We start from the raw sequence: 144,179 nt of genomic DNA, 5'->3' as shown, positions 1-144,179 counted from the left end.
GCTATTTCCCCTGACATTTTAAGCCTTGAGTGTATGTTCACACGGCAGCGTCTGTTACGGCTGAAATTACGGTGCTGTTTTCAGGAGAAAACAGCACCGTAATTTCAGCCGTAATGGCATGTGCAGGCGTCTTTCGCTGCGTCCATTACGGACGTAATTGGAGCTGTTTTTCTATGGAGTCCATGGAAAACGGCTCCATTTATGTCTGAAGAAGTGACAGGCACTTCTTTGACGCGGGCGTCTTTTTTACGCGCCGCCTTTTGACAGCGGTGCGTAAAAAAAAATGACCGTCGGCACAGAACATCGTAAAACCCATTCAAATGAATGGGCAGATGTTTGCCAACGCTTTTGAGCCGCATTTTCGGACGTAATTCAATGCTAAAACGCCCGAATTACGTCCGTAAATAGGGTGTGGGAACCCAGCCATAGTGACGCCCCCGGCTGCTAGTGCTGCATTGTTGTGTCACTTAGGAGACCCAGCGATGCAGCTGAAAGCCATGAGAAGTTTGCGGGGGGGGGTAAGAATTCTGTATGCCCCTGCCTTAGTCTAATACTTCTCCAGATACAGCTAGGTGATAATAATGGCCTACAAAGAGCTTAACTTGCAAGTAATTAGATGGTCCTTGGATTTAAACCTGTAGCTATTATTATTATGAACATGCTGACAAGAGAAGAACCACATCTCTCAGCAATATTAGTAGGGTACTAGTCAAGAAACAAATTGGTTGGTCACTGATGAATTTATCTTAGGGCAGAAACAGGTAGACACTGTAAGGGTATGTGCACACGTAGTGACCAAAAACGTCTGAAAATACAGAGCTGTTTTCAAGGGAAAACAGCCCCTGATTTTCAGACGTTTTTTGAGCAACTCGCTTTTTTCGCTGCGTTTTTCGTGCCGTTTTCGTGGCGTTTTTTACGTCCGTTTTTGGAGCTGTTTTCATTGGAGTCTATGAGAAAACAGCTCCAAAAACGTCCAAAGAAGTGTCCTGCACTTCTTTTGACGAGGCTGTAATTTTACGCGTCGTCGTTTGACAGCTGTCAAACGACGACACGTAAATGACAGGTCGTCTGCACAGTACGTCGGCAAACCCATTCAAATGAATGGGCAGATGTTTGCCGACGTATTGTAGCCCTATTTTCAGACGTAAAACGAGGCATAATACGCCTCGTTTACGTCTGAAAATAGGTCGTGTGAACCCAGCCTTAAGGCAGTACACAATTATCGGACAGAAGAAGTTATCACAGGTCAGACTGGAAGACAATGACAAGTGAAGGGACCACATGCCGTTATTTGGTTAAAGAAATGTATTGAAGAATTTACTCATTTGAGCAAATGGTAAAATTTAAGGGTGGGACCAGTTTATTACATGCTTTCAGTGAAGACAGTGACAGATAAAGTTCACAAATGGTATATATAGTATTTCACATACTGTAAATCGGGCATACATTCTGATAGAATCTGTAGCGTTTGTCCAGTTTGGAACGGTCACACAACAGATCACAGGGTTTCCCTCTGCCAGGACTCTCAACAATCTGCTGTATTCTGCAGGGGAACATAGCAGCAAGTGGTTAATATCTCTGTAGCACCACCACAGGAGAAATTATGAATTACATAGTTCCCACTGAAAGGGCATGACCACACGTGGCGGATTTCCTCCGCAACTGTCCGCATCAATGCCGCACAGAATCTGCGTCGCAGATTCTGCTGCGGATCTGCACAAAATGTGCAGAAAATTGATGCGGACCAGCTGCTGCGGACTGCGGGAAAAGTGCTTCCCTTCTCCCTATCAGTGCAGGATAGAGAGAAGGGACAGCACTTTCCCTAGTGAAAGTAAAAGAATTTCATACTTACCGCCCGTTGTCTTGGTGACGCGTCCCTCTTTCGGCATCCAGCCCGACCTCCCTGGATGACGCGCCAGTCCATGTGACCGCTGCAGCCTGTGCTTGGCCTGTGATTGGCTGCAGCCGTCACTTACACTGAAACGTCATCCTGGGAGGCCGGACTGGAGACAGACGCAGGGAGTTCTCGGTAAGTATGAACTTATATGTTTTTTTACAGATACATGTATATTGAGATCGGTAGTCACTGTCCCGGGTGCAGAAACAGTTACTGCCGATCGCTTAACTCTTTCAGCACCCTGGACAGTGACTATTTACAGACGTCTCCTAGCAACGCTCCCGTCATTACGGGAGCCCCATTGACTTCCTCAGTCTGGCTGTAGACCTAGAAATACATAGGTCCAGCCAGAATGAAGAAATGTCATGGTAGTAAAACCAATACGCTCCGCAGCACACATAAGATCTGCGGACTTCATTGCGGAATTTTGACTCTCCATTGAAGTCAATGGAGAAATTCCGCCATGAGTCCGCCACTGCTCCGCAACAGACAGAGCATGCTGCGGACACCAAATTCCGCTCCGCAGCCTATGCTCCGCAGCGGAATTTTACGCCTCGTCTAAACGAACACTGCTAAATTAAAGTGTAAGTCAATGGACAAACGGCACCGCTGCGGATTAACGCTGCGGAGTGTCCGCAGCGGAATTTAAGTGAAATTCCGCCACGTGTGAACCCGCCCAAAAACGGGCCATGTCCTCGAGAGTCAGACCTGCTCTTTTTAGTCACTCTCCACTCAAACTAATAGATGAGGGTCCTGAATAGGGGACTCCCATTGCTTCGATGTTATTTTTCTAAGCCAGACAACCCCTTTAAAGTTAATGTAAATGTAAAACATAAAGACAATAAGAGGCTATAGGTGGGGGTCCGGATTATAATGACCTGACAGTGTCGTTCTTACTGAAAAAGACGTTTGGTGTTCCGAAAACTTAGATGTGATCGATAACAGCTGGATCCTGCGTATCAGAAACATTCAGGACTGGCTTTCTACCGAGCTGTCAGTCCTGCTGATCTGACGGATTTGGCTTTGTCGGCAAGATACAGCTTCTATTTATACAGGATTCATAGGAGCTGTATCTCAAAAAGTTTTTAAAAAAATTTCGTTTAAAAACAAATTTAAAATTTGCTTAAAATCCCATTCTACATTGTTTTATTTTTTTTAAAAACCAACTGAGTGCAAAGGGTTACATATCCTTTAATGTACAGAAGTGTTTATTATTCAATTATTAATTTAAAAAAAAAACACATTAGGCTGGGTTCACACGACCTATTTTCAGACGTAAACGAGGCGTATTATGCCTCGTTTTACGTCTGAAAATAAGGCTACAATACGTCGGCAAACATCTGCCCATTCATTTGAATGGGTTTGCCGACGTACTGTGCAGACGACCTGTCATTTACGTGTCGTCGTTTGACAGCTGTCAAACGACGACGCGTAAAAATACAGCCTCGTCAAAAGAAGTGCAGGACACTTCTTTGGACGTTTTTGGAGCTGTTTTCTCATAGACTCCAATGAAAACAGCTCCAAAAACGGACGTAAAAAACGCCGCGAAAACGCAGTTAAAAATGCAGCGAAAAACGCGAGTTGCTCAAAAAACTTCTGAAAAGCAGGGGCTGTTTTCCCTTGAAAACAGCTCTGTATTTTCAGACGTTTTTGGTCACTACGTGTGCACATACCCTTAAGGGTATGTTCACACGGCGGGGGTCCGTAACGGCTGAAATTACGGGGATGTTTCAGCCTGAAAACATCCCCGTAATTTCAGCCGTACCGGCATGTGCAGTCGCTTGAACGCCGCGTCAATTACGGCCGTAATTAGCGCTGCTATTCATTGGAGTCAATGAATAGCGGCTCCAATTACGGCCAAAGAAGTGACAGGTCACTTCTTCTACGCGGGCGTCAATTTACGCGCCGTCATTTGACAGCGGCGCGTAAATATACGCCTCGTGTGAGCTATTTTCGGGCGTAATTCGGGGCAAAAACGCCCGATTTACGTCCGTAAATAGGCCGTGTGAACATACCCTTACATTGCTCCAAAACTGCATTGATCTAGCTTCCTTAGCTCACACAGAGTTGTCTTCTCTGAAACATTGTATGAAACTGCAGCAAGGTTTTCATTCAACAACAGCAAACAGTGATATAAAAAATTATTAAGAATTTGAACATACACTACATTAGAAAGTTTTATAGGTTTTTATTATCCAATTTATTTATATAAGATTCGGCAATCACACCATGTTTCGGCTGTTACATAATACAACTTGATTAAAAGGTATGTACGCCCATGCAACCAATTGTTCTTTAGTAACTACATGTATGTTAGCAAAAAGTAAGCAGATGGAATTAGATTAGGATTAGATTACACAGGGTTTGTTTGTAGTATGTAGCCATTGAGGCACTTAGTTCTTCATAGGAGCTGTAGACACAAAACGGTAGCATGCTTTTAATCAATACTATTTGCAACGTTGTTTCATTTTCTATTATAGTTGCAATAGATCATATACTTTTTAGACTTTTTGTCTTTGAAAATGTCATTTAGATTTTCAGGAAAAAAATAAAAGACATGAATTTATGGGAACACTTTTGTTGAGAACAAATATTGCCATTTAAAAGAGCCATGTTATGGAATTTAGAAAATGTTTGTTAGCAAGAAAGGACAAGGATTTGGTAACTTTCCCGGTAGAACATTTTGTTATGAGACAGCGGGTATTGGCTATGTTGGATCTTAGAAAGAAGCTTTGTCTATTTCTATAGCATATGCCAATGAGAACAATTAGACCCTCAACGAAGTATGCTGCTGTTGGTCAGTTTATAGTGTAGCCTTCATGAAAGGGTCATATTTGGGTTTGAGAATGCAGTAATTTAGGGAAATAAGCTCTACATTATCCATATATTTCTAAAGGGTTTTTTATTTTTTTTAAATTGACAAGTGGACAATCTTCAGTGATATGCGTATCATCATACAAATTCTTCTCAGCTTGTGCAGCACAATGTGTTTTAAAGCGGTGTCTCATCACAGACAACCCCTTTCAGATGAGAACCTATGCTGCCAGCCAGATATTTCAGATGAATGCCCCTCTATACAGGGGTGGGAATCAAATTTTTAGCAACAAGTTCTCTGTTTTGTCGATAAATACATACGCGGTGGGAGGAGGGTCGTGGTGTGTTATCCGGTGTATTGCACCATGGAAAATTATTCTAATAATTAAATAAAACAATTACAATATTCCAAATACATCCTATATTAAAGTGGACTCTAAATAAACAAATTCCCTGTCCAGAATGTTTAACTGTATTGCCACACTAAAAAATTATATAAGCATACATACCTACCTACCCACAAATTATTTTAAAGTTACCCATTAAGTATAGACCTATATGCGCACATTCAATATTCTAAGCGTGCTCAGCCCATCTAGTTAGGATGTTCACTATGAGAAGGGTGGAGGACAGTGCTGCATGTGCAGTAAACCATGACAAATCTCCTGGCTAATGTACAGATACGGTGCCAGAATCAAGCTCAGTACATATATACAGCGCCAGAACCAAACTCAGTACAAAAATACAGCACCAGAACAAAGCTCAGTTCATAAATACATCACCAGAAACAAGCTCCATACATTTATACTGCACCAGAACAAAGCTCAGTTCATAAATACAGCACCAGAACAAAGCTCGGTACATAAATGCAGCAACAGAAACAAGCTCAGTACATATACAGAGCACCAGAACCAAGCTCAGTACATATATACAGCATCAGAACCAAGTTTAGTACATAAATACAGCACCAGAACCAAGCTTAGTACAAAAAACAGCACCATAACCAAGCTCAGTACATATATACAGCACAAGTACAGAGATCAAACTACAGCTCCCAGTATGGCCTGAACAATGGTAAGGATATGCTGGGAGTTGCTGTTTCACAAAAGAGAACGATACACCCATCATTTCGCTGCAGATCATACAGTGACTACAGTACTTATCAGTCACAAGGAGAATAAACATTTACATTTAGAAACTCACAGGTGACATCTTCTCAGATTGGAGTCGTTCTTTTTCTTTTTCATCGGGTCCAGACCTCCATGACAACGCCTCGTGGCCATGACCTATTTCTGCAGAGTTTCTCATTCAGATGTATTCAGCTGCTCACTTTTCCAATATTTCCACGCCTATAAACGAAGATAAAATTCTCATGGGGCCGCATTCTATGCTTCTGAATATAATAGTATCATACACTGTGACCTTGAATATAATAGTGCTACACACTGTGCCCCTGAATATAATAGTACCATACACTGTGCCCCTGAATATAATAGTACCAAACACTATGCTCATGAATAAAATTGTGTTAAACACTGCAAAGTAAAGCACCTCACACAGTGCCCCCTGTATATAGTGCCACTCACAATGCCCCCTGTAGATAGTTCCCCTCAGAGTCCCCTGTAGATCTTGCCCCTCATAGAGCCCTCTGTAGATAGTGCCCCTTGTAGAGCCCTCTGTAGATACTGCACCCCATAATGCCTCCTGTAGATAGAGCCCCCTGTAGATAGTGCCCCCATAGAGCCCACTGTAGATACTGCCCCCTGTAGCGTCCCCTGTCCATAGTGCCCCCTGTGGAGTCCCCTGTAGATAATGCCCCCTATAGATAGGGCCCATCATATAGTTCCCTATAGATAGGGCCCCCAGTAGAGTATCCAATAGATAGGGAACCCAACACTGCCCACAGTAAAAAAAACAAAAACATTACATTACATGCTCACCTGTCCACATTCTGGCGCCGTCCTCCAGCAACGCCAGGCCTCATTCAGCGGAACGACGCAGAGGCGCGATGTCGTCATCGGCCTGACTGCATTATTGCTAAAGCACCAAATGGCGAGGCATCCTGTGCCTTACCAGGCAGCGCTAGACATATCAATTGTATCCAAGTCCTAAGGACATGGATACAATTGAGTGCAGGGGACCGGTGCCGGGTTCCTGCTTCATCCAGGTTCTCCGAATGGGCTGTAATTTTAATAACTGGTTCAGGAGAATCAGGGCGAACCGGCCGGAACCCACCCCTGCCTTTATGTAATATATGGGCAGCTCAAGTCCACTAGAGAGGGGACAGCTTTGACACATAGAAGGGGATCACAAGGGAACCTCTATTGGATGTCTATATGGACAGGGGTTGTCTTCAGGAGACAAACCCTTTAATGTTTAACCCCTTCACGCCTAATCACGTACAGTTACATTGTTAGTGCTAATGTGTTAGCACTTTCTCACATAACTGTAAGTGATGGTGATTGAGCGGGCTCAGAGGCTGAGCCAGCGCCATTACCAACAGGTGTCAGCTGTATATTACAACTGACATCACGCTGTAACGGCCAGGACTGGAGCTAGGCTCCGATCCTGCCGATCAACCCCTTAGAATGCTTACTATCAGGGCCACAAAGATCTGCTCTTCTCAGCTGTTTTTTGCAGCTGACTCCCTAAAGTAACGGCCGGGTCCGGAGCTAGCCTCCGATCTGGCCGTTTAACCCCTTAGTTGCAGCGATCAAGTGTGATCGCTGCATCTAGGTGGTTAGATCACACCCGATGGTCGCTATAGCAACCATCGGCCCCGGCGGAGGTGCCGATGGTTGCTATGGCAAGAGAGGCCTCCTGGTCTGCATAGTACGGAAGCCTAATTAGCTTGCTGTCAGTGAATAACTGAAAGCTCTAATGCACTGCACAATGTAGGTAGTGCAGTGTATTAGAATAGCAATCAGGGCTTCATGCCTTTAAGTCCCCTAGTGGGACAAAAATAAAAGTTAAAAGAAAGTTAATAAAAATGTAAAAAAGTTTCAAGTTAAGAAAACAATATGTAATGTTAGCGATTACCTCAAGGCTGCTGGAGTCTGCCAGGAGAGAGCGTGCACGTAAACCGCAACCCCAAATCCGCAACCACTCTGATCTACAGCGTCTAAGGCTACTCTGAGGTGTTCGACAGAGCTGATCGCAAGGTGGGATGGATTTTGCTGCTCAGAACCCAGATTGTCTTAGCAGAGTGCAGTCTGGGACGAGAGGTGCAATGCAGGCAAATTTGAGCTGGAAACCAGACAGCCAGAGGGTAACTGAAAGTTCAAAACAGAAGGCAAGTGGATATCAGGAATAGCAAAATGTCAAAACCGGCTGGGAGCGGATAATCAAAATCAGTAAGCAGAGAGTTAACGGGAGACCAGCCGCGGTCAGTGTACACCAGGTCCAGAATCAAAAGTGCAGGTGATGTCAGATGCTTGATTAGAAATCAAAGAAGGAAATTCACAAGCAAAGGACAGGTGGAAAAGACAGGCATAAGTGCAACCCCACAGCTAATTGTCAGACGGACAGGGAAAAGAGTTAGGCCGAAGGCAAAGGAAGAACCGCCAAGAAGCTAGAGAAGTCGTCATAGCGACCTTAAGGGAGCATGTGTTTTCCTAACACGATAACTGCCTTTTTTCCCATAATAAGTATTTTATTATAGGAAAAAACTGAAAACATTTAAAAGAGTGCACATATTTGGTATCACCGCGTCTGTAACAACCCAAACTATAAAGATACCACGTTATTTGCACCGCAAATAAAATTACCGTAAAAAAAATTACAAATAAAAAAACAATTCCAGAATCGCTGTTTTTTGGTCACCACCCCTCCCAAAACAGAATAAAAAATGATCAAAATGTTGCATGTAGCCCAAAATTGTACGGATAAAAACTACAGCCCATCCTGCAAAAAACAAGACCTCATACACATTTTTGGACGGAAAATAAAAAACTTATGGCTCTCAGAAAATGGTGATAAAAAAATAAATGATTTTTTAAAAAAAAGTTATTTTATTGTGCAAAGGCTGTAAAATATAAAAAATAACTATATACATATGGTATCGCCGTAATCGTATCGACCCGCAGAATAAAGTAAATATGTAATTTATAGCGCACGGTGAACATCATAAAATGTAATAAAAAGTGATAAAAATATTGCATGTACCCCAAAATGGTAGCAATGAAAACTACAGATTATCCCGCAACAAATAAACCCTCACACAGCTCCGGTGGAGAAAAAATAACAAAGTTCTGGCTCTCAGACTATGGCGACACAAAAGTTGCAGATCGTTCCAAAAGGGGGATAAGATTGGGCACCATTTAACAGTGCGACACTGTCCACACATCTTATTATTGATTATTATGAATTTACTACATCATTATACCCTCTTATTATGCCCTGACGTACTTTGCCCAGATTACATATGCCCCCACATTATAATCTGAAATACCAGAATACCCCAAACAGAACAACTACCAAGCAAAATCTGCACTCCAAAAACCAAATGGCGCTCCTATCGTTCTGAACCCTACATCGTGCCAAAACAGCAGTTTACGTCCACATATATGGCATCACCATAGCCGGGAGAACCCGCTTAACAGTTTATGAGATATTGGGCACTAAATGGCATATCAGCATTCATTTCGAATACATAAAAAAAAACTGTGGGGTCAAAATGCTCACTACACCCCTTAAAAAATACCTTGAGGGGTGCAGTTTCCAAAATAGAGGTCAATATTTGGGGATTTTGTTTACTATTTGACCTCAGAGCCCTGCAATTGTGGGCCAATGCTGTGAAAGTCACCAAAATAGGCCTCAAATGCGAATTGTGCTCTTTCACTCCTAAGCCCTGTCATATGTCCATGCAAATGGTAAATGCCTTGAGGGATGTAGTTTCCAAAATGGTGTCACTTCTCAGGGGTTTCTACTGCACTCTGGTACTTCAGGGTTTCTGCAAATGAGACATGGCGCCCATACACCAATCCAGCAAAATCTGCGCTCTAAAAGCAAAATGGCGCTCATTCTATTTTGAGCACTGCCATGTGCCCAAACAGCAGTTTAGGGCCACACATGGTGTATGGCCATTCTCGGGAGAAATTGAGTAACAAATTGTGTGTGTTTTTTCTCTTATTACCCCTCGTGAAAATAAAAAATTCGGAGCTAAACCTACATTTTTTTGTAAAAAATGTAATTTTTCATTTTCACTGCCTAATTCTAATAAAATCTATAAAACACCTCTAAGGGTCATTAAGCTCACTACACCCCTACATGAATGCCCTGTGAGTTGTAGTTTCCAAAATGGAGTCACTTCTCAGGGATTTCCACTGTACCTCCGGGGCTCTGCAAATGCGACATGGTGCCTTAAAACCAATCAAGCAAAGTCTGCATGCCAAGTAGCGCTCCTGACATTCTAAGCCCTGCCATGTGTCCAATCAAAAGTTTATGACCACATATGAGGTATTGCCGTACTCGGGAGAAATTTCTTTACAAATGTTGGGGTGCTTTTTCTCCTTTATTTCTTTGAAAATTCTATGTTTTTTCAGCAAATTCCCATAAATTCAGCAAAAAAACCTGTGGGGTCAAAATGCTAACTATACCCCTAGAAAAATTCCTTGAGGGGTGTAGTTTCCACAATGTAGTCACTTTTGGGGGGTTTCAACTGTTTTGGTCCTTCTAGTGCGTTGCTAATGTGACATGGCACAAAAAAACATTCTAGCAAACTCTGCGCTCAAAATTCAAATGGTGATCCTTCCCTTCTGAGCCCTGCCGTGGGTCTAAACAGCAGTTATCGGGAGTAATTGCTTTACATATGTTTGGGTGCTTTTTCTCCTTTATTCTGAAAATAAATAAATTTTCATTTTTACAGACTATTTCAAATAAATTTAGCAAAAAAACTGTGGGGTCAAAATGCTAACTATAGCCTTATATGCATTCCATGAGGGGTGTCTTTTCCAAAATGGGGTAACTTTTGGGAGTTTCCACAGTTTTGGCAACACAAAACATCTTCAAACCTGACATGCTGCCTAAACTATATATAAAAAAAAAAAAAAGAAGGCCCCAAAATCCACTAGGTGCACCTTTTGCTTCTGAGGCCTGTGATTCAGTCCATTACCACACTACATGTGGGACATTTCTAAAAACTGCAGAATCTGGGCAATAAATATTGAGTTGCGTTTCTCTGGTAAAACTATGTGTTAAAGAAAAATTTTTATTGCGTTGAATTTCAGCAAAAAAGATGAAATTTGTAAACTTCACCTCTACGTTGCTTTAATTCCATTATCCATTTATTTCTATTGAGGCACTTCTCATTACTGCCCACTATATTTCACTTATAGTATTACACTTGCACACACACTATTCATTTATTATTTCTTAATACACATCCCATGCACCACACACACCACTTCCCTCAAGACTAGTGGGAGTGGCTATTATTATTTAAAGCACCTGCTCACACTCCATCGGCGTTTCTAACCTGGCTGTGTCCATTTGTAAGTATGGCCTTTTTCTGTGTTTTTTTTTTTTTAATTCCTGTGAAATGTCTGAAGGGTTAAAACCCTTTCTAAATGCTGTTTTGAATACTTTGAGGGGTGCAGTTTTTAAAATGGGGTGTTTTATAAGGGTTTCAAATATATGGGCCCCTCAAAGCCACTTCAGAACTGAACTGGTCCCAGAAAAAATAGCCTTTTGAAATTTTATGAAAAATGTGAGAAATCGCTGCTAAAGTTCTAAGCCTTGTAACGTCCTAGAAAAATAAAAGGACGTTCAAAAAAACGATGCAAACATAAAGTAGATATATGGGAAATGTTAATTAGTAACTATATTTGGGTGGTATTACTATCGGTTTTACAAACAGATACATTTAAATTTAGAAAAATAATAGTTTTATCTAAATTTTGGTGTTTTTCACAAATAAGCAATGAATTTATGGATCACATTTTCCCACTTTCATAAAGTCCAATATGTCACGAGAAAACAATCTCTGAATCCCTTTCATAGGTAAAAGCATTCCAAAGTTATTACCACATAAAGTGACACGTCAGATTTGAAAAAATGGGGCTGGTCCTGGAGGCCAAAATTAGCTTGGTCCTGAAGGGGTTAATTTATTTTTGCTCTTTTAGTAAGAATTTCAGCTATTATGTGCGGATTTTACCTGCGGAATTACCTGTGTTTACCTACTGGTTTGATTAGAAATTTCCACATCAAATTAAGCAACGTGTGCATGTACCCTTAAGATGTTTATTCCACCAAGGGATTAAACATCAAGCTGTGTGAGATCACAGTTATGACCAGTTACAAGCAACACATCCATGGGAATAAACATGCTGGTTAGCACATGGTGCATTAAAGGCTAAATATCTGTTCTGCATACTATATAATGACCGCGTAATGTTAGAATGTTCTTAATTCTAAAATACGTAGGATCCCATAGTGTAACATTCTTGTGGTTTGTATAGTATTCTTCTATTATAGTAATTAAAGAAGCCACAAAATAATTGCATGAAAATTAAAGAGTATGGTGACCAGTGCAGCGTTTCTTATGGTTCCTTTTAGAATTTAAAACGTGCTTTGGACTCATGACAGTAGATGTCTCAGAATCTGCTATAAATCTGACAAAAGCAAACTCTAAAGTTAAATAATAGAATATGTCACAAGGAGATCAAGCATTCTATTCTTCACAGTTATAGCATATGATTCAGTGGTCTACAGTCCACCACCTGGACTCGGTTTGTTGCAGTCCTCTGTAGGGTATGTGCACACGCTTGCTTGCTTTTACGTCTGAAATGACAGACTGTTTTCAGGAGAAAACAGCTGCGTCGTTTCAGACGTAAAAGCTCCTCCTCGCATTTTGCAAGGCGTCTTTGACGCCCGTAATCTTGAGCTGTTCTTCATTGAATTCAATGAAGAACGGCTCAAATTAAGTTTCAAAGAAGTGTCCTGCACTTCTTTGACGAGGCAATCATTTTATGCGTCGTCGTTTGACAGCTGTCAAACGACGACGCGTAAATGACAGGTCGTCGGCACAGTACGTCGGCAAACCCATTCAAATGAATGGGCAGATGTTTGCCGACGTATTGGAGCCGTATTTTCAGACGTAAAACGAGGCATAATTCGCCTCGTTTACGCCTGAAAATAGGTTGTGTGAACCCAGCCGTAATATATATCAGAAAAAAGAGTAGATCCAGAGTTTTATATATAAAAAATAACTATATTCCTTAAAAATATTTGTATAGAAAAATACTGACACACAAACATTAATTATAGCAGCATGGCAGATTTACGTGATGTATGTTCAAACATCAATTTTTGTATGTTCAAATATCAATTCTTTAGCACATTCAAATAATGTATGTTCACACATTGATTTTTAGCAAGTTACATTGCATCTCATATACCGTAATATAAATTCAGAAAATGTTTTCTGAGAATTTTTCTGCAGGTCACATTGCATCGACAGACAGCAATATTCACCAAGAAAGGTTATTCTCATAAATAAATGCATTCTCGAAGGGGGCTCCACAAATGTCCCATTTTGTATATTTCTTAGTATGAATGACGTTATGGAAAAAAGGAATGCCCCCCTACCCGTTCAGTTTTTAGATGTCATCCGTTTTTTATCACTGGAAAGGGATTGAGGAATCTCTGCTTTAGGCCCCATTCACATGACCGTGCCCGCAATCATGACCCGCGATTGCGGGCACAGCCGGCCGCCGACTGACAGCCGCATTTTCGGGCCGTGCTCCCATACAAAGTATGGGAGCACGGCCCGCAAAATGCAAAAGAACGGACATGTTCCATAATTCCCGGAACATTTCCACGGCACGGACACCCTTCCGTAGTGCTACGGAAAGGTGTCCGCGATCAATGAAAGTGAATGGGTCCGTTTTTGCGGACCGCAATTGCGGTTCGCAAAAACTGAGGTTTTTTACGGTCGTGTGCATGGGGCCTTAAGTTATTAAAAATCCTCCCGACGCATTTCCTCACGGCCAAAGGATTCCTCAGGGGAGATAAGCCAAAACCAGCTTTACCTAGAGTCTATAGGTGTTCAAACAGGTAATAAAGGCTGTCTCAACTTTCAGAAAAGGTTTTTCAGAAAAAGCATAGTTGCAATAGCATGACCGGTGAATGGGATAACTTGCTCCTTTATTAACTAACCAACCTAAATAAATACTCAGAAACATTTGTGGAAATAAAACTCTGGCCAAGGCAATATATTGATTACAACCTCTCTCTGTACATCCGTACAGATTTCCCAAAAAACGTTAGCCAGCCATATAACATAACCTGTTATCCAAACCAATCATAAATTAACATAAATTAACATAACATAAAATTAAACATTTTACCCGGAAGGGGATGGTCTTCATGCCCCACCCAGTTCACAACTGAGTGAGTATGCGCTCGGACTCCCTTTTTTCAGCCTACCACCCCCCCATGCTGACTAACCCCTGCCTTGACAAAAACCACACAAACCCTCAATCCCACAATCGGAATAGCCCAATGCAAAGTTACTCCATCCCATACAAGCAGAACTATAAGCAAGTGTAAGGCCACCAACACAAAGTACAAATCGTAAATTGACACCAATTTTCAGGCGTAAGTTTGCATTTTCCACTTTCTTTCCATTTATTATCATTCATTATTTTTTTTTTATATCTACAGTTTTTTGTTTTTTTTATATCATCATACCGAACACAAACAAACCCGACAATTGCAAACAGATCCCCATAAACAACATAAATCCCCCCCCCCTTAATGTCTCCTCCTCTGCCTTCACCACAAGGTGGGCAGGCAGGCAAACGCTCCTTCACCTTTCCTTCGTCCGGCGCTTCTGCCGGACTCCGCCCCTTGGCGCATACGCAGCGTCTCACCACCCAGTCAAGCCGCTCCTCCCCCAACGTGCCGCGGCTCCGTAGCTCCCATGACCGGTGAATGGGATAACTTGCTCCTTTATTAACTAACCAACCTAAATAAATACTCAGAGACATATGTTGGAATAAAACTCTGGCCAAGGCGATTTATTACTTACAACCTCTCTCTGTACATCCGTACAGATACCCCAAAAAAACGTTAGCCAGCCATATAACATAACCTGTTATAACATAAATGAACATAATTAACATAAAATTAAACATTTTACCCGGAAGGGGATGCTCTTCATGCCCCACCCAGTTTACAACTGAGTGAGCATGTGCTTAGACTTCCTTTTTTTAGCCTATCACACACCGAATGCTGACTAACCCCCTGCCAAGAGCTAGCCGTATAACACCTCAGGCTGGCTGCGCTCCCCCAACCATCGCCAAGGCCTCTTCCAGGCCATCCTGCAGCCCTATGTTGAATATGTCCAAGCCTACATCCATCAGATGGACCCCATCCGGACGGAACAAACCAGTCATCCCACCTTCCAACAGATGGTGACGTACCACAACACCCCCAAGGAGACGCACAAAAGAAGCCATATCCTTGTTAACCTTGCCACGGGACCGAAATAATGCCCCAAAGTCCCTGTCATATCTCCACACCTTCCAAGGCACCATCTCTGACCATACCAAACAAACTCCAGGCAACAATCCCAGCAGGCGGACCACATCCCTCTTCATGGTTCGAAGCAGATCCCTCTGAGTCCACTGTCACAGATCGTTGCCTCCAACGTGTAACACCAATATCTTCGGATGGCCAACCATTCTTGCCAGACGAATCACTTCGTTCACCACGTCGTCCCACCGGAGGCCCCTGTAGCCAAACCAATGTAAATCCAACTTTTCCATTGGAAAATCAAGACGCTCTCCGTTCAGTCTTACTACAGCTCTCCGATGAGCCCAGTAGATAAAAGATTGACGGACGATCCACGCCACAGCCGGAGAGGAGCCTGTGAACAAAAGCAAAGTCACCAACGCCAGCCAGCATAATGCCCCCACAATCACACAACATACCCCACTAAACCACAGGAGTCCACACCCGCCCAGGATGAACATAACGTTTGTACGCCCTGGACTTCCATCTGCCCACTCGTTTTAGCCCTAGCACTCCAAGCCCCAGGCGAGCCGCTTCCGTAGCCGCCCCTACCCTAAATGAATGTGTGCCAAATTCTGTTTCCTTGCCCCCGAATTTTCCAATACCTTTCCTGAGTACCAATAAAAGTTGGTAATGCGAAAGAGGGGAACCATCCTCAAGGACGAACAGCCTAGCCAGAATAGCAGCCCCACGGGACCATAGGAAGCCCTCGAAATTGGCCACTGGGCAGATCTTTGTGGAGTTGATCCGTTTTGACCCCCATAACCATATTCTGACGACCCCCTCGCTCCTTTACACGTCCTCCATCCATATACCCCCAGGGCGGGTCCTACTGTCGCTCACCAACTTCCCTACCCGAAAACCCCAAAAAAGGCCCAAGAAAAAACTACCGAAAACAACCTCACCTCATACCCCGACAGACAAATCCCATTCAAGCCCCCAATCAATCTGCCCAAGAGATTCACCGTAATCGGCCGCCTGGTGTCCACTGACTTCTTTTGGTGCCTCAACCTTTTCACGGACTGCCGTATCTGAAATTCTGTGGTTACATCATCCCATCCCACCAATTCAAAGTGGAAGGCCAGGGCTGACAAATTCCGTTCCACACCAGGTGCCGACACCCCCAATTCGACCAAGTGTACCACAAAAGCCTCAAGAGCATCCATGAGACACTCCAGCCGTCCTTCCGAACTCCAAAACTCCTTTCGTCAAGCCGTAAATTAACCCCAGGCCTTGGCATAAAATTTCCAAGTAGAAGGCGCCAAGGAATTCCGCAGCAGTTCGTCCATCACGGAATGACCACGGACCACAGGCAGGGAGGGCAGGAGCATCCGACCTCCTCGGCCTCTGGCGCCACCTCCCGGGAAGCACTCCCACTGAAAACGGGAAAGGGCGTCAGCTGCAACGTTCAAAACCCCGGGCACATGTTTTGCCCGAAACAGCACATTCAAACGTAAACATTGCAATACCAACACCCTCAACAAACGAACCACCGGGTCAGAACCAGAAGACAAATTATTAATCGCATGTACTACTCCCATGTTGTCTGACAGAAACACCACCCGCCTATTCCTGAATTCCTCCTCCCAAACATGCACCGCCACTAGAATCAGAAACCGCTCCTAAAAGGTCAAATTCCTCAGCAGAGAAGAACCGGACCAGGATGAGGGTCATTTTGACACGCACCTCCTAGCGCCAAGTAGATCTCCAAAGCCCACACTACTGGATGCATCAGTCTGAAGACCCAACTCCACTGAGTCCACCAAACTCGCTTGAAAAACCAAAACCCAGTTGAAAGATACCAAAAATTCGTCCCAAACTTGAAGATCCTCCCGGTGATCCTTGGTGATTCGTACATAATGATGGGGAGCCGCCACTCCCGAGGTTGCCTTGCACAAACGTTCTGCTAAAAATCCTCCCCGTTGGAATGACCCGGCAAGCAAAATTCAACTTACCCAAAAGAGATTGAAGTGACTACAGCTTCACTTTCTTGAGGCCTTAAAGTTTCGCTATCGCGCATCTTAGATCTGACAATTTATCTTACGGCAGACGACAAACTTCTGCTACCGAATCCGATTCCAATCCCAGAAAGGTCAAACAGGACCCACCGTCTTGTCCTCCACCATCGGAATGCCAAACTTCCGAGCAACAGTCATCATCGTGTCCAGAATGTGACGATAAATGCCGGATCCCGCCGGCCCCACGCATAAAAATTTATCAAGATAATGAATGATGCTATCACAACCTGATGATTCCTTAACCACCCACTACACGAATGTGCTAAAAGCTTCAAAGTAGGAGCATGACAACGAGCAACCCATCGGAATGCACAAATCTACAAAATAAGCCCCCTGAAAAAACAGCCTAAAAGATGTTGACTCTCGGGATGAATCGAGAGAAGGCGGAAAGTGGACGCCACGTCGGCCTTTGCCAACAAAGCCCCCTGGCCAGCCTCCTGAACAAAATCAACGGCCCGATCAAAGGACGCATACGACACTGAACATAGTTCCCTATCTATGGCATCGTTGACCGAAGCCCCTCTAGGGAAGGAAAGATGATGAACCATCCTAAACTTCCCTGGTTCCTTCTTTGGAACCACTCCCAAAGGGGACAAGAGCAAATCCACAAAAGGAAGGCGTGAAAAGGGGCCCGCCATCCGACCCAAAGCCACTTCCGCGCTCAGTTTGATTTGAGATTACCCGAACCACCCAAATCCACACGCCCCCCACTACCAGGAATCCAAAAACCCGTCCTACAATAAAGTCGCATGCTGTCTGTTACCGTACCGGCCTAACCACGACAGCATCGCGCCGAGGTTCACCTGAGTCCACCCCTTTTCCAAACTCCCCCATACGTTTTCCGGAGCGCTTAAAGCATCTGGAGAAGGGATGCGAACCCCCACACCCAGAGCATTCATGTCGGAATGTACATGACCCCCCAGCTTTACATTGGTCGTTGTTAAACAGCCAACAAACTCCTTTTCTTGTTAACCGCCGCTTGGCCGGAGGACTGTCCTCCGGCCCCGGGCTGAAAGGGGAACGGGCTCTGAGCCATCATCAACCGCATCCACAATGGCAAGTCCAATTTGTCCCACCTCATCGACGGGCAAGACGCTAAACGTTGACAAAATTGTTCGTCATACCGCCACCACACTAACCCCCCATAAGTCTTACAAGCATCCCAGATACCTTCCACGTAGCAAAACAAGGACGCGCACCTATCCGGGAATTTTGAGCCCCATACACTTGCAAAAACACAAAAAGCCCGCAACCAATTCCCAAAAGTTTTTGGAATCTTCCTGTATCAACGTTTTCTCTCCTCCTCCCGTTTCTTCTGCTTTTCCGCTCCGTCAGCTTCCTTGGTTTCCGGGAACTCGTCCAATAGCAATAGCGAAAAAAGTTCCATGTACTCCCCCTTTTCAATCTTTTTCCGGGCCTTGGTCTTCCGGTGAGCCCCCAAAGGACCTGAGAAATCCAAATAAGTACCCCCACATCCGCCACACGACCCACCCCCAAGGCCGTGGTGTCCACAGCCCCCACTAAAGAAGATAACACAACCTGAGACAAGTACTCCTCCGGATCCGCCCCGCTACTCGCCGGGGAAAAAAAATCCGAACCCGGGACCGACCCCCATGCCCCCACCACCCCAGGATTAACCGCCGAGTCTGCGCAGACACTCCGGGACGATAGCAAATCCCTCACTTCACTTAACGCCTTAACTAAGTCCCCAGATGCCCCACAACACTCACCTCCACCTCCTGAAGCCCAACCCCCTGGTCCACCGGTGATCTCCGACATCTGAAGATCCGTCTGCCTCCCCAAGATCCGTTGACCCGGATCGCCATGACTCTCCCCAGCGGTGTCCATCTACACTGAGTGACCACCCTGCGGCACAGGCGATAAGGTCTCCCGACCATACGCCGAAGACATCCTCCCCGATTCCCCTCTATCAGCATTTTCCAGACTGCGCCGACCAGTCGAACCTCCAGAGCTGCGCCTGTTCGATGCACCCGTGAAACGACTTCCTCGATCCACCCGACTCCTCTCCCTGCTGACCGTCCTCGTCCTTGATCTCCGGTATATGTCATCAGTCGCAGATTGGCTCGCCGGTCCGGTCCCCACTTCCATCCTACGGGCAAACAAGAGTACATCAGACAAACGATCATCCTGTGCTCGCCGACTCCTTAAAGCTGGTAGGCTCCTGGAAGGGGCCCCGGCTGTAGCTTCAGGAGCCCTCCCATCCTCGTCCATGGGCCTCACTACCGAACTGGGTGCAGTTACTTCAGGTGGCCGATCGCCACCCCCACCAGACACTCCATCACATGCAGCCAGGCTACCCCCAACCGCGAGAGGCCGGACCGGGCCCTCCCCGGCAGTCACAGCAACCACTTGCCTTTCTCTGATGGGCGACGTGCCACTCCTCACAAGACCCCGTCCAGACGCCGGCCTTGACTCTGGCCGCACCTCTCTGCCTGCAATTCTACGTCTCCGCCCGTCAGCCTGCCACTCTGGGCTCACGCTCCTGCGCCTCCTGGTAGGCCGCACACAGCTGAGACTCAAACGAACAGGTTGCCTGGAAATCCTCACCGGCCGCCCTGAATCCACCGCTGCGGACCTCATCCCGGACACCTGCGCTGCCAGCCAGGCAGGCCCACGATCCGCCGCCAATGCCCGCACACACTCCATCAATTCCTCCATCGACATCCTCACAGCACTCCAAATGCTCCTTCACCTTCCCTTCGTCCGATGCTTCTGCCGGACTCCACCTCTTGGCACATGCGCAGCGTCTCCCCGCCAGGTCAAGCCGCTCCTCCCCTGACATGCCGCGGCTCCGTAGCTCCCAAGTATACTTGCAGTGGCAAGAAACTTATCTGCCCTAATGCAGGGGTGCAGCTAAGGGGGGGCCGGCTGGGCAAGTGCCCTGGGCGCAACTTAGACGGGGGCGCCAGCGCCACCCTCACCTGCACTATAATTGTACCTGCGTCTATAGGACACAGGTACAATTAGAAGCAATGAATGGCCGGGTACGTTCCACGCCCGGCCATTCAGCGCTTTTCCATGAGTGAAGCGGTATCGCGCTTCTGTCGTTGAATGGCGCTGACTGACAGGGAAAGTCATTCTGCCCAGCCAATCAGCGCCTTTCATAGACGCTTCATTTAACCCCAGGAGACATGCGCAGAAGAGAGCAGGTCTCCATTGCTGCCGGGCCGGCGTGGGAACGGGATTAAGGTGAGTTTGAATAGTTTGTTATTTTATTGTAATACAAAAGTGTGTGGCTTTATCTATGGGGGTAACTTTATCTACAAGGGGGGCTTTATCTACAGGGGTGGCTTTATCTACAAGGGGGGCTTTATCTACAGGGGCTTAATCTACAGGGGGGCTTTATCTATGGGGGCTTTATCTATGGGGGGCTTTATCTACGGGGGTGGCTTTATCTACAGGGGTGGCTTTGTCTACGGGGGAGGGGCTCTATCTACATGTGGGGGCACTGGGGTGGGCTATCTATGGAGCACCATATAAAGGGGTGGGCTATATCTACAGGGGGGCTATATACAGGGGTGGGCTATCTATGTAGCACTATTTACAGGGGTGGGCTATATCTACAGGTAGGCTATATACAGGAGTGGGCTATCTGTGGAGCACTATATACAGGGGTGGACTATATGTGGAGTACTATATACAGGCATGAGCTATATATACAGGGGGGCTATATACAGGGGTGGGCTATCTGTGGAGCACTATAGGGGGAGCTATTTGTGGGACACTATATACAGGGCTGGGCTATATGGGGGCACTATCCACAGGGGGCTCTATGGCAGGCACTATCTATAGGAGGCACGGTGTGTGTGTGTGTGTGTGTGTGTGTGTGTATGTGTGTGTGTGTGTGTGTGACACAGTGTATGGTGCTATTATAATTAGAGGTGCAGTGTATGGCGCTATTATATTTATGGGCGTAGTGTGTGATATAATGAGAACTTTATCTTTATTTATAGGTGTAGAAATGTTGGAAAAGTGAGAAGCTGAAGACATCTGAGCGGCAAACTGCAGAAATGGTCTGTGACCGGGAGAAGTCATCATAGAGGTCTGGACCGGATGGAGAAAAAGATCTAGAATCTTAGACGTCACCAGTGAGTCACTTAATGTAAATGTTTATTCTGCCTCTAATCAGCACTGTAGTCACTGTATGATCTGCAGCGAGATGATGGGTGGTATGATTATGATATGATTTATTTTTTGTGATACAGCATCTCCCAGCATATCCTTACCATTGTTCGGGCCATGCTGGGAGCTGTAGTTTTACGCCGTACATACCTATACGGCAGGGGTTGCACTAAATTGAGCTGTATTTGTGCTGGTGTTGTATTTATGTACTGAGCTTTGTTCTGGTGCTGCATATATGTACTGAGCTTGGTTCTAGTGTTGTGTATAGAACTATATTGCTTGTAAAATGTACAAATGTTTTTATGCTCGAGTTACATAAAAAGAAATGTGGAAAAGAAATGACACGTCATTGATTGGTAGAGAAAACAAACACGGCGAGGGGGAAGGAGAAGTCGGGAAAAAGGTTGGGGGGGGGCACCAAACTGAATCTTTGCCCCAGGTGCCGGAGAACCTAGCTACGCTTCCGCCTAATGTTAGGGGTCAAATAGTGGCGCCTGTTCAATATTTGTAAGGAATATAGTAAAAGTTATTTTTTACATATGAAACTCTGGATCTATTCTTCACAGTCCAATTTTTCACTTGTATGTTCAGTAGTAAAGATTATTTTTATTGTAAAATTCTGGTAGTGTTATATTGTATTGTTTTATTACATTATAATATATTATTATTATTATTATTATTATTATTATTATTATTATTATTATCTATATGACATTTCAACTTACAATCAGAAACATTTTAGCAGCTAACTACTTTTTCAGACACCATCTCCTGGCTTTTGATATGTGCTGGTTGAAAGTGATTTTTGCATTTTTTCATGACAAATAGGGCTTTTATTTTTCATCAGGGGAGCTCATTTACCGAGGCACCTTGCATATACACAGTGAATTGTTTTTTTTTTTGTTTTTTTTTACAATAGGAGCTCCTCTTGATTTATTTATGCTCTGTTCACATTACCATTCAGGGGTTCTATTAAAGAGGCTCTGTCACCAGATATTGCAACCCCTATCTGCTATTGCAGCAGGTAGGCGCTGCAATGTAGATTACAGTAACATTTTTATTTTTAAAAAACGAGCATTTTTGGCCAAGTTATGGCCATTTTTGTATTTATTGCAAATGAGGCTTGCAAAAGTACAACTGGGCGTGTTGAAAAGTAAAAGTACAACTGGGCGTGTATTATGTGCGTACATCGGGGCGTTTTTACTACTTTTACTAGCTGGGCGTTCTGATGAGAAGTATCATCCACTTCTCTTCAGAACGCCCAGCTTCTGGCAGTGCAGATCTGTGACGTCACTCACAGGTCCTGCATCGTGTCGGCCACATCGGCACCAGAGGCTACAGTTGATTCTGCAGCAGCATCAGCGTTTGCAGGTAAGTAGCTACATCGATTTACCTGCAAACGCCGATGCTGCTGCAGAATCATCTGTAGCCTCTGGTGCCGATGTGTCCTCGCTCGTCTGACACGATGCAGGACCTGGGGAAGTGACGTCACAGCGTGATCTCTCGAGAACACGACTGTGTCTGCACTGCCAGAAGCTGGGCGTTCTGAAGAGAAGTGGATGATATTTCTCATCAGAACGCACAGCTAGTAAAAGTAGTAAACACGCCCCGATGTACGCACACAATACACGCCCAGTTGTACTTTTACTTTTCAACACGCCCAGTTGTACTTTTGCAAGCCTCATTTGCATAAATACAAAAATGGTCATAACTTGGCCAAAAATGCTCGTTTTTTAAAAATAAAAACGTTACTGTAATCTACATTGCAGCGCCTATCTGCTGCAATAGCAGATAGGGGTTGCAAAATCTGGTGACAGAGCCTCTTTAAGCCTTCAGGTATTTTAACAGCAAGAATAGCAGCACTATGTTCCCTGTCAAAAACACTGGAACCCCGACAGAACCTGGGATAATGGACAGCAAGATTGGAGGTTTTCTTCAGTGCACAGTTTGCCATATGTATGCACGACTGTGGCGAAACCGGGTCAGTGGGGGTCGGTTTACGCCAAGAGAATGTGGGCGATAGATTCAGGCGACACAGATTAACAGGGGACAAGCCACAGCGGCGCGTTTATTAACAGGGACAGACACACACAGAACCAATGCATCGCTGCTTCTCCCCTCTGGGCTGGATGGGACAGGCTACCTCACTATGGGGTCTCTCCACTGTACCTTTCATCCTTTGGGGTGTCTCCAGATCCTCCTTAGTTAGATGGGACTCCAGCACTTGTCCTCTATTACTGTCCCTAGGTCAGGTACCATCTCTGAGGTAGACAGCCCCTACCTGCAGCTCACACTGCTATCTCATCCTCTCCTGGGCTGCAACTAACTGAGAACTCATCCAGCACCACTATATCCCTCACTCACCCCTCCCTCAGGAAACAGGCCCCCTCCTTTTTCTTATTTACATTAGACAAGTTCCCGCTCTCAGCCTGTGACTCATTCTCCTTCAGTGTAAGATTAACCCTAGAGGGGGAGGACAGTGAAGCAGCACTGAATACAATACAATACAAATCAACTAGTTATCAAACATAACGTAATGCAGTTTGAGGGGACATATCCCCATCTAGCACCGGGCGCCATCTAAGCTATGGCACCCGGATGGCTGGAGTGCGATGGTTTGCGGCAGGCTTAACCTGTATTTGGGTACAATGCCTGTAACCGTCACCCGTTCCGCCACAGACCTCCCCCAGCTTAGATCCAGAATCAGTCCTGCTGACCCTCTGTAGGGTCAGTGATGAGATCTGGGCCCGGTGCTGTCAGTCTTCCCCCATCAGTGTCCTGCTGCCGAGAGAGTCCATCAGCATTCCCGTGGTCCCGGCCCTTTTTATGAGAGATGGTAAAGTTATAGGATTGTAAGGCCAGGCTCCACCGTAGTAAACGCCCATTGTCCCCGGCGGTTCGGTTCAACCAACTGAGAGGACTGTGGTCTGTGACTATTGTGAACTCCCTCCCATAAACGTAGGACTGGAGCTTCTTTAGAGCCCACACGACAGCCAGGCACTCCTTCTCAATGGTTGCGTATGCTCTCTCTCGGTCCAACAACTTTCGGGAGAGGTACGCGACCGGGTGTTCGTGGCCCGCCTGGTCCACTTGGCTCAGTACCGCTCCCAGCCCGACGTCTGAGGCATCGGTTTGGACTATGAACCGCCGGTGGAAGTCCGGGGCAGCCAGGACAGGGGAGGTGGAGAGGGCAGTCTTAAGGCTCCCGAAGGCCGCCTCACAGGGGACCAGGGCATCAGTCGACTGAACCTTTTGGACGTCAAGTCGGTCAAGGGCTTGGCCAGGGTACTATACTGCGGGATGAATTTTCGGTAGTACCCTGTGACTCCCAGAAAGGCCCTAACCTGCTTCTGGTTGGCCGGCTGGGGCTAATGGAGAATGGCCTCCACCTTGGCCGGCTCGGGGCGGATCTGTCCGCTGCCCACTCGGTGCCCCAGGTAGGTGACTTCTGCCATCCCCATCTGGCACTTGTCGGGGCGGATGGTGAGGCCGGCGTACCGGATGCGCTCCAGGATCTGCGCCACGTGCCCCAAGTGTTCCTCCCAAGTCTCGCTAAAGATAGCGATATCGTCCAGGTAGGCCTGGGCAAACTCCTGACACCCCACGAGGATCCGGTCGACCACCCTCTGGAAGGTCGCGGGGGCGTTCTTCATCCCGAATGGCATGCACGTAAATTCAAACAGGCCGAACGGGGTTATGAACGCCGAGCGCTCTTGGGCTTCCTTGGTCAGAGGAATCTGTCAGTAGCCCTTGCTGAGATCCAGAGTGGACACGAAGCGTGCCCCTCCCAGCCTATCGAGCAGCTCATCAATCTGGGGCTTCGGATAGGCATCAGTAATGGTTACCTCGTTCAGCCGCCGGTAGTCTACACAGAACCTCGTGGTTTTGTCCTTCTTGGGGACCAACACAACGCCGGCGGCCCAAGGACTGTGAGATGGTACAATGACCCCCATCTCCAGCATTTCTTCTACTTCTTTTCTCATCGCGGTCAGCATTGAGGGAGCCACTCGGAACGCGGGCTGCCTCAGGGGTCGGGCTCCTCCAGTGTCGACCTCGTGAGCGACTAGGGAGGTACGTCCGGGGGACGCGGTGAACAGGGCCTCCTGGGCTGCTAACACCTCCCCCATCTCCCTACTCTGCAAGCGCGATAGCTGGACTTCAAGCTGCACATCTGCCAGCCCTGTCTGGCATCGGGCCTTTGCCAGTAGGTCAGGGATGCGGTCCACGTCAGGGTTGTCCATGGGCGGGCAGCATATCGCGACCGCTCCTACCTCCCTTACCACATAGGCCTTGAGCCGGTTTATGTGGTAGTTCCGTACCCGCTTTTCTGCTTTGTCGTGGGCTACTAGGTAGTTCGTCGTCCCCTGTCGCCCCACTACAGTGTACGGTCCAGCCCAATTGGCCTGCAACTTGTTGCCTCGTACTGGCGCGAGGACCAGTACCTTCTCCCCCACCCCCAGCTCTCGGGGTCGGGCGCTACGGTTGTACTCGTCCCGTTGACGGCTTCGAGCTACTTCCAATCGCTGATGGGCCAAATCCATCTGCCGTGCTAGGCGCTCCCGCATTTGGCTCACATAGTCTACTACCGGGATCTCCGGGCTTGCAAACTTCCCTTCCCAACCTTCCCGGACTAAGTCCAAGGGTCCCCGGACCCGCCTCGCGAACAGCAACTCGAATGGGGAGTGCCCGGTAGACTCCTGCGGCACCTCTCGATAGGCAAAGAGAAGCTGCTGCAAGGAGCGGTCCCAGTCTCTCCCCTCCGAGTGGACGTATCGGAGTAGCAACTGCTTGAGGGTACCGTTGAACCTTTCACACAGTCCGTTCGTTTGGGGGTGGTAGGCGGTGGTTCTTAGAGAACTCACCCTGTGCCGATTCCAGAAGTCCTGCATGAGTTCTCCCTGGAATTGAGATCCCTGGTCTGTGAGTACCTCACGCGGGAACCCCACCCGGCTGAAGATGTCCATGAGTCCCTGGGCGACGTGCTCGGCATCTATGGAGGACAGAGCCACTGCGTCCGGGTATCTGGTAGCGAAGTCTAACAGGGTTAGGATGTAACGCTTTCACCCTCGGCTGGGGGGATTAATGGGGCCAACCAGATCTATGGCCACCCGCTGGAAGGGCTCTCGGATGAGGGGCAGCTGCTTGAGCAGCACCTTGCGCGGGGCCCCCGCCACCCGTTGGCAGACAGGGCACGAAGCTCGGTACCGCCGCACGTCCTCAGTCAGCCCTGGCCAAAAGAAAGCCTTTGAGAGCCGGGCCCTGGTGGACCTGGTCCCAGTGTGACCCGCCGCGGGTATATCGTGGGCCAGGGCTAACAGTCGTGCACGGTATGCTTGGAGAGCAAGCAGCTGTTTGGAGGCGGTCCAGGGTGACGCGGGCTTGGTCTGGGCTTCGACCCGGTACAACAGCCCGTTGTCCCACTGGAACCCTGCCTGGGCCCCTCCACTGGGTGGTCAATCGGCCAGGCTACGGGCAGAGGACAGGGAAGGATCCGTAGGCTGGGCCTCCCTAAAAGCGACCCTATCCACCGGTCGGTCAGTTGTGAGGCGTCAGGGGCTTGGGTACTTGCCACCGGCGGTTCGGGGGCCGGGGCTTCCGGGAGAGGAGCCTCGGTGGTTACACGGGTCGGTGGTGGAGGCCGGTAAAGGTTCTCCCGGGCTTGGCTGCGGGTCACAGCCCCAGCGAACTGACTTGTGAGACCGTTCCCAAGGTCGTTCCCCAATAAGACATCGGCGGGGAGATCCGGCATGAGCCCGACTTCGACCTCCCCTTTTCCGGGGCCCCAGTCCAGGTAGACTCTGGCGCGGGGAATGGACCGCTGCTGTCCGTCCGCCAGGGCAATCCGGGCTAATCGCTGGGGAAGAACCTTAGACTGGGGAACCAGGTCCGCTCTTACCAGGGTGAGGGATGCCCCCGAGTCACGGAGTCCTTGGACGGTGCGGTGTCCCAGCACCACGGGCTGTCGGTGGCCCTGCATGTTGGCAGGGACCTGGTTCGTCACGAGGCTCGCAAGCTCTACGTGGTAGACCACCTCCTCCACCTCTGGTGCATCTAGGAGGTGGTCACACTCATCGGGGTCGCCCGCCTCCGGGCAAAAGGCGACCCGGGTTGGGGTTGGTTTGGGAAAGGGCACCGTTGATTGGGCCAGGGGGCAGTCCCGTCAGATGTGCCCCGGCTGGTGGCACCCATAACACTGGCGGGAGTCCATAGGGCCGCGGACCCTTGGAGGGATCGGGGCGGCCGTAGGCTGCGGCTGGGGTGTCATCGAAGTTGGCCAGGGTGGTTCCGCTATTTTGGTAGGGGCTCGGAGCTCTCGGCATTGGTCCTGGTGCGGAAGGCTTCTCCACTGGGGTCGGTGGGCCAAGAACTCGTCGGCCAGGGTGGCGGCATCTTCAGGGGTGCTGGGGTGGCGGTCCGCGACCCAGGCATGAACGGGGACCTCCATCCTGGAGAGGAGTTGCTCCAAAATGACGAGGTCCTCCAGGGCCTCCCGACTGAAAGCCTTCTTCCCCTCGGCCCACCTGGAGCAGCTTAAGCGGAGCTGGGCTGCCAGTTCCACATGGGTACCCTGGCCGGCGAGCGTCAAATTACAGAACCGCTCTCTGTAAGTCTCTGGGGTGATCGCATACCTCTTCAGCAGGGCGTCCCGGAGGCAATCGTAGTCCCGTCCGTCCTCTGGACCTAGGCTCCGGTAGACTTCAAGGGCCCTCCCTTGCAGGCTGGGCCCCACCTAGCTAGCCCATTCGGTGGTGGGGATGTCATGCACCTGTAACTGTGTCTCCAGCATCGATATCCGTGGACGAAGGATCCAACTTGGGGAGGTCGTTGTATCGTAGTTGGGGTCTTCGGGGCCCGGCAGGGATTGGGGTTGTTGGTTCTGGGGGTGCAACTGCACGAGCCACGGCCCCAACGATGATCAGGCGCTCGGCCTCGGAGCTTTGAGGCCCCAGAGCGGTCAGCAGATCCCCCATCCGCAGGGCCTGGGTGTCCGAGATGGTGCTACGGCCGGTTCCCTGGCGACTGGCCGGTTCTTCGGGGGCAGTAGTCAACGTCACCCTCGGCCATCTCTCCCATCTCGGCCGGGTTCGCCAGGTCCCAGGCTTGGAGCTTCTCAATCAGCCGATCCTTGATGTCGCGGGACGAGAAGGCAATACGCCGGAACCGGCACAGCTCTTGGAGTGTAATTCGGAGGTAGCTGCCATAGGGGACAGCCTATGCTCCGCCGGGAGGATCCATAGAGTCAGGCTCCATGACTGGGGATTTAGGTGCCTGTGGTCCCCCTGTACTGCAGCACGTGTGGCAGTCCGCCCTTGAGGTCTGGCCGCGAAGCGCCGGATGGTACCAGGGTACCTATCCCCTGCCGCTTCCCCTAGAACGGGCTGAATCTATCCCACCGCTGACACCAAATGTGGTGAAACCGGGTCAGTGGGGGTCGGTTTACGCCAAGAGAATGTGGGCGATAGATTCAGGCGACACAGATTAACAGGGGACAAGCCACAGCGGCGCGTTTATTAACAGGGACAGACACACACAGAACCAATGCATCGCTGCTTCTCCCCTCTGGGCTGGATGGGACAGGCTACCTCACTATGGGGTCTCTCCACTGTACCTTTCATCCTTTGGGGTGTCTCCAGATCCTCCTTAGTTAGATGGGACTCCAGCACTTGTCTTCTATTACTGTCCCTAGGTCAGGTACCATCTCTGAGGTAGACAGCCCCTGCCTGCAGCTCACACTGCTATCTCATCCTCTCCTGGGCTGCAACTAACTGAGAACTCATCCAGCACCACTATATCCCTCACTCACCCCTCCCTCAGGAAACAGGCCCCCTCCTTTTTCTTATTTACATTAGACAAGTTCCCGCTCTCAGCCTGTGACTCATTCTCCTTCAGTGTAAGATTAACCCTAGAGGGGGAGGACAGTGAAGCAGCACTGAATACAATACAATACAAATCAACTGGTTATCAAACATAACGTAATGCAGTTTGAGGGGACATATCCCCATCTAAGCTATGGCACCCGGATGGCGGGAGTGCGATGGTTTGCGGCAGGCTTAACCTGTATTTGGGTACAATGCCTGTAACCGTCACCCGTTCCGCCACAACGACTGGAGCCGGAGTTCCAGGGTGAATACCTCTGTGGCAGATGTGAGCATGTCGTTCACCTGGAAGCTCACATTACAGATCTGGAGGAGCAAAATGCAACACTGCAGGACAAATATAGGACAATTAGTAGTTGTAGGGGATTCTATAATCAGAAAGACGGATAGAATAATTTGTCGCCAAGACCACCTCAACTAAGTGGTTTGCTGTCTCCCTGGTGCCAGGGTTCAGCATGTGGTGGAACGGGTGGATGAATTACTGGGAGGGGCTGGTGATGATACAGCTGTCGTGGTTCATGTGGGAACCAACGACTGAATGCATGGTAGGTGTATGATCTTCAAGAATAATTTTAAAGAACTAGGCTACAAGCTGAAGGAAAAGACCTACATGGTTGTTTTCTCTGGAATACTGCCTGTGCAATGCGCATCACAGGAAAAACAGCGGGAGCTCAGGGAGTTAAATGCATGGCTTAAGTGTTGATGGAAGGGTGAAGGCTGTGGGTTCCTAGAGCACTGGGCTGACTTTTCATTGGGGGTATAAACTGTATTCTGCAGATTATTTACACCTGAACGTAAGAGGGTCTGCTGTACTGGGGAGAGAATTCTAGCAGGGGTGGTGGAGTATTTAAACTAGGGCTAAGGAGGGAGGTCAATGTGGAAAATAAAGGGGTAGTTAGGTTATAGAGGGGTCAGACTATATTGGTGAGTGGAGAAATAGACTTTGGGGAGAAGGCAACAGGATAAGGGGATTGTTTTGTTACACAACACCACTGAAGATAAATATGCCTACACAATTAAAAAAAAAAAAATCACATTTCCGATACTGAATGTGGAAAATTGGAAGTCTAGTTAAAGGGGTTTTCCCATGAGGGACATTTATGACATATCCACCAGATATGTCATAAATGTCACATAGATGCGGGTTCCATCTCTAGAATGGGCTCCCCGTAACTCCCGACCTTGTCCCAACCATGTAATCAGTAAGTGGTCGGGAGGCAGCGTTAGCACAAAAAGCTAGAACAGGGTTAAGGGGACCTCGTTCTAGAGATAGGTGCGGGTCTTAGAGGTGGGACCCAAATCTATCTAACATTTATGACATATCCTGTGGATATGTCATAAATGTCCCTCATGGGAAAACCCCTTTAAAGTGTATGTTCACAAATGGCAGAAGTATAGCAAGCAAAATGGGGGAGCTTGAAGCCTTGGTACTGGAGGAACATATTGATATAGTTGATGTTTTTTAAACATGGCTAGACTCTTCTCATGACTGGGCTGTGGATCTTCAGGGTTTTACACTGTTTCGGAAAGACTGGGCAAATAGGAAAGGCGGTGGAGTATGTTTGTATGTGAGAAGTGATATGAAGGTGAGCATTAAAGGGGCAATAGGGGGTGAAGATTGTGAAAAGAATGAAACCTTGTGGTAAAGGGAGGTAAACACTAAGAAAAATATTTTTGATGTTATCTATAGACCCCTATAGACCTCCTATAGAGGAGATGGAAGTTCAGCTATATAAACAAATGGAGCAGCCTGCACAGGCAAGTACTGTAGTGATAATAGGAGATTTTAATTACCCAGATATTAATTGGTGTCATGTTCGGCTACAACTACGAAGGGTAGAAATTTCCTCAACCTGTTTTTATGGCCCAGTGTGTGGAAGACCCGAAAAGAAGTGAAGCTCTTATGGATCTGTTAATTTCTAACAATATAGAGATTGTTGGGAATGTCAATGTTCGTGAAAACCTTGGTAACAGAGACCACAATACACAGTGTAGTTGCATTTTACCTAAACTGTAAAAAACAAACACAGGCTGGGAGGGCAAAAACACTTAGGCCCTATTCACACTACAGGGATTCTCGGCTGTGTGATGGCCGTTCTAGGAACAGCCGTCACACGGCCACAGTAGGAACAATAGACTCCAAATGGGGCAATTCGCACAGCCAACTTTTTGACGGCCCGGTAAACGGGCCGTCAAAAAATGGAACATGCCCTATTTTGGGCAATTCTCCCGGCCGCACGGCTCCCATAGAAGTTAATGGGGCCGAGTAAAGCACAGCTGCCACTTGGATGTGATCCGAGAGACTGTCGTGCTTTCTGCCGCTCATTCGCTCTCTTCTCCTCCTCACAGTGCTAAGAGCAGCAGGAAATTTTTATGCTCCCTGCAGGAGCGGAATCCCTAATCCTCGGCCATAGCGTTGCCGAAGCTGTGGCCGGGAATTCTGCTCCAGGAGAAGTCCCTGACTTTTAGATATAGTATATAGTCCTATCAATATATGGATAGTGACGTCAGGGACGTGAAGCGGAATCCCCAGCCACAGTGGCCGACACTGTGGCAACTGATTCCGCTCCCGGAGAAGTCCCTGACATCACTGTCCATATATGGCATACAGTTGCATACGTCAGAGACATATGTTATAGGTATACATCTGGAGTATTTCCCAATCTATGCATCGAATGGATTCCTTGAACAGAGCCTTATAACGTTTTTCTCCTCTAGAAGCATTGCTTCAAGGGGAGAATAATGTACATCATGGGGGCACCACACAATGGCACATTACAAACCATTAGGGGCTGTATTGTGCTGTACAGGGTCTGTGCTCATGCCATCGCTGTGTGTATGATAAATTTACTAAAAACTGGAATTATTCTTTTTTTTTATAAACTCTGTTTGTCTTTTGCTGTGGGGTAATTGTCTGACCACAGAAGGGCATTACCTAAATTATATTTTAATACCTTAGCTTGCGGTTATACCGCTGCACTGGAAAAAAAATGGAAAAAAGAAAATTAGTAATCAAGACTATTTGCAAAGCTCCTTCTTTTTAAATCCCTTGTGACAATAAATAAAAATTGGTTGCAAAGCAGGATGCAGCCTTCAAACATTCTGCAACTTATTATTTTAAATGGCTCCGGAGGAGCTTTACTTTAAAGAGCCATATAAACTCCCATGTAACTTATAACCAAGCGTCACATATGAACATTGTTTTTATTCATAATACACAGGTTGACTGAAATTACAGTATATTTTTTTACTATTGAAAGAGTCTGCTATCTAATCCATTGGCCTGTATATTTGTTTTTAGTTCATTGGCTGTTCTGAGCTCTGACTTTGCGTTGAGTTAATGAATATTTCTATAGATCTTACAGCATGAATGAAGTACTATGTCCGCTTTGTGAATAACTTACAAATCAAAAGCAGATGTATTGTAATCGGGAATGTGATCAGCTATTTACGATGCTACATATAACAATCAGGTACGGCTTATTATTCCCTTGACGCCCTATTTGATGAAACATCTGTCTTAATAAAAAAGTTTACTTGGTTTGCTTATTATTTTTCGTATAAAGAAAACACGTGTTTTTTTCATTAACCTTCATAAACTTTAGGAACATATGCACGTGGCCATACCAATAGTGGATATACTGGTTTTACAGAAATCCCTTGATACCAGCAGTTTGCATCTTGGCTACAACTACAGCTTAGAATTAAAAACCAAGCTATTTATACATTGTTACAACTAAGGAGTCATTGCTGCATCCAAAGAAATGGCATACATAATCTCTAGTATCTGTGCGCTAACTTTGCTTATTTTCTTGCAGTCTAAGGGTCAGTTCACACTGAGTTTTTTTGACACGTTTTTTGACGCGGAAGCCGTGTCGGAAAACGTGCCAAATAACGGCCAAAAATGCCTCCCATTGATTTCAATGGGAGGCGGAGGCGTTTTTTCCCGCAAGCGGAAAAAACGTCTCGCGGGAAAAAAAGCGACATGCCCTATCGTCGGGTGTTTACATCTCTGACCTCCCATTGACATCAATGGGAGGCAGAGAAAGCGTATTTCGCAGCGTTTTTTGCCCGCGGCGCTCAATGGCCGCGGGTGAAAAACGCAGCGAAAATCGGCATGCAGGCAGAGCAAAATCTGCCGATTTTCTGCCTGCAAAAATCTCTGTGTGAACCCAGCCTAAATGTAAAAAATCAAGGCTGCTTTCTTCTAGAATAAGTCGCTTTTGTCCATGAGCTGTGTCTGGTGTTGCAGCTCTGTTCCATTAAAGTGAATGGGATTGAGCTGCAATACCAAACACAGCATATGGACAAGTTCTGTGCTGTTTCTGTAAGGAGACAATATTTTTCTAGTTTCACACAACTCCTTTAACGACCTAAACGACCAGTCCATTTTAAACCTTAATGACCAAGCTATTTTTTGCGTTTTTCCATCATCGCATTCCAAGAGCTATAACTTTTTTTTTTTTCATCGACATAGCTGTATAAGGTCCTGTTTTTTGTGGGACAAGTTGTATTTTTTCATAGCACCATTTTGGGGTACATATAATTTATTGATTAACTTTTATTAGCTTTTTTGGGGGGTAATGGAAAAAAAACCCCATAAATTTCACCACTCTTTTTTGCGTCTTAGATTTATGCCGTTACTGTATGGTATAAATAACGTAATATCTTTTTATTCAGTGGATCATTATGATTGTGGCGATACCAAGTTTATATTGATTTAGTATGTTTAACTACTTTTACACAGTAAAAACACTTTTTTTTCAAACGCTGATGCAGCTGTATGAGGGCTTGTTTTTGGCGGGACGACTTCTAGTTTTTATTGGTATGATTTTGGAGTACATGCAACTTTTTGATCACTTTTTATCAAATTTTTTTGAAGGCAGGATGAACAGAAAACAGCAATCCTGGCATTGGTTTTTATTTTATTTTTTACGGCGTTCACCGTGTGGGTTAAATAACGTAATAGCTTTATAGGTGGGGTTGTTACAGATGCGGCGATACCAAATATGTGTAATGTTTTCATTTTTTTTGTTTTTTCATATTAAAGTATTTTTTAAGGGAAAAAGTGGGTTTTTAATTTTTTTTTATTTGTAATTTTTATTTATCGTAACCTTTATTAAACTTTTTGTTAACTTATTTTTAGTCACTATGTGACTTCACTTCACAATGCAATCTTCTGATCGCTTTTATAATACACTGCAATACTTCTGTATTGCAGCGTATTGTTGCCTGTCAGTGTAAAACTGACAGACACCTGCTAGGTCATGCCTTAGGCATGGCTTACCAGGCATCCACTACAGGCAGACCTGGGGGCCTTTGTTAGGCCCCTGGCAGCGGTAGAAGCCATTGGCACCCTGCGATTGCTATTGCAGGGTGCCGATGGCGTGAGAGAGGGATCACCCTCCCTCCAAAACCACTTGGATGTGGCGCTCGCCGCATCTAAGGTGTTAAACGGGTAAGATCGATGTTGAAATCGATCCCGCCCATTTGTGCAGGTGTCTGGCTGTCTATAGACAGCCCGACACCCACTTTAGCAGGCACAGGACACCCGTGCCGGGCTTATGTCAGAATGCCGTGAAAAGGCGGCGCTCTGGCATAAGTACCCTTAACAGCCGCCGCGAAAAGGCATATTGGCGGTCGTTAAGGGTTTAATATAGTTAAATGGACACTAACTTTATAAACAACTTATGATAATCTAATAGTATACCTGATATATATGAACGTAGTAATTTACTAACTGTAAAAATTTTGTTTTATCCATGCAAATTCTGTGTGAAGTTACTGCTACTAGGTGTCTCCCTTGCTGTAATCTTCTGTCCACCCCCTGTTGTCAACCAAAGTCTGTCCCTGGTTACTGAGCAGAATTGACGAGCTAAATAAGGTGGGGGTGGGTCAATTCAATGCCTGGCTATAACAGTTTATGGAGAGGGGAGGTGGAAGCAGAGAGAGTGAGTCAACAAACAGACACACTGCATGTAAGTCTATGAAGGTGGAAGGGGTGAGCAGGGGGCGGAAGCAGGAGCAGAGTGAGAAAGACACAGGCTGCTGTTAAGATTTATATGTCACCCCAGTGCTGGATTCACAGCTACACTGCTAATTACCACTAACTTATGCTCTCCATGCTGCGGCAGCTTCTATATATGTGACAGATAGAGATAGGAGGGCAGGATTCTCATCTTCTATGTGTGCAGTGTATAGAAGACATGATAGCCATTAGGCCTCACCAACTATCTCAGGGACAACTGAAAGACTTATATTATTGCAAAACTTAAAATGTAAAAAGGAAACTATTAGAGTTTGTTAGAGGATTAAAGATATTTGTTAAAGGAACAGTGTCATCACAAATTATTTTTTTATATGTTAAAGATGTTAGTGCTTTATTAAAAACGTTTATATGCATTTGTGTGTTTGTGTTTTACTTTTTCTTATTTTTACACTTTTTCTTCCCTATGGGGGCTGCCATTTTTTGTTCCATTTCTGTATGTGTCGATTAACGACACACACAGACATGGAATACGGCAGCCACAGTCCCATAGGGACTGCGAACGGCTCCCGTCCCATTGACTGCCGTGTACGGCGTCTGTGTGGGAACTGCGCATGCGCCGCTCCCACACAGTCCTATTCGAAATTGGCGCCGTCCGGCGCCATTTTCCTGTGGACCGGAAGTCGCGGCCGGACAGTAATATTACTACTTCCGGTCGCGGCTTCCGGATTTGTGCACTTGGACCAGCGGCAGCAAACGGAGCGGACGGGCCGGAGGGAGCCGCGGCGGCAGGAGCAGGTAAGAGATTTCAATGTATGTTCGTGTTTGTGTGTGTTTACTACTGTATGTAAACCTACTACACTGTGTGTTAGCTCAAAAAATGGCGACACACAGTGTAGGAGGTTACACCGTTCAAACCCCTCGTTTATCCCGGCACTAGCCAGGATAAAGGAGGGGGGATGCTGAGAGCTCACTAGAGCGAGGGCTTTTTACCCAATTTTGAAATGCTGCAATTTTGGGAATAGCTCCATCTAGTGACCAAAAATGGGTAGTATTATAAATTAGAATTAATTTATAAAATATTTCCTGTCTCGTGAAAAAAATAAAAAAAATTTGAACAATGTTTAATCACCCACACACTAAATGTTTAATTTAAAAAAAAAACAACATGTTTTTCTGACAACACATTCCCTTTAAGATGAGATGCTGGATCCAAAGTTTGCATTATTCCAGGATAAATAATAATATCCATGTGCTTAAAACTGTTCCCCTTCTAATTTGGCACAAGAAGGTGCGACTTTATTGCTATAGAGCTATTCTTAAGTTTGCCATTTATTTTTCTTCTTTTGCATCATTTAAATTTCATGCATTTACATTGACTCACATACATTTTTCTTGGAGTATAATTAAAAAAATGCTACAATTACAAATTTACCCCTATCGCCCAAGAAAGATTTGGTTCATGGAGAATAAGCATTTTGACCAATGGAGCAGATTCTTATTATGTTGGAACTTAATTTTTTGTACATGGTACTAAAAATAATATCGTTAACGTAATATCAGTCAGATGATTTAGATAATTGTTGCATATATTGCCAGCTTTGGTCACGTAAACTTTTCTTTGTTCTCCATTCTGCCTCAGCCCCATTCCGTATTCCATGATTAAAATATTGTGTTCTTAGTACAATAATACCTAAAATATTCTAAATGTCAATTTTAAAGAAGTTGTGAACTTAAAATTACAGTGTCACAAATTTCATCAGATTTGACAAAAAGATTTGTCGGTCAAAACAACAGACACTGCATTGGAATCTGATGGACCCCATTGTAAGTCATTGGGTTCCGTCGGGCAATGGTGGTATCTGTCATATAACGAATCCGGCAATTCATCATGGTTGATGGGAACAGAGAATTATTTTTTACAGAATACATAATAAGGAGGGATTCACATATGATTATATACATCCCTTTTGGTAGCTAAATTTCCTGTCTATCTTGGGATAACTTAAAGGGGTTTTCCCACATGTATCCCCTATCTACAGGATAGGGGATACATGTGTAATGGCAGGAAGGAGGTGAAGGGAACAAGTGAGCCCTAATCTACCCACCGCCCTGTCCCTGCCTACTTGCAACGACCCGCCCTAGGCGACGGGGTACAACTTGGCGGCGGTCCCTACGCTGTCTAAGTGCAAGGGAGTACAAACAGGGAACACGCAAGGGAAGGGGCAGTAGCCTACGGATCGCTGCGAGGAAACGGAGCGGTGAATGAGTCAGTCAGGATCAGGATGTAGTGGAGTATACCAACGAGAGCACGGAGCAGGTAGCAAGTCAGGGGCAAAGCGAAGCAGGATAAGCGGAACTGAAGCAAGGCAGAAGCACGGCAGAAGCAGGCTGGAGCAAGGCAGCAGTGGGGCCAGGAATCCAAGAAGAATAACAAGCACTGAGGAACACGGCAGGTATAAATGGACAGGGGGCGGAGCTAACTCCGACTGACCAGGCCGCGATAGGCTCTCCCACTCCTGAGCCTGCCACCCTGGTTGGTGGGAGCCGGTGTCAGTCTAAGAGGTCTGGCCTCAGGTGTCGACTGATTAATCCCGGGAGTATACACAGACGTAGTACCCGGCAGATCCTTTACAGTACTCCCCCTTTTATGAGGGGCCACCGGACCCTTACTAAGAGGACCCGGTTTAGTGAGGAAGAGAAGGTGGAACCTCCTGATCAATACCCCAGCGTGAACATCACGAGCAGGTACCCAAGTCCTCTCCTCCGGCCCGTATCCTCTCCAATGGACCAGGTACTGGAGGGAGCCCTGGATCATCCTACTGTCCATAATCTTGGCCACCTCGAATTCCACCCCCTCAGGGGTGAGAACGGGAACAGGAGGTTTCCTCGAGGGGGACCAGGACGGGGAGCAGCGTTTAAGGAGGGAGGCATGGAAGACGTCATGTATGCGAAAGGATGGGGGCAGCTCCAGACGGAAGGATACAGGGTTGAGGACTTCAATGATCTTATAAGGTCCAATAAATCGGGGAGCAAACTTCCTGGACGGGACCTTAAGGCGCAAGTTCCTGGACGACAACCAGACCAGATCCCCGACGACAAACCGGGGGTTAGCAGAACGTCTACTATCAGCCTGAATCTTTTGTACGCTCTGGGACGCCTCTAGGTTCTTCTGAACCTGGGCCCAGACTGTGCACAGTTCCCGATGAACGTCCTCTACCTCGGGATTATTGGAACAACCAGGAGAAACGGAGGAGAACCTTGGGTTAAACCCGAAATTACAGAAAAACGGGGAGATCCTGACGAGTTACTGACCCGGTTATTCAGGGAAAATTCGGCAAGGGGAAGGAATGAGACCCAATCAAATTGACAGTCAGAGATGAAACACCTTAAATATTGTTCCAGGGATTGGTTAGTCCTTTCCGTTTGGCCATTAGTTTCGGGATGGAAGGCGGAGGAGAAGGACAGATCAATCTCCAACTTTTTACAAAAAGCTCTCAAAATAAGGAAACAAATTGTACCCCTCTGTCAGAAACGATATTGACTGGGGCCCCATGGAGATGCAGAATGTGTTTAACAAACAAAGAAGCTAACGTCTTGGCGTTAGGTAGTTTCTTAAGGGGCACAAAGTGGCACATCTTGCTGAAGCGGTCTACTACCACCCACACCACCGACTTGCCCTGAGATGGAGGCAAATCGGTGATAAAATCCATGGAGATATGGGTCCAAGGTCTCTGGGGAATGGGCAAGGAACGTAGTAAGCCCGCAGGTCGGGACCTAGGGGTCTTGGACCTAGCACAAACCTCACAAGCGGCGACGTAAGCCCTAACGTCTTTAGGCAACTCAGGCCACCAATAGTTTCTGGTAATGAGGTGTTTGGTACCCAAGATGCCAGGATGACCAGATAGTGCGGAGTCATGGTTTTCCCTGAGTACCCTTAGCCGGTATTGCAGGGGGACAAACAGTTTGTCCCCAGGGAGGTTCCCGGGAGCTGAACCTTGATCAGCCGCGATGTCAGAAGCTAAATCAGAATCAGTGGCAGAAACGATTATACCAGGGGGTAAAATACAAGCAGGATCCTTCTCGGAAGGAGGATTGGCCATGAAACTACGTGACAGTGCATCAGCCTTAATATTTTTGGGCCCAGCCCTATAGGTAACCAAGAAATTAAATCTGGTAAAGAATAGTGCCCAACGAGCTTGTCTAGGATTAAGCCTCCGGGCAGAATCTAGGAAAACCAGATTCTTGTGGTCAGTAAGGACCGTTACCTGGTGTCTGGCCCCCTCCAGGAAGTGACGCCACTCTTCAAAAGCCCATTTAATGGCTAAAAGTTCGCGGTTGCCAATATCATAGTTACTCTCCGTGGGCGAAAACTTCCTAGAGAAGTAAGCACAGGGGCGGAGATTGGTGAGGGAGCTGGTACCCTGGGACAAGATGGCCCCCACTCCCACCTCGGATGCGTCAACCTCCACAATAAATGGCTCCCTTTGGTTGGGCTGAACCAGCACGGGGGCCGAGATGAAGCACTTCTTGAGGGTCTCAAAAGCCTGGACGGCCTCAGGGGGCCAATGGAGGACATCAGCACCCTTGCGAGTAAGGTCCGTAAGAGGCTTAGCGACGACCGAGAAGTTGGCAATAAATCTCCTGTAATAGTTAGCGAACCCCAAAAAACACTGTAGCGCCTTCAGGGAGGCAGGTTGGACCCATTCCGCCACAGCCTGAACCTTGGCTGGGTCCATGCGGAATTCATGAGGAGTGAGGATTTGACCTAAAAATGGTATCTCCTGTACCCCAAACACACATTTTTCGGTCTTCGCAAACAGATTATTTTCCCGGAGGACCTGGAGGACCTTCCTGACATGCTCATGGGCTTGTTATTATGTAATGGCAGGAAGGAGGTGAAGGGAACAAGTGAGCCCTAATCTACCCACCGCCCTGTCCCTGCCTACTTGCAACGACCCGCCCTAGGCGACGGGGTACAACTTGGCGGCGGTCCCTACGCTGTCTAAGTGCAAGGGAGTACAAACAGGGAACACGCAAGGGAAGGGGCAGTAGCCCACGGAACGCCGCGAGGAAACGGAGCGGTGAATGAGTCAGTCAGGATCAGGATATAGTGGAGTATACCAACGAGAGCACGGAGCAGGAAGCAAGCCAGGGGCAAAGCGAAGCAGGATAAGCGGAACTGAAGCAAGGCAGAAGCACGGCAGAAGCAGGCTGGAGCAAGGCAGCAGTGGGGCCAGGAATCCAAGAAGAATAACAAGCACTGAGGAAGAGAACACGGCAGGTATAAATGGACAGGGGGCGGAGCTAACTCCGACTGACCAGGCCGCGATAGGCTCTCCCACTCCTGAGCCTGCCACCCTGGTTGGTGGGAGCCGGTGTCAGTCTAAGAGGTCTGGCCTCAGGTGTCGACTGATTAATCCCGGGAGTATACACAGACGTAGTACCCGGCAGATCCTTTACAGTACTCCCCCTTTTATGAGGGGCCACCGGACCCTTACTAAGAGGACCCGGTTTAGTGAGGAAGAGAAGGTGGAACCTCCTGATCAATACCCCAGCGTGAACATCACGAGCAGGTACCCAAGTCCTCTCCTCCGGCCCGTATCCTCTCCAATGGACCAGGTACTGGAGGGAGCCCTGGATCATCCTACTGTCCATAATCTTGGCCACCTCGAATTCCACCCCCTCAGGGGTGAGAACGGGAACAGGAGGTTTCCTCGAGGGGGACCAGGACGGGGAGCAGCGTGTCAGGTGTCAACTGATTAATCCCGGGAGTATACACAGACGTAGTACCTGGCAGATCCTTTACAACATGTGTGATCTCTGGGGGTCCAACCACTTTGACCCCCAGTAATCAGGAGAATAGGGGATGGAAATTTCCCCGAAGTACTCCATGAGAATGAAGCAATGGTGCGCATGCTCGACCAGCGCTCCATTACTTTCTATGGAGCTGCCGAAGACAGTGGTCCCGGATAGGGGATACATGTGTTTTGTGGTAAAACCCCTTTAAGTTCCCCAGTAACGGCATGTTATTTGGTCACGGAGGTGACCCATGTTGCAAAATGGTGGAAGAATTTCTTTCTGGTGACAGGTAGAGAATTTGGCAGCTGCCCAAGGACTTCCGGTGTTGTCAGGGTCTACATTGGGCTTTGGGATGCTTTGCTCCCCGATCTTAAATGTTAATATTTTTGTTGTATTGTCACTGCTTTTTTTTTAAGATGGAAATTGGTCACTTAATGTTGAGTGGAAATCTGGACGTAGGACGTAGCCTATGGACTGAGCTGCAGTACCAGGCATAGCAAGTGATCACCATATACTCCTATATATGTCCTATCCTAGGGATAGTCCATCAATCTTTAAGTCCTGGAAAGCACCTTTAAAGACCCCCTTTCTGACAACTGATGAGCTATTCACCGGATAGGTCATCAGTATATGATCAGCTGCTGCCTCCGGGCATCGGACGATAATGTCAGAAGCAGATGGCTCTGGTCAAAGAATAGCGGCCAACTGTAGTTTTGCAGCTTTGCTCCTATTCAAGTGAATAGGAGCAGAGCCGCAGTTCTGTTGAACGGCCGCTATGCAGTGGCCGGAGCCATCTACTTCCATCTCCTACTACTGCATACCATTTAAAACATCTGGTGCCCAATGGCAGCCGGATCAGCTGATCGGTGTGGGGTCCGTGTGTCAGACACGCACCGATTATATACTGGTGACCTATCCGGTGGATAGGTCATCAGTTGTCAGAACGTGGAAAACACCTTTACGTAGCACATATACCTTAGAAATCTAAAATAGACTAGTTGCTGAGGACATCCTGCTGCTCCATACTATAAAGTAGTAGGCACTCTTTGGGCTGATGTGTGGAGCTTTGCATGGTTATTCTCCCCTAGAGGCACCTCTTCTAGGGGGGGGGGGGGGGTGATAGTTCTTCAAAAAGGCATCCAATGGTGCATGCCACAATTATTTTACTGCTGATTTCATACAAAAATCGGCAGCAAAAAAACTCTTTATACCACCGTTGGAGGCATATGGTGGGTGGTACAGTATAGCCTTTATGGGCTCTGTAATTAGGAGATCTATGGAGCCTTAATGAGTTACATTCTACCTTGTCAACTTCTTGTTCACACAGTACACATAGACACTAAAGAAAATCAAACTGCTCTGTTATAATGTTGTGATAGGCTGCACCTTTCCTTAACCCCTTCCACTTGTCATATATCATATATATCGCATCCCTGTCTACTTGTGTGGTCACATTAGGTTTTGTATTAGTTGTGTACTTTGTACATTTTTGTGGTGTTTTTGTCTTTAACTTACATACTGACTGCGATATTTGCTTACAAAGAACAAAACTGCAGCTGCGAGTTTTCTACTTATAAACTTAATTGATGGAATAACTGATAGAATTTGCCAGTTCAAAAAAACAAATGTAGAAGTGTGATTCGTGTCCTGTCTAATATTGCATGAATATTTGTTCCTGGTATATAGTAGTAAAAGTCTCGATATTTTGGTACTCATTGTAGTGAATAGAGAGCAGTGCCTCGGGCAGCAGAATGACTGGTTCTACTCGGATTCAGATTGTCATTATTTTTTTATTATTTTTTTTAAGTTCAAAGTCAAACTGAGATGAAAAGGAAGTATTTTCTTGAGATCGATGCAATTTATGAACTTTTCGGAATTTGTTACACAAGTTTCTGAAGCATGCAGCATGATATTAGACTAGTCATGACACCTACCATTATGTGTTTGAATTTAATGTTTTTTTGTTTGCATTGTTTGTGATGGCAAAAATAATATAGTATCCAGTGCTATTCTTGTTGTCAAATTCTGGAAGCTTAACAGAAACCTAATTGGCCCTTGGTTATTGAGATCCGTTAGGATTAGTTGAGATTCATTTTACACTGGATGGCAGTAATGTGAGCAGAGCCTAAAGGATAGCTATTGAATTGTATTTATACAAAAATAAAAAATAAAAGATAAGACATTCCTATGACAACCAAGTAGCCAGGTCTAGTCTCAACTAGCCCAGCTGTCTAATACACCCACGTGACTCACATTATTTTAGCCTGGACTAATATGTAGAGGAAAAAGGTCACACAAGAATATAAAAACTTGAGAGAAATTTAAACACACACACATAAAAGCACATATATCAGTCAGATGAGCTAGTAAAAAGCGACATGGTCACAAATATCATATTGTGTCATGGATTCGTTTCTCAAGTTATCTTGTGTGGTGGTACTAGGCCCAAAACAAAAATACTGTAATGGTCATGTAGGTAAATAAGTTAATTATTAAGTGCAGTCAACCCCAATATCCCACATCCCCCAACCACTCATACCACAGTCACAAGGGTCCAGGAAGGTGAGAGACCTGTTTAACAGAGGCCTTACATTGGAGACCCCGTTACTTTCTTTCCCTTACTAACAAAAAGGTGCACCTTCAGGGCCAAGAAAATCAACTTTTTGTCACGACCATGTGGAATGTGGACCTACTGGGCTACTCCGATGTAACGGAGTAGCAGCTGGTCAAATATATATAACAGTCACTTGGTCGAGGGTACCTGGGTGGCAGGCAGTAGCGTAGCTATAGGGGTTGCAATTGCGACCGGGCCCCAAAGCCAGGGGGGCCCGTGGCCCCCCCGCACCACATCAATAAAAAGTTACTATAGTAACTCGGGCCGCGGGTCCCTGTTACTATAGTAACTGACAGTACTTACTTTCCGGAGGTCCTGACGTCACAACGCTGTGCGCAGTTCATGATGTCACAACGCTATGCGCCGCGCACAACATCGTGATCCTGGATAGAGTCAGCACAGAACTTCCGACGTGGCTGAAGCGGAGGGTAAGTTTAATATCCCTGTCTGCTGAAGCTGATTGGCGGGGTCCGACTCCCGGGAGCCGGCCAATCAGCTGTTTTGAAGGGGCCGCAGCACTCGTACGAGAGCTGCTTCCCCTTCATTACGGTCACTTGCTCACACTGTGAATCCGTGTCAGCGATTCACAGTGTGAGCGAGTAAGGGAAATGAAGGGGAAGCAGCTCTCGTATGAGTGCTGCGGCCCCTTAAAAACAGCTGATTGGCCGGCTCCCGGGAGACGGACCCCAACCCATCAGCTATTGATGGCCTAGCCTGAGGATAGGCCATCAATGTTTAGGGACTGGACAACCCCTTTAAGCCTACGATGTAGCAGACTTAGAGGGCCCATGAGGCAGGATCACAGATTGTGTAATGCTGTCTGCTGGGCCCTGTATCTAAGCCAATCACATGGTAGGCTTAGATACATGGCCCATGTGTGATCCTGTCTGATGGGCCCTGTATTTAAGCCTACCACACGGTATGCCATTTTTTTTCCATCTCTGTATGTGTCGATTAACGACACATACAGAGATGGAATACAGCACATACATCCCCATAGTGAATGCGAACGGGAGCCGTTCCATTCACTATAGCGTACGCCGTCTGTGTGGGAACGGTGCATGCACCGCTCCCACACAGTACAAAAGGAAGGTCTTTGGCCGAGCGACATCCGGCGCCATTTTCATGTGGACCGGAAGCCGCGGCCGGACAGTAAGATGACTACTTCCGGTCGCGGCTTCCATCCATATGTTCAGAAGCAAGGACTAGGAGCGGAGGGAGCGGACGGAGCGGAGGGAGCGGAGGGAGCGGAGGCAGCGGCGGCGGCAGGAGCAGGTAAGTTATGTTTGTGTATGTTCGTGTTATACTGTGTGATTACCACTGTATCTAATCCTCCTACACTGTGCATTCGCTCAAAAAATGGCAGCACACAGTGTAGGAAGTTTGAACATTCAACCCCCTCCTTTCTCCTGGCACTAGCCAGGATAAAGGAGGAGGGATTGTTTGAGGACGCTAGAGCGAGTGTGTCTTCTCCAATTTTGCAGCATAAAGTAAAGAGGTTGCTTTACCACATGCCAATGCTGCAATTTTGGGAATTGCTCCCTCTAGTGACCAGCACATGTAAATGTTATAAATTAGAATCTAATTTATAATAGTTCCTGACTTGTGAAAAAATAAAAAAAATTAGAACAATGTGTAATCATTTATATACTAACAGTTAGACTAAAAAAAAAAAAAATATATATTTTTCTAGCGACACATTCCCTTTAAAGGGGTTGTCCAGTCCCTAAACATTGATGGCCTATCCTCAGGATAGTTCATCAATAGCTGATGGGTCAATAGCCTTTTGCTGAGCCACTGTATTTAATCCTATCATGTGGGATACTGTCTGCTGGGCCACTGTATCTAATCCTATCATGTGTGATACTGTCTGTTGAGCCAATGTATCTAATCCTATCCGTAGTTTATAGGGTTATGGGGTCGTAGTGCTATAGATATGCACACACACATTTTTTTGGGGTGGACGCATATGTATTGGGGCTATTTCCCCTGACATTTTAAGTCATTAGTGACGCCCCTGGCTGCTAGTGCTGCATTGTTGGGTCACTTAGGAGACCCAGCGATGCAGCTGAAAGCTGCGGACCATCGGCCATGAGAGGTTTGCGGGGGGGGGGGGGCAGTAAGAACTTTTGCATCAGGGCCCATGAGCCTTCAGCTACGCCCCTGGTGGCAAGCTGGTGCTGGATATCTGGAAGCTGGTTTGTGCCAGATTATCAGAAACTGCCTTGTGCTGAATTATCAGAAGCTGGTTTGTGCCGGATTATCAGAAACTGGCTTGAGCCGTATTATTGTAAACTGGGTTGTGCTGGATTATCGGAAGCAGGTATGTGCTGGATTATTGGATTTATCATGGAGACCGGACACAAATACTAAATTCGTCATGGACACGGGACTTGACACGGACACCGGACACTGAAGTCATCGTGGACACTGGATACAGGAACAGGCAATGGAATCTTTGCAGACTAACACAAGATTAGCAACAACATTGCTCAGGCACTGGGATACAGGGCAGACTTCCTTTTATACATCAGGGTATGCTGAGATAGGCTGTGAGCACAATTACTAGTGCGTGCGGTGGCCTTTTAAGAATTGGCAGGAGCGTGCGCGCGCTCCCTACGGATCTCAGCGGCAGGAAGCAGAGATTGCCGGTGTCCCATGGAAGAAGGAAGAGGACGCCGGTGGTAAGCACACACAGACGGGAAGAGGCGTTCCGCGGCCGTCGGCGCTACACTATTCAAAGCTTAACCATGTAAAGTCACTATTTTAATAGTTAAAGAGGCTCTGTCACCAGATTTTGCAACCCCTATCTGCTATTGCAGCAGATAGGCGCTGCAATGTAGATTACAGTAACGTTTTTATTTTAAAAAAACGAGCATTTTTGGCCAAGTTATGACCATTTTTGTAGTTATGCAAATGAGGCTTGCAAAAGTCCAAGTGGGTGTGTTTAAAAGTACAAGTCCAAGTGGGTGTGTATTATGTGCGTACATCGGGGCGTTTTTAATACTTTCACTAGCTGGGCGCTCTGATGAGAAGTAACATCCTCTTCTCTTCAGAACGCCCAGCTTGTGACAGTGCAGATCTGTGACGTCACTCACAGGTCCTGCATCGTGACGGCCACATCGGCACCAGAGGCTACAGCTGATTCTGCAGCAGCATCAGCGTTTGCAGGTAAGTCGATCTTACCTGCAAACGCTGATGCTGCTGCAGAATCAGCTGTAGCCTCTGGTGCCGATGTGGCCGTCACGATGCAGGACCTGTGAGTGACGTCACAGATCTGCACTGTCACAAGCTGGGCGTTCTGAAGAGAAGAGGATGTTACTTCTCATCAGAGCGCCCAGCTAGTGAAAGTATTAAAAACGCCCCGATGTACGCACCTAATACACGCCCACTTGGACTTTTACTTTTAAACACACCCACTTGGACTTTTGCAAGCCTCATTTGCATAATTACAAAAATGGTCATAACTTGGCCAAAAATGCTCGTTTTTTAAAAATAAAAACGTTACTGTAATCTACATTGCAGCGCCTATCTGCTGCAATAGCAGATAGGGGTTGCAAAATCTGGTGACAGAGCCTCTTTAAGGTAAGAAAATAACTGCTGACCACAAACTTTCCAGAGTGAGGCCACTGACAATCAAGGCGCTACGGCACAGAGCCTGTACAGCAGTACAGGGAGTCCCTATGGGTCAGTATTATGGATCATCAGGCACACCATGTGGAGTCATATGGCAACTCAGTGAAGCACGTGTTCTCCTCTAGAAGCAATGTGTAACGACGGGGGTAGGGAAACGAACAAGTGAGCCCTAATCTACCCGCCACTCTGTCCCTGCCTACTTGCAACGACCCGCCCTAGGCGACGGGGTACAACTGGGCGGTGGTCCCTACGCTCAGTAAGTGCACGAGACAAACATACAAGGGAATACAAAGCAAAGGGAAAAGGGCAGTTGCCCACGGCAACACCGTGAGCAACCAGAGTGGTGAACGAGCCAAGTCAAACCAGGAGAGCACGAGGTACCAAACGCAGAGCAGGAGAGTAGTCAGAAAGCCAGGGTCAGTATGGAGCAGGATCAAATAGTTAGGAGCTGTAGCTGGGCCAGGAAACCACACGAGAAGAATCACAAGCAAAGGAGGAACAGGGAAGGCAGGTATAAATAGACAGAGGGCGGGAGCTAGCTCCGTCTGGCCAGGCTGCGATAGGCTCTCCCACTCCTAAGCCTGCCATCCTGAGTGGTGGACGATGGAGTCAGTCTCAGAGACGTAGATTCAGGTGCAGACTGATTACCTATGGGAGTTAACCCCGAAGCTGTGCCTGGCAGATCCTTTAAACAATGTGGTTATCTTTTTAAATCAAATTATGTAAGCGCTCCTGCCACGACAAGGCGACCTCATTCAGATCCCTAGAGCAATATTATACGGATACAACAGAAGACTTACTACTCTCTTGGGCCTAGGCCTACAAACTGTACTCAGTATAGGTAGGAACCAGCTTTATACTAATTAAAAACAGACTTAACAGGTGGGTGGAGTACATGACCAAAACAGAGGTATTACTGCTATATTAACTATACTTTGAGTTCTTAGCACACATTTTGATCAAATTGCGTGGGCACTTCTGGGGCACTGTATAGCATTGTATGGTACGGACCACTGTATACCAAGTATTATATTAATTATACAGGATAATTTAGTTATGTGTGTTCAGAGTGTAATATAGTTTGGGTGAACATTTTTAAATAATATGGACATAGTAAAGTAGATGCATTATTTAACAAAAGTGATTTTTGAGGAATGGCTTATTTATTATGGGGTATGGTCAGGGCCGGCCTTAGGGGTGTGCGACCGATGCCTTTGCACAGGGCGCATCACTCCAGCAGGTGGAAGGGGGCGCTGCACTGGCTCCCTTCCCCTGATGGTTTCATAAACGCCCTGGCCCGGCGACTCAGGAGTCGCCTATCCGCCAGGGCGCTTCTTCACTCAGTGGCGTCACTACCGCTATAGCAGCCACTGCGGCTGCTACAGCGGTAGCGATGCCACTATGGCAGAACAGGGAGGTATCTTCCTGCTCTGCTATCTACTAGCGATACAGTAGCTCCCTGAAGGAGCGGAATCCCCTTGTAGCCGGGGATTCCGCTCCTGGATGGAGCGCTTGATGTCTCTGTCCATATACGGACAGTGACATCAGGGGAAACTACTGAAGTGGAATCGCCGTCCACAGCGTTGCCGACTCTATGACTGGGGTTACCACTCCAGGAGAAGTCCTTGACGTCACTGTCCATAAATGGACAGAGACGTCAGGGGCTTCTCCTGGAGTGGAATCCCCAACGCTGTGACCGGGGATCCCACTCCAGGAGAAGCCAGTGACGTCACTGTCCATAAATGGACACAGACGACAGGGCCTTCTTCTTGAGTGGAATCCCCGGTCACAGCGCCGGCAATGCTGTGGACGGGGATTCCGCTTCCGGAGTGCTCCAGGAGTGGAATCCCCGGCCACATGGTGATTCCGCTCCTTCAGGGAGCTACAGTGGCACTATCTACAGGAAGGGGGTTGCTATTTACAAGGGTGCTGTGAGCTGTGTGGCGCTACCTACAAGGGGGCTCTGTGGCACTACTTACAAGGGGCTGTCTGGCACTACCTACAAAAGGGCTGTGTGGCACTACCTACCAGGGGGCTGTGTGGTACTACCTACCAGGGGGCTGTGTGGCACTACCTACAGGGTGCTGTGTGGCACTACCTACAGGGTGCTGTGTGGCACTACCTACAGGGTGCTGTGTGGCACTACCTACAACGGGGCTGTGTGGCACTACCTACAGGGGGCTGTGTGGCACTACCTACAAGGAGCTCTGTGGCACTATCTACAGGGGGAATCTGTGAGTGGCGGACTGATGGTCATTTTAGTGCGAGACAATGTTTTAAACAAACAACCTCCACGTATTTTATACTTGTTTTCATAAAGAAGCCCCAACGCACTTACCCTCTCAGGTATACTTGCGCGTGGTTTGCATGAAATGGTGTCAAGTAAATTACAATTTTAATTGACTTGGAACAAAAACATATAAGAGCAAAAGCCAACAAGATTGTTCGTCCGAAAATGCCTCCAGTTGATTTCAATGGGAGGTGGAGGCGTTTTTTTCCCCGCGAGTGGTAAAAAACGCTCGCGGGAAAAAGAAGCGACATGCCCTATCTTTGGGCATTTGCGCCTCAGACCTCCCATTGACATCAATCGGAGGCAGAGATACCGTATTTCACTGCGTTTTTGACCATGGTGCTCAATGGGCGTGAGCGAAAAACGCGGCAAACAGCGTGCAGGCAGATCAAAATCTGCCTCAAAATTCCAAACAGGATTTTGAGGCAGAATTTTCTGCCTGCAAAAAACTGTGTGAACTCAGCCTAAGGCTCAGTTCACACTGAGTTTTTTTACGCGGAAACTGCGTCAAAAACCGTGCAAAAAAACAGCTGAAAATGTCTCCCATTGATTTCAATGGGAGGTGGAGGCATTTTTTCCCGCGAGCGGAAAAAACGTCTCGCAGGAAAATATAGGGACATGCCCTATTTTCGGGCGTTTAAGTCTCTGACCTCCCATTGACATCAATGGGAGGCAGAAAAAGCGTATTTCACAGCTTTTTTTGCTCGCGGCGCTCAATGGCGGCGTGCAGGCAGAGCAAAATCTGCCTCAAAATTCCAAACGGAATTTTGAGGCAGATTCTCTGCCTGCAAAAAACTCCATGTGAATACAGCATAAGGCCGGATTCACACGAGCGTGTGCGTTTTGCGCACGCAAAAAACGCTGCGTTTTGCGTGCGCAAAAAGCACTTAACAGCTCCGTGTGTCAGCCCTGTATGATGCGCGGAGGCGTGCTTTTAGCGCAGCCGCCATCATTATGACACATCTGGATTATATTGTACATCACCTGCAATGATATAATGCCAGTTTACCCAGCTGAAAAGACAATTTCCTGGTTGGCCTTGCAATGGTCAAACTTATTGACAAGACCTTACCATGTAGTGGAATATTCTTCATCTGGATCCTGATCTGGACTATGTCGGTGTTTTAAAATTATATGTCCATTTTTCTTTTTTGGTTCTGAATAACTTGCTGACCAATTCAAGTATTAGGGTATGTTCACACGCACTAATTACGGACGTAATTCGGGCGTTTTTGCCCCGAATTACGTCCGAAAATAGCGCCTCAATAGCGCTGACAAACATCTGCCCATTGAAAGCAATGGGCAGACGTTTGTTTGTTCACACGAGGCGTAATTTACGCGTCGCTGTCAAATGACGGCGCGTAAATAGACGCCCGCGTCAAAGAAGTGACCTGTCACTTCTTTGGCCGTAATTGGAGCCGTTATTCATTGACTCCAATGAATAGCAGCGCCAATTACGTCCGTAATGGACGTGGCGTTCAAGCGCCTGCACATGCCGTTACGGCTGAAATTACGGGGATGTTTTCAGGCGGAAACATCCCCGTAATTTCAGCCGTTACGGACGCTGTCGTGTGAACATACCCTTACTAAGGCCTTGTTCACACGAACGTACATTACGTTTGAGATACATGCGTGAAAATCACGCGCGTCGCACGGACATATGTTAGTCAATGGGGCTGTTCTGACAGGTCGTGATTTTCACGCAGCGTGTATCCGCTGCGTAAAACTCACGAAATGTCCTATACTTGCCCGTGTTTCAATGGGTGCGTGCAAATCGCGCTGGACACACGGAAGCACTTCCGGGTACTGCGCGTGATTCGCGCTACAGTAGTAAAAGAAACGAATGAAAACAGAATAGCACCTCCTGCTTTTATGTTTGTAAACATAAAAACAGAGTGTCATAATGATGCCGACTGCGTGAAAATCACGCAGCCACGCACCATATACAGATGCCACACTGAACTTTTTGCGTGTGAAAGTTTTTTTCACACGCAAAACGGACACGTTCGTGTGAATAAGGATTTACTGTGTCATTTCTACTGGAGTCACATATTACAGAGGTGCCACCACATAAATCTTTTATTCTGCTCATTAATCCGTTTTCCTAATTATGTCTTCTAAATGTTTAGTGTTGGGTTTTCTAATTAGAATGTCCTATATTAAAACCTACATCAAATAAAACTAGGTTGCCTAGTTTTGAAAATACATTATTAAGTATTCTTTTAAGGACATTCTGAGTTAATAGCGAGTTGTCCTTAATTTGTAAGCTTTGTTATTAGCAGGAGTGGAAAGTAAGGGTATGTGCACACGCAAATTCAAAAATGTCTGAAATTACGGAGCTGTTTTTAAGGGAAAACAGCTCCAGATTTTCAGAAGTTTTTTAAGCCACTCGCATTTTTCACGGCCGTTTTTGGTGCTGTTTTTCTATAGAGTCAATGAAAAACTGCTCCAAAAACGGTTCAAGAAGTGTCATTCACTTCTCTTTCGCGTGCGTTTTTTTTAATGCGGCCGTTTTTCAAAACTGCTGCGTAAATTTTTTTTAAAAAAAAAACGCCCCTGCTTCCAACTTTTTGGCCATTTATCGGCCGTTTATTTGGCCCCCTCATGTTGCAGACCCCGTAGCAGGCGCTACGGCTGCTACAGCGGTAGTTACGACACTGGGTCGGATGGTAGTACCAGGACATTCATTTTCATCAGTAGTTCAAACTGTGAGGGTATGTGCACACGCTAGCTGTCATTTACGGCTGAAATGACAGACTTTTTTCAGAAGAAAACAGCTGCGTCGTTTCAGCCGTAAATGCTCCTCCTCGCATTATGCAAGGCGTCTGTGACGCTCGTATATCTTGAGCTGCTCTTCATTGAGTTCAATGAAGAACGGCTCAAATTACGTTGCAAAGAAGTGCCCTGCACTTCTTTGCCGAGGCAGTCAATTTAAGCGTCGTCGTTCGACAGCTGTCAAACGACGATGCGTAAATTACAGGTCGTCTTCACAATACGTTGGCAAACCCATTCAAATGAATGGGCAGATGTTTGCCGACGTATTGTAGCCCTATTTTCAGGCGTAAAACGAGGCATAATACGCCTCGTTTACGCCTGAAAATAGGTCGTGTGAACACAGCCTCACTCTGTGTAAGCAAAGAGTGACAAGCCCGTGCTGACAGCTGTCCCAGGCAGCTGATCAGTCCTGTCATGCAGTCAATCATGACAGTCTCGGCCCCATGATCGCTATGTTTGGTCAGTGACTGACCAATCATAATGCTAAACTAATGGAGGCAGGAGGAAAAGCCTGTATTCGACTCTGATCTCTTCAGTCCTATCAGTGCTGTTGAAGAGAACAGAGCTGCGCTGCCTGATCTTCCTGACTTCACCATTCCCCATATCCACCCCGTTTCATTTTTTTTGTTCTAAAAAAACAATTAGGCTGGGTTCACACGACCACTTTTCAGATGTAATGGAGGCATTATACGCCTCGAATTATGCCTGAAATAACGGCTCCAATACGTCGGCAAACATCTGCCCATTACTTTCAATGGGTGTGCCGACGACCTGTCATTTTACGCGTCGCTGTCAAAGTACGGCACGTAAAATTACAGCCTCGTCAAAAGAAGTGCAGGACAAATCTTGGGACGTTTTTGGAGCCGTTTTCTCATAGACTATATTGAAAACAGCTCCAGAAACGGCCGAAAAAACGCAGCTAAAAACGCGAGTTGCTCAAAAAACGTCTGAAAATCAGGAGGTGTTTTCCCTTGAAAACAGCTCCGTATTTTCAGACGTTTTTGGTCACTACGTGTGAATATACCCTAACAAAAAAAAAAATAATTTAGTGTTTAGGTAGCGCCAGGTGTAGGGCGTTATTTAGTGTGTTTTATTTCATTTTTGTTATATATAAAAAAGATCTAAAAATTTTTATTAAAGGAACAGTGTCATCACAAATTATTTTTTTATATGTTAAAGATGTTAGTGCTTTATTAAAAACGTTTATATTCATTTGTGTGTTTGTGTTTTACTTTTTCTTATTTTTACACTTTTTCTTCCCTATGGGGGCTGCCATTTTTTGTTCCATTTCTGTGTGTGTCGATTAACGACACATACAGACATGGAATACGGCAGCCACAGTCCCATAGGGACTGCGAACGGCTCCTGTCCCATTGACTGCAGTGTACGGCGTCTGTGTGGGAACTGCGCATGCGCCGCTCCCACACAGTCCTATTCGAAATTGGCGCCGTCCGGCGCCATTTTCCTGTGGACCGGAAGTCGCGGCCGGACAGTAATATTACTACTTCCGGTCGCGGCTTCCGGATTTGTGCACTTGCACCAGCGGCAGCAAACGGAGCGGACGGGCCGGAGGGAGCCGCGGCGGCAGGAGCAGGAAAGAGATTTCAATGTATGTTCGTGTTTGTGTGTGTTTACTACTGTATGTAAACCTACTACACTGTGGGTTAGCTCAAAAAATGGCGACACACAGTGTAGGAGGTTACATCGTTCAAACCCCTCGTTTATCCCGGCACTAGCCAGGATAAAGGAGGGGGGATGCTGAGAGCTCACTAGAGCGAGGGCTTTTAACCCAATGTTGCAATGCTGCAATTTTGGGAACAACTCCATCTAGTGACCAAAAATGGGTAGTATTATAAATTAGAAATAATTTATAATATTACCTGGACTCGTGCAAAAAAATAAAAAAAATTTGAACAGTGTTTAATCACCCACACACTAAATGTTTAATTTTTTAAAAAAAAACATGTTTTTCTGGCAACACATTCCCTTTAAATAGTTGTTTAGTGTTATAAGTAGTGATAGGGGTGGGCGTTAATTTCCGTTAGATAGGTGTAGGGCTAATTAGGTACGTTTTAAGGTTTTGTATAAAAAAAATCTAAAATAAATAAATAAATAGTTTAGTGTTATAGGTAGCGTTAGGGTTGGCCGTTAATTTGCGTTAGATAGGTGTAGGGCTAATTATGTAAGTTTTAGGGTCTAGTATAAAAAAAAATGAAAAAAAGAATGAAAATAAGTTTATAGTTTGTCATTACACATTACATAGTGTGTGTTATATACATACATATATATTCGATTTCTAGCTAAAATAATGGCTTGCCGGACATTTACAGCTGAGGAAGCGTATACGATGATCTGTTCTGATACAGCGGAAGCGAGGATCTGTTTTTATTGTCGTCAATTAGTAGCGACAGTGATGAGCCCCAAGCACAGCGGAGCAGGCCAAGTCAAAGTTAGCCCCGCACAAGTGCTAGTGACCCTGATTGGCAGTCCGCAGCCACATTTATTCCCTAAATTCCTGATTTTAAATCTGCCACAGGAAATAATATCGACACCACGGGATAAAGCGAGGGTGATTTTTTTTAAATTCTTCTTTTCAGAAGATTTTTTTTTTTAAACTCATTTTATTAAAAGTAACTGTCAGAGTCAAACCATCACATACATCAGGATAACATTATACACTCAATAGTACATATGTCAGAAGAATCAATACATACAAAGGGAATACTCGCAGGTATCCATTATGTTAACCCGTGGTTCGCAGACCACATACATATAATACATGTTGATCAAATCATTCTAACCCGACTTTTATTGCAGTGCATCATGAAAGTAGGAATACGCCCCCACTTCAATATTCTGCCATACCGCCCCAATTATCTCATACGACATAAATCAAAGCACCTGGACGTGTATTCCTCCCGATCCCTTTACCCGCTCCCACCCCCAGCTTGTATCAGAGCAGCTGATAGCCCTTGGATTATACAGTGAGTGAGACTCGAGGAGCACCAACCATTCCAGATCAGATCAAATTTAGCCGGTTTCCCCCGGTGTTTATACACTATTTTCTCAAATGGGAGTATGTCATTGACCAGTTTACGCCATTGCGCTACTGTCGGGGCCCTATCCGCCATCCATCTCATGGCCACCGCCTTCCTTGCCATAAATAGTGTTTCTCTGAGAAAAATCCTCTCATATATTGACCCTTGCTCCTCATTTAGCAGTCCCAGTAAACACACCTCCGGCCTGCAAGGTATCGTCCTCCCCAGCACTGCCGTTAATAATGCAACCACCTCCTCCCAAAAGCGAAGAATCCAGTGGCAACCCCACATTAGGTGGATAAAGTCTGCCCACATCTCTCCACACCTATGACATTGTGAGGACGCCATTCTTCCCATACGATGTAGCCTTACGGGCGTTAAATAACATTGGTGGATGATGAACAGTTGCACTAGTTTATTATTTGCAGCTGGTGAAACCAGCAAGTGGGAACCCTGCGCCTCCCTCCATTCCTCCGCTGTGAGTTGTGGAATTAATGCACGCCACCTATCCTCAGCCCCCAGGGGCTCCATTCGCATTTTAGCCTCCAGTAGAAAAGAATAAATTTGAGAAACGACTCCACGTGTAAACGGCGTGTTCAACCTCACCACCAAGTCACAGCTAGAGTACGTCACGGAGTTCAATGGGAATTGTGCTAATAGAGCATGATGGAGCTGTATGCAATATAATTCATCCCCTGGTGGTATATTGAATGCTGCCCGAATCTCACCCACCGTCATAACCGACCCTTCTTCCGTTAGAAATTGTGACAGAACGGCTACCTCTCTAGAGGACCAGTAACGTTTCCCCACCATCCCGTGCAGATGGCAAAAGCTCGGATTATCCCACCGCGGGCTCTCCGCCACCACCCCCACAAACCCCAGTAGATCTTTAGCCTGTTGCCAGACTCGTCTGGCCAACTTATGCAAGGGTAACAGGGAGTGGTGTCTAAAATCATGCGCTCGGGCTAGATGACACTCAGCATTAGTCGTTAGGGGGGAGGAGACCCAAGAAATCAAGTACCTGAGCTGACCCGCCAAATAATATAGAAAAACATCCGGTAACGCAGCCCCAGCTTCATCTTTAGGTCTTTGTAGAATCGACAGCTTGAGTTTAGATCTCCCCCCCCCATACAAACGGCGCGAACAACGAGTTTATTATTTTAAAGAACCTTTTAGGCACCAGCACGTCCATATGCTCCAACACGTACAAGAATTTCGGCAATACTATCATCTTTAATATATTGACGCGTCCTGCCACTGACAAAGGCAGGCCTTTCCACATCTGTATTTTGTCCCTTAGGTACGTGACCAAGGGTGCTACATTTAACCCATACGATCTAGAGCTATCCCTGGCAATATTAATCCCCAAGTATTTGAACTCTGGTCTTACTGGCAGTCTGCAAAATTGGGTGCCCCATCCACAGTTATCCTGCCTCAAAGGCATCAGATACGATTTGGACCAATTAATTAGGGGTATATATTGTTTGTTTAATGGTAGCAATATAGTTATATTGATTACAAGCTACAACCTGCCTGTGTGAAATACCCCACGCAGTTTGTAAAAAAATGTCTTCACTTAGGTTCAAGTGTTCATCACTTATATTCAAGTGTTAATACGCTTTCTTTGCCACTTTGGTCTCAGTGACTTGCTGGAAAGTTTTCTTGGGTTCGTGTGATAATTCAGCCTAGATAGCTGCACTCTGTGAGGATTTCAGCTAGTGTCTATCAGCTAGTGCAGCTGCCAGTTACTCTGCCCTTATAAGGACTGCTTCCTGTGTTCCAGTCGGTCACTGAATACACTGTTATGTTCAGACTGAATTGCTGCGATACATTAAGACTGGATCGATATAAAGTCTAAGGATATAAGCCTGTACTTTTCGGCTGGTGCAGCTATCAGCTGTAGAGCCCTTATAAGGACTACTTCCTGTGTTCCAGTGAGTCACTGAATTCACTGTTATGCTGAAACTGAATAGCTACGTGAACTATGGATATAAGCCTGTACTATTCGGCTGGTGCAGCTATCAGCTGTTGAGCCCTTATAAGGACTGCTTCCTGTGTTCCAGTGGGTCACTGAATTCACTGTTATGTTAGGACTGAGTAGCTACGTTACCTATGGATATAAGCCTGTACTAATCGACTGGTGCAGCAATTCAGTCTGAACATAACAGTGTATTCAGTGACCGACTGGAACACAGGAAGCAGTCCTTATAAGGGCAGAGTAACTGGCAGCTGCACTAGCTGATAGACACTAGCTGAAATCCTCACAGAGTGCAGCTATCTAGATTTAGCACTATAACATAGATGCAACAGGCAGAGTGCATATTATAACAGCATCTATCAGGCTGAATTATCACACGAACGGGGAGATACCCCTGAGGGTATTTGAACTCAATACTCGGACGTACTTTACACCATTTGGAATTATAATATCAACAAAAAATTGAAAAATCAAAATAAAAAATGAATATTAAATAACAAAAATAGAAAAATCAAAACCAAGTATAAACAATCAACACCTAGTCCGCCCGACACAATTTTTGAGCTCACCCAAGAAAACTTTCCAGCAAGTCACTGAGACCAAAGTGGCAAAGAAAGCGTATTAACACTTGAATATAAGTGATGAACACTTGAACCTAAGTGAAGACATTTTTTTACAAACTGCGTGGGGTATTTCACACAGGCAGGTTGTAGCTTGTAATCAATATAACTATATTGCTACCATTAAACAAACAATATATACCCCTAAAGATACTAATCAGTGATATCTAGATTTTTACTAGGGAAAACAAACTTGACAATTTACTCGGTGGACCAATTAATTAGTAACCCTGAGTATCTTCCAAAGACGTTAATGAGGGAAATGGCCCTAGGAAGGGTGGCATTGGGGTTCGCCATAAACAACGCCATGTCATCCGCATATAACCCTATCCGGTCCTCTCTGTCCCCTATTCTAATTCCCATATATGCGGGATCCCTCCTGATGTTAAGAGCCAGTGGTTCAATGGCCAATGCAAAAATAAGTGGCGAAAGTGGGCACCCCTGCCTCGTGCCCCTATGGAGGCCAAAGGAAGGGGACAGGGCCCCATTCACCAACACCTGTGCTCGTGGAGATTTATACAACAAGGAAACCCAATTAATAAATCCTTCCCCAAACCCAAATCTACGCAGCACTGCCAGCAGATAAGGCCATTCTACCGAGTCAAATGCCTTTGCCGCATCCAGAGATGCCACAGTCCAGTCCTGCTGCTCCTCCCATCCAATCTGCGTCACCACCTGTACCCGCCTAATATTCTCTGAGGTGGACTTGCCGGGTATAAAGCCGCACTGGTCTGAATGGATGATCTCCTTTATCACTTTACATAGCCTGTTAGCTAACATCTTAGTCAAGATTTTGTAATCCACTGTCAGCAGCGAGATCGGTCTATATGAACCACATTCATCTGGTTTTTTGTCTGGCTTCAGCAACACAATTATGGTGGCGTCACACATGGATTCCGGAAGAGCAGAGCTCCGGTAGCTATGTTCAAAGAGGGCCAGCAATTGGGGGGCCAGCAGCTCCCCATACTGTAGATATACCTCCAGGGGAATACCATCCGGCCCTGAAGCTTTCCCCTTAGCCAGTGAAGCCATTCCCTCCAAGATCTCATCTACCGTAAATGGAGCCTCAAGCATTGCCACCCCCTCCACTGTCAATGTAGAGAACGATATTCCATTCAAATACTTCTACATCTCATCCATCCTATAATCAACTTTTGAAGCATACAGCTGATCATAAAACTGTGTAAATTGCTCGAGAACATCTCTCGGGGAGGTGTAGATCCTATCTCCAGGCCCCGCTATACCCATCACCGGGGGGATCTAGAACTGTTCCGCACCATATGCGCAAGAATTTTACCCGATTGATTGCCCAGTTCAAAATGAGATTGTTTGCTAAAGAATAGACTACGCGACGTCTTATCCCTCAAGACCTGTAAATACTGTCTACCCAAATCCAGCCAGGCATTCCGGTTAGCCGGTGTGGGATCCTGAACAAATGCCCCTTCCGCCTGTGAACATTGATATGCTAAGTCCTCCTCCTGCAAGGCGGAAGCTCGTTTTACATAGGATATGGAGGATCGGAGACATCCCCTCAAATAGGCCTTGAGGGTATCCCACACCAGCGACCGATTCTCCATCTGAGCATGCGCTTCTATAAATATTGATAACTGTTCCGGTATGCGATCGTTTTGTTGAATGAGCTGAAGCCAAAACAGGTGTATTTTACCCATACCCCTTCTGCCTACCTGTGGCCTTTTCAATGTTAGTAAGATCGGGCTGTGATCCGAGATCCCCCTCGGTAAATGATCCACAAAATCCACCTCCTGGAAAACTGCAGGCGATCCAAATATATAATCAATTCTGGACAGCGCATTATATTGTGGGGTGTGGCATGTGTACTCTCTGATCCCGTCATGTGTCGCTCTCCACAAGTCAATCCATCCCATTTCCTTTACAAGGAGACTTAACTGAGAGGGGCTTCCAGGACCTCTACTCCCATTCCCCTGCAGTCTATCTATACCAGGGTCCATAACCAGGTTGAAATCCCCCATCATGATCACTCGAGCCCCCGGGTGTGCTGACACAAATCGGACGGCTTCCTGGATTATTGCCAGTGAAGCTGGTGGAGGATTATACACCCCCAAGATCACATATGGGCAATCATCGAGGACCGCATGTAGAAAAATGTACCGCCCCTCCGGGTCCATGTTGGATTGTAGCAATTTCCAACGGAGCTCTACGTGCACTAAGATGGCCACCCCTCTAGAGTACGGGGTGTGTGAGGCATGTCCCACCCACTGCACCCAGGGCTTACTCAAACTCGCCACAGTATCCGGTGTCATGTGTGTTTCCTGTAGAGACGTTAAATGCGGACGATGTCCCCGCACAGCAGCGAATATCATATGCCTCTTTTCAGGAGACCCCATTCCCCGGACATTCCAGGACATTAACCGTAATCCTGCCATTTCATACTGTTAACACATATTGGAGTACCATTGCCCAGGAGCCTACCCACCAGCCCCTCAGTGACAATTGTCCCAACCCCGTCTACAGTTCCCTCCATGACTCGTAGGTGTACAATATTAATGCCAATTTCTGCGGTAATGTGAGTTGACTCAATATCCTTCATAACAACCTCAACAACATTGCTCAACAGGAGCAAACCTTTGTAGCCTATACTCTAGGGGGTAGTTTCTACGGCTAGCGTATTTCTGCCGCAAATACACTATCTGTATAGGTATAGCGCTTCTCCCGGCCAGCATCCCCCGGGCATTATAAAAAACATTTTAATACCTGACTCATATTATCGGTCCCCCATCCCTCCTATTCAGAACACATAAGGATGAGATTATGAGGACTAAACTGCCCAGCTTATAACATGGACCTCATGCCCCCCATAACAGGTTGCAGATAATATGTTACATCATCACATCATTATCTTATAAGGATACTTTCAACTGGAACTTCTGTAATACAAGCAATATGGGGTATCCATGAGTTCCATATGTCAGAAATAACCTCCCATCCTGCACAGCCACAGCAATCATCGTCAAGGATATCGCCTATGCTTTCTCGTAAGCCATTCTTCCGCCTCAGTTGGATCCGTAAAAAATATGGCTCGATCTCCATCCACCACCCGCAATCTAGCCGGATATGCCATCGAATAAGGAATCTGCAGGTCCCGGAGTCGGCGTTTGATAGAGACATAAGACGCCCTCTGTCGCTGCAAATCAGGAGAAAAGTCCGGATATATGGACACAGAAGCATTTTCAAATCGGATCCCTTAGGCCTTCCGAGCTTCCAGCAGAACCGTGTCCCGATCTTTGCAATTCAACATCCAAGCAAGCAGTGGTCTTGGGGAAGCACCCGGAGCTGGTAACCGTGCTGGAACCCTGTGCGCCCTTTCCACCGCATACGCCAACGAGAAGGAGGCAGCTGGAAAGATCTCCTTCAGCCATTTTTCCACGAATTCTCCAGGCCTCTGCCCCTCTGCCCTCTCCGGCAACCCCACAATGCGGAGATTATTGCGGCGCGATCTATTTTCTAAATCGTCGGCTTTCTGGCGCCACAGATCAACTTTACGGTGCAGATCTTGAATAGCCGCCGGCATATTAGCAGTAAGGTCTTCCAAGGCTGAAATCCTGCCCTCCATCTCCGTGACTCTTTCCCACACATTCTGCAGGTTCTGCCTCAATAGGCCCACGTCCACTCTCACCTCGTCGATCTTAGCCGTTAGTGTCGTACGTGTCTCAAGGATGGCTGTCAGCAGCTTATCCGATGCCTCCTGCAGCGTGATTCCTGCATCCTGTTCTGAGGAAACAGGGGTGGATGTCCCAGCCTCAGCCGCGGCCTGCACAGCAGAACTCCCGCCGGTGCCATCTTGGATCACCACGCGGGCATATGATTTCAGCTTTTCCGCCACGTCCATTGCTTTAGGCGGGCTCATCTTTTTCCTGGAAGATGTCCTTCCCTTCCGACGCAGCTGGTAAGGAATTTTGGCTGATTTCACGGATTACAGCACCGTCAGGAGGATTTAATGCAGGATGCTGGCCCGGAGCTATCGCCACACACGTCCTCTCACATCAGCAGCTGGCCACGCCCCCTTTTCAGAAGATTTAATTAATCTAATAGTAGTTCAAACTAATTTATATGCCAGCCAGTTTGAAGTCACCCCGATTAATTTTATGCCAGGGAAAACAACTGGCAGCCGGTTGACAAAGCAGAAATGCTAACATATTAGGGACTACTATTGAACATGTGCCTTGTAAAAAAGCTGACTATAAGATCTTACTAGTCGACGGATGTCCTGAACGATACGGTTTTATTCAAAGGTAGAGGGCCAAATATGGTAAGAAGGCATATAAAATTTGTGAGAGCAGCACTGGTTTCACCCTTTGTTTTAGGGTATACGAGGGAAAGGACACTCAGATCAACCCCTCAGAATGCCCCCACCCATGCTCAATGTAAGTGGCCGAATTGTTTGGCCACTTAATTCACCCGCATTTGGTCAAGCGTCATCACTTGTAAATTGATCATTTTTATACAAGTGTGCCCTTGTTCCAATGTCTATTTGCAAAATAAACTGTAGCCTGTGGCACAATTAGACGGACCCGAAAAGGCCTTCCAAAGACCCTGGTAAATTTAAAATTAAAAGTTGGCGAAAAGAAAACCCTTTGTAAGGAAAATGTAATGGTGGTTAAATACTGGGACAAAAAATATGTCTTTATGTTAACATCTATCCATGCAGATGAAAACAGCTCTGTCCCTGGGAGAGATGCCACCATTTCTAGACCCCTCTGCATACTAGGGATGTCACAATACCAGAATTTGGACTTCGATGCCGATACTTCGTGTAGTATTGCGATTTCGATACCAATTCGATACTTTGCCAACAGTAATAAAAAAAAAATCTTTCGTTTTCTGATGTGAGGTGCGAGGTGTGATGATGAATTTTGAATCTACCTCACATTAATAGTAATTAACCCCATCATGTTTCTCAGTCATAATGGGTTAATGTGTGAGGTACATGATTGGGTTAATTACTATTAATGTGAGGCACATGGAGGTTAAATTCATCAACACACCTCGTGCCCCACAATAAGTGATAGAAAGCAGTTTTGATTTTATTTTTTTATAGCGTACACATCATAAATGATGTTAAAAAATGTGTTGTGAAAGTTATTACGGCCGCGCCAATACTGAATGTGTGTATATTTTATGTATTGAGACTTATTTTAATGTTTATTGTAAAAAAGGTGTATGTGTATTTTTTTAAATTTAACATTACTTTATGTTTTGATTTTATTTTTAAACTTTAATGTACTGGCATAGATCCGATATATGCCAGTACATTAGCCTGTGTACGGATAATACACAGGCAGTTGTTAGGACATACCTAGGTATGCCCTAACAACAGGAAATATGGTAGGACAGCCCTGGGGTCCTTCAATGGACCCTGTGCTGTCTGCCCAAATATGGTATGTCCCTCAATCGCATCACAGGGATTCCTGTGATGCGATCCAGGGGCATCCCCCCTTCTCACTTCCTCTTGAATGCTGCAGTCAGCTGTGATCGCAGCATTCAGGAGAATAGCAGTGGAGATGAGAGGTTTCTCTGATCTCCGGCAGCGTGGGCTGCGGCTGTGTAATACAGTCATTGCCCTGCTCCTGACAGTAAGTGCGCGCGCGGTCAGGCTGAGGTGATGCGGCCGGCGCTGCACTAATGAGCGGCGGTTCAGGCACTGAAGAAAGAATATGGGGGTGTTTTGTAGTCCGCCCGCCATGTTCGGTCTTCATTGCCGGCTCTCATTAGTGCAGTGCTGGCTGCATCACCTCATCCTGACCGCGTGCACTTGTCAGGACTCCGGAGCAAGACAATGACTGTATCACACAGCCGCAGCCCCACTCTCATACATTCATGTGTTACAATTCTGAGCTGTGCGGCCGCAGCCCCGCTCTCATACATTCATGTGTTACTATACTGTGGCCGCACAGCTCAGTATCGAAATACATGAAATAACGGTATCGAACCGTTTGGGGATGCACAGTATCGAAACAGTATCGTGCATCCGTACTGCATACAGCAATATAATAAGAACATGGGAGGGGTGGACCTTGCCGACCAAATCCCGCAACCCTATAGCGCAGTAACATAGTCATGGGTCTGGTACAAAAAATTGGCAATCCAACTGGAGCAAATGGCATTTTATAATACTTTTATCATTTTTTGGAAGGCAGGCAACAACGGACCTAACCTGAAGTACCAGGAAAAAGTAATAAAAAACTTAATTTTCGGAAACCAGGGTGGGGAGGCCGGGGCTACAACTTCAAGTGAGGCCAGCAGGGTAATTCGGGGACAGCATTTTCCTTGCCAAGCGCCCCCTACTGCTAAAGAGTCGTCCCCAAAAGAGGTGTCGTGTGTTCTCTAAAAGTGGAATTAGGAGGGACACAGGCTACCAATGTGAGTAGCCAAGACAAACCACGGCTGTGGATGCACGAGTGTTTCTGAATATATCATTCCTCACTAGATTACATTTTTTTGCAGATTTTATTTTCATTTTTTTTTTTGCACATTTTATTTACACTCCTGTTTTGTCCCTTCATACATTTCCATTATTTGATTTTCTTATCCTTTTCACCCCATTTCCTATTATCATTTTGGCCACTCTAAAATTAAAATTCTCATTATACCCCTAGATGAATATCTTAAGTTTTTTTTTAAAAAAACCCTCAAAGTGTCTGCAAACATAAAATGGCCCCTGGAACAAGCTAGAATTGTGGCATGATGTTTTTCTTTTATTTCGTGGATTTCTAATAAGCAACCTGTTACTTATCAATATACTATGGGCTTTGTTTTGCTGGTGATTGGTTGTTTTGCACACATTTCGGTTCCTACTTTGCCAGGCAGAAACCTATTATAATGCGCCACGTCACTTGGCAACATTTATCTCTCATATAGTGATTGATGGGGCTAAAGAGAGGTTGTTGTATGACCAATCCCTTTAAACCCTTCCCGCCGCAGCCCTTTTTCAGATTTTCATTTTAGTTTTTTCCTCCTTCCAAAAGCCATAACTTCTTTATTTTTTCGTCGATATAGTCCTATGAGGGCTTGATTTTTGCTGGACGAGTTGTAGGTTGTCGTAACACGATTTATTTTTCCATATAATGTACTAGGAAACAGGAAAAAAAATTATTTGTGGGGTAGAAAATGAAAACAGCGATTCCTCCATGGTTTTTTGCACGCCGTTTTTACGGAATTCATTGTGCAATTAAAATAACATGTTAACTTTATTCTGTGTGTCAATACAATTACGGAAAATATATATAGTTTTTTCTAGATTTTACAACTTTTACAAGTAAAAACCTAAGTGTAAAAAAGAAAATTTATTTTGTGTTGCCAAATTCCGAGAGCCATAACTTTTTTATTTTTCCGTCTATTAAGTGGTATGAGGGCTTATTTTTTGCAGGATAAGCTGTCGTTTTTAATAATACCATTTTGGTGTACATGCAATGTTTTGATCACTTTTTATAAAAAAATTTTGTGGGAGATTAGGTGACCTAAAAATAGAGATTCTGGCGTTTACAATTTTTTTTCTTTACGGCGTTCCCCGTGCGGGTTAAATAATGATATATTGTAATAGTTCCGAATTTTACGGACGCGGCGATACCAATTATGTTTATTTTTTTTATTTTTTTTACTATGCCCTAGGGGGAAAATGGGAAAAGAGGTTTTTTTTAAACTTTTAATTTTGAATTTTTTTTTACATAAAAAAACAAAAACTTTATTTAACTCATTTTTACTTCTCTTATTAGTCCCCCTAGGGGACTTCAACCAGCGATCGTTAGATCACTTGCATGATATACTGCAATACTAATGTATTGCAGTATATCGTGATTCTGACATGCATCTATTAAGCCCTAACGGAGGCAGGGCTTAATAGGTGCACAAAGATGGCGGACCTGGGGGCCTTCATTAGGCCCCCAGGCAGCCATAGCAACCATCGCCCCCCTGCGATTAGCTATTAGATATTGACTGCAGCATTTAACGAGTTAAACGAGCGGGTTCCATACGACACCGGCATCGTATGGAGCGGGTTCACTCCGTGAGCCCGTTCCATACTTCCCTTACTCGACTTTGGCGTATGGATATGTCAAATGTTGGGAAGGGGTTAAAAATAAATAAATTATATAGCCTTGTAGGTCTTATTGCATCCTGTAAACATGCTTGATCTGTCCAAACTTTTCTATTAGACAGTTAGTAATTTCTATGGACTACTACAATAGCGGGACAACTGCTTTGTTAGCAGGACATAGTCACAAGCACAATAATTTCATTACTTCTTGCAAAAGTAACTGTTATGCCTGCGGTCGCTGACCGCCGGTATGTCCTACTCACCGGCCGCCGCGACCGCCGGACACTCAGAGCTTGGCATTGTCTTCCTCCCCGTAGACACCGGCACACGCGGCTGAAGCTCTCCTCTGCTTCATCTAGGGTGCGCGCGCACGCTCATTCCTAGCCTTAAAGGGCCAGTGCACGCACCAGTAAATTTGTTTCTACCCAATCCCACATGCACCCTGGACTATAAAAAGGTCTCTGCCGACTTCCTCCTTGCCTGACCTTTGTTGTGTCCTCCCATGTTTGTTCTGCAAATGGTTCCTTTGCTGTATCCTGTTTTCCTGTATCCTGTATCCCATATCCAGTAATTGCGTTTAAGTTCCAGTGCGAAGTCTAGTGTCAGAGTCGAGTGCACCATCTGAGCCCGATGCACGTGGCGGCCCCTGGGCACAGACGACTACGCTACTTCTGTGTCAAATGTCAGTCAAGTGTCAGCCAAGTCAAGCGTCTGCTAAGTCAAGCCTCTGCCAAGTCTTCTATTCAGGTACTCTTGTCCTAAAGACTATCTTTGACTCTTGTTTGGCCAGCTGCTGTTACTCTACGGAGGTGCGGCACAGTGGGTTTGGATCTTCCTTCTGTGCCTCCTCTGGCTGCTTCCGCTACTCCACCACCTGCTATCCCTCCTGCCTGTTATGGGTCTGCAATTTTGTTGCATCTACTTCCTCGCTACGACGGGCATAAAGGCCTGCAGAGGCTTCATCAATCAGTGTACGATCCACTTCAAGTTACGTGCCCATCTCTTCCCCGCTGATGAGGCCAAGGTTGCTTTTATTATCTCCCTCCTCTCTGGCAAAGCCCTGGCATGGGCAAACCCCATCTTGGAACGAGAGGGTTTGGAATTCTCTGATTTGCCACTATTTCTGAAGACTTTCCGTACAGAGTTTTTTTAAAAAATTAAACATTTAGTGTGTGGGTGATTAAACATTGTTCAAATTTTTTTATTTTTTTTGGCACGAGCCAGGAAATATTATAAATTATTTCTAATTTATAATACTACCCATTTTTGGTCACTAGATGGGGCTGTTCCCAAAATTGCAGCATTGCAACATTGGGTTAAAAGCCCTCGCTCTAGTGAGCTCTCAGCATCCCCCCCTCCTTTATCCTGGCTAGTGCCGGGATAAACGAGGGGTTTGAAAGGTTTAACCTCCTACACTGTGTGTCGCCATTTTTTGAGGTAACCCACAGTGTAGTAGGTTTACATACAGTAGTAAACACACACAAACACTAACATACATTGAAATCTCTTACCTGCTCCTGCCGCCGCGGCTCCCTCCGGCCCGTCCGCTCCGTTTGCTGCCGCTGTTCCATGTGCACAAGTCCGGAAGCCGCGACCGGAAGTAGTAATATTACTGTCCGGCCGCGACTTCCGGTCCACAGGAAAATGGCGCCGGACGGCGCCAATTTCGAATAGGACTGTGTGGGAGCGGCGCATGCGCAGTTCCCACACAGACGCCGTACACGGCAGTCAATGGGACGGGAGCCGTTCGCAGTCCCTATGGGACTGTGGCTGCCGTATTCCATGTCTGTGTGTGTCGTTAATCGACACACACAGAAATGGAACAAAAAATGGCAGCCCCCATAGGGAAGAAAAAGTGTAAAAATAAGAAACAGTAAAACACAAACACACAAATGAATATAAACGTTTTTATTAAAGCACTAACATCTTTAACATATAAAAAAATTATTTGCGATGACACTGTTCCTTTAAAGAACCGGGCCGAACATCTTCTGCAGCTGCCTCACTGCTGATTCTCAACCAAGGGGAATCAACTGTAGGGGAGTAAGCCATCCACTTCCCTACTTTCGCAGCAGAACTGGCTTGGAATAATAAGGCCTTAGTGGCAACTTTCTGGCAGGGACTTGCCTCTCATATAAAAGATGAGCTGGCAGCTCGAGAGCTTCCATCTAACTTGGATGCCTTAATACGACTGGCAACCCGGATCGATTGAGGATCGAAGAGCGCACTCTGGATGTTCGCCGGGAGAAGATGTCTTGTCGACTGGCACTCAAATTTCAAAGGCCGTTAATGCCCTGTCCTATTGTACCCCCGGAGAAGCCAATGCAAGTAGACAGACTCAGACTGTTCGAACAGGAGCGGCAGCGCAGACGTTTGACTAGGTTGTGTCTATACTGTGGTCACAAGGGACATTTCGTGCACCAATGCCCTCAGAAGCCTGGAAACTCCAGCACCTGGGCTTGATTGGAGAGACAATCGTAGGTGAATCGACGCCGACTACTAAATTCTCTCCCAGACTTTCTATTTCTGTGTCTATCTTCACCAGTGAAGGATTGCAATCTGTTCCTGCTTTTTGGATTCTGGAGCGGCTGCAAACTTTATCCAGCAGGACTTAGTAGACCATCTAAACTTGGCCACAGTTCTTCTGGAGAAACCTCTGGTGATCGCTTCTGAAGATGGGCAACCTCTGCCGGACCCTATCCTGTCTATCATCAAACCTCTGAGATTACAGATAGGAGTTCTCCTTTCTGAATTAATAGCTTTTTATGTCCTATTCAAAGCTATTAACCCCATCTTGCTGCAATTGCTATGGCTTCGCCAGCACGCTCTAATCCTTGATTGGAATTCCGGAGAGATCCTCCAATGGGGGTCCCGATGTCTTCATCGCTGCCTGCCTCAGGTTCATCCTGCTATTTCTCCACTGCCTCAGTCACTCTCTGTACTGCCTCCACCATATGCTATGCTACTGATGTCTTCAGCAAGAAGGTGGCATGAGGTTCTTCCTCCACATCGTCCATACGATTGCCCTATTGAGTTGCTCCCTGAAGCCTCACCCCCTCGTGGATGGGTCTATCCTCTCTCCTTGCATGAAACCCAGACCATGTCAGAGTATGTCAAGGAGGACCTGGAGAGAGGGTTCATCAGGAAGTTTACTTCACCAGCCAGAGCTGGATTCTTTTTCGTGGAGAAAAAGGTTGGATCACTCCCACCATGCATCGATTACCGTGGGTTAAAAATCATGGTAAAAAATAAGTATAACTTACCTCTTATCTCTGAGCTCTTTGACAGGATTCGTTGTGCCAAGGTTTTTACTAAGCTAGATCTTCACGGGGCCTATAACCTGATCCGTATCCGCAAGGGTGACGAATAGAAAACCGAATTTAATACCCGAGACGGTCACTACGAGTATTTAGTGATGCCCTTTGGACTGTGTAATGCTCCAGCAGTGTTTCAAGAATTTGTGAACGACATCTTCCATGATCCTCTGTATGTCTGTGTGGTAGTTTATCTGGATGACATCTTGATCTACTCACCTGATTTGTCGATGTATCGGAAGCATGTACGTCAAGTCTTGTTGCGGTTAAGGGAACAGCTTATACGCTAAACTCAAGAAGTGCGTATTTGAAAAGAAATCCCTGCCCTTCCTGGGCTATATTATGTCTGATCGTGGTCTTCAAATGAATCTGGAAAAAGTGAAGTCATTTAGAGTGGCCACGTCTTAAAGGTCACCGAGCTATTCAGAGATTTCTTGCATTCGCTAATCTTTATCGTCAGTTCATCCCAAAATTCTCGTCCCTTACTGCTTCCATCTCAGCTCTTACCAAGGAGGGAGTGAATGCTAAGGACTGGACCCCAGAGGCAGAGTCGGCATTCTCCAGCCTCAAGAGCGCCTTCACTTCTGCCTCTGTTCTTCATCATCCTGATGTGACACGACAGTTTTCCTTGGAGGTTGATGCCTCTTCCATTGGTGATGGAGCACTCCTGTTTTAAAAGAATTCCAAGGGTAAGGCAGTATTATGTGGATTTTTCTCCAAACTCTTACATATATGCAGTCTGCGCAGAGACTGAATCCCTGTCAAGCCAGATGGTCGCTATTCTTCGCCAGATTAGATTCCTTCTTCATTTCCGCCCTGGGGACAAAAATATTAAGGCCGATGCCCTGTCCCAGTCATTCGAGACTGACGACTCTGAAGAAAGTCCTCAACACATTATTGATCCTTCTAGGATTGTTGCTGTAAACCCTCTATAGATCAGGGACATCCCTTCTGGAAATATTTTTGTCTGTCCTGCTAAAAGGAAAAAGATTCTCCGCTGGGGGAATAATTCCAAACAGGCTGGGCACTCTGGTGTCCATAAGACTTGGGACTTTATTGCTCATTATTGTTGGTGGCCCTCGCTACCTAAAGATGTCTTAGACTATGTTTATTCCTGTGCTAACTTTGCCCTAAACAAATCTCCTCAATCCTTACCTGAGGGTCTGCTCCAACCTCTGCCGTGCCTAATACTCCCTGGCACCGGTAGGGAGCATCACTGATCTTCCCCTTTCTGTTGGATGTACTACTGTCTGGGTCGTGTTGGACCGTTTCTCCAAGATGGCACATTTCGTTCCTTTAACTGGCCTTCCGTCAGCTCCTCGTTTGGCAAGTTTGTTTATTCAGCACATCTTTTATCTGCACGGACTACCCCTCCATATAGTGTACAGTTCACGTCCGGGTTCTGGAGAGCACTATGTAGAATTTTGAATGTGAAGCTGGACTTTTCTTCTGCTTATTACCCACAGTCTAATGGTCAAGTGGAAAGGATCAACCAAATACTAGAAAATGATCTTCGTCATTTTGTTTCAGTTCAACACAATTGGGTACAGCTTCTGCCTTGGGCCTAATTATCATACCATAACCATACAAGTGAGTCTACTGATTCCTCCCCGTTCTTCATTGTATACAGTGAGCATTCACGAGTTCCTCTTCCTGTGCCAGCTATGTCTCAAGTGCCTGCAGCCAATTCGTCCTTCAGAGTTTTCTTCACATCTTTAGCTCTGTATATACAACAGAAGATAGAGCAGCTGATATAGCCGGTGCCAGTACTGTTAATATATCAGTTGATATACTGAATTGGATGAATGTAGATATGGTCCAAGCTAAATTAAATTAAATAAATGTACACAAGGCCCCAGGACCAGATGGGTTACACCCTAGAGTTCTTAAAGAGCTTTGTTCAGTTATTTCAGTCCCCCTCTTCATAATATTCAGAGATTCTCTAGTGACTGGTATCAGGGGCGTAACTAGGAAAGACTGGGCCCCATAGCAAACTTTTGACTGGGGCCCCCCTCCCCTGGGTGTCACACAACCTCCCCTTGTAGATTGTGCCGTTTTTACAGCCCCCCTGTAGATAACGCCATACAGCCTCCTCTGTAGATAATGCCATACAGCCCCCTCTGTAGATAACGCCATACAGAGTCCCCCCTGTAGATAATGCCATACAGAGTCCCCCCTGTAGATAATGCCATACAGAGTCCCCCCTGTAGATAATGCCATACAGAGTCCCCCCTGTAGATAACATTATACAGAGTCCCCCCTGTAGATAATGCCATACAGAGTCCCCCCTGTAGATAATGCCATACAGAGTCCCCCCTGTAGATAACATCATACAGAGTCCCCCCTGTAGATAACACCATACAGCCCCCTTTGTAGATATCTGCAAAGGGGGCTGTATGGCGTTATCTACAGGGGGGACTCTGTATGGCGTTCTCTACAGTGGGGGCTGTATGGTGTTCTCTACAGGGGGGCTATATGGCGTTCTCTACAGGGGGGCTGTATGGCGCTATCTACAGAGGGGGCTGTATGGCGTTATCTACAGAGGGGGCTGTATGGCGTTATCTACAGAGGGGGCTGTATGACGTTATCTACAGAGGGGGCTGTATGGCGCTATCTACAGAGGGGGCTGTATGGCGTTATCTACAGAGGGGGCTGTATGGCGTTATCTACAGAGGGGGCTGTATGGCGTTATCTACAGAGGGGGCTGTATGGCGTTATCTACAGGGGGGGCTGTATGGCGTTATCTACATGGGGGCTGTATGGCGTTATCTACAGGGGGGGCTGTATGGCGTTATCTACAGAGGGGGCTGTATGCCGTTATCTACGGGGGGACTGTATGGCGTTCTCTACAGTGGGGGCTGTATGTCGTTCTCTACAGTGGGGACTGTATGTCGTTCTCTACAGTGGGGGCTGTATGGCGTTCTCTACAGAGGGGGCTGTATGCCGTTATCTACGGGGGGGGCTGTATGGCGTTCTCTACAGTGGGGGCTGTATGGTGTTCTCTACAGTGGGGGCTGTATGTCGTTCTCTACAGTGGGGGCTGTATGTCGTTCTCTACAGTGGGGGCTGTATGGCGTTCTCTACAGTGGGGCTGTATGGCGTTATCTACAGTGGGGCTGTATGGCGTTATCTACAGTGGGGGCTGTATGGTGTTATCTACAGAGGGGGCTGTATGGCGTTATCTACAGGGGGGCTGTATGGCGTTATCTACAGAGGGGGCTATATGGTGTTATCTACAGAGGGGGCTATATGGCGTTACCTACAGTGGGGGCTATATGACGTTATCTACAGAGGGAGCTGTATGGCGCTAACGCCATACAGCCCCCACTGTAGAGAACGCCACACAGCCCCCCCTGTAGGTAACGGTATATAGCCCTCCCTGTAGGTAATGCCATACAGCCCCCCCTGTATGTAACGCTATACAGCCCCCCCTGTAGGTAACGCTATACAGCCTCCCCTGTAGGTAACGCCATGCAACCCCAACCCCCCAAAAAAATCCGACCTACAGTGTGTCCTACAAAAGACATGTATCCCCTATCCTATGGATAGGGGATATATGTGTGATCGCTGGCAGCGATAGGGAGAACGGGGGACCGAATATCCCCCGAAGTTCTCCATGACTAACCTCTGACTTCTGGCGTCTGCGCAGCTCAATAAAAATGAAAGGAGCGCTGGTCACGCATGCGCACAAGCGCGACCGGCGCTCCATTCATTTCTGCGGAGCTGCCGACACAGACCCCAGAAGTCTGAGGTTTGTTATGGAGAACTTTTGTGGACTTTCAGTCCCCCGTTCTCCCTATCAATGCCAGCGATCACACATGTATCCCCTATCCTGTGGATAGGGGATACATGTCTTTTGTTTAATGGCAGAGCGGGGAGATACCTCCCCGCTCTGCCGTAGTTTTCAGTGGCGTCGCGCTGTAGCAGCCATAGCGGCTGCTAGCGGAGCCTCTGGCCATGGTGGGGGCTCGTGCCGGCGGGCGACACGAGCCCCCTCATGCCACGGGCCCCGTATGCCACTGACTGGTATAGTGCTAAGGGACTGGCGCAGGGCAAATGTGGTGCCTATTTTCAAAAAGGGCTTTAGGTCTTCCCCAGGTAATTATAGACCAGTAAGCTTAACATTCATTCAGGAAAATGCTTGAGGGGCTATAGAGGGACTATATACAGGATTATGTGACAAAAATTTGTATTATAAGTGACAGCCAGCACGGTTTTACTAAGGACAGAAGTTGTCAAACTAACCGGAATTGTTTTTATGAAGAGGTGAGCAGAAGCCTAGACAGAGGGGCTGCTGTGGATATAATTTTTGGACTTTGCAAAGGCATTTGACACTATCCCTGATAGACATCTAATGGGTAAGTTAAGGACTATAGGTTTAGATATAATAGTTTGTAATTGGATTGAGAATTGGCTCAAGGACCATATCCAGAGGGTTGTGGTCAATGATTCCTACTCTGAATGGTCCCCGGTTATAAGTGGTGTACCCCAAGGTTCACTGCTGGGACCACTATTATTCAACTTATTTATTAAGGATATAGAGGATGGGATTAATAGCACTATTTCTATTTTTGGAGAGGACACCAAGCTATGTAATATAGTTGAGTCTATGGAAGATGTTCGTGAATTGCAAGCGGATTTAAACAAACTAAGTGTTTGGGCGTCCAGTTGGCAAATTAAGTTTAATGTAGATAAATGTAAAGTTATGCATCTGGGTACCAACAACCTGCAGGCATCATATGTCCTAGGGGGAGCTACACTGGCGGATTCACTTGTTGAGATGGATCTGGGTGTACTTGTAAATCATAAACTCAATAACAGCATGCAGTGTCAATCAGCTGCTTCAAAGGCCAGCAGGATATTGTCGTGTATTAAAAGAGGCATGGACTCGCGGGACAGGGATGTAATATTACCACTTTACAAAGCATTACTGAGGCCTCATCTAGAATATGCAGTTCAGTCCTGGGCTCCAGTTCATAGAAAGGATGCCCTGGAGTTGGAAAAAATACAAAGAGCAACGAAACTAATAAGGGGCATGGAGAATTTAAGTTATGAGGAAAGATTAAAAGAATTAAACTTATTTAGCCTTGAAAAAAGACGACTAAGGGGGGACATGATTAACTTATATAAATATATTAATGGCACATACAAAAAATATGGTGAAATCCTGTTCCATATAAGGTTCACCCTGCAGAGGCGACAAGCCTTCTTTACTGTGAGAACTGTGAATCTATGGAATAGTCACCGCAGGAGCTGGTCACAGCAGGGACAGTAGATGGCTTTAAAAAAGGCTTTGATAAATTCCTAGAACAAAAAAATATTAGCTCCTATGTGTAGAAATTTTTTACTTCCCCTTTCCCATCCCTTGGTTGAACTTGATGGACATGTCTTTTTTCAACCGTACTAACTATGTAACTATGTAACATCTGGCAGCAAACCAAGTCCGAGATTCTTCAGGCAGTTGATCGCATGAAAAGATATGCCTAAGAAAAGAAAAGTTTCCCCCCAGTTTCTCCCTGGAGTCAAGATCTGTCTGTCTTCAAAAAACATTCGTCTTAAGATCCCTTCCCACAAATTCGCTCCCAGGTTCCTCGGTCCCTTTGAGGTTTTGCAATAAATTAACCCTGTGTCCTATAAGCTTTGGCTGCCTCCTACCCACTAAATTCCCAACTCGTTACATGCGTCCGTCCTAAAGCCTGTGGTCCTGAACCTTTACAGCAAATCTTCTGGTTCTACAATTGTTCCCAGTGGTTCTTCTGACGTCTGTGAGGTAAAGGAGATCCTGGACTACAAGAGGGTAGGAGGGAAGACTTAAATAGGGTCATTTATGGGGAGTTTCTATCGTTCTGGCAGCTCAATGCCTCTCCAAATGTGCAATGAGTCCTAAAACATTTTCAAGCAAAATACAGTTAGGTCCAGAATTATTTGGACAGTGACACAAGTTTTGTCATTTTAACTGTTTACTAAAACATATTGAATATACAATTATATAATCAATATGGGCTTAAGGTGCAGAAAGAGAAGACTTCATGAGAGCAAATACAGAGGATTCACCGCAAGGTGCAAACCATTAATCAGCCTCAAAGATGGAAAGGCCAGATTAGACTTGGCGAAACAACATGTAAAGAAGCCAGTCCAGTTCTGGAACAGCATTCTTTGGACAGATGAAACTAAGATCAACCTGTAACAGAATGATGGGAGGAAGAAAGTATGGAGAAGGCTTGGAATGGCTCATGATCCAAAGCACACCACATCCTCTGTAAAACATGGTGGAGGCAGTGTGATGGCATGGGCATGCATGGCTGCGAAAGGCACTGGGTCACTAGTGTTTATTGATGGTGTGATTGAAGACAGAAGCTGCCGGATGAATTCTGAAGTGTTCAGGGATATAAATTCTACTCAGATTCAACCAAATGCAGCAAGGTTGTTTGGACGTCGCTTCACAGTACAGATGGACAATGACCCAAAACATACTGCGAAAGCAACCCAGGAGTTTTTTAAGGCAAAGAAGTGGAATATTCTGCAATGGCCAAGTCAATCACCAGATCTCAACCCGATCGAGCTGAATTTCACTTGCTTAAGACAAAACTTAAGGCAAAAAGACCCACAAACAAGAAACAACTGCAGACAGCTGCAGTAAAGGCCGGGCAAAGCATCACAAAGGAGGAAACCCAGCGTTTGGTGATGTCCATGGGTTTCAGACTTCAGGCAGTCATTGCCTGCAAAGGATTCTCTACGAAGTATTTAAAAAAAACCATTTTATTTATGATAATGTTAATTTGTCCAATTACTTTTGAGCCCCTGAAATGAGGAGGCTGTGTAGAAAAATGGTTGCAATTCCTAAACGTTTCACAGGATATTTTTGTCCAACCCCTTGAATTAAACCTGAAAGTCTACACTTGCATGTCAGTTGTTTCATTTCAAATCCAATGTGGTGGCGTGCAGAGCCCAAATCATGAAGATTGTGTCACTGTCCAAATAATTCTGGACATAACTGTATGTGTCCTGAAAAACACTGGGTGCTCCCTTCCTTTTGGGCCCTGTCGTGTGTCCAGGCAGCACAATAGGGCCACAGTGGGGGATTTTAGAACACAGGAGAAACAGGATGATAGATTTTGGGACGTGTTTCTTAATTTCCATATTCGCTTTACAAAGAAATCTGTCTTTAAAATGAGACATTTTTGAAAAAAGTTTTTTTTTCACCTGCTTTGCATGATTTATTACAAACAAATGGTGGAGTCAAAATACTTACAACACCCCTTAATGAATACCTTAGGGGGGTGTAGTTTTCAAAATGGGATAATTTATGGGGGGTTTCCATCATTCTGACACCTATGAGCCTGTGAAAACCTGGCTTGGTGCAAGAAAACCAAATGTTCTTCAAAATTTATAAAATCATTAATAAACAATTTTTTTTTTTTCAAAAGTGCTTCCAGAATAAGATGATTAAAGAGATGGAAATATATAAAAAAATAAAAATTAAAAAATTGTACAGTATGTATGTACATATGTGACATATTGCAGTTCAATATAGGGAAAAATGAAAATTTTTACAAAATGACATAACTTTTTTTATTTTTTTTATAAGTTTATGCAAATTGTATCAGTCTACTTTTACCACCTAAATAAAGTCCAACATGTGATGAAAAAACATTGTCAGAATAACTTGAATATGCAAAACTATTACAGAGTTATTCCATGAGTTAGACATACCACACTTGAGAAATCTGGCTTGGTCATTAAGGTCCAAACAGGCTGGGTCCTTAAGGAGTTAATACAGAAAGTATTACAAATATTTATAACTTTTGATTGTAAAAAGAAAAACATTATTTTGCTAAATCCAGGGAACCCCTTTAAGCCTTGCCGCTGAAGGAAAAAGATGTCAGACCTGGGGGCCTATATTAGGCCAACAGGATGCCATGACAACCATTGGCACCCCATGATTGCATTGTGAAGGGACCAATGAGATGACGGAGGGTCCCCTCTTTCTAATGGTTTAGATGCCGTGGTCGCTATAGACTTAAATGGTTAAATAACTGTTACAGTGAGGTGTCGGCTGTATCATATTGCTGACAACTGCTGGGTATGGAGCGGGCTCAGCCTGTCAATGGGGCCGTCAAAAAAGCTGAAGGCACACAGAAGGCATCCGTGTGCCGTCCGTGTGTGATGGAGCTTAGCAACGGCCGGGCGGGCAGAGGTACACATACAGACAGATACTACACTGCACTAATCGGCAGCCTCTTCTCTCTGTTAGCACTGATAGAGAGAAGAGGCTGCTGATCAGTGCTGGAACGCAGCGATATTAAGAAAAATAAGTTCATACGTACCCCGGCCGTTGTCTTGGTGATGTGTCCCTCTTCTGACATCCAGTCCGAACTCCCTGGATTAAGCGGTAGTCCATGTGACCGCTGCAGCCTGTGATTGGCTGCAGCGGTCACATGGTCTGAAACATCATCTCAGGAGGCCGGACTTGAGGAAGAAGCAGGCAACAGGGAGTTCTGGGTAAGTAGTAACTTTTTTTTTGCTGCAGGTTTTTTTTTTAATGAACCGTTAATCTATATTGTGAGCGCCGCGCATGGTATTCCCTGTCCAACGGTAGTCTCTGTCCAGTGTGCTGAAAGAGTTAAAGGGCTGCACTGATCGGCAGTAACTCTTTCAGCACCCTAGACAGAGAGTACCGCTGGACAGGGAATAACATGTGCGGCACTCACAATATCGTGTACATAGTATGAACGGGATTCAGTTTCCTCTCGGAAACTGAAACACGAAAGTGTACACGGAGTACACATGGGAAGCACACTGTTCCAATAACGGACACACGGATCCTTGAAAAACGGCCGTGAAAACGGTGATGGAAGTGTGCATGAGGCCTTATACAAAATGTTGTAGTTTATTTAAATGCAATCATCATTAATATTGTTGTAAAGAGATACATACATAAAGAAATACAGGACGTGATTCAGTGGAAAATACTATATTTACCATATATACCTCAGTTTTTAGCAATAATAAATAACGCTAAAAACTCTCTGCATCTTATAGTCGGCAGTCAAGGGACCCAGCTGTGACAGACCCCTTGTCTGCTTCCTTAATTAACCCCTTCCCGACCTATTAAGTACTGACACGTCATGGAGTGGGTGGGGGGGGGGTGTTGTTTGGTGCGGGCTCACATGCTGAGCCCGCTCAAAACACTGCAGGTGTGAGCTGTGTTTTTTTTCAGCTGACACACTGCACAAACGGCCAAGAACAGCGATCGCGCTGTTCCTGGCCGTTTAAATAGTTAAATGCCGCGGTCAATAGCCAACAGTCAATTCCCATGAAGGACATTTATGACATTGTCACAGGATATGTCAGAAATGTCAGAAACTTGCTGATCTACGCTGTTTCCGTTACTCCAATAGAATTAAATAGTAGTTACGGAAACAGCGTAGCATGCGAGCTATGCTTCCGTAACTGCCATTCACTACTATAGGAGTTAAGAAAACAGCGTAGCTCACCGAGATATGCTGTTTCCTTAACTCGACCATGTAATCATTAAGTGGCCGGGAGAGCACAAAAAGCTAGAACGGGGTTTAGGGGATCCTGTTCTAGAGATAGGGGCGGGTCCCAGAGGATATGTCATAAATGTCCTTCATGGGAAAACCAGAGGGGAAAGGCCCCTTCCGACATCCCAATGACGCCCCCACCTGCAATGCGATCGGGGGGCGCTGATGGTTGTCATGGCAGCCCGGGGGCCTTCTGTCTGCCTCTGCTAAGCCATGCCTCCGGCAGGGCTTAGCAGAACCTTGTAAAAATAATACACTGCAATACATTTGTATTGCAGTGTATTGTACCAGCAATCTAACTGGTTCAAGTCCCCTAGGGGAACTAATAAAATGTGTAAAAACAAAAGTTAGATAAATTTTTAGGAGTGTAAACAAAAATGTAAAAATATTACAAGTTAAAAAAAAAAACTTCCCCATTTTGCCCCAAGCACAATGTCAAAAATTAAAACAATTAAGAAAATTGGTATCGCTGTGTCCGTAAAACTCTGAACTATTACAATATACCATTATTTAACTCGCGCGGTGAATGGCGGTAAAAAAAAAAGTGAAATAAAAAGTGATCAAAAATCGTAGCTACCAAAAAATGGTGCCAATAAAAACTACAGCTCATCCAGCAAAATATATGCCCTCACACTGCTCAATAGATGAAAAAATATAAAAAGTTATGGCTCTCAGAATGTGGTGAAACAAAACAAATTGTTTTTTTTAACAAATAGTTTTTTCTATGTAAAAGTAGTAAAATATGAAATTATTTTTTCCTATTTTCTGTTGTCTAAAACCTGAGTGCGTCTTATAGTCAGGTGATTCTTATAGTCCGAAAAATACGGTATATGTCAAAATATAGAATATTTTCATTTACAGAAAAAAGGAAAATAATCTTACAAAGTCATTGTATGCGAGATCTCCATTTTTTTTATGTCTGTGTCTGAAAGGTTATATGGTAATAGAACTATTTGAGAAACACATTTGTTTCAAAATGTTATTTTTGACGACATCTAGTGACATGGTTCTAGACCATGTGATCATCTCATGTCTTTTTTGTCAGATCATCTAAGAGCAGAGGCGTAAGTACCGCTATGGCAGCCGTAGCGTCTGCTACGGGGCAAATAGCATGAGGGGGCCTGTGCCACCCGCCGGCACGGCCCCCTATGGCCATAGGCTCCACTAGCAGCTGCTGTGGCTGCTACAGCGCTATGCCACTGAAGGGGTTGTTCCTACAAAAGACATGCATCCCCTATCCTCAATCACTTTCTGTGCAGCGAGTGATTTGGTTGGTTGGATCTCGCAACTGACTGCATTTGTTTTGTGTCTGGAAAGGTACGTCCTTAAGAAAAAGCCGTTGATATCTCTTTGGAGTACATTTTGATGAAGCTGAAAGGCCTCATAAAAAACAAGGATATAGAGATAAAGTAAAGAGCCACAGAGAGAAGTATCTGAGAAAGAAGAGTGAACTCTTGGATGTTCTCAATGATGTGGCCTCTGCGGACACCAGTTGAGGGGAGAAAACAAGAAGAGTCAATACTCACCACCCCCTGGTGTCCCAAAGCAACATGTAACTCCTCCTAGGGCTGGTGTCAGTGCCGCTGGCCCCTTGGAAAGACATTTTCTCCCATGTGACCATGCTACCTGTGATTGGCTTCAGCGGTCACATGGTATGAAACGTCATCCCAGGAGGCTGTCAGAACTTAGACAAACTGCGCTGCAGTGAAAATAAACACTTGACGGTGGGTTCTCTTGCAGTTTGCAGTTGATCGTAGGGATCTCAGCAGTGGGATATTCTGTGATCAGCTTATCTTGAGAAATTCTTTACCACTCCCCCACAGGTGCTATTCGGGATCCTACGTCACTACGGTTGGCATGTCATTGTAGTAGCTTGTGATTTGCTGCCTGGCTCATATGACATGTCATCACACAGGAGTGTAAGGAACGTGTCAAGTGGAGAATGTCTTCAAGGCTATATATGCATCCAGAGCCTAGAGATAATAGCACATATACACAGAGGCAGGGGTCGCACGATCTTAGACCAAGTGCCAAATCTGTGGCTAGGGCCCACAAACAATATTAAAGTTGTGACAGTTTCTTGCAAATGTGATGCTCCGGATTATATTGTAAGTCCTTGGCTGGTAATTAGGGTGCAGAAATTACCCATACCACAAGAAAACAGCAGCAAAATCATGTGAAACAGCGTAAAAATGATTCCCAACACTATTCATATGAACACCCACATCTGTTGTACGTTAATTTACATGTTTTTTTTATATTGCTTTTTTTTTTTTTTACACATTGATGGTTAATAAGTTAATACTGAGAAAATGTTTAAATAACAGCTATACTTGTTCTGACCAACAATCACAATTTTAGTTAACAATTGCGATTTATGGTTGGATTGTTAATTGAGGTTGTTAGGTTTATGGCTAATTTGACATGCAATCCAACCAGGTAGGACCATTTGTACTAAGTAATGACCTGTTACTACCTTGGCAGCCATGTAATTCTCCAAAAAAAAACACTTATGGGGTTTACCCACTTTAAACAGTGATGGCATATTGCAATGGTATGCTCTTTTGTCGGATGATCCCTTGACCCTTTTACATGGGCCAATGATTGAAAACCAGTATTCAGTTCCCCTGATCATCAATCAGCCTGTGTAAAAGGGTGTTAAGACTGTCAAACAATCCCATTGAAATTGGCAGGTTCAAACAATATTAATATAATATGTATAATACCTTTATATATTTGTAGTATGTAGCGGAGAATCTTGTTGCACCCATCTCATTAGTAACTTTGATACAACTAATAGACTAAGCTGCGACTTAAAAACATAATAACTTTGTCTCATCACTATGTCTAGGGGCACTAAAAGTTACAGTATGTGTAAAGATACATTCCCTCACTGTTTCTACCTCATTACTGCTAAAGAAAAGTGTAGTTAATGTGCCAGTGCAAGGAGGCCGATCAGTATGTGGCCCACTATTGGGGCAACAGGCAGCTCAGAGTTTTACAAGTATATTTAAGTGGGCAGAGTGCACAGTCATGAAGAACTACCATAGCCTTATAATGTATATAAGGAAAAAATTGAAAATCACTAGTGCTGCTGATTTCTTAATAAATAAAATTGCACTAGAAGGGCTTGCCACGTCTGGAAAACTCCTCTAAATGAATGCACACTGACAATCAACTCATCTACATAAGTGTAACAGCTGAAACCCCCAGTGGCGCCCATTTAATTAAATGAGCAAATGAGTTATCCAAAGCAGGAGCTCTTTGCAGTGGCTTTGTCTGATAGTTCACTGCTTGGGATCCATATGCCCTGATGAGACAACCCCTTTAATCCTTGATTGGCTTTTGCAAATGGTTAAACCACATCTTTCTGATTTATACACATGGTGCAGTTTTGCCACGTTTTTGCCACGTGACTAAACATCCACACTGCAAAAACGCATGTGTTCTTACCGTGATTTGTCTTGGTTTTGCAGTTAGCATGGAAACCACAGCAGATCTCGGTAAAAGTGCATGTGTTTTAGAGGTGCAGTTTGTGACACCGTGTGAATACACCCTTATAGTATCCACATTAAAAGTAATATACAGAAACGTGTTCTTCACAGCGAGAGGACTGAAGATTGCATTTTTTATAATCTAAATCAACAGTTTATCCCCACATAGTCTAACACATCTTGAATATATATATATATATATATATATATATATATATATATATATATAGATGTATATCTCACCAAAAATTGGCGACAGCACACTATGAACACTAATGCCACCTAAGCCACTAAATATAAATAAATAAATATGAATTTACTGCTACATCTACTTACAATAGGGAGGTTCTTAGTGCACATTTTGATCAAATTGTGTGAGCCCACCTGCCACGACAAGGCGCCCTCCATAGGTGGGAACCTACATTGCACATACACCCAGAACTGGGACTAAGCCTACATATATCTGGGGATGGTAGGAACCAGCATTAAACTAATTAAAATCACCCAGGGCAGAATGGGAGGAGTGCAAGAACAAAAAATGGAGGCAGTCACTAACCGCACATATATGGATCACACAAACAACACAAAAGTTTGAACAGCACATTACAACAAAATGAAACAAAACGTCTATACAGGTGCAAGAATGCCTGTGACTGCAAATATACAGCACACAAAAAATTTGCCACAGCACACTGCGAACACCAATGCTAAACCGCTAAATATAACTAAATATGCATTACTGCTAAATCTACTTCCAATAGGGAGGTTTTTAGTGCACGTTTTTTATCAAAAAGTGTTTGCCCACCTGCCACAACAAGGCGTCCTCCATAGGAGAGTTTGTGTGCTGTATATTTGCAGTCACAGGTGTTCTTGCACCTGCATACACGTTTTGTATCATTTTGTTGGAATGTGCTGTTCACGTTTTTGTGTTGTTTATGTGATCCATATATGTGGGGTTAGTGACTGCCTCCATTTTTTGTTCTTGCACTCCTCCCATTCTGCCCTGGGTGATTTGAATTAGTTTAATGCTGGTTCCTACCTTCCCCAGAAATATGTAGGCTTAGTCCCAGTTCTGGGTGTATGTGCAGAGTAGGTTCCCACCTATGGAGGATGCCTTGTCATGGCAGGTGGGCAAACACAATTTGATTTAAAAAGTGCACTAAGAATTTCCCTATTGTAAGTAGATGTAGCAGTAATGCATATTTATTTATATTTAGTGGTTTAGGTGGCATTAGTGTTCACAGTGTGCTGTCGCCATTTTTTTGTGTGTTGTATAAATTTGCAGTCACAGGCGTTCTTGCACCTGTATACACGTTTTGTTTCATTTTGTTGGAATGTGCTGTTCAAACTTTTGTGTTGTTTGTGTTATCTATATATATGTCTGGTAAACAAATGTTCTCATTTAAAACAAAATTATTTGAGATAATCAATGCCAATTAACTGTAAATGATGCGTCTACTGCCCTTAACAGCATATTAGGGAAACCTCAAGGCTGGGTACACACTGTTTGTTTTTGGCGCATTTTTAGCAGGCATTTTTTTGTTTTGGTTGATGAACTCCTATTGAGATAAATGGGAGTCTATCTACGCCTGCTATAAACGCATCACAAACGCACAGTGTCTACCCAGCCCAATAGTGTTTCTCCATATTAAAGATTTTCTTTTTACCTGCTCTCCAACACATCACTAGTAAAATAGGGCAAATGTATCAAAATAATTTCATTTGTTTAATTTCTTTGGCAAGTGAAGTGTTTTATCAGTATACTTAACTAGCATTATTGGGCTGTGTAGTTATCAGGATTGGATCAAGATATGTAGTGGCCTCATAGTAAAACCATTAGCATGTGCCCTTTCCAATTTTTAGGAAGAAGGAAATTGATGTTTTTTATCCAGAGCTGGATCAAGGTCTGGTTTAGTCTCTGGGCAAACTATTCTCTGCTGTATCCAAATATTGCTATCATACAATGCACAAAATATTTCCACTATAAGGGCAGATTCAGACGAACGTTGCGTTTTTGCGCGCGCAAACAACGTGGCGTTTTGCGCGCTCAAAAACCATTTGACAGCTGCGTGTGTCATCCGTGTATGATGTGCGGCTGCGTGATTTTCGCGCAGCCGCCATCATAGAGATGAGGCTAGTCGACACCCGTCACTGTCCAAGGTGCTGAAAGAGCTAACTGATCGGCAGTAACTCTTTCAGCACCCTCGACAGTGAATGCCGAACACAATATACAGCAACCTGTTAAAAAAAAAGAAAAAGTTCGTACTTACCGAGAACTTCACTCCCGGCCGTTGCCTTGGTGACGCGTCCTTGGTGACGCGCCTCTCTTGACATTGGGCCCCACCGCCCTGGATGACGCGGCAGTCCATGTGACCGCTGCAGCCTGTGCTTGGCCTGTGATTGGCTGGAGCTGTCACTTGGACTGAATTGTCATCCCGGGAGGTCAGACTGGAGGAAGAAGCCGGGAGTTATCGATAAGTCAGAACTTCGTTTTTTTTTTACAGGTTCATGTATATTGGGATCGGAAGTCACTGTCCAGGGTGCTGAAACAGTTTAACTCTTTCAGCACCCTGGACAGTGACTATCTCCTGACGTCGCGTACCGGAAATTTTTTTGCCAAGTTCGGCCGAACCCGGTGAAGTTCGGTTCGGTTGTCCGGGTTCGCTCATCTAAAAAGACACTCCGTTTGGATGTTTGGAAACAGAAAAGCACGTGGTGCTTTTCTGTTTACATTCATCCTTTTAACAGCTGGTGCGCTGTTTCAGTCGGTTCGCACGGAAGTGCTTCCGTGCGACCTGCGTGGTTTTCACGCACCCATTGACTTCAATGGGTGCGTGATGCGTGAAATACGCGTAGATATTGAACATGTGGCGTTTTTTGCGCAGCTGACAAACGCTGCGCAAAAAGCACGGACTGTCTGTACTGCCCCATAGACTTGTATTGGTCTGTGCGTGGCGCGTGAAAACCACGCGGCCCGCACGGACCGAATACACGTTCGTGTGAATCCCCCCTAAGGCTGGGTTCACACACACTATTTATGGACGTAATTGGGGCTTTTTAGCCCCGAATTACATCCGAAAATGCAGCTCAAAAGCGTCGGCAAACATCTGCCCATTCATTTGAATGGGTCTTACGATGTTCTGTGCCAATGGTCATTTTTTTTACGCGCCGCTGTCAAAAGGCGGCTCGTAAAAAAGACGCCCGCGTCAAAGAAGTGCCTGTCATTTCTTCAGACGTATATGGAGCCGTTTTCCATTGACTCCATGGAAAAACAGCTCAAATTACGTCTGTAATGGACGCAGCGAAAGACGCCTGCACATATCATTACGGCTGAAATTACGGTGCTGTTTTCTCCTGAAAACCGCTCCGTCATTTCAGCCATAACGGAGGCTGCCGTGTGAACATACCCTTAGGCTGGGTTCACACGACCTATTTTCAGGCGTAAACGAGGCGTATTATGCCTCGATTTACACCTGAAAATAGGGCTACAATACGTCGGCAAACATCTGCCCATTCATTTGAATGGGTTTGCCGACGTACTGTGCAGACGACCTGTAATTTACGCGTCGTCGTTTGACAACTGACAAATGACTGCCTCCTCAAAGAAGTGCAGGACACTTCTTTGGACGTAATTTGAGCCGTTTTTCATTGAATTCAATGAAGAACAGCTCAAATTTACGGCCGTCATAGATGCCTCGCATAATGCGAGGAGAAGCAATTACGTCTGAAACGACGGAGCTGTTTTCTCCTGAAAACAGTCTGTAATTTCAGACGTAAAAGGCAGCTATCGTGTGCACATACCCTAATACCCAAGAAACAGCTAAATAGTGACTATACAATTATGCCATACAATGCCCCATTAATACCAACAATTACTCGCTAAATAACAGTGCTTATACATTACACAGATAACATTGTTTAGGGTTAGGGCTTCCAAGCATCAGAGATGTGTATCATCCTGAAGAGGGTGGTTGGCCCATAGATGGTGGAGACCCCAGGGTATTTGTCCTCCCTCTAATCTGGCAGTGATCGTTATATACAAAGCAATATGTTCATGGAGCAGAGATGAATCCACACAGTAGAATTGAGTTTTAGCTCTGCTACACATTTATAAATGTTGGTAAACATTGTTCTGTTTCACCCCATTTTCAGATTTCTAAAAATATCACTTTAAATCCACGGTCACCATTGTTTGAACAACAGCAAGCACATCTCAATCCCAATGTTTCATCTGATACCGCCTGACAAAATCATGAAACAGGGATGCAGCTGATCTCCAGCCGGCAGACGAGTTGTAATTTAGATTTTTACTGGACTCAGAGGACATGAAGCTCTACACAAAACCAAACGTTATTCAAATAACAATAGGATCTGCCAAGAATATATTTTTATGCTCCGTTACACTTGGCTTTCATTGTCAAGTGTCTAGAGCATAGTTTTTTGGCAAGAGAATTTCCTGGACAAGGTAATAGTGATTTTCCTATTCACCAATTTCTGTGGAAATTTTGACCACGTGATGATTAAAGGAAGGGTATCGCGAAAATAATTTTTTTTAGATAAATTTGCTTTTAGTGTTTTATTAAAAAAAAGTTTATATATTTGTGTGTTTGTGTTTTACTTTTTTTTTCATACTTTTTCTTCTCTATGGGGGCTGACATTTTTTTTCATCTCTGTATGTGTCGATTAGCGACACATACAGACATGGAATACGGCACATACAGCCCCATAGAGAATGCGAACGGGAGCCGTTCCATTCACTATGCTGTACGCCGTCTGTGTGGGAACGGCACATGCGCCGCTCCCACACAGTCCAAATGGAAGGTCTTCAGCCGAGCGACATCCGGCGCCATTTTCTTGTGGACCGGAAGCCGCGGCTGGACAGTAGGATGACTACTTCCGGTTGCGGCTTCCGGGCATGTGTTCAGAAGCAAGCGGAGGGAGCAGACGGACCGGAGGGAGAGGCGGCGGCAGGAGCAGGTAAGTCATGTTTATGTATGTTTTGTGTTATAACCACTGTATGTAAGCCTACTACACTGTGTATTTGCTCAAAAAATGGCGGCACACAGTGTAGGAGGCTTGAACATTCAATCCCCCTCCTTTCTCCTGGCACTAGCCAGGATAAGGGAGGGGGGATTCTGTGAGCTCACTAGAGCGTGTGTGTTTATACCAAGTTTGCTGCATAAAGCAATGTGGTTGCTTTACCACATGCCAATGCTGCAATTTTGGGAATTGCTCCCTCTAGTGACCAGCATAGGGAAATGTTATAAATTAGAATCTAATTTATAATATTTTCTGACTTGTGAAAAAATAAAAATAAATTATAACAATGTCTAATCATGTATACACTAACTGTTTAACTAAAAAGAAAAAATTTTTCTAGCAACACATGCCCTTTAAACACATGCATAGATGAGGGATTTTCTACAGGAGATTGACTGAAATGATGACACTAACTAACTCTTCTAGTGCATTTCATTTTAAATTAGTTTAGATTCCACTTTAATGGTTTTTTCTCATCTGTCATTTCCTTCCTTTATCTAAAACATAAATCAGAGTTTCTTCTTTTTCCTCTTGTACTAAGATTCCAACATCTGATGTCTTAATCACAGTTTGCAACACTAAAATTACACTTTAAAGGGGTATTCCAGTCCCTAAAAATTGATGGCCTATCCTCAAGATAGGCCATCAATAGCTGATCAGTCGGGGTCCAACTGCCAGGACCTCCGCCGATCAGTTGTTTTGAAGGGGCCCCAATTTTTAGACACTGTAAAACGCCTTTAACTCCAAGACCTTCATAATTCACATTCAAACCACATCATGTTGGCGCCTTACATTTTTTGACCAAATTTTCTGCCTGCTCAACCCTGGTGACATTTTTATGAAACCAGGAAAATGAACAGTAAAACTAAAATAATAGATATTCACTTGACTCCACTGGATTTCACAACCAACTGTTAGACTTACAAACTATATGGACAAAAGTATTGGGACACCTATACATTACACTGTGTGAATTGGGCCTTAGGGTGCAGTCGCACGTGGTGTATTTTACTTGTGCAATGTCCAATGGTAAAAATATTCTGCAACTTAGACATACTTCTGTACAGCGCTGCGGAATATGATGATTCTATATAAGCAATAGGAAATAAATAAAATAATACATTTACCTTGGTATTTCCATCCACTCCTTTGTCTTTTACTAGATTATAATCTTAACCTTCATCTGTCCACTCCTGAATTTTAGTTCCCATGATAGTTATGCATTGAATGTTTAATAAGAAAATACTGCCATCCACAGTAATATTATCTTTGTCCTACTCAGTATCACATATTGCGCTCAAAAAACACCATTAATAGATTCCCATCCAGAACCATGCCTGGGGCATTGCTGAAACATGATGACATTTAAAAGAAGCTTGAGTTTTAAGTTTCAAATTCACATTCTTTGTATAGTTAGAGTGAAACATATAGGTGAAGAAAACTAATCTTTGTGTAATTGTAATTGCTAGTTAGTCCTGTATCCCAATGTTAAACCAGAACTGCATCCTACAAATTGTTTGCAGTGTTAGGGCACGACCAGACGTGGCAGAGTTTTTCCGCTGCAAATGTTGGTGCAGATTTGGGGCAATTACGCAACGAATATGCACGAACATTTGCATATTTGACAGGTTATTCAGACGTTGCAGAAAAGACAGCGGACTTGCCACAGATTTCAGTTTTTGCATTACAAAGGCTGAAATCCGCAGTGATATTCCGCTTCTTCTCCGCAACATACAGTGCATGCTGCGGAGGGAAAATTTCGCACTGCAGCCTATGGGCGGAGTTTTCCCGCAACGTCTGCTCTAACTTGCCTAAAAATGTATTGAAAAAACTGTAAAAAACAGCCGCTGGATAATTCCACTGCAATTCCGCCACGTCTGGCCGTGCCCTTAGGGTTTACCAACACTAGTCATTCAGAAAATTAGCCCCAATCATTTAAGCCTTTAAGGTGGAACTATAAAATATTTGTAGGGTATAGAAGTTGCAAGATGTCTTGTGGAAGAATTATTTTCAAAGTTAAGAAAGTGACTGACATAGCATGGAATTTGGTGGTATTTTTTCTGCTTAAACCTTGATAACTTATGGTTGAGGCTTGATTGTTTACCTTCCCAGTGGCAAAGTATTAGGGGTTAAGTAGCAATACAACAGTTGCTATACTGATGCTGTAATCTTTAGGCTGGATTCACACGAGAACATTACGTCCGTAATGGACGGAACGTATTTCGGCCGCAAGTCCCGGACCGAACACACTGCAGGGAGCCAGGCTCCTAGCGTCATACTTATGTACGACGCTGGGAGTCCCTGCCTCTCCGTGGAACTACTGTCCCGTACTGAAAACATGATTACAGTACGGGACAGTTGTCCCGCAGCGAGGCAGGGACTCCTAGCATTGTACATAAGTATGATGCTAGGAGCCCGGCTCCCTTCAGTGTGTTCGGTCCGGGACTTGCGGCCGAAATACGTTCCGTCCATTACGGACGTAATGTGCTCGTGTGAATCCAGCCTTATACTGCCATCCGTATGCTAAGCTCAGTCATTTGTAACACTTTCGGGCATTGCGCTTGGTATATTTGAAACATAGCATACTTTTGGTAAATTATATTCTTTAGGCATATTACATGTGCAAGTCAAGAGAATTTAAGCATTGTATGGCAGTATTATTTGGACACTGAATGCCAGTTGTATTTGGGACCTGATTGCCAGTTGTATTTGGGCACTCTATGGCAGTTTTATTTGCATATTGTGTGGAGTTGTTATTTAGGCATTGTATGGCGATATTATTTGTGCAGTATTATGTAGGCATTGTATAGAAGTATTATTTTGCATTGTATAGCTGTATTTGGGTATAAACATTTAAATAAAAAGTGCATATACTATATAGGTGCGTTTTAACATTTGTTTAAAAATCAAGCAAACAAGGGGCCCATACTTTACTTGTTATCCTGGGCTCCATTTAACCTTCCTTAAGATAAGTATGCAATTTATAAAGATTTTTTTTATCATGGTTAATTGTAAATGTAAAATTTTATTTCATAGTGAACCCTGGCCTGAACATTTGACTAACTGGACGCATGTTTGGTGTTCTCCTTCCACCTCAATTGTTCTCACCACACAATTCAGCTAGCCTATCAAATAACAGTGCTAAAATGCTCAGCCAGTACTCACCCTACCTTCCACAGCTCCTCTAGAGTCTGGTAAGGTCCATATTGTGTGACTCGGCAGCAGATTAATTCATATGGCCTAACGCACCCTGCCTACGTTTCTTGGATCTTGGCACCTGTACACCGGCGCGGCCTTCAATACTGGAGGGACATTCATCTCCCAATGAGCACCTGCATGAATGGAATCCACCACTCTGGCCTTCCCTGTAACTGGATCCACGGTCTTTACTGCATGGGGTGACCCTACGTGGTGGCCGCAGCACCATCGCCTACAGTTTATGCTAATATCTCCTTTGGCTGTTCTGGTCTGATTGGCAACAGTCACCAAGAGTTGCTAGACCCTCTTCTGCTTACGCGGACCTGTGGCCTACTAGGCCCTGGCAACCTGGGGCAGAATTTCTGGATGAGTACCAATGTCCATCAGTGGTGCTGAAAGGGTGAGTCACGACAAGTTGCTAAGTGCTTTCTACTCCCATGTAGACCTAGTTTATAGAAATAGTGGCCATCATCTGCCTGTGCTGATAAGTTCTCCAGCATTTCTCCCCATCTGTTACTGTTTGCTGTGGCTAATAGACCTTCCCAATTGAACTTTGTAGAGTTTATCTCCGGTGTGTTGATTCAGAGTAAGTTGGAGCAGTTTGAGAGACATGCCACCACCACGGATGCCAAATCCAGATGGGCCTAAACAAGCATTTTCCAAGTCCACTACGTCAGATGGTCAGTCCTACAATTTAGGATGTTCTCAAGGCTTGGTACTCACTGAAAAACTTGATTCTTTGTAGTCGGACTTTGGCCTTCTAAGTGCAGATATTCAATCCCTTCAGGAATGTGCAATGGAAATGAAAACCCACATCTCTGATCATAAAGAAGCATGTACACTCCTCAAAGTGCAGGTAAAAATGCAGACTCTCTTTCCTATGCTCAGCAACAGAAATTGGATGATCTGGAATACCGTCTGTGCAGTTGTAACGTCAGAATAGTGGGCTTATCGGAAGGCCCTGAATGGAAGGATCCGTGTGTATTTCCTGAATCACTCCTGTGACTGAATCCTTCTCGCCTCTCTTTTGCGTTGAACTGTACATGCGATCTAGATCCCCATCTCCAGGAGCTCCTCTTTGCACTTTTATTTGCAAAGTGCTAATCTATTGAGATCGGAATAAGATTTTTAAACTTCGTCAATGCCTAGGTCCTTTAAAAGTTGGGGGTCAGGAGGTGCAGGTTTTCCTGGATTTCTCATCAGACATACAAAGGAGACGTAAAAATTTGCAGAGGCTAAGAAGATGCTCTGTTTCAAGTAGCATAATTAAGCGATGCTGTACCGTGCCAAGCTCAAGGTCAACAAGGTGTATTTGAGAAATCGGAGGATGTTATTATCTGTCTAGAACTACAATAATTATTGAGTACTGGTAGTTCGTTAAGCCCTTGTGGCTCCCTTTGATCCATTCGACTTGGATACTGTGACGATGTTACCTCCACGATATCCTTTTCCATTTTCTACCCTTCTTTAGGCCCTACAAAGGCTTGGACTATTGTTATTTATGCTAAAAATATCTAACAATGGTTTTCCCTCTCTCAGGTTTCAGGCAGTATTGTCATTGACGTGCCTACTTTTGTAGTTTTCTAATTGCTAATACTGTTCATTGGTTTATTATGTTACTTTGTTTTGTATATGGTTGCCCCTTGAATTACTAGTGTTATGGTCCTCTTCCAAATGGGGGGTTGAGTAGGGTGGGTATAGGTTTGGGATAATGATGTTACACCGTCATATCTTCTAAGTTTTGTCATTTCATTGTTTTCCTCTCCCTCAGCCTGGGTCCTCCCATGTTTTTCTACTTTCCCTTGACTAACACTAAATTTAAACTCATCTCCTGGAATGTGAGGAGCCTGAATTCCAAATTTAAGAGGGAATTGGTATTTAATTATCTTAATACCTACGCCCAACACTTTCTAGTTTTGCAGGAAATGCATTTACAAGACTCCAAAATATTGGCTCTTAAACGAGCCTGTGTTGGCTCTGCCTAGCATGCCACCTACTCCAATTACGCCAGAGGCATCACTCTATTGCTTGCTAAGACGGCACATTTTACCCTTAAGCAGGTACACATTGACCCTGGGGTTCGTTTTCTTATCCTTCATGGTACTTTTCTTAGCTGTCTCCTAACTCTTGTTAATATATATTTACCATCTCCTGCTGAACTTTAAATCTAACATGAAGTCATAACCAGAGGGGCACAGCTGGACTCTACTCTGGTGCTTTTTGGTATTTTAATTTAATCATGGTTCCAGTCCGAGAACGACTTACCCATACGATAGTGTAACATTTTTTACATAGAGATATGACGGTTAGGAGATAATAGCAGCCATTAAGTACTTCCCCGACAGGACATCCCAAGTTACTGCTGGTTTCCCTATTTAGTGGTACAAATATGGAGTAGAATTTCTAGCACCTAATATTCTTATATTTTATAAGTCCATTCTACAAAACGGCCTTCTGCCTAGTACCATGTGAGAGGCCTTGATAGTTCTAATCCCTAAGCCTGGTAAAAACCCAACTGATTGTGAGTCATATTCCCATTTCTCTCCTAAACAATGCCGGACAAGAGTACCAATGTCTACCTTCGAACACCTCACCATGAAACACTCTAATATTTACACCTGGACTACATTGGGCTCCTTCTGTGGGTCATGTTGGCCTGCCATAACCCATTTATTAGCACTGATCTACGCAATATGTCCCAGAGGAACTGTAATCCTTCAGCATGATGTAAACTTGGCTGGTAAAAAATTGCAGTATGTTGTTTTCTAGAATTACAGTAAAAGAGGATCTGTAATTAGGTTTCCATAAAATGTGTTTTAGATCCACATATTTAGGGTTGCTTTTAATTTAACTCCAACTGGGATCTGCAAAGTTGATGATGTCACTGGTTGATTTGTTTACAGTTGCTTCTCCAGTGTAAAATAATTAATAATTGTGTTCTGCCAAGGGAAGTTTGTGGGCGCGTGAGATGAGAGAGAAGTGACAATAATGCTAAGCACATTTTATTCTCAGGAAAATGGTTGTTGCTCTTCCTAAGGTTATATAGGTTTGTTAGCCCATAAATTTATATATGAAATAATAGACTTTTATTGATTAATAAAGATAACCTTAATTAACCATTTCTGGCTCTTAACTGGGATTTTATGTTTTATGTTTAGCCTTGTGACTAGTAAAGATTTAAGGCTTGAGAAAAGCAGTTTAACCATTTATTAGAACCACTACATGTTTGTGTGATCAGCTGCCATAAGTAGACTAATTCGCGACGACCAATTTAATGGGGTATTTCCATTATATATTCCCATTACATATTCTTATGGTTTGCTCTGATATTAAGATCGTGATGGTCTGAACTTTTGGACCCCCGCTGATTCTGAAAAGCCCATCTAGCTTTTTCTCTGATCAGTGGAGCTCCTGGCCACCCACTGTGAAAGGAACTGAAACACATCTCCATTCAAGTTAATGTCGTTTCCTGCACAGTGCGTGGCTGGGGGCAAAACAGGGCAAAACTTTGAAGGAGCAAAGGCTGTGTTTACATCAGCGTTGCCCTTCCGTTGAGGGGTGCCATCGGAGGTTTCCCAGTCGAAGTCGACGTCACTATTGATTCCGTCAAAAGAACGGAACCCTGTCACAATGTTTGCCTTTCCGCAGAGGGGTTAACCCGACGGAAACTCAGACGAAACCCCTCAACGGAAGGGCAGTGCTGATGTGAACAGGCCCTAAACCAGCTGCATTTTAAGGATCCGCAGTAAGATCCCCAAATTATTGTATATTTTATCAATATGCCATCACTTGTTATAGTGGGAAAACATCTTTAACCCTTTGGCAACATGTGACAAAACTACTCCCAAGGGAAAGTATGGAGCGGGCTCATGGGCTGAGCCTGCTTCATATTTAGCTAGTGTTGGCTGTATGTTACAGCTGAACAATCACTGCAATGGAGTTAACCACTTAGATGCTAAGGTCAATAGTGACCATGATATCTAAGCCATTAGAGCGTGGGGGGTGGCCCACTTTGTCAGTCCATCGTCCGCGATTGTGGGGGGCCGACATTTGGGTCACCTTAGCTCTAAAAAAATGTTTCGAAAAAGTGACCAAAATGTCGCATATGATCACCCCCATATGGTACCAACAAAAACTACAGCTCAATAAACAAGCCCTCACAACGTAAATAAAGAAAAAAATGGGTCTCAGAATATGGCGAAAAAATAATTTTTTTCTTCAACAAATAGATTTTCTTTGCACAAGCAGTAAAACATAAAAATTGCAATGTAAATTTGGTATCGCCATAATCCCATTGACCGGCAGAATAAAGTTAACATGTTGTTATTTACCGCATGGTGAACACTGTAAAAACAAAACCCTAAGCACAACGGAAGAATTACAATTTTTTTTCCATTCCAATCTACAAATATTTTTTTTATATGGTGCTATTAAAAACTACAACACGTCTTGCAAACAACAAGCCCTCATACGGCTATGTCGATGGAAAACGAAAACAGTTTATGGCTTTTGGAATGTGGAGAGAAAAAAATTAAAAAACGAAAATGGCGGCAGCGCCTAAGGGTAAATACATTTTTTCCTGGTTTATGCATAGTTATGTTGGAATATACCTGATGAGAAATTTTAATTAACAGACTCAAAGAGGTTTTAAATATATATTACTTATAGTATTCCTATTGCATTGTGATGCAAAATCAGTAAACAGATCCGTGCGATGTCCGCGTATTGCGGCTATAATATAGGCACTAAAGTGCAGTGACATAACAGCCATCTGAAACCGGCTTATTACCAAACAGAGCAAATTCATGCAGGCAGAACATATATACATAAGTAGATATTAGTATTAAAAAAGTATTATTTTTTTTTACCATATACAGTAACATACTAGAAAATGAGTACAGCATAAAGTACAGTAACTAAAATAAAGAAGGCATTATACCACATAATACCACAACATGCTTACAGTGGGACATGGTCACCGTCATTATTTAGCAACAGCAATTATCCATGAAAATCGGTCTCAGCTCACAACTCTATATTTGATATATTTGAAAAGACATGAAAAATGGAATGAAGAATGCTCAAGCATTCCAAGAATTAACATGTCATAGCAAGCTATAAATACACAGGGGGAGACTAAGGCCTAATTTACACGAGCGTGTGCATTTTGCACGCGCAAAAAACGCTGCGTTTTGCGTGCGCAAAATGCACTTAACAGCTGCGTGTGTCATCAGTGTATGATGCTCGGCTGCGTGATTTTCGCGCAGCCGCCATCATTATGACACTCCATTTGGATGTTTGCAAACAGAAAAGCACGTGGTGCTTTTCTTTTTACATTCAGAGTTTGACAGCTGTTGCGCGAATCACGCAATTTGCACGGAAGTGCTTCAGTGCGACCTGCGTGGTTTTCACGCACCCATTGACTTCAATGGGTGCGTGATGCGCAAAAAACGGCGAAATATAGAACATGACGTGAGTTTTACGCAGCGGACTCACACTGCGCAAAACTCACGGACTGTCTGCATGCCCCCATAGACTAATATAGGTGCGTACGACACGCGTGAAAAGCACGCGCGTCGCACGCGCGTATATTACGCTTGTGTAAGTTGTGTAAATGATGCCTAAGGCCTAGTTCATAGAGAGTTTGTTTATGCTGATTTTGACACGGAAACCACATCGGAATCAGTGCCAAAAACAGCCGAAACCGCCTTCCATTGATTTCAATGTGAGGTGGAGGCGTTTTTTTTCCCGCATCGGCTTTTAGCCGCTCGTGGTAAAAAAAAAAAAAGCGGCATGCTCTTTCTTGCTGCGGTTATGCCTCTGACCTATTAACATCAATGGGAGGCAGAGAAGGCGTTTTTCTACCTGGTAGCTTTTGCTGGGTTTACATTATGCGTTTTTGTTGAATTTGCAAACATAGCCTAAAGAAATACATCTGAAAAAACGCATGCGTTTTTGTAAAAATACCCATACCTATGCCTTTTTCAAAGTTTTTTAGCTGCAAGCCTATTGTGACACCCATGGCCGCGGACCGTCTGGATTACTCCCCCCCCTGACAGCCGCAGCCATGGATCAGTGAGCACTGGCCCTCATCTCCTCCCACCAGCGCTTACTTCTGCTTCACTCTGCTGTGTCCCATAGGGTGCGCGCGCACACTCGTGCCCGGTCTTAAAAGGCCAGCGCGCGCACCTGAATTGTGTACCAAATCAGCCCATGATCACCCTGGACTATAAGAAGGGCCCTGCCCCTTTCTTCATTGGATGAGCATTGTTGTGTTTCCCATGTTAGTCTTTGCAAATGGTCCCTTAGTGTTTTCCAGTTCCCAGTGTTCCCGTTCCTGCTACCCTTTATCATGTGCTGTAAAGAGTTGGAGTCATACTACGCCTTCCGTGTTAGACCGCGCCTGGTGTCTGCCCGCTGTCAAGGTCCCATCCAAGCCTACCATTGCTGCTGTCTGAAGTTACCACAGGTATCCTTATCTGTACTATAGACTGTGGCTTGGTATTCTGTTGGTTGGCTGCTATCCCGCTAGGGCAGTACGGTCCAGTGGGTCCACGCACCCATCGTGACACCTATGACCATGAAATTCAAAACCACATTACAGCTGAAACATTTAAAAAACTTTTTTTTTGGATGCGTTTCTTTAGGCTGCGTTAAAAAATGCAATAAAAACGTGCAATGTGAACTCAGCCACAAAAACGCAAGTAAAACTTTCCAATTAAAAAAACACAATACTCTCTGCTCTCGGCGTTCCCATAGCAGCGCCTCACTTCTAACCCATCTGGTCCTAGTACTTCTGGCCTTCTGGGATTACCTTTTATCCCATGTGATCGCTACATCCGATCACAAGCTGCAAGAGTCACACGAGAGAAAACAACATCCCAGGAGGCCGGCAGCACTGACACCAGCCATGGGAGGAGTGACACATCGCTATGGGAGACCAGGGGGAGGTAAGTATTGACTTTTTATTTTTTCTCACCTCATCTGGTGTCAGCAGCAGCAGTTCCTGCCAAAAGTCTGCAACAAATAAAAAAACATTTGGTGCCGAGTTACGGACAGAATTCCCTGCGGTATCTGGGTAGTATTTGCTGCTGAGTTTTCCGCAGAACACATGCACAGGGGATCTTAGAGTGAAGAGCAGCGTCAAAGAGTGTCTTCCGCTCTGAAGAACTCAACAAGTCCATGCATCACACGGACAGCACATTGATTTAATTGGAAACTGTGTAATGCTTTATTTCTGGTGTGGTGGCACAGCGGGTGAATTGAACACTTGCTTCTGAATTTTGCCACAAATGACAGTTGGTTTCTGGGGGTCCCAGCAGCGGGAGACACTGTCATCAGCTTATAGTCATGGAACCTTTCTAATTAAAAGGGTTTGAAGTGTCTTGTTATATTCCACTGACCAGCAGCAGTTCTACACAAACCTCTACCTGTATATTTCTACTATACACTTCTGAATAATGAATATCTGATATGTGATACCCTAATAACACCAGAGCAGAACTGATGCCAGGTTTTATCGATGTCCCACTGACCTATTGTTGTAGTGATATGTAGAACTGGCCTGTTATGTTCTGGTATTTTCATTTTCATAACGTGGTCCCATCAAGTCTCCTATCTGACGGCAGCATAGGATCGATGGGGAGACTCAGGGAAGTTTTCTATGATTTGATTTCTTGTCTGAGTGCTGCCAGGACTCATATAGAAAGCCTGTGAGTCCTTCATCCCCCACCTACACACAGTGACTGACAGCTCCCCTTGTATATGTGTGTAGTGCGGGATCCCCTATGAGTCCTAGATGCATTCAAACAGCTTTTTAGATGAAAATGCAGAATCAAATCATAGAAAACGATATATCCCTTAGTTTAGCAACACCCTTCCCTCCTTTGCTGCCACAATATTATAATGAGTGCAAATTGGGTAGTCACTTGGGTTAAAGACTTCAGGGGGCCCATGTGTCTGCCTGATCCCTGGGTGTCTGTATTTGCTGGGATGGAGTAGCTGGGAATGTGCACACAGAGTTTTTTGCAGGCAGAAAAAATCTGCCTCAGAATTGCTTTTTTTTCCCCGTGAACAGGAAAAAAAATGCTTCTGCCTCCCATTGAAATCAATGGGGTGTGATTTCAGGCGTTTTTTGGCACTGATGCCGACGCAGTTTCTGTGTCAAAATCAGCGCTAAAAAACTGGGCCGAAGACAGGGTCGTGGGATCTAGACGACAATCCTACATAATGGAAGCACAATCTTTACAGTAGAGTTTTCCCTGCTGGCATCCCTGATTCATCTGATTGGTTTGTTTACGTCATCTGGAACTGGCTTGTTGCCCCATTGGCTGAGTTCTCTGTGGCATGGAATGGCTGCCACTGCTGGGTTGCTTACACCTTTTACAGAGACAGGAAATCCTATCATGCGGACATCCCTGTTGTAGTCACTGTTCTGCAGGAATTCTACATTCCACAGTAATGGAATTGAATGGACCAAAGCTGCGTGTATATATACATATATATATATATATATATATATATATATATATATATATATATATATATATATATATATATATATATATATATATATCATGTGTACTGGGGACCTGAGGCAGTTCCTGCAGCTGGAGGTACAGAAGCCAAGAAAATATTTACCTATGGTAGCCATGACTAACACACTGACTGACACATTGACTGACAGTCAGATAAGCCTTTTCTCATGATTGGTAGGGGTCCCAGTGGTCAAACCCCCACCGATCAGATATTTGTCACCTATACTGTGGATAGGTAATTAATAATGATTATGGAAAAACCCTTAATGGCAGCATGTTTTTCCTGCAACTCTGCGGGGCTATTAACAAGCATTTTTACAACCGCACCGGCACTCTGTTCGGCACGGTTGTCAAATTGCTGGTTAATGGCCACATCGAGGCAATGCCTTTTCCAATGTTTGCTATAAAGCTGGTAATAGGATTTTGTCTGCATTGGTATATGTTGTCCGCTAAGTATGATTTCCTCCCTACATCAGATAATCTGGAATGTTTTTGGAGAGATCATTCACAACACTGATTCGATGTAAAGTGGTAACTTTTTCTCTAGCGGTCACGGTTTGGCTAATGTGCAGCTGCGCTCTGGACAACAACAACTGCAACGGCACGTAGTTTTAACACGAACCACCATGGTTTTGCAATGCATTTTTATGTCTGCCCAGTTTTTGCAGTTGAACCATGGACACTTTTTGCTGTTTTAGGTGTTGGCAAGTAAGGATTCATTTAGATATCGTTTTTGCAAGTGCTGAATGTATTGCTAGGGCTCCAGTTACCAGACGGATGTCAAAAGAGTGTCCTTTTGCCGTTCGCCAGCCCGGTGTGTGTCTACATAACTTTAAAAAGCAAATTCTGCTGTGCGTTCCTATACAGAGGCATGAAGCGATATGTGAACAGAACCTTAGAGGGGTTATCCCACCAAAAGTATTTATCACCTATCCGCAGGACAGCATGTCGCTGGCTTCACACGTCGCGGTCAGAACAGCGCTGCGATACCAGACACAGCCACTTCCAAATGTGTAGCGTTGTGACTCGTAAACAATGAAGGGGACACAGGGGCATATGTGGACATATATACACTATATTTTCATACAACAGGATTTTTTTTTATACATTATAGATTTCCCCTTTTCTCCAACTGAAAGTTCTCATCAGCTAGTTTGAATGAGAGGGCAGCGCTGTAGGGAAAATCCCCATTATATTTACTATAGTTTGACCACATCACTTTGCCATTGATCTGGAACGCCTGAGGCTTTCAAACTTAGGTAAACATTGGGTATAAACAAAGCACTCTTTCCTGTTTCCTGTGAAAAGCTTGAGTTTCAGCGCTTTTCATGTACTGTTTACTCAGTTACTGTTTGGCAGACACTTTAACTACAGTACAGTCTCTGCTTCTACATGCCATGGGCAGAACGGACACCATGCAGGGTGGGGGCTGAAATACAAGATAAAATAACAGAATAATACTACCGCAGCACATGTACTGTCAGTATTGTTATTCCTGTGATGTTACCTTGTATCAGATAATGTGTGATAACATACCGACTGCATGTAAGCTTTATTTAAAGACCCAAAGGACGGAGTTTAAATATCGATGACACAACTGAATTATGGAATGGACATGTACAAAACTCTTACTCTTCTAGGCTCTGTTCACATCTGCGTTGGGGTCCCGTTCTGACGTTCTGTCGGAGGTTTCCCTCAGAACGGGACCCTGAGCAGACACAAACTGACACCGATAGAAACCAGGGGTTTCCGTTTCCATCACCGTTGATTTCAATGGTGACGGAGCAGGTGCCGTGGTTTCGGTTTGTCTCTTTTGTGCACCGGACCCGTCGTTTTGTGACTACGCTATTGCTTCCGGCAAAACTACGGGTCCGGTGCACAAAAGAGACAAACCGAAACCACGGGCACCGGCTCCGTCACCATTTAAATCAATGGTGATGGAAACGGAAACCCCTGAACATCAGAACGGGACCAAAAGAGAAGTGTATGACACTGACTAATCAGCGTCATACACTTCTCATTGTTCCAGAAAAGTTTGATTGTGCAGTGAAAGAAGCTGGGCTGGAAAAATTAGAAGTGTATGACGCTGATTGGTCAGCGTCAGACACTTCTCTTCACAACGCCCAGTTGGTAAAAAGTTCAAAAAACACCCAGTTGTCTATTAAGAAACTAATTAGGTTAAATCTAAAATTGTTTCTAACTTGGTCAAAAATGATTGTTTTTAAAAATAAAAACCACTACCAATACAGCACCGATCAAATTATATAGGAGATAGGACACTTATAATCTGGTGACAGAGCCTCTTTAACTATTTCTCACATAATTCTATAAGTCTTAGAGTCTGTGTGCAAATAACAACTGGGACAAGGAAATAGAATAAGGAGGTAGAGTTTGGCACATTTACTGGCAAGGGAAAATTAGTGTTGTGAAAATAATGGCCACTACTACTACAATTTACAATACTCACTGTAACAGCAAATACAGGGACCACAAAGCCTCTAGAATGTGCAAATAATCACCTCAAAACACTACGTGATACTTGATTTATCATTCTTAGCAAGGTTTCCTTTGATACATAATAAAAATTAAAACATGAGATGCAAAATGTTTCATAAGTTACAAACAAATTTTTCCAATGTTAAAGGGTTATTCCCATTTCAGACATTTAAAGCATATCCATAGGATTTACGTACCATAAATGCCATATACATGCGGTCCAAGATCTGTAACCTGCACCTACCCTGAGATCGGGGGTCCCCCAACTCCATCCCTGCCTGGTGGGATGGCCACTGGCCACCGTATTCAGGTGGGGAATTGGTGCAGAGGTCGTCGGGGTTCTGGAAACAGCCAAACTCGCTAAGCTAGAAGTGAATGAGAGTTCTAGAAACAATGCAGCGTACTTTGCTGTTTCCATGATCCCAATTTGCGGAAACAGCTTGTAATAACTGGGTAGGGAGGCAGACAGGTGAGCCCTAATCTACCCGCCACTCAGTCCCTGCCTACTTGCACGGCCCGTCCTAGGCGACGGCGTACAACTGGGCGACGGTCCCTACGCTCAATATGTGTACGACAGACAAACAGACAAGGGTACACAGAAGCTAAGGGAAATGGGGCAGTTGCCCACGGCAACACCGTGAGCAACAAGAGTAGTGAGCAAGCAGAGTCAAACCAGGAGTGTACGAGGTACCAAACGCAGAGCAGGAGAGTAGTCAGTAAAGCCAGGGTCAATAGTTCAAGCAGCAGCAGCAGAGCCAGGAAACAGGCAGAATCACAGGCAAAGAAGGAGCAGGAAATGAAGGTATAAATAGACAGAGGGCGGGAGCTAGCTCCGTCTGGCCAGGCTGTGATAGGCTCTCCCACTTCTCAGCCTCCCAGCCCGAGTGGTAGATGATCGAGTAACTCTATCAGTCTTAGGAGCAGGTGCAGACTGATTAACCACGGGCGTCGACACAGAAGCTGTGTCTGGCAGATCCTTTACACAGCTTCTATGAAAGAGGCTCTGTCACCAGATTTTGCAACCCCTATCTGCTATTGCAGCAGATAGGCGCTGCAATGTAGATTACAGTAACGTTTTTATTTTTAAAAAACGAGCATTTTTGGCCAAGTTATGAACATTTTTGTATTTATGCAAATGAGGCTTGCAAAAGTCCAAGTGGGCGTGTTTAAAGTAAAAGTCCAAGTGGGCGTGTATTATGTGCGTACATCGGGGCGTTTTTACTACTTTTACTAGCTGGGCGTTCTGACGAGAAGTATCATCCACTTCTCTTCAGAACGCCCAGCTTCTGGCAGTGCAGACACACAGCGTGTTCTCGAGAGATCATGCTGTGACGTCACTCACAGGTCCTGCATCGTGTCGGACGAGCGAGGACACATCGGCACCAGAGGCTACAGTTGATTCTGCAGCAGCATCAGCGTTTGCAGGTAAGTCGATGTAGCTACTTACCTGCAAACGCTGATGCTACTGCAGAATCAACTGTAGCCTCTGGTGCCGATGTCGCCGACACGATGCAGGACCTGGGGCAGGAAGTGAGTGACGTCACAGCGTGATCTCTCGAGAACACGCTGTGTGTCTGTGCACTGCCAGAAGCTGGGCGTTCTGTAGAGAAGTGGATGATACTTCTCGTCAGAACGCCCAGCTAGTAAAAGTAGTAAAAACGCCTGTACGCACATAATACACGCCCACTTATTGTTTTATTGTTAATACTATTACATTATGGAACTGCACATAGACACTTTCTGGCCTGATACTTTTTTTGATTGTTTTCACTCATTTTTGTTTTTATCTTATGGTAATTATGAATGATAGGTGTGTGAGTCGATGTTTATCGGTATTTTGCACCCATGCGACCTCCCTTTATATAAAGTTGGGGCTTGTCTGCATCCTGCTAGAAACTGGTTTTCTAACCTACCTTTGTATCAGTAAAAAGGCCTTTTATAATTCATTTGTTGCATAGTTGTCAACATTTGACAATTTTTTCCAGGGATGCTTAGGGTGTGGCCTCTTTGGTGGGCGTATTATGTCGGGTGTGGCTTATCTGGTGGGTGTGGTTAGTGGGGCGTGGCTTTCTTACCAGATTTTCTGCATACAAATAAATGAACAAAAAATTCTGCACTAGTTTGGCTGACCACTACTATGGTGGTCAGTATCTCTCTCTCTGGTTATCCGGTTGTATACAAACAAGTGATGTCTCACTTTATCACTAGGGCTAGGCGATATCTGCTTACGACTACTGGTAGGGTAAAAACCAGCGTAGATAGTGCCACACTCAGTGCCCTTTGTAGATTGTGCTCCACACTGCTCCCTGTAGATATTGCCACACACAGCTTCCTGTAGATAATGCCACATGGCCCCTCTGTACCTGGTGCCACACAGCCCCCTCTGTACCTGGTGCCACACAGCCCCCTCTGTACCTGGTGCCACAAAGCCCACTCTGTAGCTGGTGTCACACAGCCCCCTCTGTAGCTGGTTACACACAGCTCCCTCTGTAGCCGCTGCCACCCCCCCTCCCTGTAGGTGGTGCCACCCCCCTCCCCTGTAGGTGGTGCCCCACCCCCTCTCCTGTAGATGGTGCCACAATGCCCCGTAGGAAGGTGTGGGATCCGGCTGGTTTGCAAAAATTACAGCCGGTTCGCAGAAGTGGGAAACCGGAACCGGTCCCCTGCACTCAATTGTATCCACAATTTTAGGACGCGGATACAATTGATTTGCATAGCGCTGCTGTAGCGAGACACAGGATACCTCGCCATCCGGCGCTTTAGCGATGACGCAGTCGACGCAATGATGTCATCATGCCGCTGCGTCATTCCGCTGTATGATGGCTGGCATCGCTGGAAGACAGCGCAGTAACGGGGACAGGTTAGCATAAAAAATGTTACCTTACCTACAGGGGAGACTACAGGGGGCCCTATCTACAGGGGACACCATGGGGGCCCTATCTACAGGGGATGCTACGGGGGCACTAACTACAGGGGGCCCTATCTACAGGGGGCCCTATCTACAAGGGGCACTATCTACAGGGGGCCCTATCTAATGGGGCCCTATCTACAGGGTACTCAACGAGGGCCCTATCTACAGGGGGTCCTATCTATAGGGGACTCTATGGGGGTCCTCTCTACAGGTGACTCTAAAGGGGGCCCTATGAAACGGGGTCCCATATCTACAGGGGGTCCTATCTACGGGGGCCTTATCTACAGGGGGCACTAATTACAGCCTGTAGCATACATGGGGCACTATTAGCAAGGGTCACTGTAGGGGCCACTATCTACAGGGGCCGCTATCTACATGGGACTCTATGGGGCACTATCTACAGGGGGATCTATGGGGGCACTATCTACAGAGGGCTCTATGGGGAGCACTATCCACAGAGGGCTCTTTGAGAGGCACAATCTACAGAGGGCTATATGAGGGGCAAGATCTACAGGGGACATTGTGAGTGGCACTATCTAGAGGGGGCACTGTGTGTGTGGTGCATTACCTTACAGTGTTTTACACCATTTTATTCAGGGGCACAGTGTATGGTACTATTATATTCAGGGGCACGTTATGTAGCACTATTATGTTTAGGGGCACAGTGTATGATACTATTATATTTTCTGGGACATAGAGTGTCACCATGAGAATTGTATCTTCATTTATAGGTGCGGAAATGTTGGAAAAGCGAGCAGCCGAAGACATCTGAGTGGCAAACTCTGCAGAAATGGGTTGTGGCTGGGAAAAGTCATCATAGAGGTCCGGACTGGATAGAAAAGAAAAGAGAAATATAACGACTCCAATCTCAGAGGACGTCACCTGTGAGTCACTAAATGTAAATGTTTATTCTCATTGTGACTGATCAGTACTGTAGTCACTGTATGATCTGCAGCGAGATGATGGATATATTGTTCTTTTTTTCTGAAACAGCAACTCTCAGCATATCCTTACCATTATTCAGGCTATACTAGGAGCTGTAGTTTTATGCTGTACAAACTTATATGGCAGGGGTTAAACTGAATTAGCATCTCTGTACTAAGATGTATTTGTGCTTGTGCTGTATACATGTACTGACCTTGTTCTGGTGCTGTATACATGTACTGAGCTTGGTTATGGAGTTATATATATCATAACAACCAAGCTCAATACATATATACAGCACCAAAGAGAAGCTCAGTACATATATACAGCTCCAGAACAAGCTCTGTAAGAACACCATAACCAAACTCAGTACATAAATAAAGCACCAGAACCAAGCTCAGTAACAACACTAGAACTAAGCTCAGTACATATATACAGCACCAGAACAAAGCTCAGTACATAAATACAAAACCAGAACCAAGCTCAGTACATAAATACAAAACCAGAACAAAGCTCAGTACATAAATACAGCACCAGAAGCAAGCTCCGTACATAAATACAGCACGAGAACCAAGCTCGGTACATAAATACAGCACTAGATCCCAGCTCAGTACATAAATACAGCATCAGAGTAATGCTCAGTGTAATTGCCGCGGTCACGGACTGCAGCCTTCCCTTACCTGCAGACCGCAGACCTCCTCTCTGTTGCCGATGTCTCCTTCCCCAGAGACGTCAGCATATCCGGCTGCTATGTCCTGCAATGGCAGCGAGGGGGCGCACACACGCTGTTTCCCGGCCTTAAAGGGATGTGTAATTAATTAATTAATTAATTATTTCCCAGACCACTCTGGACTATAAAAAGGCCCCTGCCCTTCCACTCCTTGCCTGAGCGTTGTTGTAGTTTTCCCATGTTTGTATTGCAAATGGTCCCTTAGTGTTTTCCTGCTCCCAGTGTTCCCGTGCCCTGCTACATGTATCCTGTATCACATGCTGTGTCTTGTTCCCGAGCCTGTTTAATATTGGAGCCGTGTTGTGCCGCCTGCTGTTATAGGCCACTCCTGGGTATCAATCACCACGTCTGGCGCAACCTGCCAGGCCTGCTGGTATACACGTCTGGTGCCATCTGCCACTCTTGATACCATCCACCATGTCTGGCGCTACCGGACACATCTAGCCCCATCTGTGTCAGAGCCCCGGCCACCATCTGGACTATCTCAGGTACCCTTGTGCTACGCACTTGTATAGATTTTTGCATAGACTGTGACTTGGCCATCTGCCTCTCCGCTACAGCGGAGCGGCATAGTGGGTCCACGTACCCCAAGATCGTGACACTCAGTACACAAATACAGAACCAAGCTGCTCAGTACATAAATACAGCACAAAAACCAAGCTCAGTACATATATACAGCAATATATACAGCACCAGTACCAAGCTCAGTACATATATACATCATAAAAACCAAGCTCAAAACATATATACGTGTACTGAGCTTGGTTTTGGTGCTGTATTTATATGCTGAGCTTGGTTCTGGAGTTGTTTATATATACTGAGTTTCTCTTTTGGTGCTGTATATATGTATGAGGTCTCTGCCATGAGTAGAGAGGTCAATAACTCCAATAAATACATACCCTCCTCTATTGCTTGTATTCCATCCTCTGGAGCAAGTAAATAATAGAAAACAAGATAGAAGCCATCACAGTGCTCAGTTCCAAAGGATGTTTCTTCTGTGGTAGTTTACATCCCACGGACCTGATCGGTTCAGTGACAGCGGGTCGACATGCAGGATCCACCTGTAATCTATCACATCTAAGTTCAATGTGATAGATTACAGGTGGATCATACGTGTCAGAGACACGCAGGACCCACTGTCACTGAACCAGTGAGGTCCACAGGATTGACGGATTGATTGAATAGCGTACGATACAGCTACTATGTATAGAGTATACAGAGCAGCTGTATCTTAAAAAGTAAAAATAATTTTTAATAAAATGTATTTACAAAGTTTATTAACACACACTAATACACATATTTAAAAAAACAAAAAAGTTTCAAACATTTACTTAGCCTTTAACTATAATGTACTGGTATCTTTTCAGAGATCGCACTACATATTTTCCAGCAGAGTAAAAATACTGCTCTTAGTATTTTTTTAAGAGTATTTTTTAGCCAGGGAGAAGTACGTAATTTGCGGTAATTCAAATGAATAATACGTACGGACAAGTGGTGTCAAACTCGCTATTTCTGCTGGGAAATATTACTATAACTGATAACAATGCCTTCATGCATAAATAGCAACTTTAGTTAATTCTAAATCTATTTGCCATCATATACTGAACATAAGTGTGAACACTATCTATCTTGAAGCACGAAACCTGTCACTCACTTGCTGTTGGACAATACACACGCCTACATAAACACAGGGATCGGTGTGGGTGATAAATGACAAGGAGGTAATGGAGGAAGGAGATTATTGGTGACTGGAAAGGACCACAGCCATCATGGTGATCTTCTCAACTCCAGCTCTCCCTACTGTGAGAACTCTAACATGGGCGCTGACACAGACTTGTCTCCCTCCTCGGCTGTCCTTTGCGGCCCTTCTAAATTTTGGCCTGACTGACTTCATTAGAAACCGCCCGGCAAAGCCGTGCTGGTGGCGCAATACGAAAATTTAAAAAGAGAGGTTCTGATAACCTTTTCCTATGTACTCCTATTATCTGTTATACTGTGCCATCATTTCGCTTAAAATGAATTCAGTCTTATACGTAAGAATATGCATAAGACTGATTTCAAATAATTTAGGAGTTGTTTACATGTGTCAATGACATCTGTAGAGGCGTTATTGCGACTTCTGCATGTATCTATATGCCAGTACATACACAGAAAACCAACCCAAGAAAATATGATCGACTTCAGCACAAATGTAGAGAAAAATACAAATGATTCTTTATTGGAATAAAAACATGAGACAGATAAAAATGGAACTAGGGGATGAGTCACACAGTAAAAAAGGACGTCTGATCAGTCAAACATGCCAGGTATGGATATTGTGTCCACGTATTGTGTAATAGCAAAATAGGAGTAAATGCATGTAGTCATATAAAGAGCCGTGTCTAATGGAAAACAGCACGGATATAATCAAGGTACATCAGATGACAACAGCACAAATCGCAGAGAGGTAAAAAGCAGATGCCAATAGCTGTGGTAATTACAGAATACGTATATACCATCAATAATGATTACAACTAGTTACCAATGTAATGTGCACCAAGTAGTGCCAGAAAGTGCTTGAAATCAGAAGATGACCATAAATGATGAACATAATGGAGCTATGCTTGCTACACAGGACAGAAAAGATAACACTACATACCAGTGGACATGATGGAAACAGGGATGAAACGTCAGGACGTTTCATCCCTGTTTCCATCATGTCCACTGGTATGTAGTGTTATCTTTTCTGTCCTGTGTAGCAAGCATAGCTCCATTATGTTCATCATTTATGGTCATCTTCTGATTTCAAGCACTTTCTGGCACTACTTGGTGCACATTACATTGGTAACTAGTTGTAATCATTATTGATGGTATATACGTATTCTGTAATTACCACAGCTATTGGCATCTGCTTTTTACCTCTCTGCGATTTGTGCTGTTGTCATCTGATGTACCTTGATTATATCCGTGCTGTTTTCCATTAGACACGGCTCTTTATATGACTACATGCATTTACTCCTATTTTGCTATTACACAATACGTGGACACAATATCCATACCTGGCATGTTTGACTGATCAGACGTCCTTTTTTACTGTGTGACTCATCCCCTAGTTCCATTTTTATCTGTCTCATGTTTTTATTCCAATAAAGAATCATTTGTATTTTTCTCTACATTTGTGCTGTAGTCGATCATATTTTCTTGGGTTGGTTTTCTGTCAATTTCTGATCGACGCACCAAGTATATCTTGGTTACTTCGTAGGTTTCAATATATAGTGCATCTATTATGGCCAGTAATGTTGTCTCATAGTTCATTTGTTGATACTTTCTAGCACTATTTTCCATTGCATCCTATGTGTTGGTATTGTATCGGTCCAGTACATACACAGGCAGTTGTTAGGGGCTACCTAAGTATGCCCCAACAAAAGGAAATATGGTCAGACAGCCCTGGGGTCCTTCAATGGACCCTGGGCTGTTTGTCCATATAAGGTATTGGCCTCGATCACGTCACAGGGAGTCCCTATGACATGATCAAAGGGAAATATCTCCTTACTCTTTCCCGTTGAATGCCGCGAACAGTGTTGATTGCGACATTTAAAAGGTTAACGGTGGTGATCAGAGGTTTGTCTTTGTATTATAGCTGTTGCCCAATTCCTGATTGCACAGGCACACTTGCTGTGCCTGTGCAATTAACAGGACGAGAATGCACGTTTTGAAACAGAAATGTCCTGTTGCTCAGGACGAGCATACTCGCAACATGTCATCAATAGGTTAAAAGTGGACGTACACAGGTCTAGTACAGATGAGTTTAAGAATCATTTTCTGCGGTGGGTCTTAGAAACCTCAGTCCAATATTATCTACATTCCTCTAAGAAACTATGAAATGGATGAGACCTAGGTAAGTTTCTCTACATGGAGTATTGTACATTAATTTCTATAAGAATATAAAAGAGAGATGAAAACAAGACTAAAACAGTTTACGATCACAAATATATTTTCATTAGTTATCAGAAGCAATACATGGAGTGAACTGTGATCTCAAAGTCTGATTTTCACCCAAATAAATATACCACACCTTAAACGCAAAATAGAAAACTTGTTGAATAATAACGCTGCTTCTATGGTCTGTTTTTCTACAAAGATATACTAATTAAATGTAATTTTATACAGTGCCAGATTAACTGACTGCTTGTAAACCAATTATTGTGCTCAGTATTACATAATTGCCTTTCTAATTGAGAGTCCGGATACTAATTAGAAACATGATCTTTCTCTTTTCTTCTTATTGTGGGCTGGTACATCAAATACGTATAATTGATGGGATCCTCTAACTGAGTTGTCTGAAGCCCTGTTTGTACTGAAATTGCTTGCTATGTAGATCTAGCTAGAAACATGAAATCACTGGGAAAGCAATCTTGTTAAGAGAAATACACTATATACATAAAAGTATTGGGACACACCTTTTAATCATTGAATTTAGGTGTTTTATTCAGTCCCATTGCCACAGGTGTATAAAAGTTAGCACCTAGCCATGCAGTCTGCCTTTACAAACATTTATAAGAGAAGTGTTCATTCTAAAGAGCTCATTGAATTCAAGCGTAATACTGTAATAGGACACCACCGTTGTAACAAGTCAATTTGTGAAATTTCTTCCCCCCTAGATATTTCACTATCAACTGTGAGCATTATTATTGCAAAGTGGAAGCGTTTAGGGATCCCAGCAAGTCTGCCACAAAGTATCAGACCACGTAAAGTTACAGAGGCGGATTGCCGAGTGCTGATGAGAATAGTGGATGAAAGCCGACAACACTCTGCTGACTCAATAACTGTTCCAAACCTTCCCTGGCATTAAATCCGCACAAAAACTGTGCCTCGGGAGCTTTATTATATGGGTTTCTAAGTGTTACATCACCAAGCACAATGTCAAGTGTCGGATGGAGTGGTGTAAAGCACGCCACCACCGCACTCTGGAGCAGTGGAAACGTGTTCTGTGTAGTGATGAATCACGCTTCTCTATTTGATGGACAAGTCTGGGCTTGGTGAATGCCAGGAGAACGTTACCTATCTGACTCCATTGTGCCAACTGTAAAGTTTGGTGGAGGAGGGATAATGCTATGGGGTTGTTTTTCAAGGTTTGTCTAGGTCCCTTGGTTCCAGTGAAGGAAAATCTTAAAGAGGCTTTGTCACCACATTATAAGTGCCCTATTTCCTACATAAGGAGATCGGCGCTATAATGTAGGTGACAGCAGTGCTTTTTATTTTAAAAAACGATCTGTTTTCACCACTTTATTAGCGATTTTATATTTATGCTAATGAGTTGCTTAATGCCCAAGTGGGCGTATTTTACTTTAGACCAAGTGGGCATTGTACAGAGGAGTGTATGACACTGACCAATCAGCGTCATGCACTCCTCTCCATTCATTTAGTCAGCGCATAGGGATCCTTTTAGATTGCTATGTGCTGTCTTATACTAACACATTAACGATACTGAAGTGTTTAGACAGTGAATAGACATTCCACGGGATGTCTATTCACAATCTCTGCATTTCGTTACTCTGTCTGTGGTAGTTACAGCAGAGGAAGCGTAATCTCGTTGTAACCTGTCATCTACAGCGTAATCTCGCGAGATTACGCTTCCTCTGCTGTAACTACCACAGACAGAGTAACGAAGTGTAGAGATTGTGAATAGACATCCCGTGGAATGTCTATTCACTGTCTAAACACTTCAGTAATGTTAATGTGTCAGTATAAGACAGCACATAGCTATCTAAAAGGATCCCTATGCGCTGACTAAATGAATGGTCAGCGTCATACACTCCTCTGTACAACTCCCACTTGGTCTAAAGTAAAACACGCCCACATGGTCATTAAGCAACTCATTAGAATAAATCTAAAATCGCTAATAAAGTGGTGAAAGCAGATTGTTTTTAAAATAAAAAGCACTGCTGTCACCTACATTATAGCGCCCATCTCCTTATGTAGGAGATAGGGCACTTATAATGTGGTGACAGAGTCTCTTCAATGCTTCAGCATACCGAGACATTTTGGACAATTGTATGCTTACAGTTTTGTGGGAACAGTTTCAGGAAGGCCCATTTCTGTTCCAGCATGACTTCACCCCAGTGCACAAAGCAAGGTCCATAAACGTATGCTTGGGTGAGTTTGGAGTGGAAGAACCCAACTGGCCTGCACAGAGCTCTGACCTCAAATCTATCGAACACCTTTGGGATGAACTAGATTGGAGATTGCGAGCCAGGCCCTCTCGTCCAACATCAGTGTCTGACCTCCCAAATGCTTTTCTGGATGAATGAGCAAAAATTCCACAGACACACTCCAAAATTTTGTAGAAAGCCTTCCCAGAGGAGTGGAAGCTATTTTAGCTGCGAGGGGAGGGGGGGGGGGGGGGACGACACTCCATTTTTATTGCCTATGAATTTAGAATAGGATGTCATGAAAGCTCCTTTAGGTGTAATGTGTAGGGCCACAATACTTTTGTCCATATATTGTGCATGGGCACCCACCAAAATAGCAACTAAACCATAGTTTTTAGATCACAATGTTAAAGCTGTCAAAATCAATTAATGGTCTAAATCCTAAAATACATCAGTATTCAAGAGAAGACATAAATGACAGTAAGAAGACAAATTAAACTAAAGTTAAAGAAAGTTTGCAGGCAGCCACATAAAAAGACTGGCTGATAACAGGGGCTTGCTGGTAAAGGAAGCATCCTACTACTGCAGTATAAGAGCATGAGGAGCCTGAAGTAAAAGACAGAAGTAAAAGCCATTGTACTATCTTGGATTGGCAAACAGTGGACTACCATCAATGAAAGCATTGTGGGTTTTGAAAATTCTTCAGATAGAATGTCAGGCGTTTAATATACAAAGAAGCTTTACCAATAAGTGAATCAAAGGGGGTTATTGACTTTGGACAACCTTTCGAATACAACAGGTCCTGCTGCTGGGAACCCCCATAATAAATTTTTATTACTGGGCATATGGCTTGTTGTTTGATCATTTTCCTTGCAGCTTCATATATCCTTGCTGTAAGCAACCCCTTTAAGGCATATTATGAGTTTTACAATCTTTATCAGTTTTTCTTCCACAGTCTATCTATATGGTGTGATTATAAGTCCTGATCCAATGATTTTGGAACCGATCATTGCAAGTTCTCATTAACCCTTTCCTGGGATTGGGCGTGACTGTACGTCCAGATTGCAAGTGCTTTCACGCAATTGGGCATCCAGTCATGTCAAATCTTTAAACTGTCACCGTGTTAAGTGACACGGTGACAGCATCCCAATCGCAACTGTCGGAGACAGTTGCCGAGCAGGACTCACTGCACAGGACCAATCAGAATGGTCCCGTCCTGGGAAGCAATGTGGTTGGCCAGTCAGTATTGACTGGCCAATCACAGCACAGGAGGTTTGCTTTGCCGGCATCTCCGGCTCTGACAAGCTCAGTTGTGTCAGAGAACTTGTCAGAGATGGTTGCCAGTAATAAGAGTGAAAGAAAGAACCCCAAAACTCATCGATCTGCCCCTTTCCTATCCCTGCTCTGCCCACTGATCAGTGATCACCACCGTTGGTGCCCACTGTTAATGAAATACATCATTTCAGCCACCCACAGTGACCTTCTGCCATGCTGTGATCTGTGCCCAGCCATCACCTGTTGCAGTACCCGGTCGCAATCGCCCTGCTGTGTCCCTAGATTGTCCACTGCCCGAGTTCCCTGTTAGGTAGCAATGCCCCCTGCCATCTAGCTTTTCCCCTGGTACGTAAGGTATCCTCACTCGTCAAATATAGCAGGGTCGCTGGTCGCCGGTCCATTCTTATTGCTTACTTGGGAGTAGCGGTAGTTTTTTGTTAAAAAATAAAAGTTGAAGTAGTTAGTAGCTGCAATAAGGGTGCAATGTCTAGGTGACAGTCGATTCTATACTATTCTAATATCCCCAATATGGACAGAAGAGCTATCACAGCCGAGGAAGCATATCAAATTTTATGCTCCGATACGAACAGGGTGAGCGAAGGTGAAGCACAGTTCGAGCTTTCATCTTCCTCTGTATCAAGTGACTCTGAGTCTGCACCCCCCGTTGGTGCAGAAGAGCCCAAGTTCCTGCTCTACCTGAGCTGACATGGGTAGCTGCAGACAATTATACCCACCAGGTGCCTGAATTTACAGCCCCCTCGGGGATTCAAATGGACACTACAGTGTTCAGCCCCATTGATTATATTAAACTTATTTATCTCTGACACCCTTTTAAATTTAATGGTTCAGCAAACTAACCTATATGTGGATACGTTCACCTCCCAAAACCCTGACTCTTTTTATGGGAGAGGCCAAAATTGGACCCCCACAAATGCAGTGGAATTGGTGGTCCAATTTTTGGGGCTTATTTTTAAGCTTTGGTCTCGTCAAAAAGCCAAGAATTAGAGACTATAGGTCCCCTGATATTTTATACAACACCCCCCTTTACTGCACAGGATGCGATTTGAAGCTATCCTAAAGTTCCTGCGCTACAATGACAATAATCACTACCCACCCCCACAGGACCCAAATTTTGATAGGCTCTATAAAATTAGACCATTAATCGCCCACCACTTACAAAGTTTTTCCCATGTTTATACCCCCAACAAAACATTGCAGTAGATGAGTCATTAGTTAGTTTCAAAGGTGGACTGCATTTCATTCAGTATCTACCCAATAAAAGAGCCCGGTACGGCATTAAACTTTCTAAATTATGTGAAAGTGCCACTGGTTACACCCACTCTTTTAGAGTTTATGAGGGTAAATAAACTCCCATATAGATCCCCAGAGTGCCCCTCCCTCCTAGGGATTAGTGCAAAAATTGTATAGGACCTTATTCATCCTTTGCTCGGCACATACAAAAAATATGGTGAAATCCTGTTCCATGTAAAACCCCCTCAAAAAACAAGGGGGCACTCCCTCCGTCTGGAAAAAGAAAGGTTCAACCTGCAGAGGCGACAAGCCTTCTTTACTGTGAGTACGGTGAATTTATGGAATAGCCTACTGCAGGAGCTGGTCACAGCAGGGACAGGAGATGGCTTTAAAAAAGGCTTAGATAATTTCCTAGAACAAAAAAATATTAGCTCCTATGTGTAGAAATTTTTGACTTCCCCTTTCCCATCCCACTTCCCCTTTCCCATCCCTTGGTTGAACTTGATGGACATGTGTCTTTTTTCAACCATGCAAACTATGTAACTATGTAACTATATGTCATCTATATCTGGACAACTTTTACAACAGTGTCCCATTGCTAAAAGTTCTCTCGTCCAAATCCACATTGGCGTGCGGAACAATCAGCAAAAATCAGAAGGGCCTCCCTAAAACTTTGCTGGGTCAGGCACTGAAATTAGGAGAGAGCAGAGGTGTCTGCAGCGACGATCTGCTGCTCCTGAAATATAAGGATGAAAGGGATTTCCTCATACTGACCAGCATTCATGACAACAGCTGCAGCTTTGTCCCTGTACGTGGATCCACCACCCAAGTCCCCATTGTATCTAAGCCTAACATGTGGTAGGCTTACATACAGGGTCCAACAGAAAGGATCACACATGGGCCATGCACTGTATCTAAGCCTACCACATGTGTTACTAATGTTTTTTTTGTGTGCGCGCTTTTTTTACAGGTTAGGTTGTTAGACTACGTTAGATTCGTCCATTAATAAGGCGGGCTTAATGTTAGCCTGTTTGCCCGATATTTGGCACGTGTAAAAGACGTAAACAGGGCAACAAGCAAACGCTCGTTTATCGGCAGATTGTATCGTTTTAAATGCCAAAATATTATCATTGTCGGCAGCACATATCCCTGTGTAAATAGGAAGACCTGCTGCCGACATGATAGAAATATATGAGGACGAGAGCGATCATAGCTCGTCCCTATACTAGCTCCTTGTGAAAGGAGCAAAAGAGCGCTGATCAACAAGCTTTCGATGTGGGCCGTGTAAAAGTACCTTACGTCTATGCAGGGGAATTGGAGCTCTTTATCAGAAGAACAGAGCTGCAACCACTCAAAATATATTAAGAAATTAATCAGCACAAAACATATTTAGATTTAAAAAAAACCATTTAATTTATAGGGGTTTTCCCTCGACGGACATTTATTACTAGGTGATAAATGTATGATAGCTGGGACCCTCACCGATCACTAGAACGGGTGTCCCGAATCCCCGTTTATCCTCATTGCACGATTGCAGTGAAGAAAACTTTGAATGGAGCGGTGGTTGCGCATGTGCGCTGATTTTCCATTCAATGGCTATGGGGCCAATGAAGACAGCCGATCGCTACACTCGGCTGTCTCCATCGACCTGATAGATATTGAATGGATCGGCAATGCACAAACGCGTGACTACCGCTCCATTCAGAATTCTCTTCACTGCAATCGTGCAATGAGGATAAACGGGGATTCGGGACCTATTCTAGTGATCAGTGGGGGTCCCAGAAGTTGCAGTTTGACATAATTTTCTATGAAATATTTTATAATTATAAATATCTATATGAATATTGAATATTTGCAATATATAAAAAAACGTAACATTTGTTAGTTGATCAAACCTTTACTTAATATGTCAATTCAATTCAGGATTTCTTCTATGACTCTGGAATGGTTTCTATCATACTAGAAACGCATAGTTTATTATACTCAATTCATTTTCAAGCTATAATTAAACATCTCAAGCATCCCAGCAGCATGTATCTCAAGAAATTCCCAAGACCACCAGTGTCATGTAAACCTTGTAATTCTCGCTGCTGTTTGAAATCTGGAGAGTGTGATGAATAATGTAACAGAAAAACAGAAAAAACAACACACCCTTCACTGAGAAATGCGATAAATAATGCAAAATGTTGTACTTTGACCACAGGTAAGGGCCTATTCACATCAGCCTTTCCTTCGGAGGAACTGATGAACGGAAACTATAGCTTCCGTTTGCATTACCATTGATTACCATTGATTTCAACCAAATTTAACCAAACGCTGATGTGAATAGGCCATTTCAGTGTAGATGTAGGGCATAGCCTGGATATAGACTGGGACATTCTGAGTAAATAAAATTAAGATACATACATGGGCCAAGTATAGATTAAAAAAAAACATCATATTCTTTACTGTTCATTATGGATATAACGTATAAAGTCTATTGTAGACAAAAGTAGAATAATTGTCCATGGTAGGTAAATCAAGTGGCCAGATATGGGGCTGTCGGAAACATGCAACTTAGCAGATTGACTATCATGCTCCAGAAAGTGTCTACCTCATTCCTGACTATATAATAGACGCCAAATATTATACTATTTCATCATTGGATGCACTTTGGACCTTAATAATGTCTATATTCAAACGAGTTTTGTGCTAATGTGCAAATTAAAAATTATTCAAGAATATAGACATACATGAACAAGTGGATCTTCCACACTATTAACCATAATGGTATGTGCAGACGGAGCGTATTTGCAAATTAAGAAAACAAATGTCCTTTTCTTGTTTAAATTGAATAAAAAGGTCTATACTTACCCCCTGGTATTGTCATAGCGACGGCTTCTTGTTCCCCTGGCTGTTTTCCAAGCATCCGGCTTCATGGGATGATGTTTCCTCCCATGTAACTGCAGCAGCTAATCACAGGCTGTAGCGGTCACATGTGTTGCAGTATTATCTGATGTGTCCACAGTCACTGACTGCCGGCACTCCGTACTTACCAGCGGGACACTAAGAGCTTGTCGGCGTCTCCCTCCTAGGAGACGCCAACTCGCGCGGCTACATCCTCCTGTTTCTAGGGTGCATGTGCACTCTCGTCCCCGGCATTAAAGGGCCAGTGCACCCACCAACTAAATGTTCCCTAACCTATCCCCTTACTTCCTGGACTATATAAAGGACTCTGCCCTTCCATTCCTTGCCTGAGCGTTGTTGTTGTATTCCCATGTTAGTCTTGCAAATGGTCCATTACTTGTTATCCTGCTCCCAGTGTTCCTATATCCTACTACCTGTATCCTGTATCCCATAACTGTGCTTGTTCTTGAGCTGCGTCTACTGTTGGAGTCGTGTTGTCATCTGCCACGTTCTGTGTCATCTGCCACGTCTGATATAATCTGCCAAATCTGGTTTCATCTGCCTAGTCTGGTGTCAACTGCCACACCAAACATCACCTGTGCCACGTGTTTACTACTACGAGCATCTGCCTCAACATCCTCTCTGGTACTCTTACACCAGAGACTGTTATTGACTGTAATTTGGCCAACTTATACTCTGCTACAGCTGAGCGGCCTAGTGGGTCCACATACCCCACAGGCGTAACATTATCGGAGACCAGAGGGATGCGTTGTAATGGCAACGCTAGTGAAGGTAAGCATTTTTTTCTTTTTCCTGCTTTTCTTTCCGCATCGTCGATATCGGCCGAAAATCTGCACCACAATTTGATGCCTACTTTTGGCCCGAATTCCATGCGGGTTCTAGGTAGTATACGCTGTGTCCTTTTATGCAGCGTATCCGACCTGTGTGACCATACCCTTAGTGTTCCTCTATGACGATCCAAAATGTTGGGAGGCATTTTCTTTATGTACAACCATATTAACCAGTATTATCAAGAAGTAAAATCTGTTTGGCTGAGCTTCTTATATGTGGTGGGTTAAAGCCTCAGTCAGTACTTATGCCAGAGTATTTGTGTATTATATCTTATGTTGTTTCTTGGCTGAACAAACCTCTGTTCATGCTGGTGAGTAACAATTACCATGTGATTTTTTTCAGATGGCTTTCACACATATCTTAGTAATTTATTTGCACATTGTATGTCTATATTCGAAAAAACTAAACTGCACTTACTTTAACTCATGCATATCTGGTTTCTGGCACCAAGATGTTTGCTGCAGATCCTTTAACAGGTTGTCGACCGCCCACTATATATATATATATATATATATATATATATGGCGTGTGGTCCAGGCCCCTAAAGCCTGCGCCATAGTATACCTATGGCACAGGCTTAGGCTGGCTGCCCTGGCAGTGGCGTAACTACCGCCGTAGCAGCGGTAGCGACTGCTACGGGGCCCGCGGCATGAGGGGGCCCGTGTCGCCCACCGGCACGGCCCCCACCATGGCCGCAGGCTCCGCTAGCAGCCGCTATGGCTGCTACAGCGCGACGCCACTGAACAGTACGGCAGAGCAGGGAGGTATCTCCCCGCTCTGCCAGTAAACAAAAGACATGTATCCCCTATCCACAGGACAGGGGATACATGTGTGATCGCTGGCAGCGATAAGGAGAACGGGGGACTGAAAGTCCCCTGAAGTTCTCCATCACAAACCTCGGACTTCCGGGGTCTGTGTCGGCAGCTCCGTAGAAATGAATGGAGCGCCGGTCGCGCTTGTGCGCATGCGTGACCAGCGCTCCTTTCATTTTTTATTGAGCTGCCGACACAGACGCTGGAAGTCAGAGGTTAGTCATGGAGAACTTCAGGGGACCTTCAGTCCCCCGTTCTCCCTATCAATGCCAGCGATCACACATGTATCCCCTATCCTGTGGATAGGGGATGCATGTGATTTGTAGGACACACTATAGGTCGCATTTTGGGGGGGGGTGCTGTATGGCGTTCCCTGCAGGGGGGGGCACTGTATGGCGTTCCCTGCAGGGGGGGGGGCGCTGTATGGCGTTTCCTGCAGGGGGGAGCGCTGTATGGCGTTCCCTACAGGGGGGCTGTATGGCGTTCCCTACAGGGGGGGCTGTATGACGTTCTCTACAGTGGGGGCTGTATGGCGTTAGCCCCATACAGCCCCCTCTGTAGATAACGTCATACAGTCCCCCTGTCAATAACGCCATACAGTCCCCCCTGTAGATAACGCCATACAGTCCCCCCTGTAGATAACGCCATACAGTCCCCCTGTAGATAACGCCATACAGTCCCCTGTAGATAACAACCATACAGTCCCCCTGTAGATAACGCCATACAGTCCCCTGTAGATAACGCCATACAGTCCCCTGTAGATAACGCCATACAGTCCCCCTGTAGATAACGCCATACAGTCCCCCTGTAGATAACGCCATACAGTCCCCCTGTAGATAATGCCACACAGCCCCCCCTGTAGATAACGCCACACAGTCCCCCCTGTAGATAACGCCACACAGTCCCCCCTGTAGATAACACCACACAGCCCCCCCTGTAGGGAACGCCATACAGTCCCCCCTGTAGATAACGCCATACAGACCCCCCCCTGTAGATAACGCCATACAGCCCCCCCCTGCAGGGAACGCCATACAGCCCCCCCCTGCAGGGAACGCCATACAGACCCCCCCTCTGTAGATAACGCCATACAGCCCCCTCTGTAGATAATGCCACACAGCCCCCCCTGTAGATAACGCCACACAGTCCCTCCTGCAGATAACGCCACACAGCCCCCCCCCCCCTGTAGGGAACGCCATACAGTCCCCCTCTGTAGATAACGCCATACAGCCCCCCCTGTAGATAACGCCATACAGCCCCCCCTGTAGATAACGCCATACAGCCCCCCCTGTAGATAACGCCATACAGCCCCCCTGTAGATAACGCCATACAGCCCCCCTGTAGATAACGCCATACAGCCCCCCCTGTAGATAACGCCATACAGCCCCCCTCTGTAGATAACGCCATACAGTCTACAGGGGGGGCTGTATGGCGTTATTTACAGGGGGCGCTGTATGGCGTTATCTACAGGGGGGACTGTATGGCGTTATCTACAGGGGGCGCTGTATGGCGTTATCTACAGGGGGGACTGTATGGCGTTATCTACAGGGGGGGCTGTAAAAAAGGCACTATCTACAAGGGGGGGGGGGTTGTGTGACACCCAGGGGAGGGGGGGCCCCAGTCAAAAGTTTGCTATGGGGCCCAGTCTTTCCTAGTTACGCCCCTGTGCCCTGGCGATCAGGCAGCTGAATGTCAGGCAGTGACTGCTGGGGACCCTTGAAAGATAAGGCTGGGTTCACACGACCTATATTCAGGCGTAAACGAGGCGTATTATGCCTCGTTTTACGCCTGAAAATAGGGCTACAATACGTCGGCAAACATCTGCCCAATCATTTGAATGAGTTTGCCGACGTACTGTGCAGACGACCTGTCATTTACCTGTCATGAACTCAATGAAGAGCAGCTCAAGATTTACGAGCGTCACAGACGCCTCGCATAATACGAGGAGGAGCATTTACGTGTGAAACGAGGCAGCTGTTTTCTCTTGAAAACAGTCTGTCTTTTTACACGTAAATGCCTGCTATCGTGTGCACATACCCTTATAGACACCGCTTCTGTTTTCTCTGGTCTCACATACTCAACAGTCAATGAGCGCGGTGAACAGAAAAGAGGCAGCGGAAGAACCACTGACTTTCTTGGTCCTAGTGAGAATAAATAAAATACACATAAAATACCTCCTCAAAAAAACAACACTCCCCTCGCCAGTCATCATTGTTAGCCCTGACCTAAAAACCCTACAATAGAATGTAATATATCAGAATTTACGGTACACAATGGTGATCACAATTAAAAAGTCTATATTAGGGTAATACTTTTTTATTATTATTTTTTATTATTAGAAAAAAATTAGCTAAAATGTAAAAAAAGCATACTTTTTTCCTATTTTTTTGTGTATAAAAATGCTGAAAAAAATAAATGAATGTGTGTTGTTCACAAAAAAGTCACAAAAATCCTGTCGCTGATGTAAAAAAAAATGTGATACATTAGACCAGGCCAGCTTCTTCCATTACACTATGATCCAGTTCTGATGCTCACATGACCATTGTAGGGGCCTTCAGTGGTGGACAGGGGCCAGCATGAGCAATCGGACCGGTCTGTAGCTATGCAGGCCCAAATGCAGCAAGCTGTGATGCATTGTGTGTCGTGGAACATTTCTGTCATAATCAGCATTAACTTTTTCAGCAATTTGTTCTACAGTAGCTCTTCTGTGGGGTAGGACCAGATGAACTAGGCTTCCGCTCCTCAAGCGCATCTATGAGCCTTGGACACCCATGACCCTGTCGTCAGTTCACCGGTTGACCTTCCTTGACCACTTTTGGCATTTTCTATACACTGCATACCGGGAACACCCCACAAGATCTGCCATTTGGAGATGCTTTGCACCAGTCGTCTAAACCATCATAATTTGACCATTATCAACGTCACTCAGATCCTTACGCTCGGCAATTTTTCCGGCTTCCAACACATTAACTTTAAGAACTGACAGTTCACTTGCTGTCTAAATATATATCCCACCCTTTGACAGGCGCTATTGTAATGCGATAATCAGTGTCATTCACTTCACCATTTAGTGGTTTTAATGTTATGGCTAATAGGCGTATATTTTCAATGTTCTAGAGTATAAAAGAATATACAGCCTTAGATTTCTGGTAACCAAATTGACTGTGTTATGTAAATTGCTATAAGTAAATTATCAGATCCCTTCAGATGTACAGAGCTACATTTTCAAACAACAGTTAAAATAACTCAGTAGGTTCACCTTAAGTCCTATAAAAGATAATATATTGTAATATTACAGCACATCACAGCAGACTTCAAGCTTAGCTGTGGTGATAAACTCACACAATGGAGGTTCTGCGGTCTTTGCAATGTTTTTACCATTGTTTTTTGTACTAAATATATGTCTTCCACTGTATTCATCCTTATGCTGATTCACCCTGTAATATGAAGTACATTAGTTTGCCCAATGCTTGTTCTGTAATGTGTAATCTATAGATACGGCAACATTCGTCCACTTTAATTAGATTTTCCATGATCTATAAGATGAACACATTAGCTTCCCAAGAGATGAAGAAATCTGTATGTTCAAGTTTAGTTCTATTACTTTGTAATGCTGGCTATATTTATACTACAAAGGTTATAGAATTGCTCCCTGTTTGGACATTTATGGCAAATCCACAGGAAACTGTTCTGCAAGCTGAAGCGGTTAGAGGGAACTAAATAGGGAACTAAATAGAGAGGTGGCTGCGCATGTACCTATGACAGAGCCGATTCTAGCTTTTCTGCTGCCTGTGGCGAAAATTGAAAGGTCGCCCCTCCAGATCCTGATTGACATCTAGCTGTTTTAGATCACTAGCAGCCTCCTCCAACTCTTGCGGATACGCCGTTGCCTTGTACTCCCCTGGCATGCGCAGGGCAGCGATGAAGCCGGGCAGAGTACACCTGACTGCACGGTGTGTGCCCAAGGAGTACAAGGCAATGAGGCATCCGAGAAAGTTGGAGGAGACTGGTAGTGAGTAATAACAGCAAGGGGGATGTCATTAAAGCATGGAAAAGTTGGTTTGAAGGCAGGACTATGTGACTCTTCAGGATAGTGGCACCACCCAATGACTCTTTAATGAGTAATTTGCATATAGCACAGTTTTAAAAGTTGATTTTATAGATTTTGCTGCATCTTAAAAACATTCAAGGGAATGTTTGGAATTATTGTCAGGTCAGGTATTACCGCGTGGTGGCAGTTCAAGGGGTTAAAACTACCTGACAGGTTCCCATTAATTATACAATGAACTGAAAAAATTCTACCTGCCCTGCAATTTTGTTATTATAAATATATCTTATATAATTACAGCTCCAGAACCAAGCTCTGACATATACAGCTCCAGAACCAAACTCAATGTAACGTCCGTGGTCGCTGACCACGAACTCCTTCCATTCAGTCGACGCCCTTCTCTCCAGAGATGTCTGCACATGCGGCCATCCTGTTCCGCAGTGACCACCAGGGTGCGCTCGCGAGCTCTGTCCAATACTTGAGAAGCCAAAGCGCACGCATGTGGAAAATTGAGCTGATTGCTCCCAGAGCACCCTGGGCTATAAGAAGGTCCCAGCCCAATGATTCCATGCCTGAGCGTTGTTTGTCATATTCTAGTTTGTCTTGCAAATGGTCTCCTACTCTTTTCCAGTTCCAGTGTTCCTGTTCCTGTATCCTGTATCCCGTGCTATCCTACTCCAGTGCCGTGTTGTGCTGTAGCCATGCTGTACCTACGCCTGTCCTGCTGCTCCACGCCTGACGTCTACCTGCTGCCTAGTCCCAGCCGAGCCTGCCTTGCTACTGTCCGAGCTGCCACAGGTACCTTATACGAACTGTGATCTGCACCCTGTTGACCAGCTGCCATACCGCCAAGGCGGTACGGCCCAGTGGGTCCACGAACTCAACGTGACAGTACGCTCAGGCCATGGACCCCGCTGGTCGATCCAAGACCATGACGACGTCTCAAGAGATGTGCAGGCGGATATGCTAGACCTCCGGTCTCGACAGGACCAACTCCTCCAGGCCTTGAACATTCTCGCACGTCGGCAAGAGACACGAGCTGCCATTCCTCTTACTACAACTCCTGGCCGTACTGTTCCTCAGTCTACACCTCCTGGCAGTGTTGATCCTCGTTTTTCTTTGCCACTTCCTGACCGCTATGAAGTACCTGTCGTGGTTTTTTGAACCAGTGCCAGATCCACTACAGCCTGTATTCTAGGGCACTTTTGTCTGATGGAGCAAGGGTCGCTTTCATCATCTCCCTTCTTACTGGCAAAGCCCTTGCATTGGCGAATCCTATCTGGGAGAGACAAGGACGAGAGACCCGTGACTTCCAGGAGCTCCTCCGGACATTTTGCATGGTGTTTGAGGAGCCTGGATGAGTCTCCTCTGCTGCGGCTTCGTTGCTGAACCTACGCCAAGGTGACATCTCTCTGGGCAAGTACGCCATCCACTTCCGCACCCTGGCGGGAGAACTGTTGTGGAACAATGAGGCTCTGGTGGCTGCATTCTGGCATGGACTGTCTCCTAAAATTAAAGATGAACTTGCCGCTCGGGGCCTGCCGTCTACCCTGGATGACCTCATCCTCCTGGCTGCCCGGATTGATAGAAGGCTCCGAGAACAGCTCCAATAGGTTAGTCGGGAGGGAGGCCTTCCTAGTCTGGCCCTTACCTTGCAGCAACCCCTGCCGTCCTCAGATGCCGATCTTCCTCAGGAGTCTCTGAGGATGGACCAATGTAAGCTATCTACCCAGGAGAGACAACGCAGACGCACTTCGGGACTCTGTCTTTATTGTGGCCTCGGAGGCCATCTGGTGCGTCTGTGTCCCCAAAAGCTCCAAACCCTAGGGTTGGTAGGAGAGACAACCTTGGGTAAAAAGGGACTCCCGTCTAAATTGTCCATACCCGTGACCATAGTGTCCGGTGAGAAAACGCATCAGGTCTCTGCGTATCTGGACTCTGGATCCGCTGCTAATTTCATTTGTAGAGACCTGGTGGACCTGCTCCAATTGCCCACTACTCCCCTGGAGAGACCGTTGATGGTTGCATCAGTACATGGACTACCTCTGCCAGATCCAGTTATAGCTGTGACCAAGTCGCTGAGGCTCCAAGTAGGGGCTCTCCACTCCGAACTTGTACCGTTCTATGTCCAGTCCAATGCCGTTAACCCCGTGCTGCTGGGCCTGCCTTGGCTCCGTCTACATGCCCCAGTCCTGGATTGGAACTCTGTAGAGGTTCTCCAGTGGGGCCTCGAGTGTCACAGCCAGGGCCGCCATCAGGGGGGTATTAGGGGTATTACTGTAGGGGGCCCGGCCAAACTTAATTGAAAGGGGGGCCCGGCAACTGCCGCGACTTGCCTTTGGTAGAAAAAAACAGGCCCCTGCAATGGGGCCTGTTCTTTTCACCAAAACAATGTCGTGAGCTGCGGGCCTCCCTCTCGTCAAACACCGCCGTGAGCTGCGGGCCCCCCTCTGGTAAAACACCGCCGTGAAACACCGCCCGCTTGCGCACGCGCTCGACCGCAAACGGGCGCGCAACTTGCTCGTGCCCGCACCACAAGAATATCGCCGAACTGCTGGCAAGGACAGCCACACAGGGAGAGCGGCGCACAGACTACTTACCTGCTGGCCCGCCTCCGCCTCCTCCTCCTCCTCCGCCTCCTCCTCCAGAGCGTAGCTGCGTAAGGAGAGGGGGAGGAGTCCAGTTGTTGCGCGGCGGCAGGAGTTCTACGATCCCTGCCATTTTCTGGAGCCTGGAGGTGAAGGACTGGACATCTGGACCGAAGACATCGCCTGACGAGGACTGGAGTGGGAGCAGTTCTTCTGACACAGTGAGTAAAGTGTCTCGAAGTGCCGTTTAAGTATGGCCCTGTTCACACAGAGTATTTTGCAGGCCGAAATAATCTGCCTCAAAATTCCTTAAAGAATTCTGAGTCAGATTTTGACCTGCCCACCATATCTTGCCTCGTTTTTTGCTGCGTTTTTTGCCTGCGGCGATTGAGGACAGCAGACAAAAAACGCAGCGAAAAATGCATTTTCTGCCTCCCATTGATTTCGATGGGAGGTCAGAGGCGGAACAACGGCAAGAAAGGACGTGCTGCTTTTTCTTTTTTCCGCGACAGGCTCCCATTGATTTCAGATTAAATCAATGGGAGGCGGTTTTGGAAGTTTTTTGGTGCTGATTCTGACGCAGTGTCCGAGTCAATATCAAGGCCCAAAAACTCTGTGAACTGGACCTTATTGTTAGGGCTTATTCAGACGAACGTGTAATACATCCGTGCAACGTGCGTGATTTTCACGCGCCTCGCACGGACCTATGTTACTCTATGGGGTCGTGCAGACTGTCAGTGATTTTCATGCAGCGTGTGTCCGCTGCGTAAAACTCACGACATGTCCTATGTTTGTGCATTGTTCACGCATCACACACCCATTGAAGTCAATGGGTGCGTGAAAATCACGCCCAGCACTCCCGCAGCACTATAAACTATGAATGAAAACAGAAAAGCACCACGTGCTTTTTCTGTTTACAAACATACAGAGTGTCATAATGATGGCGGCTGCGCGAAAATCACGCAACCGCGCATCATACGCTGCTGCCACACGGAGCTGTTATTGACCTTTTGCATGCGCAAAACGCCACGTTTTTGCGCGCACAAAAAGCACACGCTTGTGTAAATCCGGCCTTAGGGTGGGAACACACTAGGTATGAACACTGCAGATTTTATGCAACACATTTTATTGTGGAAAATCCACAGCGTATTACAGTCGCAGCAGAGTGGATGAGATTTGAACAAATCTCATTCACACGCTGCAAAAAAAATTTACCTGCAGTGTGGCTTTTTAAGCCACAGCATGTCAATTTATTCTGTGGAATCGCTGCTCCTCTGTTGCGGAAATGCTGCGGTTCTGCCGCAAAAATCACAAATGAGAAAGAAAAAAAAGGCACTTTTTTAAATTTATAAAAAAGTTTAGACTTACCCCGTCCGTAGTTTAGGTGACGCATCTCTCTCTTCTGAACGTAGCCCCGCCTCCTGGGATGACGCTGTAGACCATGTGACTGCTGCAGCAGTCACATGGGATGAAACGTCATGACGGGAGCCCGGAGGTGTTTGACGGCCCCCATGACGACCCCCATGCTACCCAGGGCCGCCATCAGGGGGGGTATTAGGGGTACTGATGTGAGAGGCCCGGCCAAACCTAATTGAAAGGGGGGCCCGCAGCTCACGTCATTCTTTTGGTGAAAAAAACGGGCCCCATTGCAGGGGCCTGTTTTTTTTCTACCAAAGGCAAGTCACGGCAGTTGCCGGGCCCCCCTTTCAATTAGGTACCATGATATAGTGCTGGACGGAGTACCGTTAACAGGTGGTGCCACGGTAGGGGGCCCTGAAAATTTAGCTGTATGGGGCCCTGAAATTCCTGATGGCGGCCCTGGTCACAGCCGATACCTGGTGCAGATTCGTTTGGTCCAGCCTCCTCTGCCTCAGTCATTGGCAGGATTGCCTGGTCATTATGCTGCATTTTCTGACTTCTTCAGCATAAGGGAGGCGGAGACACTGCCCCCACACCGGGCATATGACTGTCTTATCGAACTGATCTCTGGTGCCTCCCTTCCCCGTGGTAGGATATATCCTCTCTCCTTGCCAGAGACTCTGTCCATGTCCGCCTATGTTAAGGAGAACTTGGAGAGGGGCTTCATACGGAAGTCTTAACACCCGTGATGGACGCTATGAGTACCTCGTAATGCCCTTCGGCCTGTGTAATGCTCCCGCGGTCTTCCAGGAGTTTGTTAATGACATTTTCTGTGACCGCCACTATGTTTGTGTTGTGGTCTACCTTGATGACAACTTGATTTTTTCTCCAGATTCTGTGACTCATCAGAGACATGTCCGTCTAGTTTTGCTGTGGTTAAGAGAGAATCATCTGTACGCTAAGTTGGAGAAGTGCGTTTTTGAAAAGGATGCTCTACCCTTCCTCGGCTACATTGTTTCGAATAGAGGCCTCATGATGGATCCTGGTAAAGTCCGTTCTGGAATGGCCACGCCCTCAAGGCTTGAGGGCCATACAACGCTTTCTGGGATTCGCCAATTTCTACAGTTTATTCCAAACTTCTCCTCACTGACCTCTCCTATCTCTGACCTCACTAAGAAGGGCATGAACGCCAAGGTGTGGACTCCTGAGGCAGAGTCTGCATTCAATAGCCTGAGGAGTGCTTTCACATCAGCTTCTATCCTCCATCATCCAGATGTTTCTCTACAGTTCTCGCTGGAGGTGGACGCATCCTCTGTCGGTGCTGGTGCAATCCTATTCCAGAGAGCTTCCAAGGGCAAGTCAATGGTATGTGGATATTTCTCTAAGCTCTTCTCTTCAACAGAACGCAACTACTCGATTGGGGATCGGGAGTTACTGGCCATCAAGTTGGCCTTGGAGGAGTGGAGACATCTACTAGAAGGGCGTCGACTGGATGGAAGGAGTTCGTGGTCAGCGACCACGGACGTTACAGTATCTCCCTTCTTATGCCCCCTCCTCTTGGGACCAGAACAAGAGAGAAACCTCTTAATGAGGGTAGGAGCGTTGAGATTCTCTTCTGGCTCCCAGGACCTCTCTTCTGGTCCAAACCCCTTCCAATCTACTAAATAAAAGGTTCTTCCTCTTACTTTTTTAATGTCCAGGATCTCTTTAACCTCGAAGGTGTTTGAAGGACCGCTGGGGATACTCCTCTAGACTGGCAGGCCATGCGGGGACCCGTAAGACCCGAGATGTGATTGCCCGTCATTTCTGGTGGCCCACGCTGCCCAAGGACATTTTGAACTTCATTTCGTCCTGCTCAGTGTGTGCAGTTAACAAGGTCGCTCACTGCAGACCTGCTGGCCTGCTCCAGCCATTGCCTGTGCCCGATGCTCCCTGGCAGCATATAGCTATGGACTTTATTACTGACCTGCCTCTCTCTGCTGGATGCAGTGCTGTCTGGGTGGTGGTTGACCGTTTTTCGAAGATGGCCCACTTCGTTCCTCTGACCGGTCTTCCTTCTGCCCCTCTACTGGCCAAGCTGTTCATCCAACACATCTTCCACCTGCATGGCTTACCACAGCATATTTTGTCTGATTGGGGGGTTCAGTTCACCTCGAAGTTCTGGAGAGCCCTCTGCGGACTCCTAGGTGTAAAGTTGGACTTTTCCTCGGCCTACCATCCTCAGTCCAATGGTCAGGTCAAGAGGATCAATCAGATCTTGGAGAACTACTTACGCCACTTCATCTCCAAGCAGCATGATGACTGGGTACAGTTGCGTCCGTGGGCTGAATTCTCGTACAACAATCACACCAGCGAGTCCACACAGAAGACACCGTTCTTCATTGTCTACGGCCAACACCCACAAATTCCTCTCCCGATGCCTGATATGTCCGAGGTACCAGCTGCTGACATAGCTTTTAGGGACTTTCTGCAGATCTGGCAGCAGACTCGATCCCCCATCCTGCTGGCGGTCGACCGCATGAAACGGAAGGCGGACACTAGGAGAAGAGAACCTCCTCAGTTTCTTCCTGGCACGAATGTCTGGCTGTCCTCCATGAATATTCGACTGAGGGTGCCGTCGTACAAATTTGCTCCCAGGTTCCTCGGACCCTTAGAGATCCTACAGCAGATCAACCCTGTCGCATACAAGCTTCGGCTTCCTCCTACCCTCAGGATCCCCAACTCCTTCCATGTCTCCCTCCTGAAGCCAGTGGTTCTGAACCACTTTACCAAGACTCCTAGCCCTGCGGTGGCCTCCAGCGGTCCTTCAGACACCTTTGATGTTAAAGAGATCCTGGACCTTTAAAAATGTAAGAGGAAGAACCTTTTATTTAGTAGATTGGAAGGGGTTTGGTCCAGAAGAGAGGTCCTGGGAGCCAGAAGAGAATCTCAACGCTCCTATCCTCATTAAGAGCTTTCTCTCTCGTTCTGGTCCCAAGGGGAGGAGGTGTAAGAGGGGGGATACTGTAACATCCGTGGTCGCTGACCACGAACTCCTTCAATCCAGTCGACGCCCTTCTCTCCAGAGATGTCTGCACATGCGGCGATCCTGTTCCGCAGTGACCACCAGGGTGTGCTCGCTATCTCTGTCCAGACTTGAGAAGCCAAAGCGCACGCATGTGGGAAATTGAGCTGATTGCTGCAAGAGCACCCTGGGCTATAAGAAGGTCCCAGCCCCATGCTTCCATGCCTGAGCGTTGTTTGTCATATCCTAGTTTGTCTTGCAAATGGTCTCCTACTGTTTTCCAGTTCCAGTGTTCCTGTTCCTGTATCCTGTATCCCGTGCTATCCTGTTCCAGTGCCGTGTTGTGCTGTAGCCGTGCTGTGCTGTACCTACGCCTGTCCTGCTGCTCCACGCCTGACGTCTACCTGCTGCCTAGTCCCAGTTGAGCCTACCTTGCTACGGTCCGAGCTGCCACAGGTACCTAATACGAACTGTGAACTGTGACCTGCACCCTGTTGGCCAGCTGCCATACCGCCAAAGCGGTACGGCCCAGTGGGTCCACGAACCCAACATGACACTCAATACATATATACAGCACCAGAACCAAGCTCAGTACATAAATACAGAACCATAACCAAGCTCAGTACATAAATACAACACCAGAACTAAGTTCACATATAAATACAGCACCAGAACAAAGCTCAATACATAAATACAGCACCAGAACAAAGCTTATTACATAAATACAGTACCAGAACTAAACTCAGTACAAATATACAACACCAGAACCAACCTCAGTACATAAATACAGTACTAGAAACAAGCTTAGTACATTAATATAGCACCAGAACCGAGGTCAGGACATAAATACAGCACCAGAACAAATCTCAGTACATAAATACAGCACCAGAACAAAGCTAAGTACATATATACTGCACCAGAACCAAGGTCAGTACATAAATACAGCACGAGCACAAATGCAGTTCAATACAGAGATCATTTGCAAATTTAGTGCAACCCCTGACGTATAGGTTTGTACGGCGTAAAACTAGACCTCCAAGCATGGCCCGAAATAGGCTAAGGATATGCTGGAAGTTGCTGTTTCACAAAAAAAATATCATACCACCCATCATCTCACTGCAGATCATACAATGACTACAGTACTGTGTCACGTTGGGTACGTGGACACATTGGGCCGTACTGCCTTAACACTAAGGCGGCTGGCCAACAGGACACAGGTCAAAGTCTATAGTTCGTATAGATATACCTGTGGTAGCTTCAGACAGTAGCGAGGCAGGCTCAGAAGGGACTTTGGCAGCAGGTGGACACCACATGTGGTTTAACAGGACAGGCATAGTACACAGCACAGCACAACTCCAACTTAATACGGCACTTGACCAGGATAGCACGGGATACAGGTTACAGGTAGCAGGAACGGGAAACACTGGTAACTGGAAGACACTTAGGAGACCATTTGCAGAGACAAACTAGGGTGATGACAACAAAGCTCAGGCAAGGCAGGAAGTGGCAGGGCCCCTCGTATATTCCAGGGTGCTAATGGGCTAATTTGGCACTTTAACTTAGGTAGGCGAGCTGGCTCTTTAAGAGCGGGCATGAGCATGCGTGCGCACCCTCTGGGACCTGGCCGAGAGAAGCGGAAGTTAGCACTGGCGTCCCCTGAGGAGGAGATGGGGGCCAGCGCTCAGAGATCCATGGCTGCAGCCGTCAGGAGGTGAGTGAGCCTGACGGCCCGCGGCCATGGGCATGACAGTATCCCCCCTATTACGCCCCCTCCTCTTGGGGCCAGAGCGAGAGAGAAACTTCTTCAGAAGAGTAGGAGCATTGAAGTTCTCCTCTGGCTCCCAGGACCTCTCTTCAGGACCAAACCCCCTCCAATCCTACCCACTCTCTTGGTGTCCAGGATCTCCTTAACCTCAAAAGTATCTGATGAACCGCTGGGACCCACTGCAGGACTAGGAATCTTGGAGTAGCGGTTCAGGACCACAGGTTTCAGACGGGAGACATGGAAGGAGTTTGGGATCTTGAGGGTAGGAGGCAGCCGAAGCTTGTAGGAGACAGGGTTGATTTGTTGCAAAATCTCGAAGGGTCCGAGGAACCTTGGAGCAAACTTGTATGATGGCACCCTCAGCCGGATATTCTTAAAAGACAGCAAAACCTTAGTGCCCAGAAGAAACTGGGGACGCTCTCATCTTCTTGTGTCTGCCTTTCTTTTCATGTGGTCGACCGCCAGCAGAATAGAAGATCGGGTCTGCTGCCAGATTTGTAGAAAGTCCCTGAATGGAGAGTCAGCTGCAGGTACCTTGGATGTAGTGGAAACAGGGAGAGGTACTCGTGAGTGTTGGTCGTAGACAATGAAGAATGGGCTGGAGGCGGTAGACTCACTAGTGTGGTTGTTGTAGGAGAACTCAGCCCAAGGAAGCATCTGCACCCAGTCATCATGCTGCCTGGAGATAAAGTGTTATAGATTGTTCTCCATAATCTGATTTATTCTCTCGACTTGACCATTGGACTGGGAATGGTAGGCTGAGAAAAAGTCCAACTTCACACCGAGGAGTCCGCAGAGGGCTCTCCAGAACTTCAACGTGAACTGAACCCCCCGATCCGACACAATATGCAGAGGCAAGCCATGCAGATGGAAGATGTGTTGGATGAAGAGATTGGACAGTTGGGAAGCAGAAGGTAGGCCGGTCAGTGGAACAAAATGAGCCATCTTGGAGAATCGGTTCACCCCCACCCAGACTGTACTGTATCCAGCAGAGGGAGGCAGGTCCGTGACAAAGTCCATAGCAATATGTTGCCAGGGGGCATCGGACACAGGCAGCGGCTGGAGCAGGCCAGCCGGTTTTGAGTGGGCTACCAGAACTGACGAGCAATCAGGTCTAGGGTTTTATCCGAGTGACCTGCCAGTCTGGAACTGTGTCCCCAGCGGAGGATTCTTCTTCTGTCTGCCAGACGCACAAAAGTCCTCCCCGTGGGAATGTCTCTAACTTGCAGAGGGTTGACAGGGATGATGCAGGATGGATCAATGATATTCTGTGGAGACTCCATGGTGTCCACTGTCTCGAGCGACCTGGACAAGACATTGGCCCTCAGATTCTTGTCGGCCGGACAGTAGAGGAGCTCAAACTGGAACCGGGCAAAGAACAGCAACCACCTGGCCTGCGGGGATTCAGTCGTTGAGCCGTTTGGAGATAGGTGAGGTTCTTGTGGTCCGTGAATATCAAGATGGGATGAACTGCGCCCTCTAGTAGATGTCTCCACTCCTCCAGAGCCAATTTGATGGCCAGTAACTCCCGATCCCCAATCGAGTAGTTGCGTTCTGCGGAAGAGAAGAGTTTAGAGTAATAGCCACATAACATTGTCTTGCCCTTGGAACCTTTCTGGAACAGGAGTGCACCAGCACCGACAGAGGAGGCGTCCTCCTCCAACGAGAACTGTTGAGATACATCTGGATGATGGAGGATAGAGGCTGACATGAAGGCACTCTTTAGGCTATTAAATGTGGATTCCGCCTCAGGAGTCCACACCTTGGCGTTCATGCCTTTCTTGGTGAGGGTAGAGATAGGAGATGTCAGTGAGGAGAAGTTTGGAATGAACTGTCTGTAGAAATTAGCAAATCCCAGGAAGCGCTGTGTGGACCTCAAGCCTTGAGGGCGTGGCCATTCCAGGACAGCCTTTACCTTCTCAGGATCCATCTTGAGGCCCTGATCGGAGATGATGTAACCCAGGAAGGGTAGAGCATTTTCTCAAACACGCACTTCTCCAACTGGGCGTACAGGCGATTCTCCCTTAACCGCAGCAAAACTTGATGGACATGTCTCTGATGAGCCATAGGATCTGGAGAAAAAGATGTCATCAAAATAGACCACAACACAAACATAGAGGAGGTCACGGAAGATGCATTAACGAACTCTTAGAAGACCGCGGGAGCATTACACAGGCTGAAGGGCATTACTAGATATTAATGGTGTCCGTCACGGGTGTTAAATGCCGTCTTCCATTCGTCACCCTGGCGAATCCAGATTAGGTTGTAAGCCCCATGCAGGTCTAGCTTCGAAAAAAAATCTTGGCTTATACGATCAAAGAGTTCAGAAATCAATGGCAATGGATATCTATTTTTTATCGTGATGCGGTTGAGACCCCTGTAGACGATGCAAAGACGCAGAGAACCATCCTTATTCTTGACAAAGAAGAACCCGGCTCCTGCCGGGGAAGAAGTCTTCCGTATGAAGCCCCTCTCTAAGTTCTCCTTAACATAGGCGGACATGGACTGAGTCTCTGGCAAGGAGAGAGGATATACCCTACCACGGGGAATGGATGCTCCTGGAATCAGCTCGATAGGACAGTCATACGCCCGGTGTGGAGGCAGCGTCTCCTTCTTGCTGAAGACATCCGAGAACGTGGAATAATGACAGGGCAATCCTGCCAAGGACTGAGGCAGAGGAGGCTGCGACGGATGGATCTGTACCAGGCAGCAGTTGAGGCACTCGGGACCCCACTGGAGAACCTCTCCAGAATTCCAATCCAGGAATGGGGCATGTAGTCGGAGCCAGGGCAGGCCCAGCAGCACAGGGTTGATGGCTTTAGCCAGGACAAAGAATGAGAGGAGCTCGGAATGGAGGGCACCCACTTTGAGCCTCAGTGGCTTGGTCACAGCTACAACCGGGTCTGGCAGAGGTAGTCCATTCACCGATGCAACCATCAAATGCCTCTCCAGAGGGGTTGTGGGCAACTGGTAAAGATCCACCTGGTCTCTTCGAATGAAATTAGCAGCGGATCCAAAATTCAGATAAGCAGAGATCCGATGCGTTTTTTCGCCGGACACTATGGTCACGGGAATGGACAATTTAGACAAAAGTCCTTCTTCACCCAGGATTGTCTCTCCCACCGGGAACCGGACTAGGGATTCTTCCCTCCCAACGTGCCTCTTGGAACCGTTCTCGGATCCTTATATAAATTCGGGCGGTCAGAAGGATAAGGCCATCCAGGGTTGACAGCAGATCTCGGGCGGCAAGCACGTCCTTAATTTTAGTAGACAGTCCTTGCCAGAATGTAGCCACCAGAGCCTCATTGTTCCACAACAACTCTCACGCCAGGGTGCGGAAGTGGATGGCGTACTCGCCCACGGAAGTATTTCCCTAGGGTAGGTTCAGCAAGGAGGCGGCTGCAGACGAGACTCGTCCAGGCTCCTCAAACATTGTGCGAAATGTCCGTAGGAACCCCGGGAAGTCTCTCCCAGATAGGGTTCGCCCATGCAAGAGCCCTGCCAGTGAGGAGAGAGACGATGAAAGCGACCCTTGCGCCATCAGTCGAAGACTAAAGTTGATCTGGCACTGGTTGAAAAAGCCACGGCAGGTCTTCACTTCTCCATCATAGCGGTGAGGTAGCGGCAAAGAAAATCGGGGATCAGCACTGCCAGGAGGTGTAGTTGGAGGATCTGTACTGCCAGGAGGTGTAGTAGGAGGAACGACAGCTTGCACATCCAGTCGATGTGCAATAATGTTCAATGCCTGGAGGAGTTGGTCCTGCTTAGACCGGAGGTCTAGCATATCCGCCCGCATCTCTTGTGACATCATCATGGTCTTGGATTGACCAGCGGGGTCCATGGCCTGAGCTTACTGTCACGTTGGGTAAGTGGACCCACTGGACCGTACCGTCTTAATGGTATAGCAGCTGGCAAATAGGACACAGGTCAAAATTTATAGTTTGTTTAGGTGTACCTGTGGTAGCTTCAGACAGTAGCGAGGCAGGCTCGTAAGGGACTTTGGCAGCAGGCGGACACCAGGCGTGGTGTAACAGGACAGGCGTGGTACACAGCACAGCATGACTCCAACTCAATACGGCACTTGACCAGGATAGCACGGAATACAGGTTACAGGTAGCAGGAACGGGAAACACTGGGAACTGGAAGACACTTAGGAGACCATTTGCAGAGACAAACTAGGGTAATGATGACAAAGGTCAGGCAATGCAGGAAGTGGCAGGGCCCCTCGTATATTCCAGGGTGCTCATGGGCTAATTTGGCACTTTAACTTATGTGTGTGCGCTGGCCCTTTAAGAGCGGGCACGAGCGTGCGCATGCACACTACGGGACCCAGCCGAGGGAAGCGGAAGTAAGCGCTGGCATCTCCTGAGGAGGAGATGGGGGCCAGTGCTCACAGATCCATGGCTGCGGCCGTCAGGAGGTGAGTGAATCGGACGGCCCGCGGCCATGGGCATGACATACTGATTAGAGACAGAATAAACATTTACTTTGAGTGACTCACAGGGGACGTCGGCTCAGATTCTTGTTGTTCTTTTTGTCTTTTCTTCTCCATCCGGTCCAGAACTCTATGATGACTTCCCTGGCCACGGCCCATTTTTGCAGTTTGCCGCTCAACTTTCTCACTTTTCAAAATTTCCGCACCTATAAACGAAGATAAAATTCTAAGGGTATGTGCACATCGTAGCAGGCTTTTACGTCTGAAAAGACAGACTATTTTCAGGAGAAAACAGCTGCGTCGTTTCAGACGTAAATGCTGCTCCTCGCATTTTGCGAGGCTTCTCTGGCAGCTGTAAATTTTGAGCTGTGCTTCATTGAGTTCAATGAAGAACGGCTCAAATTACGTCTGAAAGGAGTGCCCTGCATTTCTTTTGACGAGGCTGTATTTTTACGCGTCGTCGTTTGACAGCTGTGAAACGACAACGCGTAAATGACAGGTTGTCTGCACAGTACGTCGGCAAACCCATTCAAATGAATGGGCAGATGTTTGCCGACGTATTGTAGCCCTATTTTCAGACGTAAAACGAGGCATAATACGCCTCGTTTACGTCTGAAAATAGGTCGTGTGAACCCAGCCTAATGGTGCCACACACTTCGCCCCCAAATAGAATAGTGCCATAGAGTGCACCTCTAATTATAATAGTGCAATACACTGTGTACCTGATTATAATAGCACCATACACTGTGTCCCTGATTATAATGGCACCGTACGCTGTGTCCCACAAACACACTGTGCCCCTGTAGAAGGGTCCCCCCGGCGAGTCCCCTGTAGATAGTGTCCCTCATAAAGCCCTCTGTAGACAGTGCCCCACATAAAGCCCCCTGTAGGCAGTGCCCCACATACATAGTGCCTCCTATAGAGCATCCTGTAGATAGTGCCCTCCATAGAGCCCCCTGTAGATAGTGCCCTCCATAGAGCCCCCCCGTAGATAGTGCCCCCATAGAGCCCACTGTAGATAGTGCCGTACATAGATTCCCCTGTAGATAGTGGCCCCCATAGAGCCCCCCGTAGATAGTGCCCCCCGGAGATAGTGCCCTACATAGATTCCCCTGTATAAAGTGGCCCCCATAGATTCCCCGGTGGTTAGTGGCCCCTGTAGATAGTGCCCCACATACAGCCACTTGTAGATAATGCCCCACATATAGCCCCCTGTAGATAGTGCCCCACATATAGCGCGATGTAGATAGAGCCCCCTATAGATATAGTCACTCAAACTTTACATACTTACCTTATCCCGTTCCCGTGCCGCCCTCTAGCATGCAGGCCTGCTCTCTGATCTATGGGAGTTAAAGGGTTTTTCAGTTATTTAAAAACTTGGCCATGGTAGGAGGGATGCAAAAAAAAAAAAAACAGCCATTGCTCAACTCACAGATCTCCATCGTTCCAGCGATGATGTCCTTTAATACCCACAAGTGGGTATAGGGGTACGTCATCACTGCAGCTATGTCAATACACTGTGATGGGAAGGAACGGAAGCGTCGATGCTTGTACTCGGAAAACCCTTTTAACGACCATAGGTCAGGGCCGCACCATCCGTGGGGCGAGATGAGCTTCTCGCCTCAGGCGGCAGCTTGCTGCCTCTCAGAGGCATTCCGAGTTCTTAAAAAAATTGGCCATTAATTATTGTGCAGGAGGCGGTGGCGGCGGCTGGTTTCAGTGCTGCCGCTGCCAACCTCTCCTGCACTATAATTTCAGGTACACTTTCCAGAACTATAGACATTGCCTATACCTGTTTGGCCAGCTGCTATCCCGCTACGCGGTACAACTCAGTGGGTCCACACCCGTGCCGTGACAGTACGCTTAGGCCATGGACCCCGCTGGTCAATTCACCTGCTCGAGCCATAAAATAGGATCTGCAGGACCTGCGAACATGACAGGATCAACTTCTTGTAGCAGTAAATGCCATGACACAACAGCTGGGGGCGCTAGCTGCTTCCTTCTCTGCTACTGTTCCAGTTTCTCTGACTGATCCTCCTGCTACACCTCCTGTCAGCACCAGTTCTGATCCCCGGTTCTCACTGCCACTACCGCCTCGTTTCAACAGAGACGCAAGTGCATGCAGGGGATTTCTCAATCAGTGTCAAATTCTCTTCACCGTGAATGCCAGAGCATTTCCCTCGGACGGTGCCAGGATCGCCATCATTGTTTCCCTGCTTGCTGGCACGGCCCTGGCATCGGCGCTCCCTATCTGGGAACAACAGGGACCTGAGATCTGTGACTTCCAGGGGTTCCTGCGGTTATTTCGCACTGTGTTTGAGGAGCCTGGACGAGACTCGTCGGCAGCTACCTCCCTACTGAACTTTTTCCAGGAGGACACCTCCGTCGGCAAGTACACCATCCAGTTCCGGACCCTGGCAGGGGAGCTGTCCTGGAACAACGAGGCTTTGGTAGCTTCCTTCTGGCATGGAATGTCATCAGAGATCAAAGATGAACTGGCTGCCCGTGATCTACCACCTACCCTGGACGACCTTATTTTACTTGCTACCTGGGTTGATGTGAAGCTCAGGGAAAGATCCCAAGAGGTTCGTCGGGAGAGGAGACTCCCTAGGTTGGCTCCCAACTTCCAGCAACCCCTCTTGTCCTCATCTGTTGCCCCACCTGAGGAGCCTATGCAAGTGGGTCGACTTACACTATCTGTCCAGGAGAAACAGCGCAGGCGCACTTCCGGACTTTGTCTATATTGCGACCTTGGAGGCCATGTCGTGCGCCTGTGTCCCCAGAAGCCAAAGAACTCCAATGCCTAGGATTGGTTGGGGAGACAACCCTGGGCGACACATCATTTGACAGAGAACTTTCTTCTAAGTTGTCTATCCCTGTGACTATTGTCGCTGGCGAGAGGACCCACCTGGCCTCTGCCTATCTGGACTCTGGCTCTGCAGCCAATTTTATACGCAGAGACCAAGTGGATCTCCTTCACTTGCCTACCACCCTTCTGGAGAAGCCGTTGATCGTTGCCTCAGAAAATGGACTACCTCTGCCCGACCCAATATTGTCTGTGACCAAATCGCTATTGACTTGGTTCCTGATTCGTCTCCTCCACGCGGAAGAGTATACCCTCTCTCCTTACCTGAGACCCAGTCTATGTCAGTCTATATCAAGGAGAATTTAGACAGGGGCTTCATACGCATACCCTCATCCCCGGCCAGGGCCTGGTTTTTCTTTGTTAAAAAGAAACACGGATCTCTCCGACCCTGCATTGACTATCGGGGCCTCGACCAGATCACGGTAAAGAACAGATACCCTTTGCCTTTGATTTCAGAACTGTTTGATTGTATACGGGGAGCAAAAAATGTTTCCAAACTAGACTTGCGGGGGGTCTACTACCTAATCCGGATTCATCGGGGTGACGAATGGAAGACGGCATTTAATACTCGAGATGGGCACTACGAATACCTGGTGATGCCCTTAGGCCTGTGTAATGCTCCTGCGGTCTTCCAGGAGTTCGTCAATGACATCTTCCGTGATCTCCTCTCATCAAAGACATGTCCGTCAAGTTTTGCTTCGATTAAGGGCGAATCAACTGTATGTGTTAAGGATCTGCCAGGCACACCTTCTGTGTCTACACCCATAGGTAATCAGTCAGCACCTGCTTCTATGTCTGTGAGACTGACTCCATCTTCCACCACTCAGGATGGCAGGCTTAGGAGTGGGAGAGCCTATCACAGCCTGGCCAGACGGAGCTAGCTCCCGCCCTCTGTCTATTTATACCTGCCTTTCCTGTTCCTCCTTGCTTGTGATTCTTTTCATTTGGTTTCCTAGCCCTGCTGCAGCTTCTGTACTATTTGACCCTGCTTCATATGACCCTGGCTTATTCACTACTCTCCTGCTCTGCGTTTTGGTACCTCGTACACTCCTGGTTTGACTCGGCTTGTTCACTACTCTCCTGCTCTGCGTTTTGTACCTCATACACTCCTGGTTTGACTCGACTCGTTCACCACTCTTGTTGTTCACGTTGTTGCCATGGGCAACTGCCCCATTTCCCCTTGCTTCTGTGTACCCTTGTCTGTTTGTCTGTCGTGCACTTATTGAGCGTAGGGACCATCGCCCAGTTGTACCCCGTCGCCTAGGGCGGGTCGTTGCAAGTAGGCAGGGACTGAGTGGCGGGTAGATTAGGATTCACTTGTCTGTTTCCCTACCCCCAGCATTACATAATCACAAGCCCTTTACCTAGTCTACCCTGGTCCCTCACACTACTATGGACCCCCTTGAGACCCTGGCTCAGCAAATGAAGGGTCTCTCCCTACAGGTCCAGGCCCTGGCTCAGAGGGTCAACCAGCCTGATGCTACCATGGTAGTGCCCCTCACCTCACCTCTTGAACCCCACCTCAAGTTGCCTCACCGGTTCTCAGGGGACCGGAAGACTTTTCTCTCCTTTCGGGAGAGTTGTAGGCTCTATTTTCGCTTAAAACCCCACTCCTCAGGTTCTGAGAGCCAGCGGGTGGGTATAATTATGTCCCGGCTCCAGGAAGGGCCCCAAGAATGGGCCTTCTCCTTGGCCCCTGACGCCCCTGAACTTTCCTCCGTTGATATTTTCTTTTCTGCTCTCGGACTCATTTATGATGAGACTGACAGAACTGCCTTTGCCGAGAGTCAGCTGGTGACCTTACGTCAGGGTAAGAGACCTGTGGAGGAGTGTTGTTCTGACTTTAGGAAGTGGTGCGTAGCTTCTCGGTGGAATAACCCTGCCTTAAGGTGCCAGTTTAGGTTGGGTCTGTCGAACGCCCTGAAAGACCTGCTAGTTAGCTATCCCTCTTCTGACTCCCTAGACCAGGTTAAGGCTTTAGCGGTACGACTTGACCGACGTCTCAGGGAACGACAACTTGAATGTTTTTGTGTTTTCCCCTCTGACTCCCCCATGATGCCTCCCGAGGTTCCGTTGCTTCGCTCTTCCTCGGAAAACTCGGATGAACCTATGCAACTCGGGGCCTCCGTGTCCCCCCAACAACGTAGAGAGTTCCGCAGGAAGAATCGTCTCTGCTTCTACTGTGGGGATGACAAGCATCAAGTGAACAACTGTCCTGGGCATAAGAATAAGCAGCCGGAAGAACTTCCGCGCCTAAGTGATCTTCGGGGAGGTCACTTGGGCGCACAGGTATTTCCCGTAAATATGAAACGTAATAAAATCTTGTTTCCCTTTCAGGTCTCTTTTGGTGGTAGGTCTGCTACCGGCAGTGCCTTCGTGGATTCAGGGTCTTCTGCTAATATCATGTCTGTGGAATTTGCTATGTCTCTAGCTATGCCTTTGTTTGATTTGCCTAAACCTGTCCCGGTAGTGGGTATTGACTCCACTCCTCTTGCTAATGGTTATTTTACACAGCATACCCCTGTTTTTGAACTCCTTGTTGGCTCCATGCATTTGGAGCAGTGCTCTGAACTGTTGATGCAGGGATTATCGTCCGATTTGGTTTTAGGCCTTCCCTGGTTGCAGTTGCATAATCCCACGTTTGACTGGAATACTGGGGATCTTACCAAATGGGGTAATGAATGCTTGACGTCATGTTTTTCTGTTAATTTTATTTCTCCCCCTGAGGAGGTGAACACGCTACCTGAGTTTGTTCAGGACTTCGCTGATGTTTTCTCTAAGGAGGCCTCCGAAGTGTTACCTCCTCATAGAGAATACGATTGCGCCATCGATTTGGTACCAGGAGCTAAGCTCCCTAAGGGTAGAATATTTAATCTCTCTTGTCCCGAACGTGAAGCCATGAGAGAGTATATCCAGGAATGCCTGGCCAAGGGTTACTTTCGCCCCTCTACTTCTCCGGTAGGTGCTGGCTTCTTCTTCGTAGGGAAGAAGGATGGTGGTCTTAGGCCATGCATTGACTACCGTAACTTGAATAAGGTCACTGTAAGGAACTAGTATCCCCTTCCTTTGATTCCTGATCTCTTTAATCAGGTTCAGGGGGCCCAATAGTTCTCTAAGTGTGATCTACGGGGGGCGTATAACCTAATCCGCATCAAAGAGGGGGATGAGTGGAAGACTGCGTTTAACACGCCCGAAGGTCATTTCGAATACCTCGTAATGCCCTTTGGGTTGTGTAATGCTCCCGCGGTCTTCCAGAATTTCATAAATGAGATTTTAAGAGATTACCTGGGGGTATTTCTTGTAGTGTACCTTGATGACATACTTGTGTTTTCCAAGGACTGGTCCTCCCACATTGAGCATGTCAGGAAGGTGCTCCAGGTCCTTTGGGAAAACAAACTGTTTGCGAAGACCGAAAAATGTGTGCTTGGGGTGCAGGAGATACCATTTTTGGGTCAAATCCTCACTCCTCATGAATTCCGCATGGACCCCGCCAAGGTCCAGGCTGTGGCGGAATGGGTCCAACCTGCCTCCCTGAAGGCGTTACAGTGCTTCTTGGGGTTCGCTAATTATTACAGGAGATTTATTGCTAACTTCTCGGTCATCGCTAAGCCTCTTATGGACCTCACTCGCAAAGGTGCTGATCTCCTCCACTGGCCTCCTGAGGCTGTCCAGGCTTTTGAGGTCCTTAAGAAGTGCTTTATCTCGGCCCCGGTGCTGGTTCAGCCCAACCAAATGGAGCCATTTATCGTGGAGGTTGACGCGTCCGAGGTGGGAGTGGGGGCTGCCTTGTCCCAGGGTACCAGGTCCCTCACCCATCTCCGTCCCTGTGCCTACTTCTCCAGGAAGTTTTTGCCCACTGAGAGTAACTATGATATTGGCAACCACAAACTCTTAGCCATTAAATGGGCATTTGAAGAGTGGCGCCACTTCCTGGAGGGGGCTAGGCACCAGGTAACGGTCCTTACCGACCACAAGAATCTGGTTTTCCTAGAATCTGCCCGGAGGCTAAACCCGAGACAAGCTCGATGGGCGTTATTTTTTACCAGATTCAACTTTTTGGTTACCTATAGGGCTGGGTCTAATAATATTAAGACTGATGCACTGTCGCATAGCTTCATGGCCAGCCCTCCTTCAGAGGAAGATCCTGCTTGTATTTTGCCTCCAAGTATAATCATTTCCTCTATTGATTCTGATTTAGTCTCTGAAATTGCTGCTGATCAAGGTTCAGCTCCTGGGAACCTTCCTGAGAACAAGCTGTTTGTTCCCCTGCAATTCGGGCTAAGGGTACTTAGGGAAAATCATGACTCCGCACTATCTGGTCATCCAGGCATCCTGGGTACTAAGCACCTCATTGCCAGAAACTATTGGTGGCCTGGGTTGCCTAAAGACGTTAAGGCCTACGTCGACGCTTGTGAGGTTTGTGCTAGGTCCAAGACCTCCAGGTCCCGACCAGCGGGCTTACTACGTTCTTTGCCCATTCCCCAGAGACCTTGGACCCATATCTCCATGGATTTTATCACCGATTTGCCTCCATCTCAAGGCAAGTCGGTGGTGTGGGTTGTAGTAGACCGCTTCAGTAAGATGTGCCACTTTGTGCCCCTCAAGAAACTACCCAATGCTAAGACGTTAGCTGCCTTGTTTGTCAAA

The sequence above is a fragment of the Rhinoderma darwinii genome, chromosome 6 (genome assembly GCF_050947455.1).
Source record: "Rhinoderma darwinii isolate aRhiDar2 chromosome 6, aRhiDar2.hap1, whole genome shotgun sequence".
Classification (NCBI taxonomy): Eukaryota; Metazoa; Chordata; class Amphibia; order Anura; family Rhinodermatidae; genus Rhinoderma; species Rhinoderma darwinii.
This window is presented reverse-complemented; position numbering follows the sequence as displayed.